The 114,702-nt window shown below is 38.3% G+C and overlaps 1 protein-coding gene and 1 pseudogene across 1 annotated transcript; one reads left to right on the forward strand and one right to left on the reverse strand.

Annotated features, from left to right (window-relative positions):
- Positions 1-14,021: 14,021 nt before the first annotated feature.
- LOC140245981 (actin nucleation-promoting factor WASL-like) lies at positions 14,022-65,051 on the reverse strand. Its single transcript, XM_072325431.1, has 12 exons — positions 64,922-65,051; positions 53,952-54,083; positions 53,191-53,277; positions 39,454-39,553; positions 33,018-33,095; positions 24,316-24,354; positions 19,242-19,332; positions 18,073-18,115; positions 17,338-17,494; positions 15,856-16,406; positions 15,342-15,444; positions 14,022-14,157 (listed from the first exon to the last, which is right to left on the reverse strand). Exons 1-12 carry the CDS (start codon positions 65,021-65,023, stop codon positions 14,096-14,098), a joined length of 1,545 nt encoding a protein of 514 aa, XP_072181532.1. The 5' UTR covers positions 65,024-65,051; the 3' UTR covers positions 14,022-14,095.
- Positions 65,052-83,631: 18,580 nt separating this feature from the next.
- LOC140245983 (A disintegrin and metalloproteinase with thrombospondin motifs 1-like) lies at positions 83,632-96,022 on the forward strand (annotated as a pseudogene).
- The last annotated feature ends 18,680 nt before the right edge of the window (positions 96,023-114,702 follow it).

The following is a 114,702-nucleotide window of genomic DNA, read 5'->3' on the forward strand; positions in this document are numbered from 1 at the left end:
CTTAAAGTCTACTCTTTAAGAATCTGCTCTTAACAAAAAATCTATATCTAGCAACTTTTTGTTGGTTTTGTGATGCAGGTTCACAAATATAACAACTGGGGAATTATTCTCGTACTCATATATCAGCATGCAGTACATAAATTTGACAAGCCTTGCTACCACTAATACCAGTTACAAATGCGATAAGGAAACGGGAATGTGTGTGTACAAGTTTTCGACCTTGACTTCATCAGAACTGTAACATTTGCATTCTATATTGACTATAATTTGCTATAGCAGGAAGTGTCTGAGTATATGTGTGTTGTAACTGTCATTCCAAAAAAAAAAATGTGTGTGTGTGTTTCAGGTGTTGAAAGAGTGCATTTAGGATGCACATAAAAATGCTGGTTTGCATGCACTGCATGTTACAGTGTGATGGATTTACCAAGAGTTAGAAAAGCATTAACATTAAACATTGTGGTTACTTATAGAAGGTGCATATCTTTGGTGGAAAATGTCTCCCCATCTTGTTGCATAAAAGACTTAATTTAGAATGATAACTTACAATGACACTATAGCTACAGAAAAACTGAGCAACTTTCAGAGTTGTTTTAATTGCATCACAGCAGCATTTGCTCTGATTGTTTGTTGAATTATTATTGTAACTGGTTTTTTTAACATCGAAGTGGGCCAGAATGATTTAAACAAAATGGCAAGGTAGGTCTCTCATTTACGTGTAGGAAGAATAACAGTTGCATGTGAAATAGCGACACAGAAAATGGAAAAATTAAAACTTGATGAAATACCATTATTGCACATGCTTTCTAAAAAACAAGACCAATCATTCAGGCATGTAAGTATGTTATTAGTATACACAGTCTAAGAGTGTTGAGCTGTTATACAGAAATACAACTGGTGATGCAGTTTTTATGATGAGAGAGATAGAAATATTAAAGCTGGCTATGACAGGTCGAGACATGTCACATACACAGTAATATACAGATAGACAAAGGCAGAGGAATGTACGCACACATATTAAGGGGAAAAACTGATAAACATTACCACTTTCACCCGTAATCTTTTCCCAGTAGGCCTAGGTGCAGAAAACCAGATGACAGTCACGGTATACTAAGTACACTGGTATAAATCTCCTGTGTGGAAATCCAACTACCTGCCTGTGACATGCGGTCATGCAGTCTCCAAGTTAGAAGACAGTTGTTCGGCCAGAACGTACTAGTACTCTCTCCCTATCGCTGGCAGTAAAATGTTATATTTTGTAAACGAACAGCACAGCTACTGTCTGCCTGCTTCGCTGTATAATAATTCAGCTGTGAAAACAAGCCTGCTTCACATCCTCCGTGCCAGCTTCCACAACCGACCAACTATCACTGCCTGCCTGTGCGGGCTCAGTAACCCGAGGGGAAACGCTCAACCCGCAGAACTTCCTGCTCTCGCTGCCACTCATTCCTGAACGCCTTTCACGTCTCTTGCGTCCTACCAAACTTATATCTTTTGTGGTTTTAGTCGAGCTCATAACCGGGAAATGGGCGCAACACAATCAGAACACAGAGACAGGGCCGCTGGGGATGCCCAGAAAACAGTTCGAAACGTATTGAAAGAAGCTGGTTTCCAAAGTCACTCGTTGAGACAATACCGTCTCCTTTCTTTGCCTTCTCTTATCGCGAATTGGATCGCAAACACTGCAGACAACCATATACCCGCGCGTTCAAAATCTGATCTCAATGACATTGTTTAAATGTATAAATATTCATCGTATGTCACATGAAATGTCGATCTCAATATTTCTTCTTTTTTTCTTTTCTTTTTTTTTTTTTTGGGGGGGGGGGGGGGGCCTTCAATTTTCATCACCACCTGGGGCTCGCTCTGCGAAAATTGAGAACATTCCCGAGGAAGTTTAACATCTACAGAAGATTTCAACGCATTTCTTCATGTTAAACGAGTTTGTCCAGGGAGAAGCGAATAAAGCGTTTCAAGGTTTAGGTAAAATAGTTACTTTTAAAATGGGAATCCTAACATCTGTCTAGTTTACTTCTGCTTTTGTTTTATTTCAATACAGAGAAACAGAGTATCGCAGATGTGCACGTGAAGGAAGTGGCGAAAAATAAATACAGTCTGGTTACTATGAATTCATATAAGACTATTAAGAGTCTAGGACCTACTCACTCTACTCGGTATACGAAATACTTTCTGTATAGCCGTCAGTGTGCACGTATGTGGTTCAGTGCCATTGAATTTTTATTGCAATTGAGGGGAAATTGTGCAATGTTTAGAACAAGGAATAAAGTAAGTTATATAAGCATGTAAAGCATAGGTGTGTTTATGAATAATCTAATTCAACGGATCCAAATGCTCTGTTACTGTTATGATTAATTAGTTAATTGATTGTTATTCATAATAGGTGTCTAATCAGCTACATAGGTTCTCTACAGGGCTGGAAAGAAATAGATAGAAACCTTGAAGTGTGAGCGCGATTTTTATTTTGTTTTTCCTGCTTGCTTGCTTGTCAGCTGAAGAAACCCGGAAGCGGCACCCTACAGAACTACAGAAGTTGCGCTGTTCACAAAGACCTTTTTTTTTTTCTTCTTCTTCTTCTTATTTTTGCTTGTTAGCTGATGAAACCCGGAAGTGGCACCAGAAGTCTGAAGTGCATGTGATATTAAATTCATTCCAGAATCCTCCTGAAACACACTCAACCAACTTCAACAGCAGAAACATTGTACCGTAACAGCATTACTTTTTTAGAAAGACAACATTCAGTGCAGTTCCATGACTATGCTCCACCGACAATTCCTCCGAAAATTGCGACAGTGCTCCGCAACTTATTTCTACCGACATTTCCCCCGTCGACATTGATTTGCTCCGCTGAATGTTCTGCTGACAATGTTCCGCCAACATTGATTTGCTCCGCTGACAATGTTCTGCTGACATGTATTGTTCCGCCGACATCGAATTGCTCTTCTCGACAATATTGCTCCGCCGACATTTCTTTACTTTATTTTCTTTTTTTTAAGACAGGCATTTTCTCCCATCGAAATAACAGTGTTTCGCTGACTCTTGGGCACTGAAGACTATGATTATTCTCAATTGAATTCTCTCTATAGCTATTATGATGTAGGCCTTTATACTGATGTTCGCTTTTATGAATTATGTGTGAAACTGTATAGTCTGTCGTCATTTAGGCCTAACTAGTATTCAGAAATTATTTTGCACCGCCCGACTTTTGGCGTTGACCAACAAAAACAAAACAAGTATCGTCCCCTATTAAGACTCCATGTAGCCTATACTGGGTACGATCTCTTTCATTTTGACGTCACTTCATTCTCTCCTTTAACACTTGAAGTAAGGTAATTCTTTCCAGTAATGAGTAGAATCTATTTTCGTATGATCAGCAATTCACAGTTTTACCACACATATCTAAGAGGAAGCTAGTTTTGCTACTTTTAAGGCACTTTGCACTAAAATTGTTGGTGTTAACAGGTAGAAAGTCCCACCTCCCTGCATGGTTAAAACATATGCGTCTCGTATAACCACTGGAGTGTCGGTACTTTGTGATCTGTGTGCTGAGTTGTTCAGCTCGAATGGTGATGACAGTAGTTATCAATGCTTTTGTCAAAGGATGCACTGATTTGATTAACGACAGTAATATTGGTCATTACTGTAACAATAACAATAACAATAACAATAACAATAAGGTCTTATTTACCCAGGGTAACCTCTTCAGTGTTGCCACTGCTCTACCAGAGGGCCCTGCCATTATTATTACCCCAGCGTTGCCAGGTATACCCATTTATACACCTGGGTCGAGAGGGACATGGTGGGTAAAACATCTTGTCCAAGGGCATAAGCGTTGGGCGGGATTCGAACTCGGGTCCTCCGATCGGGAGTCGGGAGTCTTATCCACTATGCCACAACGCCCCCTGTAATGTTGATGTCAAAAACTTTGGTAAAAGTTTGTATACCGAGAAAAGAGGCTTTGAAGTTTAGGGTTTAGATAGGTGCGTAATTTCACCCAGCTGTGCTTTCTACAGTGAATGGAGAAAAAAAAAGGGGGATATAAAATCCATCAATTGAAGCATTCAAACGCTACGTAAATCACAGCCCCGACATACCTATTTTTGCAGGATAATGAGTCAACGAAATTAGTAGATTATTTGAGATTGTACAAGAACGATTTTTCTCACCCATCCCCCACCCCCATTCCTCGATTTTTGATGTTGATTATATTATATGGTTTCTAATTTCTTAGTATGTAGGTTTTTTTTTCCTTAGTTAAATTGTAGCTTATGCCATTCTGGCTTTTTTATGTAATTTCAGTTGTATATTATTGATTGATTTGTTGTTTGTACTGATGGCATGTTTTGTATTTTGGTTGGACCCCTGTGAAAACCAGCTTTTAGCTGACCAGGGCAATCCATCCCATGAGTGGAGAATAAATAAATAAATAAATAAATAAATAAATAAATAAATAAATAAATAAATAAATAAATGGCAACCATAATGAAAGGAATATCAAACTAAAGCGAATATTTGCACATCATTAATACATCCTATCATCTATGACCGATACTGACTTCCAACGCAACCCTTTCAAAAGTTATTCGATTTGAAAGTGAAAAGTGTTTGAAGATAGCGCTCCGGGTCAGTAATAATGTGAGAAAGCCTATAGGGTCAGACCGAAAGAAAGTGTTAAAAAAAAAAAACGACAAAAGACAATTCAATGCGGGGAATGAAAAAAAAAACGACAAAAAGACAATTACACATATGGGGGAATGAAAAAAACACACAAACAAACAATGAGTTATATCAGGAAGCAGCTGCTTGCAGAAGGAAGAACAAGCATAGCCGTAGGTGGCGTATTAAAGAAAATCCAATAGGTAATGTTGAACCTCAAATGTTTTTTACGTGGGAATTTGTACCTAACTTGCTCTGCACCCACTAACTTGTCTGCACCATTACCAGGATCTAGTCACGAGTTCTTGGATTTACCATTTAACCAATATACGCATATCATATTTACAGCAAAATCTGTTCCCGACAATCAGGAAGCTTGCGTAACACTTTTAATTTGATCGCAGCACGTTAGCCCGGCATGTCAGTCGGATTCTGTTATTGAAATGTATTTACAGGATTTGGAGCAGCAGAAGAACAATTGAATATCTAGTCACGTGATCGTCGGGAATATAATGCATTGATAGATTTTAATACACTGATAGAGAATAGCTTATTCTTCCACTCATCGCCCAACCTAAACACATTTGGATACTTTGATATCTCGTTAGCATGCATTCATTTGTCAAAGATAGAATGTGTTTTTTTTTTTGTTTTTTTGACAGAATGTTGTTTTATGTTTGTTTTCTTTTGTTTAGTTTGTCTTTTTGTTTGTTTGATTATTTCACAAAGGCAATGATAATGTATTTTCTCTTGCACATTGTGTAGCCCAAAGGATGAGGTTCTTTCTTCGGTAAAAACTTGTGTAGGCCTGTTTTCTTGCTGTTGTTGTTGTTGCTGTTGTTGTTAATTACACTAGTTTTACCCATTAATAGCATCCTATTCTGTAACATCTTTTCAATAAGATTTTTAAAAAATCTCTTGAACAGTGTATGAGTTGCCTATTTGAGAGGAATGTAAATTGATTTCCATATTGGCTAATGGTTTGCGACTTTTGCTCAGGCATGAATCTCACAGGCAACCCATACTTTATTCATTATTTTACAATGATATTTTTTTTTACAATGCTATAATGTGGAAACTTTTGTATTTTTCTTTTATTAGAATGAAGTTTTTACCATTATCTGCAATGCTTTGATGAAGGAATTATTGTATTTCTCCTTTTTTGTGTTGTAAATATGCTTATTTTCTCATTCGTAACAACTTCATCAGTGAGATCAACATGTATATTTAAATTTCCTGACCAGTTTATGACTTGCGTACCTGTGGTCAATTTTGAAAAATCGCTGACGTGAAATCTAACTTGTAACTGGACTCTCATGTTTTGGTTTATTATTTTGTTAGTTTGTTTGCTGATCCTCAATGTGTTTGCTTGTGTGTGTGTGTGTGTTTTGTGTTATATATATATATATATATATACATACATACATACATGTTATGTAAAGATGGCGTCTATGTATACGTTAAGTTTGACATCCATGCCTGTATGTTTGGGTGATGCAAATGAGTATTTTATGAGTTCCAATTTGCAGACTACTAAGTAGGCCCCTATTTCATCTGTTCTATTATATGAGTTCCCATGTTGAGACAGATGATTCTTATTATTCCATAGATTGTTAATCCATAAATGAAATGAGGTCTGTAACTCCAAAGGTTTGATATTCCGAAACACACAAATCTTCTACACCTATAGTTGTTTGTTTTAATCCGAAAAAGAAATAGGGTTCACCAACGGCGTAGCCAGGATTTCATCTTAGGGGGGGCGGTTAGTCTCCGAGGGAGCGAAGCGACCGAGCCCGAGCGAGCGGAGCGAGCGAGGGGGGGGGGGGGAGGGGTGTCCCCCCTCCCACGGTAAGAACTTTTTGCATTTTGATGTTGCAAATGGTGCAATTTGATGCATGTTTTTGTGCGTTTTATCGACGTGAAACAGTCCCACTTGTTTAAGGTATAGCAGTATATTTGAGTGTAGATTATTATTGAACAATTTGCCTATAAAATGGTATCATTTAAATACACTTCTTGTATTAATTCTTCTCACTGAATATCATGAACGCGACTGAACCCGAGCGAGCGGAGCGAGCGAGGGGGAGGGGAGGGTGTGGGAGGGGGGTGTCCCCCCTCCCACGGTGAGAACTATTTGCATTTTGATGTTGTAAATGGTGCAATTTGATGCATGTTTTTGCGCGTTTTATCGACGTGAATCAGTCCCACTTGTTTAAGGTAGCAGTATATTTTGATGTAGATTATTATTGGACAATTTGCCTATAAAATGGTATCATTTAAATAATCTTCTTGTATTAATTCTTTTCACTGAATATCATGAACGCGACTGAACCCGAGCGAGCGGAGCGAGCGACGGGGGAGGGGAGGGTGTGGGAGGGGGGTGTCCCCCCTCCCACGGTGAGAACTATTTGCATTTTGATGTTGTAAATGGTGCAATTTGATGCATGTTTTTGCGCGTTTTATCGACGTGAAACAGTCCCACTTGTTTAAGGTAGCAGTATATTTTGATGTAGATTATTATTGAACAATTTGCCTATAAAATGGTATCTTTTAAATAATCTTCTTGTATTGATTCTTTTCACTGAATATCATGAACGCGACTGAACCCGAGCGAGCCGAGCGAGCGAAGGGGGAGGGGAGGGTGTGGGAGGGGGGTGTCCCCCCTCCCGCGGTGAGAACTTTTTGCATTTTGATGTCGCAAATGGTGCAATTTGATGCATGTTTTTGCGTGTTTTACCGAGTTGAAACAGTCCCACTTGTTTAAGGTTGCAGTATATTTTAGTGTAGATTATCATTGAACAATTTGCCTATAAAATAGTATCATTTAAATACACTTCTTGTATTAATTCTTCTCACTGAATATCATGAACGCGACTGAACCCGAGCGAGCCGAGCGAGCGAAGGGGGAGGGGAGGGTGTGGGAGGGGGTGTCCCCCCTCCCGCGGTGAAAACTTTTTGCATTTTGATGTCGCAAATGGTGCAATTTGATGCATGTTTTTGCGTGTTTTAACGAGTTGAAACAGTCCCACTTGTTTAAGGTTGCAGTATATTTTAGTGTAGATTATCATTGAACAATTTGCCTATAAAATGGTATCATTTAAATAATCTTGTTGTATTAATTCTTACACTGAATATCATGAACGCTGTCTGCAGTTCAGCAATCAAACAGAAAAAGCATGCACACGAGGGTGTAGATAGGGGCATATCCCCTCCCACACGAAGGTGATTTTGCGTTTTCAGACCTGAAATTCAGCGATCTGGTCCAAATTTTGTTGCAATACTTTTTTATAAGTGTTAAAATCACGGAATTTAGCTTTTATTCCGAATGTGCACCATCTGTGTGTATGTATAAAGTCTAGTGAGGTAGAGCTTAGGGGAAGGGGGATTCCCCCTCCCGCTCGCGGAGCTTTTGCGTTTTTAGAATTGAAATAAAGCGATCTGGGTATAGCCACAGTCTACTTCTATGCATGGCGGAAGGGGGGGGGGGGAGGGGCGGGCGAGAAGGGAGAAGGCGTGGGCGAGTGTTATCTCCACCCTTCCCTTCCGATGGAGCTTTTGCCTTTTTAAGGTTGAAATTGAGATATCTCGTTTACGCATATTTGATGGAATCAGCATTATTGGGAAATCACCAAAGAAAAAAAAAACGGATGGGGGGGGGGGGGGACTGAGGGAGGAAAGGGTCGATTAAAAGGGGAAATTCCCCTTATACATGAGGGAACCTTGAGTTTTCGAAATATAAGTGATAAGTCTTGTGCACTCAGAATTATTCATATTTGTGTGTGTGTGTGTGTGTAAATCAAAAAGTGTATTAAACTAGGGAAAGAGGCACAGAGGGGGAGGGTTTGGGAGGGGGATACCCCTCCCAAGCACGAGAGATTTTGCATATTTTGAATTGAAATTCAACGATCTGGTGCACACTTTGAGTGAAATATTCAAAAAAAAATATCTTATTTGATGAAAGGTTGCAAAGGAGACCCGCTTCATGTGCATGCATACAGTATACACGCATTTTTTTTCGCCTCCCAAATCCCCGGTCCAAATCTTAGGGGGGGGGGGGGGGGGGCGACTGCCCCCATCGCCCCCCCCCCCCCACCCGGCTACGCCAGTGGGGTTCACTAGTTCAACATTTTTGTGGCATTATTCCAAAGGTTTGTTTTAAAAAAAACGGTTTGCAAAATTCTGAAAGTTTGTCAGAAAATGATACAAAGTTCTTTATTCCAAACATTCGTAAATCCAAAGAAAAAAAGAAAAAGGTTCATTAATACGAAGGTACATTAATGCAAAAATAAAATAACATTAATTTGAAAATGTAAAGATGGTGTGCACCAATGACCCTTCAGCATTATGAAACTTTTTTTTTGTTCATTTTTGGGTTAAAGATCCTTTGGAATAGCTAAATGTAATTGTGGAGAAAATTATGGAAACATTTCATTATCACAGGGTTTAATAATAAATGAAAATGGACATACTAATGAACCTTTGTAATTTCAAACCATACTGGTAGCTTGTTTTCGGATAAAGGAACCTTCTGAATTACAAACCTTCTTTCATTTTCAGATTAGCAAACCTTCAGAATAACAAACGTTATTTTATTTTTGGATTAACAAGTCTCAAGAGAATTACAAATTGAAACAGGATAAGCAGTTATTGCACATAAGCATTACTAAATGTTTGTTTTTGTTCGTTTGTTCGTTTGTTTTTGTGGGAATGGAAATGTCTGTGGTAATACATTTGGTGGACAGTGTTGGCAAGATTATTGCTGTCAAATTCAAATGTCATTTTTTTGTATTACAAATGTAGGCAAGTGCACTTAATAATTTCCTCTTTTCTTCTTCTTTTTTTTTTTTTTGCATCAGTTTGATCAAAATTTCCTAGCCTGTGAGAGTGGTCTATTCATCTAAGATTGATAAGATTTTAAGGAATATGAAACTCAAAATATTTGTATATCAAGGGAATGCAACAATATTAGTAGAAGATATCAGTGAAAGTTTGGGGGAAATTGGACATCTGTTAAAAGTTATGAAATTTTAATCTCTTGGTGCTGCCATCACTACATGTGACTCAAATAGACCATGTATGGAGAAAAACACTTAAACATAATTATATTAGTAACAAGTCCAGAAAATTTGCACTTTTCATTGAAATTTATCATGTTCTTTGTATCAGTTTCCATACATGATGTCATGAACTCTAGTGGTCTTCTCATCCAGCACTGGCTGCATCGAAACTTTAAAAATCCATAACTTTCGAACAGATTGTCTGATTTCCTCAAACTTACACTGATGTGTTCTACTGATATTGCCGCATTCTTTCAGTCCACATGTGTATTTGGGTTTCACTCCCCCTTAACATTGCATATAATGTGCAGCTGCGTAATCATTGATGATTCGTCCAAATGTAAATTCTTTAGATGATTAATGTGGCCATCTCAAACAATGCCAAAATATTATTGTCAATTGAGCGTACATCTTGTACCCCCACCTGGAGATGCTCCTCTTCCATTAAAACAAAATAAAACAAAACAAAACAAAACAAATGCAAATAAAATCTCAGAGACAAGTAAATCACCATCTCATCGAATTATGGTTGGTCCCACCTTGCCCAGTCATGACACACACAAAAAAAGTAGCAAACAAAATGGACATCAACAGACACCAGCAATACAAACAAATGAATAAACAAACCAAAGTCAAAACAGCATACATTAATGAACATACAAGACAACAACAGAGATGACATTCACTGAAACATTTCTAGTAAATTGCTCTTTAATTACCACTTTTAAAGGCTTCCCTCGTACGGACTACTATGCAGTCTCCGATACATAAACCATACTCTAATATGGTAAGAGAAAAATATCATAATAAATCAATTTAAAGTGCGAGTAGCTTCTATACACATATTTACACCCAAAAAGAAATGGTCAAACTTGCATGAATATATATATCATAGACCTTCATGATGCTTTTGATCATAATATCACATAAGCTGCTAGAAATGACTCTATGAGTGATTGACCCTAAGCCTGGAAATAGACTATACCATGCTGACTAAAGGGGGTGCTGGGAATGTATGCGCTTTAAAAGTATGCAATCACGTAATGTCTAGATCTGCACCACCTCTGATTTGTCTTCAAGTTTTAGGCAAATTAATTTTCCTCGAGTAGACAAACATTTGAAATGTATTGACAGAAAGTTGCTGTCATCTTGCAAGGGGTCCAAAGAGTACACCCAGTAGCTGGAACCTTCAGAGCATCTTTCTGCATCTGCATTTTTCTGCATCTTTCAGAGCACAGACCCAAATTATCTGTTTTTGTATGACAGCTTGTGATATGATATCTCGAAGTATTACTTGGGTGTCCATCATCTCAAAATCTCATCAGCTTTGGTGAAATGTGCGGATGAAAATTAGACATTTTCTATCATATTAATTATAATCTGTGCATCAAATAAATATACCATTTGTTTTTCCTCCTTTTTTTTCAATTTCTTTTATTGTTATTATTATGGACTCATGGTGTTACTTTCCTGGACATCTTAAAAGTGCTATATCAATGCTGTTTATAAGAAAATTAAATATGTATTAACATATTTGTTCTGAGCGTAGCTTGGAAAGACTTGTTTAATTTCCACACAGAAGAATCAACATGACATTTCTACGCAAGAGCCAGGTTCATGGAATGGTAAAAACTTGTGCAGAAAATGAATAAACACCTTTCAAATGAAGAGACCTGACCATCATTTGTAACAGAACAAAAACAACAAAACAACAAAAGTATGTCAATTATGTGGTGGTCACTTTGCATCTGTATGCCTCAACATAGTAAGTGCATTGACACACACATACATACCACACACACATTCACATACACACAGAGGCAAAGTGACTTTCTGGGAACTGTTTATTGGACTTGTCATGAAAAATCATTCCAAGACCTCGACAAAAACTCATCTCATGACTCACCCTGATGAATATCTGCTCATGAGGTAAAATATAGTATCCTTGCGCTATCCAATATAAAGATGTCAACCTCGCTAGCTACAATACACCCAAGTCCAATATCATATTGCACGGAGCCTGAGCACAGAAAAATCCGAAGACACTACAGCGCAGCAGTGACAATATTATATATACGTGCATGTTAATATCATGCATCTCCTCTGTGGAAATGAATGATAAGAAGATCCGACCTTTGACACCACTTGGGAAGATTCCATTGCCTTTTAAAGGGCAGTGTGACCTCTCAACCAGGAATGCCACAATCTGATGGCTTTAGCAGTTGCCACTAGAGACTTCAACCCAGCCATTATGTGCAAGACTTTTCTATAGTGTTTTTGTTTTTGTTTTTTATTAGTGTCCATACACTTGAATATTAACGTTGGTGGAGGTATATAGAAGAAGCAGAGCAGAGAGAAATGGTGTCAATTACAAGTTGACCCAGACCTATTCCAAAGGCAAAATGCCAGTAAGAGACAGAGTACATCAGCTGGAGATATCTGTGTTACTTCCTCCTTTTCCCTCTCTTAACATAACACTGTATTTTTTAAAAATCATAATTTGTTTTACTTGTGCAATGATTAAGTATGACTTGTTAGCTAGGTACACATAATTGAGTTTTCAACAGCTGATGTCCAGCTGATGTTCAGGTGATACTGTCAGCTTTTTGACCCTGTTTTTTATCCACTGCTTCTCAATTCAAAATCATTGAATTAATCCTTTCATCATAAAAGAGAATATCTATAATGACAACAATGTAACCCGAATGGAAGGCAAAGATATAATGCCAAGAATTTGCATATTACTAGGAGGCTTGCATCTACTTCAAGTGTAAACAAACAAAGTCTCATTTGTGTATTGAGGATAACCATCCTTAATACAACTTCCTATAACTAATCTCAACAAAGACATCGTCAGTTTATATTCAAACTGCAAGCGCATCTCAGCATTTATCTTTACCCAAACCACTGAAATAGTGATATCCCCCATGTAAGACTGTAGTGTGTAGACCCATTTCATACTTCAACTAATGGATAGATATGGTGGCATTTTACAAATCAGAGGTCTTGTATTCAACCATGCTGAAAACAAAGCAATCATGGAAGTGTGAACACAACTTGATTATACTGTAAGTTGACTGAGTACTATGATTAATACATACACATATTTATCATTTACATGTGTATGCACCATCGCCTGATGCGCTCATGTATACCTGATAATACATTTTTTTTTAACTTGTCTTTGGATTTTTCTTTCATCAAGAACACAAAAAAAAATTATAATAATGGAGGCACATGATAAGAGTGGTTGAAGAAGGCCATTAATTACTGGAAGATTCACCGTTCATTTCTGCAAAATTATCAATTACCATTCTTTGATCCAACAGTCTTTACATATTACCCACTATATTACACATTGCAATCTCATGCGGACATACTGATTACGATCACAGCCGATGATATTGATGACGACAATGATGACAATGATATATTACTTCATTATTCCACAACCTCCCTACCCAAAGAATCCTGGCGAGTTCAGTGTATACAGAAAAAATTGAAGTTTCTGTTCATTACTGCATTGGTTATACACAATACCTAGGTTTTCTTTCTCCAAATAAAGTGGAACTTTTTTATCACACTTTCCTGATTAAACAAATTATTTTCAGCAGTGTAAAGGAACACATATTGAAGAAATGAAGTATGGGGAAGATGCATTCTCATTCACTCACACAGGATGCCTCGAAGCCTTGAAGCGTTGTTCCAGTCCAGTTATAAGTTGGTCTGATAAGAGTAAAATCTTTTGAGTATAACAGTGAAAATTTGATCAAAATTGGATGATGGTGATAACATAATTACAGAAGTTATGAAATTTGGAAGTTTCCCTAATTTCTGCTGAAGAGTTCTTGCACAGTTGATATTAATATGCAAATCAGTGAGCTGATGATGTCAACACTTCACAATTTTCAAGTGATTGTGTAAAAAAAAAAAGACCAAAAAAAAAATCAATGTATCTGTAACCAGAGTGTGAAACATGATGTTTCTCTTGCTTAAATAACTTCAAAATAATGAGAGGTTAGATATATCAGCATTTGAGACTGGAGCGTAATTGTGTTTAAACAAAAAAGTGGGTTTTTTTTTTTTTAATTTTATGTACAACCTACATGGCAAGTTACGCGAGGATGACATCACCGCTTCACTATTTGCATATTCACATTGACCGTCCAAGAATTGTTACCTGAAAAATTAGCAAAACTTAAAAATGTCAACAACAAACAATGTTCATGCTAAGAAGATTTTACTCTTTTTCAGACTAACTTTCAACTGCAATGAAAATTCTTTTTTAATCATCATCATCATCATCATCATCATTTAGAATGTCATGAAGTGGCATCCGAGTATTCGATCCGCAATCCTTTTGGCACCTAATTGTCTTCATCCCACTCATCATCGTCAAATTCTTCACTGTCAGAGTCATCACCGTCATCTGGGGGAGAAAAAAAAAAGGAGAGGGAAGGGGGAAAATGCCAAAATTCAAATGATATATCACTCCATAAAACACTCAGTGACTAAAAAGGCAAGGACTATTTCGTGCTTGTATGATCACTAGCTGGGGAGGGAACTAACAAAGCGTTCCATCCGACAGTGCTTTTTGAGGGGAGGTTATAAGTCTCAAGACTGGGACTCGTAATGTCCCTCATTAGCATTTGAAATTTCATTTCAGGTTAGAGCCTTCCCTATATTCCAAACAAGCATCTCATTAAAATCAATGTTCTCCTTTTTCATAAAGTGTGTCATTTATGTTCTCCCATGGAAAAACATCCACAATATTCTGCCCATGGGACAATGTTACAAATGGTTTGATGTCATGTGCAAATACATGTCTGGAAATTTAATTCACAAGTCTAGCAAACAAAATAGTACTGGCGTAAACTTTACAGTGTGGCATTCAAGATACTTATCATTCGTCAGCTAATTTTACATTCATGTTGAAATGATTAAAACAGTCTAGTTATCTCTATTAGACCTAGTGATATATGTCACCAGTCTTTCATTGAAACATCTCGCACTCTGGAGGGGGAAAAGGGGGAAAAGAAGCCAAATGCTATGTCGTCTACTGCTTACAGTGATCGTATAGTTTTGGTTGAGACCTAATTTCAGTTTTAACATTTTTTGATGAGATAATGAGAAACCTCTTATGAAATACGAAAGAGCATGTAATTCCATGAGGAATTCAACGTCTATTTGATGAAAATTGGTTTTGAAATGGCTGAGATATCCAAAAAAGAGTGATTCTAATAAGTGTGGGACCCACACTTTATTACAATCGCTTTGTTTTACTTTGTTTTTGGATGTTTCAGTCATTCCAAACCCGATTATCATCAAATTAACTTTAAATTCCTCTTAAAATGGTATGCTCTGTACTATTTCGTAAGTGTTTTCTTGGTATCTCGCAAAAAGTTAAAAGCCCAATTCTCGTCTCTACCAATACTGTACCATCCCTTTAAATGCACAATTTAGGAATATAAGGGACTAACTTTATGGCATGTCCTTGACAGCCGCATACAGAATCTCTGTATGTGGCGACATGTGAAATCGTAAGTCCAAAGTAGTGCAGTTAAAAGAAGGAAACAAAAGAGATAAACACGTAGCACAGCACATCGAACTCACCCTGTATTGCCGTAGCCCTGTTCTGCAGAGCCTGGAATAGCGCAGCGCCGAGGCCGCTGGTTGGCGTGGAAACAGGAGACTCCTCCTTCTCAGCTTGTGTCACCTACAGTTGTTGTTGGCAAACATACGAAGAAACAAACTACAGGAAGTCTTACGAACTTCAGGATATGCACTCATCTCATGTACCATACAGAGAGCATATGCTAATGAGAGGTGCCAATATCATTTTGATTATCAGCTTTTGCCCTGATATGATAATTTCCTCATGGTATAGAGAAAAAAAAACTTACATATCATCACACAGAAAATGAAAATTTAAAATACATAAAAATTCTTGGAAGATGTAGAGTCACAAAGTAATTAACCTTGTCTGTTCCAATAATACCCACTGAATCTTGAAATATCAGGAACCAATCTGAACGTGATATATATATATTACAAAAAAAGGCATTCTCTTAAACCAACACATTTTGAATTTGTCAAGACTGAAACTGAGTTTGGGAGTATTTGATACCTTCTTTAAATTCTTTCCTTGTCTGATCTGGTCCAGCAGGGCTCCACGGCCAGTTGGTGCAGGGCGAGGGTTGTCCGCAGGGTCCACTTTCTTGAGGGAGATACCCTGGTGAATTTGGCTTAAAAGGCCGCCTCTCTCATCAGCATCTCCACCGCCGCCTCCGCCCATGGCTGGAGCAATCGTAGGAGGTGGTGGTGGTGGGGGAGGGGGCGCCATTCCTCCCCCGTTCATGGGTGGCGCCGGTACTGCAGGTGGTGGGGGTGGTGGCGGCATTGAGCCACCGTGCCTGGAAGGGGGCGGGGCAGGTGGGGGGTGGCCGTAGTTAGACTGAGGGGGTGGGGGAGGAGGAAGACCACGGCTTGACACCGGTGCGGGGGGCAGACCTCGCGTCTGGGGAGGAGCGGGAGGAGGTGGCCCCCTGCTGCCACCGCTTGGTGGTGGAGGCGCCGGTGGTCGAGATGGGAGAGGGGGCCCCGTGCTTCTTGAAGGAGGAGGCGGAGGAGGAGCACCTCCACGGGATGGAGGAGGGGGAGGGGGAACAGTGTCCCTGGCTGTGGATGCCGAAACAAATTGATGCACAGAAAAAAAGGCACAATGGAATTCAGTTCTTGTGTGTCCAAAACATGACCGCTTTTGATATACCAATCCCAGAAGTTTGCTACGTATTCATTTTCAAATCTTTAAGATTCAAAATTAACAAGTGCAATAGCAAGTTGTAATTATCATGGTTTTATCAAAAACTGTAAAATATATCTGTGTGGGAGTGAAGTCTAACCCTCACAGAGGGAGCTCTCACTCAAAAGCATAAAATATTTCCATGCAAATATTTCCTAGCAAATATAGACCTTACTGGATTTAAATTAAAACATTAGCCATTCCTCTTTTTTTCTTTTTTCTTTTTTCTTTTTTAATCAGCATGTCTTTTTTTATTTCATGAAGGTTTATTTCTACAGCCATTTATCCCTGAGCTGAAACGTGGCCTTCACTTGACAAGACTATTGCATAACCAGCAAAAAAATGTGTGTCACATATTTGGAGAAGATGACTGAAGGGGATTATTGAGAGATCATTGAGGGATCTTCAAAAGACTACTGCAGTCTCTCAGAGATTTTCATTGATCTCTCAGAGATCTCAGGGAGTACGCCAGGTAATGTTTCAATGATCTCTCAGCAGTCTTATTGATCTCCCAGTGAACATTTGGCTCTCAGTGAACATTTGGCAATCTTCATGATTCCTCAGAGATCTCTCTCTCTCTCAAAAATAAAAGACGCTAGAATATTGCCTTTAGGTCTTCTAATGATCTTCAAAGTTTTGTTTGTTTGTTTGTTTGTTTGTTTGTTTTAAGAGCCATTCCACATGGACACTATTTTTATCTGGTCTTGGAGACTGCTGAGAGATCTTGACAATTTATTTTTTTTTTTGTCTCTAAGTAGTCTCTTCAGGGTCTCCATTGCATGTCTGGGAGAGGGAAGTGTCACTCACTTGTTAACCTCTCGGCATCCTCTTTGAGGGCGTCCAGACCTCCGTGCTGGTCGATGAAGTTCCTAATGAACTGGGCGGTGTTCTGATCCTTGAGCTGGTCGTCAGACACACCAATGGTGTTGAACCAGCCCTTGACCTGGGGGTCCATCTCGTCCACCTGGGGGGTCAATCACACCACACAGATGAATGGAATGGTCAGATGAAATAATTTGTCTTCATTTTGAGCAGAAAGATTTAGAAGCGTCAGAATCATCATTTCATTTGGTTTGCCAGTTTACGTTTGGTCGCAGTGATTTCGTCAATGTTTGAATTGAATTGAACACACCAGATTCCCTCTGCTAGTCCTTTCTCTCTTAATCCTGGCTAAAAAATTGATTACAAAACACAGTAAACTTGTTATGCGGCATTGCTCTACGAGGACATATTTTAGTGCAGTGAGAGAAAGATGACATTACATGTACATGCAAAATATATAAGAGAAATGGGAGATTACAGCAATTGAAGATTTAAAAAAACAACTTAATTCATGCTGTGCACAATGCCAATCCATCAATTTTCTTTTATTTTCATCTTCAATCAATTCTAAACTACACTTTCATACACACACACATAAAAACACAATGTGCACACACACACACACACATCATATTATTATAAAAATAACCTAAAAAATCAAACTAATATCAATCCTACAATGTTGTTTCTTCTAAGTAGCAAAAGTGATGTCATACTTACATTAAAACCTTTCTCGGGATCCCAACCAACATGGCTGACATGCCTATTTGATATGGAAGAAAAAAGAAATACATCATTGTACATGTACCACTGCACCATGACACCAAGACATAAATATGAAGTACAAACTACAATCCTGCACTTTTTTACAAATACAACAAATGCATTGTCTAAAATCATCTACAAGGTTTCCAAATTTATGTAAAACATACACATTTTATTTTCTTCCATTCTGTCCAATCTAAAATGTGAAATAAACACTTGAAGTACCACATACACCTGTATGAGAAAAAAAAAAACCCATTGGGGATTAAAATCAGCCCAACATAGCACATTGAACTCTTGGAAACTGTAAAAATTAACCAAGTGCTTATCAAAATCAGGCATGTTTGTTTGATTCTGGGGGGAATCGAAGCCCATGGATGGCAACACGTTAATAGAACATTTGCATTATAATCCAAAAGTAATAAGACTACTTAAATACAATAGGGACTCATTTACCCCGGGTACCCTATTCAGTGTTAACATTGTTCTTGAATGGGGCTCTGTCATTACTGTGACCCCAGCATTGCCAGGTACCCATTTCTACACTTGGGTCAAGAAGGACATCATGGGTGAATACATCTCCCCTTCCCCCCCCCCCCCCTCAAAAAAAAAGAAGCCATGTCTTGAATAAATTGCACCAACGAAACACTTCCTCTGAACAAGGCCACATTATGGCCGATCATAGGCTGACGATTCCAAGGGTGCGTTGATCAACTCACTTCTGGCGCAACTTTCATGGAGTTTTGGGCAGTTGATAAATTCAAAGCTGTTTTGATTATGGGATTAGAAATGCACGTCTAAAAAGCCAAAAAAAGCTAGATAAAAAATGCATTTGCGGCAGAAATGCGTTTCTGTAGGGTTGACAAACGTAAAGTCATTTTGAAACGTATTCATACATGTAGCTCTAAGCAGTCCACACCGACCACTGCCAACTACACACCTCTGCTTCTTGCGTCAGCAATGGAGCTGTGCATTCATTAAGCCTCCCAATTGACTCACGACAGAGTTGATAAACACAGCAACTCCAGGCACATGATCCAAAAGGCGTTTGCAAACGCCGTGATAGTGGGTATTGAAATGCTCTTCAAACATGGGAAAGTTGATAAATGCAGCCTATGACTTACTTGAAGTCTGACGGTAAGGAGATGTCCGCCTTGGTCAGCTTCTTCTTCCCCCCTTTGTCCTTCTTCTTTTCCTCCTTGCTGGATGTGGAGGCTGAAACAGAAACAGAAGCAACTGGAGGTTTACATCAGTGCATTGATGGACACATTGACCCAAATAAATTTTGCAATGTCCCTCTTTTTCGAGAGTAGAAATTTGCTTTGTTCTTGACGTATGAGCAGCACATGTATAATATCTGAAATGATATATACCCTCCAATGTGGATTAGCAAGCATCCTGATTTCATGCTGGCAAGAACAAGAAAAAAAAAAAAAAAACACCCAAAACAGGACTACTGGTATTCTATCAACCTTCATCACAGAGATGGATTTGGAATGATATAATTGGATACTATTGCTCACACATGTTAGTGCTGAATAAAACCTTACGTTCCACTGACAATTTAGCGCTTCTCATTTTATCAAAATCATTGTACTTAATAAGCACTTTGCACCATCCCCTGACACCAGCTATTCAAAAACAAACAACTAACAAAACGTGAACCCAAATTCTTCCATACCATCTCATTTCAATTATTCTGAAAGATATCATTTCATCTGCATGATGAAAATACTCTAAAACCATACTGAAGGTGCATATCCTTTGACAGTTAAAGCCACTTTTGAATATATACAGGACAGCTTTCACAAATCATGACAGTCGGCAGAGGTACATAAATACACACTTGTACTTGACAGATGCAAACTGACGATAACACACACCATGATAAGAAAAAAAAATATGTAAGAGGAGAGTGACATGTTTGTGGATCTTTTGGGAAATGTGACACCGATGTAAAAAAAAAAAAAAAAAAAAAAAAAAAAACCCACAAAACAAAACTACTGCAATTCAAACGTGCTTGCCACCTATAATTCCAAGTGAGCACTCTTTAATGGAGCCATGTGACTATGCAAAATATTAGGGTTGAGGAAATGTCATGAGGTGGGAAATCACTTGTATTTATTAAGTAATTTCTGAATCTCTTTTAGGCAGCATTTTCCAAACTTGGAAATCAATACATTCACGAGCCTCCACACCCTGTTTTTGGCCAACTTCAGAGAACCAGTCAACTGATTTAATTCTTGTCTTGCTACACTGTACTGAAAATCACTATGGCTTTGAATGTGTGTGATGTAAGCGGTGTGGTTGTTACCAGTAGTAAAGGGTCATAAAGTGACTAAAGCGAACACATTACTTCAGTCAAATCTTGTAAATTCAGTATAAAACAACGGGGTCTACTGAACATGTATAGGTCGTACCAGCCACCACCAACAGAGATTTGCTACTGTTGCTGCCATTAATTAGTCAGACTGAAACAAAATGATCTCCTTCCTCTATTTCCTTTAAAAAAAAAAATCTTTTTAATTATTATTATTCTCTCTTTTTTTTTTGGGGGGGGGGAGGGATATTGAAAACAAGGTTGTAAATTGGCAAATGCCATATACAGCTGTAATTCCTTGCAACTGTAAATGTCCCATGTGGTAAATTCATATCAATTACCAACTGAACTAATGGCTAATTCATTTAACAGTGCAGCTTTGACGCCTGAAAAGTGCAATGGCTGTATCTGCATGGATCCTCATGGCAGAATGTTATGATCAATAACATTCATTTTGCAATGGCAGCATTGAACTCGTGTGCTTCTCCGGCATGATCTACCATGAATACATATGAGCGTGATTTGATATGATAGTTGGTATACACATGACACTTGATTCTTAAAGATATAACAAATGAGAGATACCACATATGTGTGTAAATATATGGCGATCTAAGTGGTACTTTTCCTAGAAATAGTCAAACGATATAAAACATCTGCATGTCTATGTTTTTGTGGTTGCTGTTATGTGGGGGAGGGGGATGGGGGTAGAAATGTGGACAAACATACGGATACAGATGGACATCTTTGCTACAGTTGTATACAAGAACAATGAAGGAAGAACTGTACACAAAGACAGACAGACAGACAGAAATACATGTAGAAATGGCACCATCAAATTCACAGAGTGACAGGAACAGCAGCCACAACATCAATATAACTGTAACTGTAAATCACTGTAACATGGATAAAACCATCATTTGAAACCTACTTGAGAATGACAAAAATTAAATTGGCTTTTGAGACTAAAAAAAAGTTGATCAGACAAATAACATGAAATATATTTCTACGGAATCTACCTTGCAAAATAACTAAGTGCAAACATTTGTATATATATATATCATACATGTACATATATTTGTTAATTCACTCTTTAGTTTCTACACACAGTATCTATACATACCACAGGAAATATTGCTACCATGTAATCTGGAAAGTACCTACGCCGCACATACACTACTCCAAGCTTTTGTTCTTCTCACGTCTAATTCCATAGCAAACACAGCTGTGAAGTTTGCGTTTTGTTTTGATGAATGAAACTGAATGTGCGCAGTGTTTTCTATTCACCATTAACTACACACAGATTTTAGGAGAGACTTATGATTGTAAACAAGGAGAAAACGAAACAGGAAAACTCTACAATCAAATTTGTTACAGATTTGATTTGATTTGATTTATTTCTGTATTCAATTCAATATGTTATAGATGAAGCATATAGAGAAAAAATACTTTAAACACTTTTCTTCACCAAGAAGAGCTTACAGAAGTGCTTATGCTTTGTACATGAGTATTGTATGCTAAGCACTCATAACAAAAACTAATGTCACAAGCACACTGTACGCAACAAATCAGAGCAGACATGTTAGACTCATTCCCTGTCAAAAGAGTTTTGTTCTTCTCTTTTTTGTTTCCATTCCTGCAAGTGTCCACAGCTATCAAGTTTTATTGCATCATTTTAACATTCTTCTGACAACTACAAGTCTAGTATCATTCTAGGTTTGGTGAATCAACCCTTTTGGAAGTGCAGATGGCTCTGCTAAGCTATATAGTAAATACATATACTATTAAAGGGAAACAAACCCAGAACTCAAGAGGGCGCTGTTGCATTGACCCAAGCTTGCTCATCTTCCATGTTTTCAATGTCCAACTAAAGCTGATTCCTATGATGAGTATCACAAAACCATGAAATAGCATTAACTGCAGCAAATCTTTTTGTTCGGCTGTTATTTCTTGGCTGGTTCTGCCTTCTTTATATGGATCCTACAAAGACAAAGTTTGTGTGCTTACTCGCCATAGAAACTTACCTGTAAAAATGTTTAACAGGTATGCAGTATTCAACTGATATTGCTGCCAAAGTGTAAGCCTGCAGTAGATCTCAATTTTCATTTATAGGATCAATATGATTGGTCCAGTCCAAAATGCATGTACAATATGCTGTGCATAGAAAATCACGACAAATATTGAACCTGTATAATTGAGAGTGCATGCAATATGCACTGTGATCCTCTTTGATTGACAGTTAACAATCGCTACATTGCTGATCTTGGTATGCAAGGAGATGGCAGCAGTCGTCACATTATCTAACAGCGCCCTCTCGAGTCCTAGGTCTGTATCCCTTTAAGCCACACAAACCTAAATGTGCACTGCAGAAACAAGTCCATGGGAATGTTCGACTTTACATGCAAAGTGAGTTTTTGAAACACACATCAACACACAATTTCTAGCAAAGCATTCACTTTACAAGGGACACAATTTTTAATGTGATGTCGCTCCAAAATCTCTACGTCTAGTCAATCTACTATACAGGTGTATAAAGAATGAAATTCTTGCTACGTACTCTGAACAAAAATGACAGATGATGGGCACACATTAATCATTAATCACTGATCAGTTGCATCAATCTTCAAGCAGAATTGCACTGTATAGTATTTTTAGTAGTACTGAGTGTCTATTTGATAACTCCATTTAAAGGAGTAAAATTAGCAAATTTATGTCACGGCAAAGAGTCAAGGTTAAGATGAAAAATGAAAGGATGCAGGTTAAGGGTACGTGTAAGTCACATTGAGATGGAAATTAAAGTAAGTTGCTAGTAAGAGTAGAGAGGGGTCAGGACATGATTGCATTTGGCTGTGAACTCCCAATCAACTTAAAGCTCTAAAGACATAGGAAGTTAATTACATACATTTCTACATCATGTTCAATTTGGCTTTGATAAGGGGAATTGTATATTTGAAACTTATTCTTCAAATTCCATCCTTTCTATCCAAATAACATCAAAACTGGAGTCTTTACTGTCTTTAAAAGCTCATTTTTCATTGTCTTTTAAAGGCTCATTTCATTGACTTTAACTGAATAAAATAGTTTAGATTTATGACTTGTCTCACCCTACATTACAGCCCTTAAAAGAAAAAAAAAAAACCAACCAAACAAACAAACATTAAAACAAAGAAACAGAACATTTTCAAAATCAACACAAAAATTTCAGTAACAATTTTGATTTTTGACTTTTTATTTTTTATTTATAGTATCTATTCTTCTTTTTTTGCAAATTAATCTTGAGTGCACAGATCACTAGATTTCCAGTCGGCAATGATGGAGCATCTGTTGCGAGAAAATATGCTATGCCAAATACAGTTCATTTTTCTAATATAACATATGGCATAGCTGGTAGAGGTTCACATGAACATTTTCATTGTTTTGTTTTTTTTAATAATCAAACTGCAATTGTGTGTGGTGGCCATTTCGCATCTGTAGTAATCTATGACAGCTGTTTGAAATTGCACCATGGAAATAAAACTGGTTGAAAAGTACCTCCAGCACAAAAAAAAAAAAGAAAATTCAAAAATTCAACCCCAAAATAAGAAAACTATATTAAAGTTAAACAGGCAAAGCAAAGACAAATACAAAAGCAAAGCAAAAAAAGTCAAGAGTAAATGCAACAAAATGCCAAACTTTTACCAGTGTTTGGCTAACAGCTACAATACACAGGAAATTGAATAAAGACATATATGCTATTAAAAGCAGAAATTAGAAACAGTGCACACCCCAAAACAACAGTGATAATGATAGTGATGACATCACAAAAATCATCCTATCATTCTATATCAAAACAACAACAACAAAAAAGATGGAGATTGTATAAGATGTTGTAATGTTACCTCTTCTTTTTGAGGTTGAAGTTCCCGGGTAACCGTTGACTACAGGTTGGAATGTTGATGATGTAGTCATTGGTATGAGCGAGATGGATGAGTGAAAAGCATGAAATTAACAATCAAGGAATGGGTTAAACAAATCAATATCGATGTGAACTGAGGCCAAGAAGGGAAAGAAAATAAAAATGAGGCGATGAGAGACTGAGACGACAAGATATGGGGAGAAATATATGGCGGAGAAAGGTAAGGGGAGAATACAAATCAGTTATCTTGTCTGGAGGATAGAAATGGGCAGGGGGGATACTATACCCCCAAACAAACGAGTGAATAGCTACAGTTTGGGCATCTTTGCCAAGGGGAACTGGCAGGTGGAATCCTTCAAAAAGGTAAAGTTACAACTCTTGCCTCTTGTTTTCACATTCCACTTTCTCTATGGACTGAACATTGTTTAAAAGTCAGGTGCATTTGGTAGATCATAGAGCTACAACACATAGGGTAGGTCAAACCCCCTCAATGATCACATAGAATCTACCTTCCATAACACATTTTGTCAATAGTTTGATTAAACATACTTCACAAGGCCTCACTTATTTTAATGAACACATGAAAGTACTACCCTTGATAAATACAGGTGCATCTAATTATAGAGGAATCTGTACACTGCCATCAGATATCTTGTTAAATATGTCAGCTATAAGTAAGTTTATTTCATTTACCATTGACATTTTGTTGATCCTGTTTATTCTCTGAACACAATAATTTCATTAGTTGTGATTCAGTAACTACTTTTCTGATGTCCAGCATCTTCATACCATGTGTGCAACAATGAAAGCATTTGTGAAAACATTGAATTATTGACAGATATCTGAGTTTGACAGGAGAGTTCAACAGACTGAATTATTCTTCAACAGTCACTGTTGACAGATAAACTGGTATGACATTTTGAAAACAATGCTCTCATTTTGCCTGACATACATACACTTCATACTTAAAGCTGCAACACAGTTCTAAGAAGGACTCAAATCCATCTTCCACCATTTTGAATTCGCTTGCACTACAGACTGTATATCAAAAGGGTCTACCGAGAAACTTGTCCGGACCCAACTGAAATCATGTTATCAAAGTGCTATCTCGCACATTACGCATGTCATATATGTCTCCATTTTGGAGTAAAATTCAACAGTTTCTGAAGGCGTAATGAGAACTATGTTTTGCCTTTAAGCTATATCATCATGAAGAAGGTCTTATGTACTGAAGCAAAAGTAATAAAGAAGTATTCTTAATAGTGTTTTTTTTTTTTTTTTTGGTGTTTTTTTTTTTTGTCATGCTGGGCCTCAATAGTACAACATCATACAATTAAAGGGCCCTTGAATTACTGAAGAAATTGGTTATCCCTTTGACGAAAAGCAGCAATGTATTGTCACACAGTTATAGAACTGGATTTGTGCACAGAAATCAGAGTAATATGCCACAGGAAACTCAGCAAACTAAGTTTGAACGGTGTTTAAATGCTCATAAGAATAAAGGTTATCTGGTGTCAGCAACATCTGAATTAAATGTGATGCACAGTAAGCTTGCAAAATATAAGAAGTGGCATAATTGTTGAAATTTTCAGGCCACACACACATATAAAAATAAACAGCAAGAATCTTGTTATGATATTCTTTATCAAGCCATCAAACCATGTTTTTGAAGGTCAAAACAAAATATCAATGGCAACAAACTCTGCTAACTGATGATTCCAGACAAGAGATGCGTGCTTCTAGTAGCACTGCAAACCAAAATGACAACATGCTTTTTCAACTCATAATCTGTATATTTTCTGCAAAGTTCGCTTCAAGCTGTGAAGAGATCAAACAAATTAAGAAAACAAACACTTTGAACAGAAATGTCAAATGCTAGAAAACATCTGCCATTACACATTTGTGATGGAAGAAGATTTGATTTTTCATCAACTATAAGACCAGTTTCTGCAGGTTTTTGTATATAGTTAGACTCGGTTTATCTTTCTTTGTTAATGTTCTGCATATCTCATAAATTATTGTAATTCTTAAATCATGTTTGATAAAACACCAATACACTCTTTCAAATTCTGCGATAAAAATCCAAAGCAATGCCCCTAAATCCGATTTTGCGGGGCTCCTGACAAATTTGTAGCTAGGTGCCTGTAAGTGTGATTTTGTTTTTCTAATGGACGGTCAACTGACATGCCTTTAAAATCATGTCATACTGCCTGTTGCAGGTGGACAGGAATTCTATGGTCTTTGATCAAACAGCCTAACACAGTATGATGATACATCAACCTCTAAAATTATTGTACACTGAAAGGCCTGGGGGTGGGGGGGATATAACAATGCTCGAACCTGAAACAAGACTAGAGCTTGATTACTGACATTCCTGTAATCAAATATCTTCAAGACAGTTTGAAATGTGTATGGACACATTGTTTAAATGCTAACACACATCAATTTCAAACACACACACAGGTAGAGATGGAAACTCTTCTCAGGAATTAATTTTGCAGGAAGCTTGTTATAAACCAGGCTATGGGGGTATAAACATGTACAGGTATACAATGGTAAAATCATGGATCAGTCTTGTAATTCTTGGTCCTGCGTGAATGCACACTGTCCTGGAGCACAACAAGAATTTTACAGGTTTGGGATTGGAGTTTATGATTATAGGGAAGCACCTAGAATTGGGGTTGCAATTTATAATTTTGATTTGACCTTAGATATTTATGGCTGAGAAAATGTATGTTTTATGAATTATTCTTTACAATGATATGGCAGGGGGAGGGGGAGGTTACACACTATATCTGGCAGGTTCTGACCAAATGGTAATGAACAACACTTTTAGAAAATGATTTGGATAATTTTGAAATGTTGAAATGACTTGGATCTTACATGTTAAGTTGTGGTTTGCTTTGCAAATGCAGTGAATCTTTTCAGACTGACACAAAGTATCTCAGCAAGGACTACAGGATTATGTAAAACCACAACCAGTCAGCACATTCTTTAACAGTGAATCTTGCTGCAACGTCAAAACACTCATTTGATACGCACTACAGCGGATGAATGGCATTTAGATGCATTTCGGAAATGTGTTATCTTTAAAAATCAATGAGATTCTGGCGGTTTTGTCTAGTTGTACATGTATACGTAAAATCCTTTATTTCACAGATGAACATAATTATTTGTGTTTTCAAGCAGATCACAGACTACATGAAGGTACATCTGACAATGACAGCTATTCTGAATGGCCAATCTTCTCGAATACGATGTAGCTTATGTTTTGATAAATTGATACCTGAAAGAAAACCATAGCTGAAAATGAAAACAACAACGAAATTGAGTGAAATGCTCAAAACTGACCACAAATCAGACCCTGCGTATCATATACACCAAGAATATCTGAATGAAGGTGGGGTAAAAAAATGCGACAGGCAAATGTTACAACTCCACAGCATAACGGAATGAAATGTACCATAGCATGTTTGCTAAAGAAGGGTTTGGATACTGAATATAGAGGACAGCACATCGATGGGAGTACAGAAGAAAGAAAGGAAAAAAAAAAAGACACGCAGAGGATGCTGTTTTGAAGAAACATTGTAGCCCATGCGCCACGACCTGGACATAAAACATGACCCTACTCATCAGGTTTTACCTTTGGCAGGTTTGGAGCTGAAGAAGCCACTAACGGGTTGATAGGCGGACTGAGAGTCCGTCATTGAGGGAGGGGGTGGGGACGGTACCTCGGTACCAGGGAAAGAGGCTGGACGAGGGGTGGAGGGTGCCTTGGAAGAAGGGGGCGGGGGAGGGGCTACAGGGGTTGGGGTGAAAATAAAAAGAGGGGCAATAACAGCGTTAGTAAAAAAATTCATATTGAGAGAAGCTGGTGCTGTGTTATTAGACAAATTATTCACCTAGAAATGACATGAGGAAAGAGTTCATCAGTTAGTACAGTTTGACAGCTCAGCTTTTAGGGGAAGAAAATTAGACAGCATTAAAATAATGAATGGTTAGCGCAAAGCTTTCGTTACAGGAATACCACTGTTATTAAAGTAAGATCACCACAAATGTGATGATATAGCTTGAGGGTGATGCACGCATTGCATGTCATATTCAAATGTTGACTTAAAAGTACTTAGAACAACAAAAAAAAAATCACATATAAGCTATCCAGATTGAAATATTATACTGAATGATCTTCAAAGATATGAGACTCTAAAATCAAACAATGACTTCCTTATGATAGCATTGGCTGCCTCGACTTGGAGACATGCAATACTTGAGAAAAAGAACTGTAGAAAGCTGAAGTCTCTTGTACACATGTGAATACTGGAAGCAATTTACATTTACAAAAAAGAAAAATGCTCTTCATCCTAAATGCTACATTGTCTGGATGAAATTCACCTCGTGTTTTTTTTTTTTTTCCACACATTTTGTTTGTAAAAGGATAGAACTATAATACATACCAACATTACATACAATTATTGTGTACTACACAATATAACTCATTTTGGTTTTGAATGACATTAATGTAGCAATGTAATAAAGTAAACTGTAGTGTCACAAATACTGGAATAATTTGTCATAATAATTTATGAATAAAAAGTACCCTGACTGAAGTTTGAAAACTTTTTTTTTTTTTTTTTATAAATTGGGTCAAACATTAAAAATCGTTGTAAAAACATAGCATGGTGACCCTGGCATGTCCATGTGTGTCATATACAAGGAAACCATTTCTTTTGCAGCCGACATTAAAAGCAAGTAGGTTTGCATGGGTAAATGGGAGGTAGAAGTGGGAGCAAATGATGCCGGTATTGAATTCACAACTGCCTGAGCAGCAAGCATCCGAGTCCTCCATAACAGGAATGAGGGGAGTTGGATACTGTTGCTCGTACTTGAGAAATTCACACCCCTTTCAGTAACTCATGCATTTATGGCCAGCTCCTGGCCCGAGCTAATTTGGCCCGCCACATGCAGTAAAAATTGCGTTCAGTAACTATGGCAGAGCCATGCTACTTTTACGATGACCCATTCAAGAACTCGGCCACGTAAGGGATAACTACTATGGTAACTGAACACGCGCTCAGGTGGAGGGCACGGCCAGGTAATTGTGACCTTTGACCATGCAAGGTATTTGGGCCCGGGCCTGGCGCTGCTACCATTCATAAACTCTTTGATCAGCACCGGGCCCAAGCCTGTCCCGCGCATGGTGCTCGCTGCAGCAGCGCCAAAATAGCCTGCTCCTGGCGCGGGCCAAAGTGGCCCAACCCATTCATAAACTCGAAATTTTACGACTTAGCTCGGGCCTGGCTCGAGCCAGAGGAGTTACTGAAAGGGGTATTAATGCACTACTTCTCAGTATCATCGTGGTTTCTATTGGGTAGAGAAGGGAAGGAGAGATGGGGAGCCTTGCTTGTGTTGGGATGACTGGAAAAGAGAACGGGAGAGGGAGAGAAGGTGAGAACGAGTGAGGAAAGGTTTACGAGGAAGAGCAGAAATGAAGGAAAACAAAGAAAAGGGAAAGTAAAAGGGGAGGAAGAGGACAAAAAGATAGAAGCATCAGGGAAAGGAAAAGAGGGAGGGAGAGAAGAGAAGGAATAACAAGAAAGGGGAGAGGAGAAAGAAAGAGAAGGAAAGGAAAAGGGAAAAATACGATGAAAAGGGAGGGAGAGAAAGAAAAGAAGGAAAGGTAAAAGAGACTAGAGGTAAAAAAAAAAAATGAAAGAATGCCACAAAAGAAGGATAAGGGGAAAGGCTAAATCAGAGAGGTACAGACTGTAAAGGAAGAGTGACAGGAAAAAGAGAAGGGAGAGGAAGATAAAGGAGAGGCGACTATGGGAGAAGAGAAAAAGCAATAGGAGGAGGAGGAGAAGGAGGAGGAGGAGGAGGAGGAGGAAGAGGAAATGGCACTGCCTTCTTACACCTGCATGTCTGTTATCAAGGAGGATGCTGCAGTGACATTGGATTGCCCGCTACATTCATTGCAGTCATGACTTTTAGAATTACTGCATGACGCTATGCCTGTACACTTCCTGGCTGACAAGAGTATTTCCTATTCATAATCATTCTGCCAGTCACACCGGGTGAATGAAAAGTACAATGATGGGGGGGGGGGGGGGGGGGGAATGCAACCAAAGCAGCCCATTAGTCCATCACAGAGGGTGAAATGTTTGAACACCATCCTTTGATGAAAAAGTTTCAGCGAATACATCAAATATAATTATGCTCAAACACAATTTATCCCATTATTTTCCAGACCCTACTTTTGATAATTTTTGCATATATCAAAACAGACAGTTACCTGTCTAGAAAGAAAGATATAATAGATATGCGGCAGACAGACAGATACATGTATAGACAGATGGATGGATGGAAATTAAAATACCATTGCATTATCTTTGTTTGGAAGTTGAGGTGCAGGCGCTCAACTTGTCAGCATGGCCAGTAAATGTAGGCCTTATCTTATCCATGTGGATCTACACACAGTAATTCAGGTTGGTGATGAAGATGGGTATAATGCTTCCAACATTCCTCAGTTGACATGTTCTGTGGATTCCAGCCAGAACTGACCTGTGCTACTTTTAAATGCATTGCAATTTCATGGTACCCTATTAGTATTCTTCTGTTTTTGAACTCCTTGCTTGGAGTACCAAAGAGCAAAACCTCACATGGTAGCAGGCCTTTTGTACATACAGAGCCAGTGATCTTGCATGAGCTTCCCTAACAAATTATTTGGAATACTTTGTATGTTGTATCTTTCTCAAGATCTATCCAAAGGCAGGCTTGTTTAATCTTGCTTTCATGTAGATTCATATCCCCTCTGCCTCTTTAATTTTATTTATTCATTCATCTATTTTATTTTTATTTATCTATTTATTCATTTATTATTTTTATTTATTTTTATTTCTTTATTTGAATTTATTTTGCTGTGCATAATTCATTTCTGGATGGGTATTGAGCAACTTCCAAGGCGGAGTTAGCAAAAACTAATCTGTCAGGATTACTACCACATCTCATCAGAGGTATCTGACATACACTCATATTTATCTAGTTTGCTAAGAATTCTGATACCAAATATAGCTATTAAAATCAGTATATCTACACCTGAAACCTCCCATATGAACATACATACTATTCTTGTGAAAAGTTTGCAGAACTTTGGGAAATCTATCAATGCAATTTTTCTTTCAATCAATTTTTCAAAATCAAGTCCCCCTTCATTATGCTACATTTGGCAACTGAAATAACTACCACTCATGCAGATATTGAACCTTACAGGTTAGTTTTCCCTTGCAACGTCATCAAGGACTGAAAAATAATTTTAATAATCAGTGATGTGAATAAAAGCCATGATATCAGCAAATGTGAGAACGCTTTAGTCTGCAACAATTGGAAAAAAAATAAGATTCTGTGCTTTTCTTTTTTCCACAACGTGCTCAAGTTTTTTGTTGCAAGTGAGAATACAGAGATACATAGTTGAAAATTAGTCATTTCCCATTAACTTTGCACAAAGGCTTCACAGCAATATAGTTTCACTCTTCTATTTTTCAAGAGGCCCTTGAAGATGTTCCGAGAAAAGAGAAATTTTCCTCGCTAAATGCCATTTGTCATCAGTCTCCCCCTCTCTGTACCAATGATTAGTTGCTCATCCAACGTTGACATTTGAAAACAAGGCAAAATTTGTTTTCTTTCTTGCTGTTACAAATAAACTGATAATAGACTTGGATCAGAAAGAATTACCCCATCTTTGGAGTCAGCATTCACTTGATGATGGGAAGTTGTCAAAATAGTTGTCAAAAGAGCAAAAAATTGTCAGAAATGAGGAGAGGTGCACAAGTTCTTGCATCAATTAGTTTAGTTTGGCATGTCGTGAACAAATCATACATTTGTGATTACCATCCCCGACTGTGTGTGTATACAATGTCAATGGCAAATTTGTAATGTTGGTCTTGAGAAGTTTTAAGAACCATTCAAGCTCTTGAAACTGCAATCAGTAAGCACTTGGCATAGTATGTGTCTAATATGCACAATATAAATTTCAGGCAAAGGTAGGTTACACTGTAGGCTGATCAAGTTTCAAATGTCATAACTCTAGTTGGTTAGACAACGTGGCACAAAATGTTACTCTTATCTGAGCCTTGGGGTGACGTCACCCACACAAAATGTCAAGATGTTGACGTCAGGACATGGCTCATTTTGAAAAATACAACCAAACAACCTTTTATCGTGCTGCAACAGTAGCTAAGAAAATCTGTTTTCTTCACATTATGCTTTTTCCCTGCACATATTCAGGAATGTAAGTGCATTTTAGTGCAGGACCGTGATGCCACAGGGCTCTTTTGACAGCAACTTGGTATTGAAAAAAAAAAAATAATGAAATAAAAACTTTATCCAAAACTGATATCATAACCAATATTTACTTATTTTATTTTCAAACACAAAATCAAGCATTTTTCCTCTCTTAGAGAAGAGCCATAAAAATGGTGGCATGCAAAAAAAAAAAAAAAAAAAAAAAATCTGCTATAAGGGAAAAAAAAAGGAATTATGGCAATATCACTTGTACAAAAGTTATCTGTGAAGTGAGTTGAAATAGAAAGAACAAAGAACACAAAGCAATTATAAGTTGTCACATTCTCTCTTGAAGATGTGCCCTGTGAATCAGCAAACTTTTAAGTTTGGCTAGGGTGGTGTACTCACCATGTGTAGGGGGCTGGGCCACATTGTGGGGGGCGGGCGGGGGACCACCTGGTGTCTGGGGGGCTGGTCTTCTCTTCTCTGTAGAGGAACAAAAGGAAACAAGGGGGGAGGGAAGAATTGACAAAAATGACGGTTAGTGTCAAGTAAGAGCATTTTGAGGGAGAAAGAAAGAATATTCGAACTTTTCATTAAATGAATGATGTCTTGTTAGATACTGCTGGCTCCTACAATGAGGCTGCTGATGTTATCTAGAAATTGATCCTGATATTCCGAAAAATGGCAATAACACATCTAAATGTGTGTGTCACTAAACACTGAATGTGGATGCACAAAACATTTCAATGACTAGTGACTGTTTGTATTGACACATTCATCATGCATCATGTTTGTACATGCTATTAAGTGTTAAGTAGCTTGTTAGTCCAGCAATTATCTGATACAGGTGTATGTGTGTTTTCTGCAATGTAAACACTTCCCGTCCAGGGTGGAACTTTGCAGCAGCGAGACGGAAATCCCGCGGCACATCAAGCCGGCCCATCTGCCTTGATTCCAGACGGCCTGCCGCTCGCTTGTGACCCGTCACACTTCGCACGTCATGTGTGCGCTCCGACAGATTAGCACGTCTACTGTCATTCGATACACATCAGGATGTAACTTGCACATGCCTAATTAAAGTTTTTCTCTACCAGCGGTGAAGGACCGTATTCTGTCTATCACTCAGTGCATGACACATCACTTTAAAATTCTTGGGTGTAACGTTAGTTTAAGTTCATACATCTATGTCAACAAAGAAATCCATGTAAAACATGTACATAAATTTGCAACTTTGCATCTGACTGCAGTTAAGCTGGCACATAATGCAACATCACTGCTATTATCATCATGACTTTAAAATGAAAAATATCAATATTCGAAGTAAGCAATTAGCAGAATTAAAAGTAGTCAAGAAGCAGCATCACTCCAAAGTACTTGTACATTGTATGAGATGTGTGAATGAGTGTTTAAGGATTCTCATGGGAAATCAGGCCATTACAAGCTCTTTTATGGTCAGAACAGGAAATATAACAATAAATGTATTTATGAATGCTAATCTGAATGACAAACAATACCAGATTGCAACTAATGAAAAATAGACCCAGAATATGAACTATTTACTATTTACAATCTACAGAGGAACCAGTTGAGTGTAAAAATAGAGTTCAAGTGCCCTGAATATTAAATTACTGCCTTATTCTAATTTTTTTTTCATGTTATATACACAGGACATAGAAGTCTATAAAGTGACTATGCATTGGCTTTTTAAAAATCCTCATTTGCAATGAAAATTTGGGAAATACTGGCAGAAAGACAGGCTTTCACTTCAAAGCATTCCAATTCTTCCTTAAAAGTGACCATCAGCTTACCCCCAAACTATTTTTGAATTGAAAAAGAGATTAAATCAAAATGATACGCAACTCAAGTGCATGCATACAACTTCTTCCAAGGGTAATTTGTGTAAACTTTTTATGAACAGTTCAAGCATACTACAAATCTACTAATACAATAGCACTTTCTGCCTTGCCCATCAGGTATATTTCAGAGTATGAGTGTTATTTCTAGATTTCTTAACTAAACTAAAAGTGATGTACAAGTGTACATTCTGCTACAGACATTGTAACTCTGTATTGAGTATTGTCAGGATAAAAAAGAAAACTGATGCACAAAGTGGTAAATGTATGAACGAGAGCATTTCGTGTGTCCTTATTCTATGTCTCCACAAGAGTTAAGTCACTTTCACTTCAGCCACTTAATAAACCACTAGCCCTGCCTCTTATGAGAGGATTAGCCTCGCTCAAGACTTACGTCTAATGGGACTGACCCGCATTAGTGTATGTGAGACAAGTGATTAATTTCAATAAACCTGCTCTTCCTTTATCAGTCTTGCATCTGACAGCAGATTCCAGCCAGCTGATATGCCAGTGTACATTATTTATGTGTTATATTGCCTGAATGATAAATGCAGCAAACATTATTATTATTATTATTATTATTATTATTATTACTACTACTACTACTACTACTACTACTACAACTACTATTATCATTATTATTATCATCATCATCATCATCATCATTATTATTACTACAATTATTGTACCTCCCGTTTCCATACAGTGAAACTGTAAAAGAGTTTGCTCAAACTACACATATTTGTACATTGTAAGAAGCGGCAAAATCATGAATTTGAATCAGACACATTGTTGGCTACAAAAATAACTATTTCATGGTTGAATTCTCAATATGACATCCTTACTGATTGCAAATTGTTCAGCAGTACATGGAATGCTATATAATGGAAGATAATGCTTTGAAACCTGTTTGTACTAGTACATTTCAGACAGGCATGGGTGAGGGAATATTGAAACAAATGAGTCTTCTTGGGAATGAGTCATTTCTGGGTACACTCTGCTGCATGGGGAAAAAGAAAAGGTCTGACACAGCAGTGCTATGAATCACACTCTTTTTTTTTCTCTGATTCAATAGACAAGTTTATGTTTATGTACAAGGCACTGTATAGCGTACACCTGTATATCAGAAGTTTGAGCTGCAAGGTCCTGCAGTACCTACATGTCGTAGACCAGAGTCTTTGATATTACATTTTACAAACTTGTGTATGAAGCTGGGAAGAAAAATGGGTTGATATGAAATATTACTATTTTTTTTTTCTAAGAGAACTGTGAATGGCCAGATTAACAATACTCAATTTCTTTCATAGACAGCAGTGTTAGATAGTATGGTAATATTTGTTTTCGAAAAGTTGTAGATTTCTTGATACTGATGGCAAAATTATCAAATTTTTGTACTCGGGGATATTTTCTGTACATTTCATCACAATCCTACAGCCCATGAGTAAAGTCTTGACAATATTGTAATTGAGTAACACACAATGTCAGGCAATGTCCTTTTAAATACTGTTCACCAACAAACCACATTATAAGATTCCTGCTAGTACTTAACACACTACAAATATTTCAAGATTATAGATATTTCAAGATAAAAGAAGTAAATTTTTAGTACAAATTTTGATAATGTAAAAAATGCATTGCATTACTTTTCCCCTTTTTTTCCCCTAAAATTTCCTTATGGCAGATACCAAGGCTTCTAAAAGATTGATCATAGAATAGATCATCCAGCCTGGATCATCTGACCCGGCACACATATGATGTATGGACAGTGCAGTCAAAACTAACACCTGCTATAGAATATACATGTACATGTATGACAGGAGCTTCTAACAGTATGGATAACAAGCATATTAAATCAATACGACCACACACACACTGATGACCTTGGAAGTAGGATGTAGGCCAAATTACTCTGCCATTATAAAAAAGAAAATAATTAAATAAAGAATAATAATAACATATTTGATAATAAAAAAATATATATCATTGGAGAACCTGCAGAGTGACAAGCTTGATTATTCTCTATGGAAAAACTGACTGATTTGCAAGTTTGCTCAGTTACATGTTAGTACATCTTTCTTGAGTTCTTCCACGCATCTACACTACATACATTGTGTTTGCTCAAAATGCACAGATTAAATATTGTACAAGGAATATAATGGTGAATGTACTTTGCAGTGAACAAGTATTTGTGCCTTTCATGCAACATGTGGCTCCACCCCCCCTAAAAAAAAAGCAACAAAACAAAACAAAACAAAAAATCAACATACCATGAAAATGTTAAGTCCGATTCATGTGGTACAGAACAAGAATGCTGCTGGTTTGCACTAATAACTCACAACAAGCCCTTTTTTACTATACAATTACAATATACTGTATGTAATGTAAGACATGTACTTATGTTCACTCTTATCTGTGTATAACCTACATGTATGTCTCAATTATGTCCTAATACTACTTCTTTTTATTTAATAGCTTGTATCCTGCAAGAAACTTATTTTGACTATCTATGCATCTAAAAATATCTTCTTTTTTCAGCCTAGCAAACTAAAAAGAAAGCATAATCATACATGTGTCCACTTGTGTAAGTCAAACTATTCACTTTTACACACCCCACTGGGTCAATGCAAAGTCATCTCACCTCATTATGCGTCACTGAAAAAAAAAATCAACAACAACTACTGAACACAGTGGTACCCGGACACTCCTACTGTATGTACACCCTCCTGTCAAAACCTCAAGTCCGTAGCTGGTGTTGTCAATTAAAAGACGGTGGAAATTTTACATCTTGATGACTGGCAAGAAATCGCCGGCATCCCTTCAGCCTATACCTAACCGACGTTCGGTACAGAAGGGGGCCGATGCATATGACTTTGACTCACAAGTGTTGGTAACACACACATGGTGCATATTCTATTCTAGTCGGTGGGCAGCACGGTACCTTTCCTGTCTTGGGCTAGTCACACACAAGTCTGTCTTTGCCGCAAGGGGGAAGCAACTAACTTTAGCCAGATTTCCTGGTTGGTCAGAGTTGCCATCTCCTTTAATACAAACTCTGATTCTTTTAATTTTTTTTCTTTCAGCATAAACAAGATGAGACAGTTACGGTATATGACATGACTGACTGATTGGTAGCAACAGATGAAGAACTATACTGGCAAAAAGGTATAAATATATCAAAGATGACCAAGTTTCCCATGACCCCCCCCCCCCCAAGAAAAAAGAGATAAATTCATTACCCTCTCTAGTCAATTTATGCTTTAATGCTATCATCATCACGGATATTACTAAAAACACTCATCAGTTCAGTGCTATCTACGTCCATGTAAGGCAATTTGTCAATCAGTTGCAAAAAAAAAGAACTGACGCAAGCATTTCATCAATTTGAATCAGTTCGAGAAAAAACAGTGACTTTCATGGATCTATTTCACTAATTTCATAAGATGTGCATGATAGGTTTCTCAATATCTAATAAGGTAAAACATGTATGATTTTCACATAAAGATATACTTTATTTTTGTGAAGAAGGGACTACAATTTTGCGCAGGCTAGCATAGATTACACTACCGTTGCGGGGTACGCTACCTGCCTAGCTGCCAGTGCACTGGGACGGCAGCTTGGACAGCAGCTACATACATTAAAGGTACTAGCCCACATTTGCACACCCACAAAAATCAAAACTGCATAAAACAGGTCCAATATGACTTCGGGAAGTACAAGTTATAACAGTAACATACCTCACCTGTCGCTCTTTGTCTATACCATTCGATAAAAGAGAGAAAATCATCGTTTTAAAATCAATTTTCAAACCGGGTCAACCCGACCCAAAATCGAATTACGAGCGCGGGCTATAGCTATGTACATTGTACATGTAACACGTACGTGGACCGGAGCTAGCGAGCGTTTTACGCATGCATATGGATTACGGTGCATTTTCATTTATTTTTATGAAAGTAATGGACTAATTGGAACGAAATTTTGCACAGGTGTTACTGCAATCATACCCAAACTCCATGCTAACTATGAGACCAATTGCTGCAGGTTTACAAATGTGGGCTAATACCTTTAATATTGAGTCTCATCAATTTGTTAGGATACACGTCTTTGTGCCTGGGTGTAAACAGAATGTGTGTGTGATTGCGTGTACATACCTTTGAGTGCATATGTTTGTGTACATGTATGTGTGAGTTACTTCTGATGTGTATCAACCACTTCTGAAACAGTATCATGTTTTGGCACTCGCCCAGCCAGTATTGAGGCATACTAACTTAACATCATCAACCGTTCTTCGAAACAGATAAACATCTCCATAAAGTACTTACCTTGCCATATAAAGTAAATATGGGATATTTTCTGGGAAATAAATCTCTTATAATGTATTTCATGTTACAAAGTACCATTCAAATAATTCCACACTAATATTTTCTTGAGATATGAAAACATGTCATAGATATGCAGTTGTCCGTGAAATCATGAACAAGTGACGTTCTTGAAATTGGCTTGGTGTGGAAACAAAATCGTGTGAAAGTTTCCACCTTAAGAGACTACGTTTGCAATTAGTATTACAACAATCAACAAGTCCTGGAAAGAGACTAAAGTCTTCCTACAAGTACCACTACCCTAACCTACTGCTTATAGCAAGCTGGTGTGTTACTGTATATGCCATATATACAATAGCAAGTGTAATTTCTCGCCAATAGGGCTTCAATTTGCCATCAGGAAATACAGCAATGAACAGAGAAATGTATGCGTGCATGTTGCATTAATGTCTGCATCAGAGTTCATATTTTTCATGTGTTGGTGAATTCTTGAATAGCACTTGACTCGCAAAATTTGTGAAAATAAAAACCTTGCGAAATATATGGCATATACAGTACATTGTTTGTATCAACCCCACAGGGAATTCCAACATCTAGAAGGCAATATTAAAGTTAATAGAAGTAATTCACTCGGCATTAATACAATTTGAGAGGCATCTTGAGTGTACTCACCCTGTCTCCTTTGCTGTCTACGCTGAATCTTGTCATTGATCACCTGCTTAAATCCATTAGCCTCCACCTCACTGGCAAAATTCAACCCAGCCCAACAATTCTGGAGCAGAAAAGGGGAGGGGGGTGGGATGGGGTGGAGAAAAATAAACAGAAAAACACTTAAAAATCACGTTACTTAGAAGAATTGTACCTAAACCCTGATAGAAACATGCACCTGATAAAACTGGTACCCATACATATACACCGTCATGCACCTATGGAAAGCACAAATCCTCCAAATAAAGTGGCATTTTCTCACCCCCCAAAAAATTGCTGGGGTTTTAGAACAAAGAAATCATGCTAATGATCAATACCCAGAAAAAAAACAATACTGGTACTTTGCATGAATGAAAGAAGCACGCACAGCTGAAAATGTTGTTGGTTTTACGCGAGTTTTCTTCACCAGCAGCGAATCAAAGTCATTCCGCTTGTAGTTGTACGCCCGAAATGAGAAAGGGTCCTCCCAGGTACACTTGGAGGCGTCTAGCATTTCAAAGGCATACATGGTGGCTAACAAGACGGCGCAGTCCCTGCCCGCTCCGGCGGCCCACTCATCCACCAAATGAGAAGGGCTCGGTGCGCGCCCTGTCACAGCTCCACCACCGCCACAGAGGGAGAAAGGGGCTTTGGGTGACTCAGACCGCCATGGCTGCACATGATGTTTGTCGTCGACACTGAGCCCTGACATTTCACCTCAGGGCTATTCATTAAAAGAGAGACAACCCCCCCCCCCCTTTCCCCCTTGTCATTTCCCTTTAACCCCCCATTCCGGAATAATCTGCCAATTTCCTGATTATGCCCCCAATCTACAGCGCTTTCCCCTACCCCTTCTCTCAACAGATAGTCTAGAAATGATTTACACATTCTTTTTCCCTCTTTGTTGTCTAATTGCCCAAAGCGAGAAGAGAAATGCCAAGCTGAGCCAAAAATCATCATCAGAGGAGCAACCCTTCCTTTGTCATTCGACAGTAATGAATGCCACTCGCGAGGACACGAGACTCGGACAGCACATGGAGGGTTATGGTGGATAGGGGATATGCTGCCAATGAAGCTGGGGAGCTTCCTGCTCCTACAAACCTGATTCAGCTTTAAAAGTGCCCCTCTCGACATGTCCTGTGCTGTATTACTCCACAAATGCGTCCTCTCCGATTTCCAGACTGAACCTTTTCTGCTAACCCGTTTGTCTCTCAGGATATGAAGCGCACACCAAAGATGCATTTGTACATTGTATGCCAATTACGGAAGTCACATATGTTCACCCTTTTTCCTCTGTCAACTACAGTTTTGTACAGGCTACATGCATCACCCAACATTCTAATGCTTCAATAATCTTAGCCATATACCACGTCATTATTATTTCTTTGTTCCTTTGTACACATCTTTACCTCTTTATCAGTGATTTATCATCACATAATACATTGTACAGAACGTATATGCTAACTGATAAACCAGTAACCACGTCAGCATGTAATCTATCTAGTATTATATTCAGTCATTGGTAGCCAAGCCTTAAAACTTTGTTAATTGAATAAACACAGACTTGGCCTCTCTTTTCCTTTTATGCATGGTACTAGAAAGCCTGACAGACGGAAATTGCATCAACAATTGCTACTAGCGGATGTTGGAACTTTTTTTTTTCCCCTGTCTTTCTACCATCATATCTTGACCACTTCCACTTGCCATATCAGATAACTATGATTGAAACATACCATATGACTTCAATTCCTGATGGTAGCTGATTACAATGTAATCTATTCTCATGAAAGCTAGCCAGGCAATTCCAGGATCCTGGTACAAACCTCTGCCCTTGTATGAAAAGTACTGATGTACACTCTACAGATAGCATTGTTCAAGAGTAATAGTACATGTTCATGCCACCAGACACTGCTTTGCAAAACATAATGACAAAAGAAATGAAAAAGAGTTGATGGGTTTTAGAAAGTCCATGCCGGCAGTGCTATACTCAACACAGGCGACTCCCATTATTATAGATTTTTAATGAATTCCTTGGGACCAGCTGTTTTCATTCTTTATAATTTTCATGGCTGAACAATACAGTACATGTATCATAAATACATAAAGACAAATAAAACAATTATTTTGAAACCTGAATTTTTTACTTCATTGTAACAAGAATTTTGCTGTAACCACATTCGTTAAACAGGAGTGTAGTGTGTACAAAATACAAATTGTACTTTAATAACACACTATTTTACTGAGTGTGCTGTCTTGATAAACTTGGCACAAATACATGTAGTTGATTTTTTTTTAAATATTGAAAATGCCATAACACTTCACTTAAGATTGCATCCCACTTGTGGCTACATCATTCATAACCCGACACTGACATCTGGGTACAGCATGTGTGTCTAGTTATTAATTTTGCTTCATTTGCTTTCATTGTATTCTTGCATGGCTGGCACTTAATTAGTCTTGCACACAATGCCACACGAGTTCAAGGTTTGTATGCCGTACAAGTAACAGCATCTCTCAATACTTCAACCATATACACTGTAATAGAGGACATTGCACAATACACAACAAAATATACCCTACTACCAATAGACAAGCGTCCTACAAACAATATAAAAAAATCATATTTGTATACATTTTAGGGGGTAAATTTAACATTTCTATTCCAATTTTGTTGAGTCTTTACATACAAACAAAAAAAGGTCCAATTAAAATGACTTGTAAAGAAACTACAAGAACTGAAATTTCCTGAAAATTCTAGTTCTACACAGCCAACAATAGATACTTCTACAGAGTTGTAGATCAAATCATTGAAAGGGAGTTACAAATGTACAACGTATCGCAAAAGTTATGCAGGAAACAATTCTAACACATATGACCTCAGTTACTAATTACTTCAAACGTTTTATCTGTGATGTATCTGATGGCATTGCATGGATATTATTTGAAGCAAATTCAGAATTTACATAAATTTAGAACTCCTCCTTTCTTCTTTTTCTTCTTCATTTTTTTTTCTTTACTAATGAGAACCATCTGCAAGTACAGGTATCTATTTTTTTCCCCCAAACATGGAGTCAAGTCTCTATACTATCTCAAGTCAATGACCTTTATATGTTCTCTTTACAGTGTAGTTGTCTCTGAAATCTCTGGCAATGCCCAATTAATACACAAGGTATTCATATATGTAACAGACAAACTGCGAATAGACGGGGCCCATTGGTTTATTGGAGGCCTATATTTCCTGTCTCATGATCTCTGCTATGCTGAAGTATACCTCTCCAAGTTTAATATCTAACTGAACTGCCTACCACTCTGTTAACAGAGATAAGAGCAAGCAAATCAAGTCTGCGCCTCTTGGACACTGTGAAATGCGGTCACCCAAAGGTGTAAATTTAGCCAACATGATGACCACATGTGGGAGGAAAAATTACATATATTTCTCGCTTATCGCTGGTGTAAGTGACAAATTGTCCTGATTTTATCAGTTCGAAACAGCCATGTTGTTAAATTGCAGAGTGAAAGGGGTGGCACAGACTTTAGCAGTTTTTATCTTCATAAAATTACAAACAGTAGCTGCAGTGAATCAAATTTTGTTGGTTCAATAACAGACTGGAGCATACATATTTGACTTCAAACATGTTCACACACACACACACCTACAAGACAATCGGAAACATTTGTTTCCTGAATAGTGCTTTTTTATGGGCAAACCTGAGAATACTCCTTTCAAACACACGAGCAGCTGCAACTTGAAGCATTATCATTCATGTCAAAGAAGTCTTTTCCATTTTAGTATCTTTAATTTAATTGTGTTCTTCATGAAGGTCTGTAATTTGCACATTCCTGATAGAAGAGGGCATTCTGTCCCTCGTAATTTTTATTCTCTTGGTCATTTTCTTTAACAAAATGATTTTGTCAATTAATATACACGTAGGACTTGTATCTAAAGTGCAACGAGGAGGGGGTCTTTGTGCAAAGTCTTGGCCATTAACCTTTTCTGCAAGAAATAAATTCACCTATGAATGCTTGGCTACAAATTCCCTTTTACAGTAGTAACCCTAGACATGAACACCAGCCAAGTTTGCACAGAATCTTCTCTATGGGCACCAAATGCATTGGATTATTGTGTGACAAACTTCAGGATAACAATTCCTCAGGGCTTGGCAGCATGCCTTGATGACTGGCATTGGAAGAATTTCCTTTTCCTCAGATGGTCTGAGAAAAACTCCTACACATCTAGGAGAAAAGTGACTGCATTCACATGATAACATTATCCTAAACGCATTGCACATATAAACCACTGTGACAGAGTTCTCCAAAGTCATCATATTTAGTCAGTATCAGCAATAAGCCATTTGTGTGTGTGTGTGTGTGTGTGTGTGTGTGCAATATTTCCCATGGTGTGTGTTCCTGGATAGCTAAATGCACATCATTCATATGCATCCCTGTAACCTCTGGGACGTAATGCCCACATCCTTTGGAAAATTCAGTGTGGGATGAATATAATAATAATGCATTCAGGGTGAGTGAAGTAACTGATGAGATTAATGAATGAAATGATGGCCTTGATCCTTCTTGATTAAGTGTTATAAAGGACAAGAAAGGGGAAGACACATGGCAACCTTTGAAGAGAACCTCTGAAGCTGAAACCTACATAATGTATGTATAACCCTTAGCATCCGGAGGTTTCATGTAATGTCAACACCTACCACATGATGGAAGCAGTTCTCAAAATTCTACAAAATTTTGTGTGGGTTTAAAAAAAGTAATTGGGCATTTGTGGGGATTGAACTGCAGAATAAGCTAGATTTTACATGGATGATTATGGTCCTGGCAAAGAAACATGCACATAATTTCTGAGAGGGACAGCCACGGGCAATTCAGGGGCTAAAGGGTTAACACTATAACAGGCAGAATAAAGATGTTTCAAGTACAGTGCACAGAAAGCCCTGAAGACGCTGGTTCTTCAGGTATGGCCTTCCATGTACACAAGGTAAGGAACATTTTAATACAACTTGCCAACTACTTCAAATATGATACCACAGTTTATTGATACTGAAAACTGGACAGGACGTCATACATGTAAACCCAGACTTAGAAGTAGATAAAGTTACTTGGCAAAATATTTCCTTCAAAACCCTCCGGTGAAACTGATAATGCGCCTGTCTGGTATCCTTAAGAAAATGAACCTTGTCTTCTCCACAGCAACATAAATGTACAGTGTAGGTAGGCTTAAGACTCTCTGGTTAACATTTGACCTAATGGGAATTGACACATACTCACGACTATCGGACTATGACCTTTTTAATTTATCATCACTATTTGACCAGCAAAATGCAGGTACAGTGCCTTTTTTTTCTTTTCTGACAGTCCTTTTAGAACAGATATGGTTATAACAAAATAATCGTTACAACGAAATAACAAGACAAGTGCCATAATGTGTCTCGCCCATTCGCGTACAAGAAATTGTAGCGAATGTGATGTAACAGATTTAAAAAAATAAATATCACAGATAAAAAGAGATATACAAGGGTTGAAAATTTATGGCAAAAAAGAAACGTGCCATAAAAACTTAATATTGGGCCCTTAAAGTTCGTTGACCCCTGCCTGTGACCTTTGACCTTGTGGTGACCATCCACTCCCCAAGGGACATCTACCATCCAAGTTTAGTCACAAATGGAGTTATGGATCAAAAGTTATGACCCATAATAGAAACGCGCCGTAAAAACTTAACATTGTCAAAAAGATGGCGGCGCACACTAATGCGTGAACACGTGTGGATTTTCGTGCCCTGAATTTATTTCAATTTTAGTCTTAATACTGCTATTTTTTACATCGTATGGACAGTTGTGAACGCAAGAATGGACCCAACCTCCAGCCCGGCGAAGAAAAAGGTAAAAACAGGCACACTTTCTGATGTTTCTGTGATTCCAAACGAAAACTTGAGTGTACCTACAACGATGCCGGACGATGAAGAACAAGCCCTGGCATGGGCCCGGGCGTTTGAAGCCCGTATGCACGCTAGATTTGAGCAGCTGGCTGCGGATTGCCGAAACAGCCACGGCCTTCTCGAGCATGAGATTGGCGAGGTATCTGACAAAGTAAGCAAACTGGAAATTGCATTAGCTAAGGCAGAAGAAAAAATCGACGACCTAGAAAACCGCTCGCGGAGATCTAACATTGTTATTTTCAACCTGCCAGAAACGGAAGGAGATGATGCCCATGAGGCTAGCGCGAGTTTGAAATCAGTGAAGCTCCTACTTGCTGAGGCCAAGATCAACATAAACATTGAAGATGAGACCTCCAGAATCCATCGCACACCTACATACCGTAGCAACCAGAAGAACTCTCGCCCTCGCCCTATTCATATCGGGTTCAACAGTTATCGTGTAAAAGAACGAGTCAAGAAGGAGCTGATAAAGTTTGTTTCAGGCCCAGACCAGAGATGCAGAAAGATTTTTGTCAACGATGATATGTCTAAGCGGGTGTTGGACCAAAGAAAGGCTCAGCTGACCAAATTCAAGGCTCTCAAGGAAAAAGGTTTCAAGCCTTTTTTTATCTACCCAGCCATTCTGAAGGCGAGAGATTCTTCGGGCAGGATCGTAACACCAACGGCAAATACCGACGTTCCCAGAGGAAGTTAAACAAGGTGTCTTGTTTCATGCTTCAGGAGCACCAGATCGGATTTTTTTTTTCATATTCGCTGTTGTATGCTTTTTAAACTGTTTTTCGTGATTATAAAGGCATCTCAGGATGGAAGTCCAGTTGGAGACATGTGGAAGATCTGGTACACAAGAAGAATATCAACATTAACTACTGATAACTGATATACTGTTGCAGAATATACTGAACCAATGTTACTTCTTGAGAGAAAAAAAGGAGGAAGCCGATTTGCAAAACTCCAAGACTTTATTCCATTTTCTGGTAATGTTGTCTGCACTTGGCTGTATTATTGTTTGCAAGCTTTTTATTTCATTCTGATCGAGTTCTAATTGATATCGTTTGTTTCACTGTATACACAGTAGAATTAGTGACCAGTAGTCAGTAACTTGTATAATGGGCGTGTTTTGTTGTTATTTTAGTTTAGTACTGGTTAAAGAGAAGAAGTCAATACAATTGATTATACATTACACTCATAATAGATTCTTATTATTTTTTCAAATGTTATTATCATTTGAATATTTTTTTTTCAAATTTTTGATCTTTAAGAATAAGATCTACATAATGCAAGTTTGTTGTAAAAGATTTTTTTTTGGTGTATTTTAAAGTAAAATACCCCTTTTTTTTTCTTCCGTTGATATCTTTACTGTGGAAAACTAAATAAGGTAAACTTATTTTCATTTTATTTGGAATAGTAATTACATTTAATTAATATAACTTATGTGGATTCCATTATATTGTTAGCAGAAAAAAAAAGGAAAGATTTTTTTTTTTTTTTTTTTTTTTTTGAGGGGGGACCTGAATGGTTGTAGTATTGACAGTTCATATGATATATTTTGTATTTCATTTTTATTTTGTACCAATTCATATGTAATATGAAGGGCACGATTATGATATGTGTTTACGCCCCCATGCGCCGGTGGCCATTGAGGCCACTCCAAAAGTTGCACTTTTGGCCCGGGCCGTTTCACAATTTGAGGCCCGGTGCCACCCTACCTTGTGCACCCATCCTTTTGTTTGTTTTTTTCCCAATTGTTTTTCTTTTTTAATCATACCACTTTTTTCTAATCTCACAGCAGCCGCAAGTATTATTATTCAGTATGTTTTTGTATTTCATAATTTTATTTTGTTGGCAGTTATTTTGTCTCAGGTGCTCTTGCTCTCAAACTTATTGAAAGTCCTGTATAAAGGTAATAAGAAATGGACTGTTTTCCCCACATTACAAATATGGATTTAAAACTTGCAACATTTAATTGCAGGGGAATTCAAGATCATGTAAAAAGACGCAAAATTTTTCATTATTTAAGATCCATTGAGAGTGATATAATTTTTCTTCAGGAAACCCACTCTTCAAAATCGTATGAACAATTTTGGATGCAACAATGGGGTGAAAAATCATGGTTTTCCAGCCATTCTTCAAACAGTAGAGGTGTAGCCATTCTAATTCGAAATAGGGTTTCATTGGTCCTTGACTCTTCTTACATTGACCCTAATGGAAGATACCTGATTATATCTGCTAGTATTAATGAAGTTCCTTTAGTTTTAGTAAATTTGTACGGTCCAAATAATGATGACCCCAATTTTTTTCTTGAAGTCTTTAACAAAGTAGACCAATTTAAATACGCTTCTATTATATGTGCTGGGGATTTTAATGCTGTTTTGGGCCATCTGGACTATCAAGGGGGTAGGGACACCCACTCTAATGTCAAATCAAGTGAAATGTTAACAACACTTATGGAAGAATTTAATCTTTGTGATATTTGGCGTACTTTTAATCCAAACCTTAAACAATACACCAGACATCAAAAAAATCCTAAAGTGTTATCCAGGATTGATTATATTCTTGTTTCTGATAACTTTGTTACTAATTGTTCGCAATCAAAAATAAGTCCAGGTATTCAATCTGACCATTCCCTCGTTACATTAAATTTTAAAGGTGCCCAACCACTAAGGGGTCCAGGATTTTGGAAATTGAACTGTCAGTATTTACACAAAGATTCAGATTTTTGTACAATCATTAGGGACAACATTGAAGAATTTAAACTTATTAATTTTAAAAGTAATTGTAATCCAAATATTTTATGGGATGCGCTTAAATGTACCATTACCGGTATTTGTATAGAATACTGTGCACGTAAAAAGAAAGAAAAGAATTTCGTAAAAAGAGAACTTCTGCGGGAAATAGAGGAGGTAGAAAAAAAATTGAGTGTTGACTTAAATGATGATGAGCTTCTTAATGAGAAGGATTTTTTAACCCAGGCCTTAAATGATATTTTGGATGAAGAAACCAAAGGTTTAATTATTCGGATTTTGGATTGAAGAAGGGGAAAAAAGTTCAAAATATTTTTGTAATTTAGAAAAGAGGTCTGGAGAGAAGAAAAGTATTTTTAAATTAAAGAATGATGATGATGAGATTATTGTTAAGCAGGACACTATATTGGAAGAAATTTATTTATTTTATCAGCTCTTATACTCAAAACAATGTGATAACAATTTAGGTGATGAAAAAGATGTTTTTTTAAATTCTATTGAAATTCCCCAATTAAATGAAGTTGATAAGGATTTTCTTGATAAACCACTTTCAAAGAAGGAATTGTATGATACAATTACCTCAATGAAACATAACAGGTCACCAGGTTTGGATGGGCTACCCATAGAATTTTATATCGTGTTTTGGAAAGACATTTCTGATTTACTTTTAGATTCGTTTAATTTTTCCCTGCAGAATGGGCTAATGTCTAGTTCACAAAGAAATGGAGTCATTACTTTGATTCCCAAAAAAGATAAAGATCATTCCTTTTTGAAAAACTTCAGACCAATTTCTCTTTTAACAGTAGACTATAAAATTTTAGCCAAAACTTTAGCAAATCGTTTAAAAAAATGTCTCTCGGATTTGATCCATCCAGATCAATCTGGTTTTTTAAAAGGAAGGAATATTGGAAATAACATTCGCTTAATTATTGATATAATAGAATATACAGATTTAAAGCAAATTCCTGGAGCAATTCTTCTCCTTGATATACAGAAAGCTTTTGACAGTGTTTCGCATGATTACTTGTATCGGGTAATGAGAAAGTTTAATTTTAGTGATAAATTTATTGATTGGATAAAGGTATTTTACTCAGGTAGGAAAAGCTATGTTTCAAATTATGGACATTTGACTACACCAATAAATATGGAACGAGGTATTTTCCAAGGGTGTCCTATATCCCCATACCTGTTTTTGTTGGTTATCGAGTCTATGGCTCTTGCTATTAGACAAAACCTAAATATTAAAGGTATCCCAGTGGATGAAAATGATTTGAAAATTTCTTTGCTAGCAGATGACTCTACTTGTTTCATTGACGGTTCACAAAACTTGTTTAAATCACTTTTTGATACTATTGGTTCATTTTCTGAGAGTTCTGGCTGTAAGCTTAACATCTCTAAATCAGAAGCAATTTGGATTGGTTCTTTAAAGGGTTCTCAAAAATTCCATTTTCGGAGAAAGGTCTTAAATGGAATAAGTCTACTTTTAAAACTCTGGGTATTCATTTTTCTTTGAACATAAGTAATCTGTATGATCTTAACCACAAGACAAAGCTTAAATCCATTGAAAATATTTTGAATTGTTGGCGTGTAAGAAATTTATCTCTGGTCGGGAAGATCTGTGTTATAAAGACCCTATTGCTGCCTCAACTTCTGTATTATTTTTCGGTATTATGTATAAAAATACCAAAGAAATTTTTTAGACAAATAAACACAATTCTATATAAATTTATATGGAGTGGTGGAAGTGATAGGGTCAAAGACACCTCTTGTGTAATGATTATTCTTTGGGTGGTTTAAAAATGATTGATCCATACATGTTTTCTATTGCACAAAAAAAATGACATGGGTCAAAATGCTTCTTGATGATAACTATCAAAGTATATGGAAATTTATTGAATTATGTATTTTAGATGATTTTAGTGGTAGAAAAGATATATTGTGGAAAGCACATCCCCCTGCATGTATTTTGAACAAATTAGGATCAAGTCAATTAGCCGAATCTCTTCAAACATGGTACATTTTTAGAGAAAAAATTGTTAAAGATGAATTTAATACAGCTTTTTCTGCAATTGGTTCTTGTCAATGCATTTGGTTTAACAGAAGTATTCGTTCAAAATCCAAACAATACTTCTTGTATGAAGATTGGTTAGACAAAGGTATTGTCTTTATAAGTGATCTACTCAACCCTCCCCATCCAGGTTATAAATTATTTGAAGAACTGATTTTGGATTACGATATTAGCAAAAAGGACAGGCGGAAATACAATTTTTTATTGAAAAATATTCCAAAAGATTGGTTTGTTTCCTCTGATTTAACTCCAGACAAAATATTTGAGGAAATTAAAGCAAAACTTTTAAAGACTCAAAAAAATCCAAAGTTCGCTTACAGTATAATACAAGAAACATGTTATCCAGAAAGACAGACTGTATTTTGGAGTGACCTCCAAGAGTCCGAAGAAATCAATTGGGAAAAGGTTCATGTGAACAACTTTTTATGTACCATAAATACACGTATTCGATCATTTTATTTTAAGCTATTTCACAGAGCTATAGGTTTGAATAACTTTCTATGTAAAATTAAAAGAAAAGATTCTCCCAATTGCTCATCTTGTAAGAATGCCCCTGAAACCTATATTCATATTTTTGTTCATTGTCCTTCAGTTCAACCCATTTGGGAGGATACTCTTAAAGCTATCTCTCAGAAAATCAATAAGCCACTAAATGTTTCATTATTTGAACAAATGTTTGGTTTTGATTCTGATAAATTTTTGACATATCTTTTTCTTTTATTTAAATGTCATGTTTATATTTGTAAATTTCAAAATAAACCACCAAGCTTTAAAGGTTATAAATCGTATGTCACAGCCAACAAGGAGCTTGAGTATAATATTGCTAAAAGAAATAACAAACTTTCGATTCATTTCAGGAAATGGAGATTTGATCTGTAACTAGTATTTTTAGTTTTGCAGACGACATCTCACATGGGTCTGTATGAGTAGTTTTAACCTTGGCATGTTTTGATGGTATACAATGTGTATGTATTTTACATGTTTCTGCAGAATCAGCCATAATTTTGTATTATGTATAATTCAAGAAGTTGGTTATTTTATCTGTTCTGTGGAATTGGGTGATTCAAAAGCTTTTTTGGTTTTTAAGGCTACATTGCCCATACAGGTCCGTGGATGATGTTTTATGGGACATTGTATTAATTAGTTAAAGAGGAAAGCTTAATTGTTATTGTCAAATACATGTAGCCATGTATTCGTATCTTTATCTATAAATTGAAACCCCTCATCTTCAATAAGTTATATATTTTTTTTAATGTAACACAATTTTTCATATTCTTAGTACAAATTGTACATGTTCTGTATGTGTCATGTTAGTGACACTTAATGTGGATGGGGTACAAATTTTCATGAGACAGAAGGACTGCCTTAATTTTCCCTTACTAGTAAGTTAGATTACTACTAGTATACTGTACTAGGATTGTAGGTACATGGATGTTGAGATATTTTATCATTTGTTAAACCTGAAAGAATGTTATGTACAATAGTACATACATGTACTTATTTTGGTTTTGTATTAATATTATGCAAAATTTGTTTACATGGTTTATGCTGTTTTAGGTTGTCTTCCATTCCAGCGAGTCACATACAGTTTATACTGCCAGCAGGTTTCGGGAATGACTCCGGCTTTCCGTTGGTGGCCTTGTGTGCCTGCTGGGTGGGTTTGCTGCTCTCTCTATTCCGGCCTAACCCGATCGGCTCTGTGGGCAGATTCCATTTTGTATATTGATTATTGTGTGTGGGTATGCATGTTTGCGTAAGTGTATGAAGAAAGAAGGGTCGAGTAAAGAGTATCGTAACTGTGGGTGGATGATTTGTCATGTTTAACTAAAAATGTAACACTCGAATAAAGAATGGAGTCTGCCAGGGGCCCGAATTGGTGCTGGTGGATTGAGCGGCGGTCCGCCTGGCATATTCGCGGGCTTGTCGGCGGTTTGCTTGGGACATCTCTCGTAATCCTACATTATTTTGCTTTAAGATGATTTGTGAAAATGGGTGACAACTGCTATTTGTGAAATACTTGGTATGGCTGCTTTTTTTTATTTTGTTTTGTTTTGTTTTATTTCTTTTTTTATTTTTATTTTTTGCTTTGATTGTTTTAATGTTATGTATGATTTGTTTTTGAAAATCAATAAAAAAAAAATAAAAAAAAAAACAACAAAAAAAAACTTAACATTGTGCCCCAACGTTCATTGACCCCTGCCTGTGAGCTTTGACCTTGAGGTGACCTTCATATATGGTAAAATGTGAAACTTTGTATGACCCCTCTTCCCTCGAAGTTTGATTGCAATTGAAGCCCAGAGTAAAGAGTTATTGAAGTTTTTGTAGCGTTACGGACAGACGACAGATGGACGGACGGACGGACGGACGACGGACGGACAGACGCCGCAGGCGATCCCTTAGTCTCCCCTCACCTCCAGTGGGCTCGACAAAAATTCAGGTTCCCAAATTACTGCTTATTTAATTTTATATACTTAATTATTTGGTGCTAACAAAATTTCAATATAATGCAAAAAAAAAAAAATGAAGGGTCCAGAGGACTTTATGACGGGAGTCACCTAACATACTTTTTCAAAGGAAATGTAATTTTGTTTTTGTAATAAATGTAGAAAGAAGTAGATCATACTCTATTTAGATAACTAATTCTCCCATATGACCATGGATGTCATGTCATATAGAAATAAAAGATCTGTATTGAAAAGGAAATATTAAAGTGATAGTGCACATAAAAAGTAAATCATGACAAGTGGTCATAAGAAATCAATCCTCTTATTTGATGGAAATTCATTTAGATGAATAGTTTCAGTTGTCACAATTTTCTCTCCCTCTCTTTCTCTTCCATCTACACTCCTCCAGTTTCCAACCAATCTGTCACTAACTTTCCTTAAAAAAAAAAAAAAGAAGGAACACTACTCCCTTTGGCCCCACTCTACCACTCAACTCAAAGATGTATGGGATGAGATACTCACATCGCTGGCAAACATGTGGAAGAAGTTCTCCGGTGTGTCATACTTGAACTGGTTGTACAGCTCCTGCTCCCATAACAAGCGCTCATTCTGCAAAAAAGAGGAGATTCCGGGGCAAGAGAATTGCAAGAAATGAAACATAGGCCATGAACGTCAGCATTTCATGCTGGTCCTTAACAAGAGTTTAAGCAGGGAATATCAAAAAGCATTCACTAAAAGTTAAGAAAGGATAACCAAAGCAAACTTGCCATCTCAGAATGACAACACACTCTTGAAACCTACCCCAACAAGGTTTTCAAATGCATAAATACATGACTTGTCCGAAAGAGAAAGATTCGGTTCATCTACAGAGCAGTGTGTTTTAGCTTTCTGGATATATATCTTCTTCATTAAGTGGCTGCAGACAGGCTTAGGTATCAAAAGAGATTTCATATAATAAATATGTAATTGCCTGTAGTGCGTGTTGTACATCATTCAGTAATTCATATGAAAGGCCCATGGACCTCAGCCACAAGGAGCATCACACTTTGGCGCTCGTGGTGTACATAATATTGTGCACACATTCACACAAATCAGAGTCTCCAGTTTGCCCAGGGGTCCAGGCGGAAGAATCTCGGGTTCAAAGAGATCATGCTTGATGCTGAAGTCTCTGCCACATGCACTGTGGTATGATATTCTGAAGAAGCTCCTACATCTCACGAGAGAAAGTTGTACACATATTTCACTTGAAGGGATGCCCTGCAGGACACGCACTTGACACTAACCTGTAGGTCATACACCCTGATGAAGTAGGACCGCTTCTCATTGTCCTTCACAAAGCACGCCACGCCGCAATGCTTCTTGCACCAATTATTGGACTCCGCGAAGTAGATTTGGGCCACTGCTGTTGCCACGCTCTGCAGAAATTAGACACAAATACAGTGTATATAATATCAACATCAAAATAAATCAAGTTACAGCAATATACTACAAGCTACAGCAAATCAGCAAATAATACAGAGAGGATTAAGACTCCTTTACATACATATTCCTTTAGAATGTCTACTGCAATACACAGGGTGCAGCTACTGTAGGCTGGTGGTCCTTCGCATTTTTACGTGGATACAGAAAATAATGTAGAATCTAAAACACAGCAGTTTGCTACTGCTGATCTGTATTACACAAACACTCAAAACACAGTGTAAAAAATCCTTGATTTACAGTCAACAACACATGCATTCCACTAAAGTATAGGTGGCAATGTTTACAGTCTCATAGTCACTAGATGTAGGACACTGTCAAATACAGGGGGTGAGTCACAACTCCTCAATTAAGGCGCAAAAAATAAAAACACCCCAACACTATTTTAATACAAGTACATCACACCAAGTGGGGCCAACTGTGGGGAAAGCACTACAAACTCTGTCCATCATCCAGTTTCTCCCACACAAGTTATCTGCTGTCACTGTGACTGATTGACACAAACACCACACCCTTGCAAAATTGTGTTCACACATATGTAGCTTTCACAAATGTGCATACTCTTGTCACTCTGTAATCAATATTCTCTTGATGGATGTAATATTTAGTGACTTCCTTTGGTTGAATGACCAAAAGTAGAAAGTAGGAGAACATCAACATTTTATACAATGTACAGTATAAAGCACATGACTGAAGACTATAGCAGTGAATGAGATGTTTGAAAATTGAAACTCTGACAAATCTGTGACCACTCCTTGATACAAAGTCAATTTTAAATATATTATTTCCGTGGACTAGACATGAAAATCGGCCATATTTCAATGTGTAATTGTCCCAATCACTCCAACTGAAAATTCATTCCAGCTTCATTCAATACAGAATAGTAACTCTTTATGCCAACTTTGATTGTTGTAAATATTGTGATTCTGAATAATTTTTCAATAAAACATAAATAAAAAAAAATTAAAAAAAAAACTCTTTATGCCAACTTTCAATAAACATTCTGACCAATGACACAATGCTAACCAAATTGACTTACACATGTATTGCAAGTGATTAAAAAATTGCCTTACATCGATGTAAAGGATGTATTAAACGTTTACATTGATTATGTCAAACACACACACACAAAACAAATATTTTTGTCCTTTTTCTATTAAGAGTAACAAATAATGTCTTCAAAACCCCCAGAGATGTATTACACTGTATGGAGGATCAAACAGTGGATTTGTTGTTGTTGTTTTTGTTGTTTTGCAAGAGCTCCTGCCAAATTTAACAGAGTTTGACCCATGATCATTTGGCACAAACTTTCCAAAAGAGCTATGTAGGCACATTGCCCAAGTAATTCGAGCAGGTCTAGCACTGACACTATGCATACTGTACAAACTGCAGACAATACTGTATTTAAAGCAGTGTCTCACTGAATAACCACATTACCACTGGTGCAATGCGTACTTGAAAAAATGAACATGTTCTTTCGTGATAATTTTACTCCAAAAGAAAAAAAAACCCATTCAATAGGATACAATGTATATAAGAAGGCAAGAATTATATTTTTTTTTTCTTAAAACAATGACACAACAACAGAACTGATTCTAATGCTTGATGTTAACCATCAGTTCTTCTGAATATGAGTTTCCAGGTCATTAGATTAAGTCTGCATTGTCAGATATTAAGAGCAGCGGACTAAATATCTTTATCCTTATATCTAAATATGAAAGAAGACTTAAAAGTGCATTTGATGCCATGTGTATACTTATTAAACCCATGAATATGATTGTATAAAGGATGTATTTAAAGTTGGCTGTAAGCCTGAGGAGGTGAATAGTTTTCTGTGTCATTGAATCCTCATTGTTGAAGTACTATGACTAAGTACTGCTACTCCTCAAACTATTGTACTGTGCACTGAGATCTATTTCTCCAGATACTCTACAATACTGCGTTGACCTACTGAATGAGTTACTAACTGCATGCTCACGACTCCAGCCACACAGTTGCCATTACAAGGACTAGTCAAGTTTCTTTTCTCATCAACAGCAAATTTAAAACAAAACAAATTATACAAGTACATATTATTAAAAGGAAAAAGAAAAAGAAACAAGAAATTTGTTTGCAGATAGAGATGGTCATGTCTGTGCCTTCATATACCATATGTCGAAACAATTCTCCTTTCAACAAGTTATTGAGAGGTAATAGTCTAATATTTATGACATCTTAGAGATGGTTGCCCATAACTGCGATGAGCTGTGGCATAAAATACAGCACCATCATGTCCAGGAAGTGAGTATACTCCACACTTGGTAGAATGCATCTGCCTAGTCATGTGTGCTATTCTGGTACCAAGAGAAGAAGTACAGTGGACACGAGGAGAATGATTTCATCAAGTTATTTATGGCCCTACTACAATCAAGTCATCGACTAGTATACAAAGGACTAATGTTAAACTTTATACATGATGCATATTTCACTGTCATTTCATTTTTTTTTTAAGTCAAGACTCCACAGAAAAAGAAAAATGTGAAAAAAATATCAGTTGTACTCACTTTCAGAACACAAATACCACGTACAGTCTGTAGGCCCTATATACATTGTATCATCTTCATGATGGAAAAACACCTTTTACAGTAAAAGCAGACATTGTACATTAAATGTCTAATTCCATTACTGCAGTTTTCAAACAGGAATCTAACCACTTGAATTCATCTTACTAGTCCTAATATGCAAAATATCATGCTTGCAACATACAATGTACATGTACAGTACTTGTACATTGCATGATGCAGACAGTTTGCTATGAATTATTTTGGAACAGTATTTTGACTTTACAGAGAAGATAACAAATGGCCAAATTCATTCTTGAGTAGGGCATTGATATCAATTAAGAACAGGCATGAAATCGGGTCAAATGTACACTGTAGGAGTCTGTTAAAAGCTTGAAAGCCCAAGGCACTGGCACCCCCCCCCCCATGTATGGTGTGCATAACATCTGACATTTGTCCAAGTCGCCATTAATCCCATAGCAGGAAGCTAACTTTGGTGAGGAAATCACCGACTCTGGACGTCACTGGACACACCGAGTGCACGTACTGGCCACAGCTCAATACTGGGGAGACAAATCCCAGAGGATCCAGGCTGAACAAGGAACTAATCACAACCTCATCAATTGATGTCTTTAGTCTGTGATATTGTACACACAGGCTAAAGTGTTAGTTTGTGCATAATTATGAATACAATTGCGACTGAAGAAGTCTGGTTAATTCTGTCATGTACAGTAGTACGCAAAATGAGGAATACAGCAAATTTTGTTAACTGCAACATAACCACAATCAAAATGTTTTCAATCAAACAAATCAGCATGTCCAATTTTGAATCATCTTTTTTTCAATCACACAGAGTGAGTTCTTTTACCACTTTAATTTTTCTTCCCAGGGTTATAATAATCTCTTTAAAATAATAGACTGTGTCTTCTACGAAACAGCCTTAGATGAAAGTAAATGCATTTCATGCTAACATCGATAACCTCACTGACCAGCCAAAAACAGACCTGACAGAGCACAATCATTTCCTGTAACCTCCTTGGCTAGAACACATTCCCATATTGTATTTCTGCGAAATCATACAATGCCTTCAGATCGACATACGAATTCAAACCTGCACATCATTGTGGAAATACTGTAACACCCCGCGCTCCCGGTCCAAAGGAGGAAAATGATAATACTAGTTGCATAATATGCTTCTGAATGCATAAAGCAAAATTCAAGATGATGCAAAAGTTACTTTGGGCTCACATTTTCCATTATTCAAACTCAAGAGAAGCTGTCTACAAATTCTGAAAGAGAAGATTATTTCATAATATTGGGGGCACTGACATCCAAAGCCTCCTTGTTATAATGGGTGATGAGATGCTCAGGATTTCACTTTGAGCGGACAATGTTTTAAAGACAGGCTGAAGGTTAACAGTTTCTTTAAAAAAAAACCCAAAAAACAATGCATCACAAAACACAAGGAAAGAGGAAGGATTCACAATGGATACCTTTCAGGCTTTACAAGGACATTTCTTCACCATGCCCAGATGGGCAATAAGAAGAAGAGATCATCATCATCATGACAACTCCCCATAATACATTTGTAGTTCATCTCCGTGAAGCTTCTTGGAGCTGCAAAGAGGGATTACCTCATCAAGTGCAGTACTGTCTGTATAGGCCCGTTCACAAACAACGAAAATCGAAATTTCAATCGCGATCCAAATTTCGATTTTTTTTTTTCGACCGTTCATACACAGGGAAAAATCGCACTTCACAGCAAGGAAAGAATGATCAGTGGCCAAATTGCGCATGCGCGAAACTTGCATGACCGAAGACTGACCCCGCAGTCCCAATAGAGTTTCGCACGCGCTACGAACGATGGGATTAAAAATACTGATTTCCGAATCTCGATCGCGCTCACACACACGACGCTTGGCAAAATAATCACGATTATTCTGAAAAATCGCACTAATAGTGCGAGTTGGATCGCGATAAGGATCGCGGTAATTAGTGAGATTTTTCTGTCCACACTGGAAAAAATTTCGAAATTGTGATCGCGATAAGAAAATCGATTTTTAAATCGCACTTTTTCCCTTGTGTGTGAACGGGCCTTATATGTGCATTAAGTGCAGTATACACACCAACAGGAAAGAGTGTATCCACCAGCTCCAACTGTGTTTTTTGCAAACGATTACATGGACTTCAGAGAAAAACATAAATACTGTAACCCACTTGTATGTTGGGGCCCTTTCGATCAACTGTAGACATGCCACAATTCATATTTCATCATTTGAATCAAAATTTCATGCCTACATTGTAGTTTAAGAATATTAATGTACAGACAGAAATCAGTACAATGTACAATTTTTACAGAAAAAAAAGTTTCTTCTTTTTTATACCACCTTGTATTCAAGTTTAACATGAAACAACTTGAACACCTTCTGACACTATCTCCCATAATTAACAGGCACAGTAAGGGCATCAAAACAGACTGACCACATTGTATCAATCATCAACCTTGTCATATTTACCCATTTAGAAGCGGTTTGATTCAAGTTTAAGGAGCAAATCTTTGTCCTACAGTTTATTAATGGGGAGAATGTTGGAGTCATTGTATTTTCAGCCCAAGGACACAGAGATCAAACCTAACTGAGATGGGATTAATTACCATACTGTAAAGTGACAACTCAAGTGATTCATGTACAGTTGTATATGTATGTATGACTCTTTGCTACGATACAGTGATTATATTGATAGACACACAATACATTTTTTGAGGTGACAATAAGGCACTGACAATTCAAAAGAAAAACAACACTGACTGAAAAGAAATAAAGAATTAAAAAAAAAAATTATTCATCGTTGCCAAATGATTTGGCATGCTGTATCCCAGGGTATCGTCGTAGCCTGGGGTGGCGGTGTTGTGTAGCGCCATCTCATGTCTATTATCATACAGTTGTGCAATGTTGTCATGGCGGCATATCAATATGAATAATGATCCCAATGCTGATTTTCCTTCCGTGTCAACTTGTGTAATCTAATCTATTACTTATAAGAACATGTACAATAATATTACACAGTGGATATTACAACAGAGCATGTAAATGAGAGAAAAAAGTTATTACGTGCATGCATTAATTGTTGCATAATCACCAACAAGAAAACATTTTTGTGCATAATGAATACTAAAAATTATTTGTATACATTTTTGGTAATCCAAGGTACATTGTATAGCATTGAGAAAAAAAAATTAACAAAATGGCAAATTTTCATTTGGTACCCCGGGATACCAAATACATGTATTGTATCAAATGCCGAGCGGTTCTTGTGAAAATGTAGCTCTGTGTTTTTCTGAATTTGTAAAATTGCCACAACCAAATGACATTTGGTACACATGTGTGTGGATGTGTGTGTGTGTGTGGGGGGGGGGGGGTCTTGCAAATGGAAACTGTTATACAATTATTTGCTTTTCATCATTCATCTTAGCACTACTGTATATTTAACAATCAGCAAGTATCACTGCAACTGTCATTTCTACATCCAATTATCATCATACATGGACACCAAATAACATACCTGTATCACTGACCAAACTAGTATAACACTCAACAGTTCATGATATCATCTCTTCTTTGAACAAAGTGTGTATTAGTACAGTACATGGATGAATGATATGATATTAATGTTTGAGATTGCATCATACAACACACTTCAAGACTTTGTTTAATTAAATTAATTCAATTAAATTAGATCAATTAAAACCCAATCAGAGGGCAGCAATCAAATTAAGCAGTCCATAAAAGAATATGACAGACATATACAGTATATTGTATTACACGTCCACATGTCCATTTGGTATTTCCTTCACATGTCTAAAATTAGAAACTTCTTTTTTTTTTTTTTTTTGGCCAGCTGCATACAATGAGGAGATACTGCTTGCCTCACTCATGGCTCTACATCTCTGGAGTTGGCAACATGTTAGAGACAACTGTTGCAATGCATACCATGTACACTGACTTGGACACAAATACCTGCAAGATATATGAATGGCATTGTGCATTTTTTTTCCCTTTTTAATCGCAATGTCTTTCCGATGACCTGTTTTTCGTTGCTTGCTTCATCTAATGCAAGTGAATTTAGCCCTGAAACAATAAACTCTCAGAAAAAGGAATTAACCTACTTTATAGAAATGATGCCATGATCCATTTTAACAGTAAACTGGGTCAGAGGAAAAGGGGTGATGTTTTCAGAGTGAAACTCGAGCAAAATGCATTATTGAACAAGATCCCTGAGAGATCCACATGAATGCGCTGAGAGCAAAAATTCATCAGGCAGGTACCGCCCAATACAGGAGGTTATTAGTCACAATTTCATTTATCTGTCCATGACTTGAAATCAAATGTGATTCATTACAGAAAGGTGTAAAATGATTTTGGAATGAATGTGCCATCACAGATACATGTGCAATGTACGGTCTGTACATTGTACATGTACATTTCATTTTCAGGAAAAAAAAAAATATTTTGTTCGTTTGACAGGTAAATTCTGAAAAATCCATCATAGATCTATGTATGTACAATGACACATGAATACAGCCTGTACCTGAAGAACTACAAAATGTGACATATAATGTCCTACTCAGCATTAAAGTAAGATACCTTTATAACATAAATTCTCGATGACATTAGATAATACTTGAAATTTAGTTATTATTGTCACTGCTGATACAAACATGAAAACCATAATTTGTGGTGATTGTTTAAGATAACTACTACAAGATTATAAATACAAATTTTGAAATCTCCTGCGGTAAAAGAAAGCATCATCACTATGGTCTTGGGTCTTATTATAATGGTCTTGTGCAGAGACTAGGTCAATCCTGAAAAGAGAAATTGCAAGTAAAGTCTTGCATCTTATATAATAGCAAGGTCTCCTCCGTGACACAAGGACAAATACAATACCAAAACAATGTATAACATTAACAAAAACAATGAAAAAAAGAGAAGAAACTTATTTTTCCCTTGCTGATATCAAACTGACCTCAAAAATTTAAGCAAACAATAAAGCAAACTAGTAAACTGAAAGAAAATAAAAGCGTTGTCTTGTAATAACTTTGGCACATTCAATTTTGTCTACTGTACGAGCTGAAATTTTCGCGTACAGATATTTTCGCGAATTGCTACTTGGAGGACATTTTGGCGTGTTGTTAATTTCGCGGTTGCGAGGGTCTAACTGAACTTAGTTATTCGTGCGTTGTTATTTTCGTGGTTCAAAGGCGATTCGCGAAATTCGCGAAAATAAAACCACCGCGAAAATTTCAGCTCGTACAGTATTGTACTCTGTAAAGTAGACAAGGTATGGGGATATTGTGGCACTTTGGTGCACTGCTCAGCAAAAGTAGCAGAACTCCTGAATGTCTTACGCTGTTAAAAGAAGCTTAACAAGTTCTTTTCAAAGCACAGCCATCTTACGTAGACCTTGCCAAAATCGCATTCACTCCACTATTAAATCACTATACTACACTGCAGAATTCTAGACTAGTGGACTTCAAACTTCAAACTGTTTTACAGATCACTGCATCATTTTATATCATCACCAAAAACATTTTACATGGAAATGTTTTTGGTGTGTCTGTTTGCATGTGTGTGTGTATTGTAGGTACAGATAGATGGTTGTAAATCTATTGTATGTGAGCCATTACTACCGACACCTGATAGAAAACAAATAGGTCATTGAACATCGGTTTCCAAGTTTGGGCATTTTTTATTCCTCTAGACTCCCAGCTTTCCACTGACATGCATTTGTCCTATAAAGGCCTATAACAGCACTGGCAAAAAAAGAAAAAAAAAAACAACAACACACACAAAAAAAAACCAAACAAACAAAACAAAACAAATTAACACAATTTTCAGAAAACTTTGCTCTAATTTTTGGACAAGCACTTCCAAGTGCCCACAGGATAACACACACAAAGGACCAATCAGAAACTTCATTGTTATATTTTTATACTTCATATAATCTGAAGAGTTTCTCATTCCAATACATTCATTTACATTTTATATTTAGCCCAGAAAACATCGTTGAAGATTTGTATTTCTCTTTAAATGTGCATCAAAGTTACCTTCATTACAGTTTTCCGGGTTTCTGATGTTTTAGTGATTCACATCCCAGCGGTTGCATATTGTACTGAACATTACTGTATCATCTACAATTTCTTTATCCTTGACCACTTGATGAAATTGTCATTGTCAATTGTTTGCCCAAAACATAGAGCGCTGTGGATAGATGAGATATTCTGTTTTTCCCCCTTTGCATTTTAGTCTTGTTCATTCCAGTCCTCACTCCGGTGAACATGTAACTATCAAACGCTGTTCTTACGGCATCTGGTCAGGCTAGACTGCACAATATTTTCCATTGCGCCCTAGTACGGACTGCCTCTATGATTTGTTATGGCGTACAATGTATTTCGTGCTGTCACATTTTGTTGTGTTCACCCCATTTTACCACCGCCTCCATACAAGGTTTCTCATTTGCACCGGGACTGCTGTGGCAAATTTTTTTAGTTAAAAAATCTCACATAGCATCCACAGCAATCATAGCCTGTCACATTTGCACGTGCCGTGCCCCTGCATTGTCTCATGTCCATCCCGTTTTGTCCACGATGGCCTAAGACATGACTGCCATGGCCACTGGGAACATGGTGTAAATGCAGCATAACTGACTTAAATTTATGTGTCCTGGGCTTCAAAGGCCATCCCTTTTGCAAACTTCCCAAAATTTTGCCTGATTTAAGAATAACATCTCCCAAAATAAATCGTGTGGGTTAGCCCGACCAGACGCTGTTACGCTATGCGAAAACAGCGTCTGACGAGCGCGGCATGCAGCCTCAAAGTGAGGAACCTCAACACAACTACAAAACTTAGGAAAATGTATACTTTTCTCCTTTAAACAGAATACTTTACTCACGTTAAATGCATGTTTCTATTACAGAAGAATAGTTCGCCACACTGGGTCCATGGAGACCACTTGCGATAAGTCCGTGGAACAAATAAAATGACACTTTCTGGCGCAATTCCATGGTACGTCGACGTACCATGTACAGCGACTGTGCTGTGTTCAAGTGTATAGTTAGGCCTGGCGTGAAAGATTGTGTACCGTGTGGACATGCTGGATATGATGATCAATTTCGGTAAGTTTCATTGCGTACATTTGAATACTGATAGCATCAGATGTAGAGTAAATATTGAAGAGTATACTCGATGAGTTTGAGGTGACAAAAATTATGTTAAGTATCAAAATTCAAAGCTATCGTGATACGATTACGTCGCTCTCCTAGTGGTTGGTGGTCGCGCGCGTACAGCCCTGTCGCGACGTACCATGTACAGCGACTGGGCTGTGTATAGTTACGTGTGGGTATGAAATCTACAGCAGACCAGTCCCATTAACAATAACATCAGTTTTTTATATCAGAAACTAACCCAATGTCACTCGAAAATACACTACCTGTACCCTTTTGTATTGAGATAAGAATAACAATTGGACTTTCTTCTGGGTCCGAATAAATTCACTGGAGATTGAGATGTTCAACCTCAATGCCGTCAAAAATTTGACCACCTGCTTCATGTAGAAACCTTGTGTTTTTGCGCACGTCGAACCTTGGTGCAGGTGCCTTACAGCATTGTTTCCCCTTTCAACACCAGACACGATAAAGGAGAAGTGTTTACTTTTATCACTCTGAGAAAAGGTCTCAAAATTAGAGGAGCCAATTTCCCTTCTACAATTATACTCTGTAATGTTACCTAGTGGTACCAGCTTATGAAAGGAATCTAATTTTCAAGGTTGCAAAAGGGACACACAAACTTTAAAAGCCAGCTCGCTGCTATTTATTTAATTACGTTAGACCTCTATAGTCTATGGCTATGGGTATTGCTGTCCAGAGAATGTCTGGCAGCCACTCACATTTCACCAGGGTCATGACTACAAGTTGTACGATAAGCTTGGGTCTGATGCGATGATGATGATGGCCAATATTTCGATCGAGGTTGTTAGTAGCTGCAGCATGCAATGCCTATACGGCTAGGCGTGTTGTGGTCTACGATTAAAACATTGTGTCTTCACATCACAGTCCCCACACAACCCGGAAGCTACAATCACGATCGGGACCCGCGCATCGCATCGTCACATCACATAAAACATGGGCACATATACAACCAGAAATGCATCATTTTACTACTAAGAGCAATACTTACAATACTCCTGTGGCCAACCATTGAAAACACCGTGTCGTTTTCTTTGGGTGTAAGAAGCTTTGATGCAACATTTTTCGGAGGGGGTCTTTTCGTACTCGCCATGGTTGTCGAGATAAACCGTCAATGCGAGAAATAGATTACTAGCAAAGATCGTATGAGTCGAGTGCGTGTGTGTCGTGTGTTTGCATTTTGGGATTCGGGCTATTGCCAATTTGACGTAACAGTAGTGCTAGAGCTGTACAATACGTACACTTCACGAACATGATACGCTAGCATTGCGCTCATCATTGTGGGATACCATAAAAGCACCGTACAGTTATTTATACCTCTATTATATGGTTTTATCCCATCAATACACGTCGAGAGGAAGGTACCTATGAATACCGCTAAAGCTTGCAAGTTTCTTCTGTTCTTTTTCCCCCTCCTGTTCCCATACATGGCTCAAATTATGAATGTGATGTGCAGCCACCGCTGAATGAGAAGACTGCTATATAGTTTGCGATTATGTCAAGTTTGGACAACGATATACACAAAAGAGAAAATAATTATAAACAGCATTCGACATTAATTCAGTTATATTTTCATATTTTCAGCAAAATAAGAGCTTGACTTTACCCTTTCAGAAAGCAGAGGGAACAATATTATACCGTTAACATATACGTCAGTGCCAACTCGATGGAATGTCATTTAAAAAGAAAAATGACATTTTGTGGAATTCTTGTTATATTTTCTCAAAATATCTCGTTGACATCACAAACTGTAGAGTAGTATGCTCATCCAGCAATGGCTACACTGAAACTGTAAGAATTCATCACTTTTGAACTGATTGTCCGATTTTCCTCAAACTTTCGATACATGTGTCCCACTAATATATTGCTGCATTCACTCAATCCAGACATATTTGGGTGAACTTGTCCCGGGTTTCAAACAATCGGCACTTCGATGATCAAGTGATGATTGAATAAAACAATGCATTACTCCTGATGTGGAAAAAACACACCAAAAAAAGTTAACAAAAGTGGTTAATGTGACAGTGTGTGAGACTGTAGGCCTACTCTGTACGGAAATTTGGTCATTCCTATTGTGGCTATACCTTGCTATCTCACTGATTGCTTTAATTTTATATCACAGTAACTATAGTCATGGCCGGCGCCACGTTTTCAAAAGTGGGGGGGGGGGGGAGCAATTCAGACTTCTGGTGCCACTTCCGGGTTTCATCAGCTATAAAAGGGTCTTCAGCGCAAAAACAAAGGCCTTACCTCGTTACACTTCAAGGTTTCTATCCATTTCTGTCTATAGTGCCACTTTTAATACGCACTTCGGAGGTTAAAAAAAAGTGGGGGAACGAAGTGGTGACACCTTATGTATTCCTTTGTATGGTGAAAAAAAAAAGTGGGGCCTGAGCCAGCTCCCCGAACCCCCCCCCCCCCCCCCCCCCCGTTCCGCCGGCCCTGATAGTCAGCTATGAGGAAGCAAACTGTGTAGCCTATGCGGGGCACAACGTGGAAAGAAAAACGTGCATGCAACTTCCAGGATTTATAGTCCACTACATAGTGATTTCCAAAGTTTCGTTGGTCAGAAAATGAAATAAGATTTGAAATTCCAAATATTCGATAATCCGAAAATGGGGGAAAAGGGGGGGGGGGAGAGGTATCTCACTGATGAGCGGCGAATGTTTGCAAACCTGTAAAAAAACGATTTTTTTTTTCAAACAGTTTTCTTGTCCAAAGGGGGTCCAAAGATTTGTTGAACATGTTCAAAATTTCTTTGCGAATTTGATTGCAACTGTTTATGATTCGAATTTGCTTGCAATATTGCTTACGAACCCTGACTATACCTAAAATTCGCTACATTCGCAAACACTTGCTGCTCTGTGTGAAAAAAAAGGGGACGTATTAATGAACCTTGGGAATCACCAGCCTTTTATATACTTCCCGCGTTTCTGATTAACGAACCTTCGGAATAAGAAACTTTGTTTTTTTCATTTTCGGATCAACGAGCCTCCCGAATAATGAATCTAATTTTTCTTCTTCGGATTAGAATAAATGAACCTTCGGGAAAACGAACTATACTATAACCCTAGTGTTTAGGGCCAGGTCAAACGAATTCAAACGAGTCTTCAAGAACCAAGACTGCATGATGTAAACTTTTACACAACAAAGGGCAAACCGTGGTCGTCTAGAAACGGAAATCCCTTGGCTGCACATTATACGCCAGGTGAAATATAAAGGGCTGATTTTGCTGAGTACGCGAAAAAAATGCTTCAGCATATTTTAATATTACAAAATACATAATAGTAAATAGGCAAACAGAAATCTCGCATATTTATTTTGTATATAATTTGTTGCATATAATTATAGGTATAATTTTCTGCGTCCTGCAAGTGAAGATTATTGATATTATTCTCATCTCATGATCTTTGCTAAGGAGCATGATTCAGAGAAACTGGGAATTCTGGGGATTTATTATCTCATAAAATGACAAATGATCAAATACCCCGAATATCAGGTTTGTATGCATATTAACCTCCTGACACACATTTTGATGCATGCATTGCTCATTTTGTGAACCAACTTACAGACTATGATGACTTTAGATAAAACTCAAACTCACAAAAGTCCTGCATGGTTTACGGATTGATTGTCGTGTGTAGTTACGACAAAGTTTATTGATGTTTTGTACGTCATTTACGATCCTGCCTCACGGATCTTCATCGAGTTTACTGCTGCGCAGAAAATTCCTGGCATTGTTCACAACAACGTTAAAAATACTTGAACTTCCCCTAGCTTGGGAAAACGCCAAGCGCCCGCTATCGAGACATTCGCTATAGCCATTCTGACACTGTTGTGATGAGCCCCGCGGTAAAGGTTCATTGCACAGCGTTAGTTCAGATGAAAATTAGTTTGTTTTCGGATTTGCGAACCTTCGGAAGAACGAATCTTATTCTGTTTTCGGAATTACGAACCTTTGGAATGACGAACCGTCAGAGTAGCACACTTAAAAAAAAACAAAAAAAACAAAAAAAAAAACCGAACACATGAGTCCGTTTTGCTCCAATAGAAGTAGCAATACTATTGACAAGAAGCTTACTCTCGTAAATGCACCTCTCAGCGTGAAAATATGTGCCAACTCTAATAGGAACAGCACAGAGCTTTAATTCATGCCCATATAACCAAGAGGAAAATAGTAAAGATTGTTGATTTCGTTGTTTCATGTCTAGCTGTTGAATGACAATGACATAGGCCCTACTCGTAAACCTGTAGCTTATGTATTCGTTGTATTTCGCGAAAGCTCATGAACCACAAATCTTGTGTATCGATTATCCCTAAAACCGCAAGCTCTTGTAGCTCTTGAAACATTCAGCACTATGTCTTATGTCTCATGAGCTCAAAATGCTATAATTTTTTTTCCATAGTGATCGCGTAACCATGACGTCAATATGACGTTATTTTCCGAAATCATATTATCATTGTCTCTATCTCCATTCCCTTCAAAAGACCCTATACTACGTTCATACCGATGTGTTTGTTTTGCTAGTGTATTACGTTCTTCCCGCTTGCCTTTGGATCCAAAGGGGGACATTTCTGATAGGGATGATCGGTGAGATACTTTTAACATGTTCAAAATTTCTTTACGATCTGTTTTTGTTTTGTTTTTGATTTTTTTTTCTATGTAATTCTTAAGATTTGCATCTGATCAGTTCAATTCACACAAGACCACTTCGTCAACCTGCTGGTTCTGGAAAAGTGGGCGCAATACTAACTGTGGTCATAATGAGACAGCAGAGGGCGCCCTTGATTATTATTTTCTCCAGGGACTTGGCGTTAGTTTTAGGGTTGTGATTGGGTATTGCGATTAGTTTGATGTGTATTAGAATTAGGGTAAGGGTTACATTTGTGGGTAGAATTTGTTTGACTTAGCGTGCAGATATTCCATGGGAGCAATTGTCTCAGGAGCAATAATGTCATGGAACCCTGTGTAGGCCTAATACTGTCCAGGTTGGTCTTCAAACGGAGTATCTATGCATGTAAACATACAAGGATACATGAAAACCATTGTGGTTCGCGAACTTAAATCTCCTCGCTACACATATCATTATAATGGCCAGCTGAACAAAGTTTGTCTCTTTGCAGGGGCGGATCCAGGAATTCTGTAAAGGGGGGGGGGCGCAACTAATATTTCTGGTGCCACTTCCGGGTTTCATTTCATATTTTATTTTTATTTTTTGTTTTGTTTTTAACGAAAAATAAAGGGGGCGTGCGCCGGTTGCGCTCCCCACTGGATCCGCCACTGTCTTTGTATAATCCATAAACGCTTTGTGGTACAGGAAACAATTATTAAAAGCCATTAAACAGACAAACACTTTTTTTTATTAGTTTGCCGTTGAGTCTAGTCTGATTTTGATACTTGAACTACTACGAGTATCTGGCAGATACACATAATCACAGTCGAAAACAATTGAAAGACATAGAATTGCAATGATAATTTATTATAACGCTCATCTTAGTGCTCAAAACCAAGCTCAGTCATTCCACTAAGCCAGACAACTTTTTCTCCAAACTAAGAATTCAGCTTAGCCATAATAGGGGCATGCAAGCAGAGGCCCAACAAAGCGGGTCTGTTCTCGGTCAGTTCTGTGGTAGACTGTTTTTTATTCTTCCCACTGGGTTTCTTCCATGTACTGAATTCACATATTCAAATCATAAGACATACAAACCAATCAGGACTCTTTAAGATCATAGGAAGGAACCAACGGAAAGTAAAGGTAAAGTGATCATGAAGTGAATTTGAACATGAATACAAACAAAATAAAAGGAATGAGGTGTGGAGATGAGTGGATAGGGTACAGGAAGGCTTTAAGGTAAGAACATGGAAGAAATTAGGTTATATGGAAAATTAACCAGGGACATGTCAGGAGGTAAACTATAATTTTTATGTATATGGAAAACTAAGGAGAACTAAGCTTATGCTATATATTTTCTGGTCAAATTAATACTCTTAGAATAATCATAATGATCAATCATATCAATCATACGTCGTTTCAATTCATCTTTTGATGAAATAAACAGATCCAATACTTCACGTTGTTAATTTTTTGCCAAATTAAACACTTTAATGTTTATTTTGTACTCTGTTTATTTACTTGTTTATTCGTTTATTTGTCTCTGAGCCGACACGAATAGTATTGTACTCTAGTTCGCTGTCGAGATTCGTCGTAGGTGGGGTACTGCTAAACGAATTCTTATGTCGTTGTTGAGCAGCAGCCGTTGAGTGAGCCGAACGCGGTCGACGGGAAAAATGGTTTAGATGTCGAAATACAATGTCATTTATATGGAAATAGTTATCTACCCTGATTTTTGCTTGTACAGTCAAGCATAAGTCAGAAAACATCCCCATCCCATGTTATGGTTTAGTGTTAGCTTGAAATAATTACCGAGGTTGTATGTGGTGAGAGGTGTGCTTGTTGAGTGATGGAATGTGTGTGTTGTTTATTTTTTATTTTCTCATTTGTTTTTGCTTTGTTTATTCTTCCTATTGTTTTGTTTCTTTCATTGCCACGGGGAGACGGTGATTTCCATAATTATTCAGACAAGTATTCATTTTTAAGACGATTGAAAATTTATATTTTGGGTTTTTTCCCACGGGCGTCGAGGAGAGGAATAACAGTCAGAAGGCTGCGATGAACTCTTCCATGGCTGTTGTTTTCAGAGGGTATGAAGAACGTCACTGGTCTTCTCAATGGGACAACGCACTAAAGAATCCCACAACCGTAAACTCTGCCTGAAAGACAACTAAATCATTACGGTATATGACATCAAATCTTTGAGTCATTCCTATATATTGCGATTTACGCCTGCAGTGTTAGTCATAATATACTATACTTTTCTCTCTTTTTATTTAAATTCAATAATTTCATTCATATTACAAACGACATTGATAACATCACAATTTTCATTTACATGCATTACCAGGGAAAACATAGAAATATAATTTATATACTGTATAATTATTATATACATCATTTTCGAAGATTAAACTTCAACATAATGTTATGTAAGAGGAACTCTGACAAGATGAATAGAAAAGATTTAGTAGTTAAAATGTTTGTGTGTGTGATATGATAAAGTTCTTCGTGATTACAGAAACTGGCCTATACATTCCAGTTTCCGTAGGAAAGCTTAGGGCGCTGTCATTGCAAACACTAACTATAGCTCTTTTGCACACATCGTTAAAGACTTAGTATAGGCAAGTTGAAACATACTCCGTGATAAGCGAAAGTAGATGCCTTCTTCAATCGACATGATAGCAAAGCAGAAACCTTGCATAGGTATAATTAAGTGTTGTGCATTGTGCAATTGAGGTTCCCTCCTCCCTTCTCATGCACATCAGGTTAATAACGCCAACATTATAGACTGACAAACAAACTCAAACTAGAAGGACGAGTACGTTTTGTGAAAAGAGATCTCGAACCTGACGGATTAGTTTCACAGCAATCAATCACGACACCACACTTCTTTTCCAATGAACTTTGCTAAGAAGCATGATACGAAGAAACCGGGAACTCTCGGTTTATTTTCTCATAAAATGACAAATGACCAAATACTCCGAATTATACACTCCGCCTTCCTTCTTGACGCAATCTTGCGGTGCATGCAGTGCTCGTTGCGGACAACTTCCATATTTTGTTGACTTGAAATGAATAATATTCACAACAGTTCTGGTCTAGGAAATGATTGTGGCTTACTTTCAACAAACTTTATGGATATTTTCTTCGTCATTTACGATCCTGCCTCACGGATCTTCATCGAGTTTACTGTAGCGTAGAAAATTCCTGGAATTGTTCACAAAGACGGTAAAAATACTTGAACTTCCCTTCGCTTGGCAAAACGCCAAGCGCCCGCTATCGAGGCTTATTCCATACTCATGCCATGCAAGTATGTCGTGCTGAATTCCGTGAACGAAGTGATAAGTAGTCCATTGTAAAGCAGCCTTTCTTGAGCCAAACCATTGCCATTTAGAATATACAAAATAAAAGAAGTATGATGATTTTCTACGATTGTAAGAGTTGTGAAACTGATTGTTGTATTTTCGGTCAATAAATAATTAACCACCTAAACAGTATCAAAATGATAACGATTTGATATTAAACATACCAGTATGATGAATGACAAATTATTTTGTACCTTCTAAATGAGATCATTATACGATTACGGTGAACATTACAAACTGCATAGTCTGATATCGAACACAAGGAGGCTAAAACACGGATGCACCGTCTTAAATCATTCATGTACTGTTCCGTTAATGCTGTGATCATACGATGGAACTGAAGTGGTTGCTTCGTTGTTTGTTGGTATAACTTGTCTATTTATTATCGATGCAAACATGTGAGTGAATCCAACGATATATTTTCCAGATCCTCTTACAGTAGTACACTGTTCATCAACTAATTCTCTTCACCTCAAGATCTATATGCCCCTCTGAATGTCACTGGTGTGTTCCAGATATGTTATGAAGAGGAATGGCGCAGCAGTGTGTAATAAAAATGCATGTTTATTTGTTTTCTTTGTTGGATTTATTTGTTGGTCGACGGAGAGCGCGTCATCAACGAGGAAACGCGGACCAAAGTTTCAAGTGGGAAACCGAGAGGTTCTGCGGGAACTTATTTTTCATTAACTTGCTATACTTATATACTTATTTTTTTTTTTTCGGGGGGGGGGGGGGGGGGGGTATAACTATGATCAATCTCCGGGATCATGATTGTGTAGACGTTATGATAGAAGCAGAAAAGGATTTCTGAAAGCCATTTCGCAGAAAGGGGAAAGTGTGTGTGATGCTTCCGCACACATTATCGTCACCATTATCGTCATCATCACCTTTTCCTTTCTCTTCAAGTGATTGTGAATCCATAAACTTAAAGGCATTATTTACCATTTGCAGATGAAACAAATACCCAGCATAGTGCTAAAATGGCTCTAAAATGTGAGTTACGGATAGACGCAACCGATGTAAAAATGTGAACCAGTATAATCGTTGTTCAGTATTGTTAAATATACAAAATGTGAACAATGTTTCCAGACTAAACCGTCTACAGTTATGGTTTAATGAGAAAACTAGTGATATATCCTTATATTTTAGGCTTTATTGCAAAAATATTATCATGGTAGGATGTTTTGTGATACAACTGACCTACACATAGGGCCTATGTAACAAAAGTGATATCTTGAACATTTTTAAATCACTGCTCCCAAAGGTAAACGGGACCTTTAATCTATTGATACAACAAGGGCTGCAAGAACATCCAGATTTCCTTAATCTGTGGCTCGTCTGTTTGTTTCGATATATCGCTTTAAGCTTATTCTGCATTATTTTCTTACAATATATCCCTTAGGATCACATAGATATCTTGTAATTTGTTTCGATGTTGATGTATGATGGGGATACAGAAATCAATAAATCAATCAAGACAAGAATTTTTTTCTTCTTCTTTATAATCACTCTGAATTATAATTCCTTGATCACGCTTCAATTTAATTAAATCTATTGTGTTTCACATTCTTTCAAAGTGTACGTAGACATAAGAGCATTAAAATTTTGAGGTCATGTTGTTGAAAGGGTCTACGGTATGTCCAATCAGGGCCTTATAATGGGTTATGTAAGCTGAAATAAATGTTGCCATCTATTCACCTTCCCAGCTCACTGTAAGCAGTAGACTTGGCTATTATACCATCTGTGATATCAGCTTTGTCAATGAAAACAGCATCAACTGGCCTGCATGACAGGCTTAGCTCTCTTCTGTTGTTAGATGTTGTTACAACATGCTATAGTTCCTGGTTAAGTTGCCTCCACACAAATGCGCTTGCAAACATAATATTATATTCACACCTAAAATTATGTCAAAACTGTGGGCATCATCGCTCCAAGCTGTTCCTTCAAATTAAGTTTCCTCCTGTTGCATTCAGTAAATAAAGTAAATTGTGAGAAAAAAAGAAACCTAAGAAGAATAAGAAAATGAATGTATGTTTTCTAAGTTTGATGGGCATCACTTCCCCTCTTTCTCTGCAGCCATCTTGGTTCTAGGTAATATAGATGGTAAACAATGTCATGACTGTACTCTTAGCAATCATTGATCGTAATGCGCTATAGGAATCAAGTTTCCATTCACTACGTGAAGCAGCCATGTTTTTTTTTTCCTTCGCAAACACAGCGAAACGTAGACATGATGTAAAATCTACTTTTTAAGGCCCGGTCCCACTGCACTTACGGATGCAAAGAGGATGTAAAGCGTACAAAAAATCTTGCCATCCGTTGGAAAACGCTACGAATCCGCTGTGTACCCATCGCATACGTGTTTCATCCGCTCTATCCATCGAGCATCCGTCCACTGTGATTTCATCCGCGCAAAAAGTTTTAAGCTGCTTAAAACTTTTAGAACGGATGAACTTTCCGCTGTGTACGATGTAAATCCGCGACATACGAGCAACAAACGTTGTATGTCCGTGCGGCATCCCTTAAACGTCCGCTGTATCATCTCTGTATCCTCTGGGCATCCTCGCAACTCACATCCGCTGAAGCTAAAAACGGAAAGAGGGAGGAAAGATATGGTACGTGGAACGTCTTTACATCGTTAATAGCACGTTAATAGAAAGGATGTAAGCGTATGCATCTCGTATGTAAAGCATTTCGAAAGCATCCCCCTGCATCCGCTCTGCATCCACTCTGCATCCACTCTGCATCCGCTTTTTCTGCTATGCGTCCGTTTCGCAATTATCTCCGGTAACCCCTTCGGAGCTGTCATCCCCTTCCATCCGCTTTCATCCGCTAGGCTTCCGATGAACATCAGTTTAACATCCCCGCTACATACTACCCACGTCCGTTCTATTTCCGTTCTGTTACCGCCAATTTTCGCCAATTTTGTCAATTTCTGGAGCGGATGAAAGCGGATGAAGCCATCCCCGAAATTTTGCTCGTCCGCTGTGTCCTTTCTGCATACGCTTTGTGTCCGTCGGCCAGTGGGACCGGGCCTGAATTAACAGATCTCTTTTTGAGTCTTCAACATGATCAATAACCATAATTATAGGATGGGGGTAGGGAGAAATGGTAGAAACAGTCATTTGCTGATTAAAGTTTATTGGTAAAAGTTGAGGTAAATTGTCCTTTTGACTGTCCACAAGCTCTTAAAGCCACAACACGCATCTATAATAGAGCTCCACAAGTAAATGCTCTAAAAGAGTGTTGTAGAAAGAGTATATTTTTTTGTTTACATATATACTAATAATCATAATTTCTCGCTAAGTGGATACAAAGGAAGCAATAAATGCTTGTTAGCGCTGCTGCGTGACCAACAGCTTGACATCTCTTCCAAAGGACTGTGAAATGAGGCTGAAGTGCCTGTCGGGGGGGGGGGGGGGGCAAAAACCATTGCAGCCAAGGAACTTGAACCAGGGACCGTATAAGATCGATGGTCTGAGGTTCAGACCACTGAGCTACAAAAAGCTCCTCATATAATTTATAGTGTATGATATTACCATACCAAATACCTATAGACACACAGTACATCTTAAAGGTGATTCGACCGGGGCTGTTCGTAATTTTAATCAGGGTATGGGTTCCATCATTGTAGCATCAAAGGATGATGTCAAAGTGCATTGATCCCTCTCAAAGCAAGCAAAAACGGAAAGAACAGAAACATTAAGACACATATACACGCATACACACACACAAAAAAAAACACAAAACAGGCTACTGTGCTTGGTCATTGGTGGTGGCAAGACGAAATCAGTCAAACAATATTGTGGTCACGTGCAGGTTCTTGTGCTTCTTTCACCGCCGGCGCCACGTTTCCAAAAAGTGTGTGTGTGTGTGGGGGGGGGGGGGGGCACTTCCGGGTTTCATGAGCTAATGCTCATCTTTCTCACTCCACTTCCGGTTAATTTCTTCAGCTGACAAGCTAAAAAAAAGGTCTTCTTTCTAATGTCACTTACGCACTGCTGGGGTAAAAAAAAAGTGTGCGTGCGTGGGGGGGGGGGGAGGGGGGCAAAGTGGTATGGTGCAACCCCTCCCCCCCCCCCCCCCGGTTCCGACGGCCCTGCCTTTTCTCGTTGATCCATGGGTGGAACTGCATGCGTCACCTTGGCGTAGACGCTTGGAGCATTGGGCTGGGCGCATCCATAGCCCCAGCTTGTCACACCGACCACCTTCCAGACTCCGTCCTTCTCGCACACCAGCGGGCTGGTGTGCCATGCATTTTCCTGGTAATGTAACCCTTTATGTTCCAATAGGCATTTACCTTTGAAGTACCATGCTTTTTCTTAAGCATTCAGATAATAATTCCAAACTTGCCCTAACTATCTGCCGTAAGAATGTGGCACTTACATTCACATTTTAAAAAATCAATTGATCTCAAACACTGACCAGAGGATTGACTTATATTCCTCTCCACATGAAGTAAATATTTTCAAATTCAGTTCTATTCATTACATCAAATATTATCAATATTGGATATGAACCATATGACTTTTTTTGTACAGAAAATTGCTTTTAACTAAATTTTGGTGGCCTTTCACTGGAGACCTTTCATCAATTATTCCAGCTATTAATTGTTCATTCATTTCTATCCTTCTAAACAGATAATATTGCCATGGACATTTTGAGCTGAAGTAATGGCTAGAAAATGACATTTTTAAACCAATGCAGAATGACCTTTGACCTGGAATGCTGACCTTTCACCACAACTATATCAATGTATTAAGTAATTAACAATCTATTATTACCCTGTCTACCAACTTTCATCATCACTGCACATTCTATGCTCAAGTATAATTACTGGGACCTTTGAACTTTAAACATACATTGCTGTCACTTCACAGAAGAAAAAAAAAATGTGTCTTTATTTCTACACTCTATACCACATTCTATTACCCCATGACATTTCTAATAGGTGTCACATGACCTCAAAATTAGTTCCATACATCTGTATATGCATATATTTGTGTAATACATTGTACGTTTTGGGGGTTTTTTCGAATCTGTATCGATAGCAAGCATGTGTTATTGGAAATAAAATTTTGTTTGGATTGAATTGAATTGAAAAATTAAGTATTTTACAAGCAATACGAAACACGAAGAGTACCAAGGACTGCTAGCTTAATCTAGAGAATAGAAAAACAGCAGAAAGACAGTAAAAATGGAACAGATAAAAGGGATAACAAAGACCCTTAGTCTATCAGAGGTCAAACATTTATGGACTGCATCTTATCAATTCACGTCATAAAGATTATGTAACTCATAACTTAAAAGATTTAATATCTTGATAGTTTCCCCTCCCAAATACTAGTATTCCTGATGGAGTTTTAACTGGATCAGCATAAACATGTACTGGTTAGTGGTAAGGTTAGAGTAAATATTAGGGTTAGGCTTAGGTTTAGGGTTAGGAGTTTGGGTTAGGATTAGGATTTATAGGTTCAGGATTAGGATTAGGATAAGGGCCAGGGAAGGGTCCGGGGTAATTGCCCTAGACCCAGAGAAGGGAGAAAGACAGGTAATCCATTCACTAGTAAAAATACCTTAATCCATTCCCTTTAAAAAAAAATCATAATTTTCTTTCCAACACAAAATAGATGTATTTGTCCTCTTACTATAAACATATCACAATCGCATTTCGTTTCATGTTGAAACTCAACCTCCCCTTTTCTCAAAAATAATTCAAATACATCCAAATAAAGTTTTTATGCATCTTTATACTGAAAAGTCAGCAAAACAAGCGAACAGACGAACACCAATCAAAAAATGTCAGATGGTCTTCTGAATGAAATACCACTATAAAGTATAACAATATCAATCTATTCCAGCGCTGTGTCGGATAAAGACAATCGAAAAGTACATTGTCTTTGTACGCATTGATCCAGCTACCAATAAGCGTAATGATACAGTAGAGTGTGTGCTGACCATAGAGCTGTATTTACGTATAGTACAGCTCTATGGTGCTGACAGAGCACGGAATAATGACCGTACTTTCGTATTGCCAAGCGCCCTCTATTGCCTTCTCGTGACACCCTCAAATCTCTTCTGCTCCCTCCCCTCCCTTCTCTTTCTATATTTCTTCATCTCACTTGATATCATCACTATCTTATCATATTGGTAATCGTGATCACTTTCATTATTATATCTTCACTGGGTATCATATAACATAATCATATTTCATGCCATTACTCTGATCTGCAAGTTAGAGTGTGACATAGGCCTTCTCCTCTGTGCGTGTGTGCGTGTGTATTCGTGCTGTAAGATGGACATGCAGCAGGGTGCTGATGACGTCACTTCAGCAGTTTTAAAGACATACAAACTTGTACTTGGTGGTTGCATCCCCAAACAAAGTCGTGGATCGGCAATTCTCCTCCATGTTATAATTGAGATGGCATACGTGTGCGAGCAGTCGTTTTTACTATTATAATTATTACAAACTTATATACAAAGATTCAAAACGTGATGTGCGTGTGTGTGATTTTACTTCACGTTTGTATACATGGTATGATTAAAGGGTGTGTACAGTTCTGGTCGAGGTGAGGATTTAGCTTTTAACGTTTTGTGAGATATTCAGAAACCACTCTATGAGATGTCAGAGAGCATGCAATATTCTAAGGGGTATCAAAAGTTTATTTGATGAAAATCGGTTTTGAAATGGCTGAGATATCCAAAAAACAAGGTGAAACAAAGAGATCCTAACAAAAGGCGTGGCCTGTAGTCTTTTATTTTTAGTATTATCACTTTTTTGGATATCAGTTCTCAGCCATTTGAAAACCAATTTTCATCAAATAAACTTTGAATCCTTCTTAAAATTACATGTTCTTTCATATTTCATAAGAGGTTTCTCATTATCTCACTCAGGAAAGTTCAAAACATGAACCCCCCACCTCAACCAGTACTGTACAGCCCCTTTAAAGGACAAGTTCACCTTCATGAACATAAGAATTGAGAGAATGTAGCAATATTAGTAGAATACATCATTGAAAGTTTGAGGAAAATCAGACAATCTGTTCAATAATTATGAATTTTTGAAGTTTTTGTGCAGTCACCGCTTGATGAGAAGACAACTGCAGCGTATGATGTCACATGAGTACAACAATATAAGGAAAGTATAAAGAGAATTTCTCAAAATTTCATCTTTTGAAAAAAGTACAAATTCCCTGGACTTGTTACTGACATATGTTATGGATAATATTATTCCCCCTGCCTTTAGAAAGAGGCAAGTCAAGTGCTCTTTTATTTTGCGAAAAAAATGAAAATATGTTGAATTTTCTTTACATTTTCTTTATACTGTTGTACGCATATGACATCACAAGCTGTAGTAGTCTCCTCATCCAGCAGTTCCAACACAAAAATTTTAGAAATTCATAACTTTTGCATCGATTGTCTAATTTTCCTCAAACTTTCACTGATGTGTTCTACTAATATTGCTGCATTCTCTCAATCCTTAATGTTTATGAAGGTGAACTTGAAAGAGAGTGATTCATCAGCACAAGTGAGAAGAAAATAGCTGCTTAGTTTTGTTCATACTAGTTTCATTGTGAAAATGAGCCTGATACTGAATGAAATTCAAATAAAAAATATCATTTTAAAAAAGTGTGTGCGTGCGTGTGTGTGTGTGTGTGCGCGCGCGCGTGCGTGCGTGCATGACAAATTAACAGACATGACAGAGAGAGGGGAACGATTACCGTATAGGCAGGGCTCCACACTAACTTTTATTTTTGGTGGCTTTAAGGCAAACATCCGACCTTTTTGGTGGCCCAATCAGGCCACCAAATTCTTCATTTCTGAAATTTGGTGGCCCGACGTGCGTTTTTGGTGGCCCCGGGCCACCGGGCCACCGTTAGTGCCGAGCCCTGGTATAGGTAATGGTAGACTTAACCGAATGCATAATTTTATCAATCGGATGTGTCGTACCATATTAACTAAATGAGGGTTATATCATTATATATGAGATGATTGGTTATATACCGGTACATGTGCTTGGTTGTTTTCTTCTTTCTCTTGCTGTTGTTTAGTCGCTAAAATTGTCTTTTTTATCCGTCATCTTGTCAATGTTATCTACGTCCCTGCATGCTGGCAGCTTGCTTGCTCACACGAACAATGAAATGAATGAATGAATAAGTGAAATAAAAGAAAAAAATACTACACGTTCAAGATGACTTTGATAAACAATGCAAAACAAACAATAAAGCAAAAACGAACAACTCCAAAAACACGAAACCAGAACAATGAAAGTGATATGCAACCGGGACCAAAAATATGAAAGAATTTTTAATGAACTTCACAATAAAGATGCAAAAAATTGACATGGATTGAAATCTCACATGCAGGCGATGATGTCATCTCCTCACAAATCTCCTCCGGGTATCGACAAAAATATCCGCTGAATTGACTCAATTAAAACCACTCAAAGGTTCAAAAGGAAGACAGAGGATCGTTCACATCAAACTCTTGTCGTGATTTATAACTGTCTTTTGAAGGGGTATATCGTGTTATAGTTGTCAAGTTATTGACAAAGAGCAACTGATCTTTACACGTTGTGTACAAACCAGCAAGAAAATTAGAGGGCAAATACATCATCACTTCATTTAGATTGTGTATGGTGTTTGTACACGCGGACATTATCCAATATTAGTTAAAAATTCAGTAACTTTGTCTTCGACGAATTCCAGTGACGTTCTCCCGACTCTGCTTGTTTAACCTTTTACTTTGTTTCAAAATGGAGTTCATTCACTAATCTACTAGGATACATGCCCTCCCCCGCAAGTCTTGAACCATTGACTCCACTCCTGTGAAGTGTGTTGGCGTAAAGAATCGCCTCTATGCCATCAGCTTTGTAGAAAAAAAAAAGGGGGGGGGGAAATACTCGTCACTCACAAACTATTTATTGTTAATTTCTTTATTTCTTATTCCTTAATTTGTTATTTCTTAATTTCTTAGCCGGTAATTCTGCAAATCACTGTTGATTTGCTCGTGCGATATTCCTTCTAATGTTGGACCATATTATCCATTTAAAGCGTTGTATTGCTATTTGAACCTTGATTGTTCTAAGTGTTTGTTGTGAAAATTTATATTGATGAATATATAAAATACGACCCTCTTGGATTTGGACTTACTCATTTATTTTGGCTCCTATAAGGAAGTGTGATTATCTATGATACCAAAGGCACTACTAACTATGAGCTGTACAATAAACATTGTGTTGTTTGTGTTCTTTTTTTATAGATATGAATAACATCTACTTTTCTGGTTATTGCAATGGATAAATTGCAACAAATGTAATCCTCCTGATGCTTTTATGGGAAACGTGTTGAACAACCATCGTTTTTCACAGATCATAAACCACAGTTCATCTGCGCAGTCTTTAGACACCTGCATTTATTACTTCCTCGTCTCTTTATCAGGCAATAATTACATCGGTTGGCCTGAACTATAGAGAACAAAGCCCGTCTTCAAAGAGACTTTTATTATTTACTATGGAGATCAATTTAACTTAATAACATTCCGAGATCATCACGTGACCATGTGAACCAGATTTTATATGACACTGATGTGGATAAACGGGACGGAAAGTGGGTTGGGTTTGGACGAAACGTACTCCTAATCAAATGATTTCGTCTTCTGGGAGTTAATTACCATCACTTCCCACCATCCCCTTATCCCATCACTGCCTATAGAGACGTGATGAAAAGGGGTCGAGGCGAGGCTTTTGGCTGGGAATCCTTGGGGAAATGATCTGTGAACCGTTCACCTTTTATTCCCCAGTCGGCCAAATTTCCTCTCCCGATCTCTTATACCGAGCAAAGTCAATGATGAATCAGGGGGAAACAGACGTTACAGCTTGCAAAACCGTGTCAATCTCAAGCAACAAGCAAAACGTTGCAAAATCGTTACGCTTTTCTTGCTGTTTTTTGTTTTGTTTTGTTTTGTTTTGTTTTGTTTTGTTTTGTTTTTGTTTTTGTTTTTTACTATCGACTATTCGTGTGGTGAATATTCCGGGTTTCTGTTCAAGATAAAATCATTACGCTGTATACACTTACAAGTTATCAAAAACCAATCGATGTCAACATCACATTTTGATCATTGTTCTTCTTCCATATCACTGGCAGCAATTTTGGCTGTCCTTGTTCATATAACATATTTAGATTGTCTTTCTCAAAATAACATATACATGTATATATACATATATATATATATATATATATATATATATATATATATATATATATATATATATATATATATATATATATATACATATATATATATATATATATATATATATATATATATGCATAACTTGCATGTTTCCGTGTAAAAATATGGTTAACAACAGATATCGTTGGGAAACTTGCCAGTTTCAATGGGAACGCTCGGTTTAGGGGAAGATAGATTCATCAACTCACTGATGGAGCCACACTGTGAAAACAAGCCTAATAAATAAACAATAGATAATAGATAAACATAAATAATTACAAATGAATAGATAAATGAATCATATTAGTTCTTAAGAAATGTTTGACAGATAATGCCATTGGCAGAATCTTGGCGTGAAATTTTGTTTGTTTATTTGCTTGTTTGTTTTTTGGGTGAGCTTATCAAAGTAATCTGAAGAAAAATAGGGAAAAAACACATTATGAAATACATGGCACAAATACAGATATTAATTTGGCCAAGTAAGTGATGTAAAGGGTATCATGATTAACATAAGTTAAAATGCATTGACATTCCATAGTTCCTAGATCTATGCAGCTGCCATCGAGGAATATGTGATTGGTGTATTTCAAAGAATGGAAAAAAAAAGTATAAGGAACGGGGATGCAAGAGACTGACGCATGTGAAGATATTCAACAAAATGGTGGCAAGAAATCAAACAGGAGGTAAGATAGGGAAGCTGATAGAAAATAAAGGTTGTAGCCATGAAGTGAAAGAATGAAATAAGCGTTAATCTGAAGAGAAGACAATAGTCGGACAAAGAGCATAAAATAAGGTACATTGAAAAGTTTATCTGCAGCTATAATTTTACTAATGATTTCCACCAGCCAGAAAAATGTTTTCTTCGATATTAATTAGCTTATGATGAAATAATACCGATACATAAGATATCATTTCGCCATTCACTGCCACATGGAAGAATGGTTGGGTATTATGTGCTCTATTAGAGTATGTTATAGGCCTACTCGATTTCTGGTAGCACTTTGCAAATGAATTGATTGTCAAAACTTTTGTCAACTCACTTCGAAGTTTTCTCTTTCTCATGTGCTGATTGGCTGTTCAAGTGATAAAGGCGGAGCCTATCTGATACCACGCCCCTCCAGGGGGATCGCACTTGTGGCCCGTGTTGAGATAGGCCGGTGTTGAGATAGCATGTTCCTGAATACGTGCTCTCTGTTAGCTTTATGTGTAACCAAGTACTCAGTACCCGGCGAAATTCGGGCATGCATGTATTGTCGTGTACGGGTACACGTACTGATGAACAAGTCGGTGCATTTTCGTCGGAATACCTTCCCTGGACGTAGCGGCAGCATGGTACCACACCGGTGTGACTAGCGAGCGATCAGTAGGGTCAGGGTGCTAGTTGTACACGACGGTAATAGTAATTGTGAACCAGGCAGGGCCCTCTTGGCAGGATTGTTTATGAATGGGCGAATTTGTAGTGTAGTATGCAGTGCGGAAAACAATTGGTGTAATCATGAAAGGAATACAGTTTGCGTGGTGTTGGATTATTTTTTGCTGTGGATACGTTCTTTTTGTACATGTATCGGAATCAAGCGGTAAATTTGATGGTAAGTTTGACATAAGAATCGCTATTTTGATTTGTATATTTTACTTGTAGTTACTAGGTCAAGCAAACATCCTTGGTGACAAACTGCAACTGTCTGTGTCATTCCTACTTATCCTAACGTTAGTATCCTATTTTTTGTCAACTAATGAAGTAGGGATTGTGTATTGGATCACAGTAAAAACATTTATCCATGAACATTTGTGGTTGATCTGAATGTGGTAAGTTTACATTGATTGCCTTGTAAAACTAGCAATTGTTTCATTTAGACAGTCATTTTTTTTTATTGTTATTGCTAGAATTATTATTTTTTCTACATGAAGCTTAGACAGCATCCCCCAATTCACTGACTGTTAATAAATGAATGTCAAATAGATGAAAGATTGTTGAAAGTCAGTTTCTTCTCTTCATATTTCACAGTACCGGTACGGAAACAGGCCAGCGTAACACTAGTCCGAATCCATTTCTCACGATTCCTCTAATCTCATTGCTTTGTTGATAACAGAGTTCAAAAGCTCTCATGGTGATTATTTGCTTTGTCAATAGTGCTGGCATTGTCAATATTAACATTAAATCCCTACCCCCATTTTTATGCTCTAGATAGTGATGCATATTTTGATGAGAGAGATTTTCAATGTTGTCACTTCACATTGCTACAGCTGACATCATCAGGAGACGAATGAAAGGCGAGACAATTGATGAGGTATAGGGCCTACTGATGATAATGTGTGTGCTTCGATATTTACATTTGCATTTTATTTTGTCAATAATTTGTTGTTAAGAGTGTTATTAGAGAAAGGTCTTTAGATTTGAATAGGATGCTCGAATATTCACTGAATGACTTTTAAAAGGTATGAGCATATTTCTTGCAAAGGATGTCATGGTCTCTAGGTCAAAGCTGTTTAAATAAATGTTTATAGGTAAGCATTGTCCAGTAAAATATGATTGTCTTCTTTGCATAATGACAGGTTTACATAGGCCAGAATGGACATCGTACGAAGTGGTTTCACCTGTACTGTTGGAGAGGGGCAACGTGCATAGAGGACAACACCATTTTCAGAAGAGAAGCCTGACATTTTCTGAGAGGGAGGACAGCAGAAAGCCCCACTCGCCCCAGTACCTCGTGGAGGCCTTCGGGGAGAAATTCTATCTGAGTCTGGATCGGGATGCATCCTTTATAGCGCCATCGTTCAATCTCCACGTGTCCGGGACGGGAGACGGGATGGATATTCATGATGTGGATAGTAGCACTCATTGTTTTTACGCTGGAAATGTGAATGGACACCCGGAATCGAACGTGGTAGTCAGCTTGTGTGGTGGAATGGTGAGTGCATGATATGTACGGTTCATCCACACCACAATAAAGATAGTGGTGTTTCAATGCCCCTCTGCAAAGACACAAAAAGAAAGAAGAGAAGAAAAACAAACAAAGCAACAAAAATAATCAGATTTGCGAAAATGAATTGATTTGCACATCACTGTCACTGGGCTTTTAGTAATTTTGTGTATGATTTTGTCTTGTTTATTATTTAGATGATATGGTGGTAAGCTTGAGGTGAAGTTTATCATCACTATTTATACCCTCTTTAATAGTACCTACTTTATTGTCGATACATCCATACTGGGAAAGATATTGAATTTGATCATCCTCCCAAACAGAGACCCTACCAAAGGTGCCAGAGTTGGTCGAGACTGCAATTTCTGGATTGTGGGACATCAGTTTACTTTATTGCAGTTCTACCAGCAGTGCCCTGGAACACACCTTGGATAGATCGTAGTCTTATTTTAGACCCCCTGTCATCAGATACTACAGGCCTACATCAAATGCGATGCTGTTAGATCTCGAAAGAATAACCAAGGCAAACAAGCACACAAGCACACACCTTTGCTGTTCCTACGGGATATTAGGTAGCAGGGAGTTGCATATTGTTTACGACTCTAATAGGCAGGAGTTTTTAGTGAATGCTGTCATCTTCTCTCAGTCGAGACATTAAAGTGCAATGGTTCTTCGCATTGTAATGAGTTACAAAGACAGGTCTGGGCTGCACATCGTATAGGCATCAGTGGTATACAATACCAGACTAGGCATGATGCGGTGACATACCTCCATGCACAGTTCAAATAGATGTTAAAAGCACCCTACAGGTAAAGCTGGCTTCTCATTGACCAGCACGGGGAGCTTCTCCCATTCTCTCTCTCTCCTTTTCCCCTTCTTTTTTTTTTTTTTACCTCCCCACCCCCCTCCACTTTTTTTCCCCTCAGTTAGTAGAATTGATTCAACCTGCCTACTTCCTGTCAGAGAGGACTTGTATGAATGCCCATGGTGTGAGGGAATCACTGGAACAGCGGGAGTGAGGGAGGGAGAGAGGGCGAGATATCCAGGGCTGTGTAGCCAGCTAGTATTGTAGTTCACTCAGTGCTGTAGGCTCTACATTGCTGGGAATTTTTTCCAAGACTACTAGCTCATCATTTCAATTAATTTACTTAATTTATATAAATTTTAAAGCACAACATTGAATGAAACATTCCAGTGTATGTGGTGCACATACCAATAGTAAAGTGTTCAAGATTTATGATTGCAGATTATGCAGCACTTGTTAACCCATTCAGTACGAGTCCCGAGTATACCCGGACAAGTGTCTATGGGAAATGCGTGTTGTAGCAAAATCAGCCGGTCCTCAACGGGTTAATTTACTGGGTAGTACACTGTAGAAATATACCTCACCAGGGGTTTTGTCACACTTCACCGTTGTCCTGTTAACACTGAATTTTGTATGTATGTGTGTAAGTAACATGGAATTTTTCATATTCCCACTTTTAATAGAATATTCAACAATGGAATTTAGTGAATTGAGTGAAAACTCTAGTCCTTTCAGAGGTATACAAACATACGATTTGCATTTTAATATAGGCCTATACATTTGTGTATTATTGATGGCTGAAGATGGTCAGGATAACTCTCTTTTTTTTTGGTCATATTTTTGGTGATAAACCTTCTGAAGAGAATAATGTTCTGAAGCACGAATTGCTCAACCTTCTGAAGAGAATAATGTTCTGAAGCATGAATTGCTCAATTGTATGAATTACCCATTATACACTGTGAACTTTACTGAAAAGACATAAATTTATTCTAAAATGAGCACCATGTCTCTTTAAAGGTTTTGAGATTGTGGAGATTATACTAATCTGGAATATTCTTTTATAATAGAACACAAAGTTCTGGTAGAATGGAGAAATTTAGGCAGTGAATATTAAAACACAATGAGAACAGGACAACCACAAACTGGCTCACAAAAGGATACCCTCCCCAGCTGACTCACCCCTAGTGGTGCAGTCGTGAGACTGTCATGGTAGAAGTCAGCAAGTGGTGTCCAGATGTGACCTACGGACTACCTCCATCCAATCCCAGTGGCCACTGCCTACTCAAACTGGATGGACTATTTTTCACCTCTGGCCCTCACACTGGAGGACTAATTCTGATGACTGTTTTCTTCCCTTGCATTGCAAAGAAAGTACCTCATACCATACATGCTCTACATGAGTGAGGACTGATGTACATAATCTATTATATTGTAGAACTCCTTTGCCTCAGTCGGGTGGGGTATTGGTTTGTAATACCCTGTGTGTGTATGTGTTACAGATAGATAAGATAGATATTGAGTGCCATAATACTGTACAAACTGAAATTTTCGCGAATTTTGTGAATTGCCTTTGAACCACAAAAATAACAACACGCAAAAATAACAACGCGTGAATAGGTAAGTTCAGTTAGACCCTGGCAACCGTGACAACACGCGAAAATGTCCTCCAAGTAGCAATGCGCGAAAATATCTGTACGGGAAAATTTCAGCTCGTACAGTATCTTATTAAGTTGAACTATATGGTATGACAAGTTCAGAATATCACCTTGCAGTGTCATGTGGGAATTCTTCAAATTTCAGTTGCTGTGTACACTTCATGTTTTTTCCCTGCCACCAAACTTGATATCAGGACTGTGCTCAAGAATGATGAAAAGTTCACCTGACCTGCCATGACTGTTAATCCCTGTAGCAGCCATGTACTTCAAGGGTGTATTCCACGAACAACACCTTCACATTAATTGCAGATTACATTGGATATTTCCCCATGAACCACTCTTATGCGAGATTAGTGAGTACAGTGAAACCCCGTTATAACGAGTTCGGTTATAACGAGGAACCGCTTATAACGAGGTGATCGCGTCGGTCCCGTTTTCCTTTGCGTGTAAACCTATGGCAGAACGAATCGGTTATACCGAGTTCGGTTATAACGAGATTCCGGTTATAACGAGGACAATTTCGGTGCATCATGATAAAGAAAAACATAAGCAATTTGATCGGATATAACGAGGTTCCATTTCTTGACTAAATTGCCGCTTTCAAACACGCGACAAACGAAACCCTGAAAACCGAAATCACGCTATCCACGTCTTTTTCCGTTTTGCAGAGAACCGTTCCTTCCATGTTTTCTTCTAAATCACGCGATAAGACACAGAAATGTCTCCGATGTTCCTAATAAATCATTAAACATAATCATTCGATTTTCTTTTCCGCGAGATACGCGTGCGTGATATTAGGGCAGACCACACCGCAACGAGAATTAAAAAAGATAACGCATTCAAAAAATTTTCATGTAGCGACACTTGTGGCCAAAAATGGACAATTGGAATGCGTGTGCAACTCATTATTATATCCTTTCCATTTTTAGTTCCGACTTTCAGTTCTTTTGCTGCTTAGCAAATATGAGTGTGGATGATCAAAACCGAAATAATTAATGAAATCATCGCGATCCCGTCGGGTGACAGTAGCGTAAAAATAGTTGAATAACGCATGTTAACCTCCTTAATCGGTGTTCAGAAAAAGAAACGAACGCATTTATTAATTTGAATAGATCTGGATTTGTTCATTATCATTTAACAAATGATAATTTAAATATGAGTGTGTATGATTAAAGCCGAAATGATTAATGAAATCATCGCGATCTCGTCGGGTGACAGTAGCGTAAAAATAGTTGAATATACGCATGTTAACCTACTTAATCGGTGTTCAGAAAAAGAAACAAACGCATTTATTAATTTGAATAGATCTGGATTTGTTCATCATTATTTAACAAATGATAATTTAAATATGAGTGTGTATGATTAAAGTCGAAATAATTAATGAAATCATCGCGATCTCGCCGGGTGACAGTAGCGTAAAAATAGTTGAATATTGAAACGATCAACCTCCTTAATCGGTGTTAGGAAAAAGAAACAAACGCATTTAACAGTTCAAGGATGTACAAAACGCGAAGAGATTTTCAAAAGAAAATAAAGAACGCATTTTTAATCCCGTCGGACGCAACGATCATACATTGTATAAAATTACAGCCGAAATGATTCATGAAATTATCGAATTCCCGCTGGGCTCCAACAGCGTAAAATAACTCTCAAGTTAACGGTAAATAACGCATGTATGTTACTCTGAAATTATCGCGATCTCGCTAGGTGACAGTAGCGTAAAAAATAGTTGAATAAGCATGTTAACCTAAATCAGAAAAAGAAACAAACGTATTTATTAGTTTGAATAGATCTGGGTTTGTTCATTATCACAATTTTAACACTGCATTTCACAATAACTTTCTTTCTTTCAGAATGAACTACAGTATATGGTATAGATTTGCGTAAAAAGCATCACAACGTAACCTTCCACATTCAATCCTGTCGCATATTTTTCAAGAACGGATGTACAAAACGCGAAGAGATTTTCGGAAGAAAATAAAGAACGCATTTTTAATCCCTCCGAGCGCAAGGATCATATATTGTACAAGATTACAGCCGAAATGATTTATGAAATCATCGCATTCCCGCTGGGCACCAACAGCGTAAAAATACCTCGCAAGTTATGGTAAACAACGCCTGTATTTTACTCTATTTGCGCTGGTGTTAGGAAAAATTAACATACAAGAATTACAATAAAGAATTATCTCATTTCAACCCCTACTTTTTCGTCTAGTAAAAATTCACAAATAATTTCCCTTTATTATCTCAATAATAACGATCCATAATTGTGTAATAACAACGCAAAGGATGGGTATATTCCGATGTCGTGCTTATGTTTTTCTTTGTTTTTGATGCGTACGGTTATAACGAGGTACCGGTTATAACGAGGTAATATCGCCGGTCCCACGGACCTCGTTATAACGGGGTTTCACTGTACAAACAAAAAGAAGGTGACAATTGATGACCCCCAATGATTTTCCAACACCTTTGGTGTAAAAGCTTTTCTGCAAAAATCTGCCAATCCATCTCTCCAGGGGGAAATAGCCTTTGTTTTGGAATTACCGAGATACTCCATGAAGGATTTCACCCGAGCGTGACCCAAGATGAGGTCTTTGGGAGTCGGACGGAAGCCAAAGCTCTTCCAGGAGCTGGTACTAGTATGACGCAGGGAATTATTGAATGGAGATGGATATGTGGGGGTGGATGGTTGGGGGTGTGTTACATCATGGGTGGGGGGGGGGGGTGGAGAAGCATTTCATGTAGAGACAATGTCGCTTGATCTGTTTATTTTTCATGCTAATCATTATGCGTTACTCTTATGGCTTCTGTTTTCCTTGTTTGTTTCGAGCATGTATGTATCTTTTTTTGGGGGTGATTGTTACCTACTCATGCAAAACATTGCTTATTATAAAATAAACAAAAGCAACAACCGCAAATCCCAGTTAGAAGGCAAATATGTGGGAAGATTGTTCTTGTGGGAGAGAGCTGGGGCTTTCTATACAATCAAATACTCCAAGGTATTATTTTATTGATCTGTATATGTTGAATCTGTACCACGCTGGAGATGATGTTTCCTGGAAGATTTAGCATCCAGATTGAAAGGTAGCATTGGTATCAAGGTGAAACCTTTTGATGTGGCTGGCCCTAAGGACAGTAAGGTGAGGTCAGTTTTAGAAGTTCTGACTAATATTTAGAATGAGCGACTCCTTCATAGAATGGAAGTTAATCACCCTTGAAGAAGAGGTTGGTTTGAATGCAAAATTTTGAAATTGGAGCAACAAATCAGCAACAGTGTGTTGCAGCAAAGAATTTATAACAATTTTACACAGTTTTTTTTTTTCAACATTGAACTAATTTTACTGCCACAACAGATCTTTATATATAGGCCTATGTAGTAAGATTTGATTGAAAAACATTGTAGTCTATCGTCTTTTATCAAGGGCACATGTGTCATAAATGTGGAATAATTCTTTGTGTGGACACTTTATGGAATCTGCACCCCATTAAAATTTCAACTGCTGCAGACATAAAAAAGTAGATATTGATCAATCCATGTGACAAATGCTGTCATCTGCAATATCATAAACAAACAAACAAAGGTCTGTGCATTTGGCCCAGCACAAAGAAGGAAAAAAGAAGAAAAAATTCAAGTGGCACGGCAGATTCTTGCAGCAAGAGGAATGAGAAAAACACAGTACTGAAAACATTGTACCAAATTGACTTTGCTCAAGACTTCAGCAAGAGTTAGTTCCATGCGTACATGTGGTGAAAACACTTTGAGGGCCCGGGAGAAAGGCCAGCAAGAAATGAAGCAAGGATTTCTCGATGGTGAGCCGAGTCTTGGAGCTTAGAGGTCAGATTATTGGTGATGTCTAGGCACCAAGTGTTGGGGGGCAAACCCAGGGTTCCTTGCTCCTCTGGAGTCAGGGGTCAAATGCTGGGTTGGGGTCAAAGTGTGATACAAGGTGTGAGTCATGCCTGGGAGATGGTATGACATTGTGGAGCCTGAGAAGGTGGTAGAAAGGAGGAGAGTCTCTTTCCTATACCTCCATGGTAGAAGCAACGAGATGAGAGGGGATTTGAAAAGGGGGATAGATTGTCTTGGGCAGATGGAATGTAAAATTGGAGAGATGGATAGGGCAGAAGATTTGTAGAATGTGAGACTGTGACACTATGGTGCTGAAATGATTGTTGTGATACTATATCAATGATAGTGTGATACAACTTTACAATCAAGAAATAATGTAGCAAAGGTACGTGTGAATCAATAGATTTATGTACATGTGAATCAATATATTTATGTACATACAAAAAAAGATCATGAAAATGGCTGACTATAGGAGTGTGCATTTAACATATAGGTCTAGAGCAGTAGGGATAAAAGTGTGGACACAGGGGCAGATAAGTAGGCTCATAGATTAATCAAATATTAAAAAAATCATAATTCATATGATAGATTTAAAACAAGAAAAGATGTGTTTTTACCTGTCATGTGCAGGAACTGAGTTTTACATACCTGGTCATCCTTTGTAGACATCACATTCACAATGTTTTAGTGACAGATTGGTTAGGACACTGAGGGAGAGAGAAAAAGAGGGGGGGGGGGAGCATGAACCAATAGAGACAAGCAGGAGGAATTTGTGTCTAAAAGGCAAAGAAATGGTGTAGTGCAAAAAAAAAAAAAGACATTCAAGTGTATCAATACCCTGAAGATTAACTTTGTTACTACTTGTAGAGAGCTTCATGCTTACATTTTGTCAGAAAACATTATTAGAACAGTGCTTCTTCCATGCCACAAAGTTGACTTTCAAGGTAGTGATACACTTTGAAGATGAGAAAATGAGAATCAAAGGTGCGTGTGGTCCCAGTCAGACTGCAATGGAAGGAAGTGACAAGTACACTGTCGGATGTCAATTGCTGTCATATTTGACTTTGGCTACAGAGTACTTCCTGACAGGGTCAGCTGCTTGCATTTAAAATACCTTCTTTATAGGCTTCTAGCCCTTCCTATGTCACCCACTTTATCTGTGAATAACTGTTCATTACATAAAAAAAGACCCATAACAAACAAACATTTAAAATTAAACAAAGAGAAGTCCTTGTGACTCAGAATATTGACAAAAATATCTCAAGCACCTCCCAGGCACTGCGTGTTTGCAAAATCACTCATGTCAGAAATATTTGTATTTACATTGTGAAATAAACATGCAATTTGTTGAATGAAAATATTTGTTTGTAAAGAGGGACAATGAAAGGAAGGTAGAATGAGGGCGTGACAAAGAATTGTGGAGGAGAGAGAAGGAAGGAAAAAAAAAGGATTGTAAACAACAATGAGAACAAAGAGGGATTCCCCTTATACCACTGACAAGCCTGTGTGTAAGAAATACTAAAAAGATCCCAAACAAACATTGAAAATGACATTGAGTTCTTCTTTGATGGAGGATTACAATTATTCACCATAATTGATTGTCACAGAATGACAGGAAGACGGGAATCCAGACTTTGCAGCCTCTACATTGTAGGAATTGCCATTTGTACAGTATGTTCACCGGAAAAATTTTATTGGCCACTAGCTCAAAAATTCATAGACTCAAAAAGTTTCTCCATAAATGCAACTTAATGTGCTGTCATAGTCAGAGCCAAAAGGGCATTGGATATCATGGAGTGTTTATGTCATAATGGTTCCCAACCAGGAAGATGAACTCCATTGCACTCAAATATGTTATCACAGTTACTGATGCTGAGATGTGTGATGAGAAGGGGACTTGTTGAAACTTGCCAAGGCATCTTCTGTAGGATGAAGTGAGAAGGCAACTTCCAACAAGTTGCCTTCTTCACCTTGCCTTCTTCACCTCGCCTTCTTTGTTCCAAGCAAGGTACCTCAGGGGGTTTGACAAGTTGTCTTCTTGTCCTAAACAAGGTACTTCTGAGGTAAGTTTCAAGAAGTTGCTTGTTCTCTCAACACAGTGGCATGTGTACTATGAATGCCCTTTTGGTTCTCAATCAGCAATTGATGAACTCCTCTGTGATGGGAACATGCTCCCTTTTGGCTTTCTTCCCACAAACCTGTATTTAGCCTCTTGTTGAATAGGAGTGGGTCAGCTGCAGCCAGAGCTAGGAGCTTTGGGCATATTACCTTTCCTTCTTTCTCAGGCAAGGGATTAAACCTTCAGCAGGAGTTACTAGGCTGCACAGATTGCTGGCTTAGAGGAGGACTCTGTCTTCTGATTTAAATCCAGAGAAATTTTCCTTATTTGGACAGGCTCATGGCCAAAGACTGGGCTTCTTTCTGCCAACATCTGTTCAGGAAGCCCAGTTTGATGCAACCTCAATCACAGGGCGGGGCATTCGGTAATCATCCCCTCCCCATGAAATGAAATCTTCATTGACTGTTATCAGTTGTTTTGGAATAATTCAACGAAATGTTACATCTTCTAGCATGTACACTTGTATCAAGTCAGTATAATGTAAGAAGTAGTTCTTTGCCATTTGCTGATGCATTTATCTATGTATTTTCAAAGCATCCTCACATCCCATGAACGAAAGTTTCATAATGATTTTGAAGTCTCTACGAACACCATTTTCAATATGATATATGATGGCTACATATTTCATGTTCTGTCATGATATTATAGGTTTTTTTTCACATTGTCATAACAAAGGTTAGACCTACATTCTATACCCTCGAGGGTAACATTAGATTTGTATGCTTGACATGTGGATTCTTTTTCCATGATTATCAATGTATAAAGAGATTAATATTCCAGAGGATTTTTTAACAATACATGCCTTGTTTTCAATATTTTTTCCCTGTGTCTTTAAAACTTGTTTCTAAACCATGACTTGGAAAGACCCATTCTGTAGGGGTGCAGACAGGTTGTCTACATGCTAGTCTTGTATATATACTTTGGAGGAATGAAGACAGTGACAGGAAGAGAATCTTTTAGGATAACTTTCAATGCAGGTCAAAGGTCAGGTATGATGGAGGCTGGGTGGCACAGCTCAGGTTTCCTCCCTTTTCAAATCCCCATCATTTTGGGTTTGGGCGGATTGTGATGCTACCATGCATCTCCACTTCACTGGTACAACACGTTGTATCTCTGAACTGGTCAACTAATAAAACCCTGGTGCAACAATTTGTTGTTGAAAAATTGCCCTAAGTTTGCCCCCCCCCCCTTTTTACTTTTGATTCTGTTTTGAAGATGCTGTGAAAATTATCATTAGGAGACCAAGGCAGGTGTTACAGGTAGCGTCTGGGCCTGTTTCACATTTTGATGAACCCAGGGGTGTAAAGGTATGTCAGAAGTTGAATTCTTATCAGAAAAAAAGAGCTAATTGCACTATATGACCAAACTACACATGGCCAGATGTTGTTGACAAATTGTCATCGTGTGTAAAATGCAGTCTGAGTGTACAAGTTGAAAGTCTGGAGATATTTCCACTGATGCATGCTGTTCTCTCTCCGGCTTCTCAGGGCTGTACAATAGGGGCGTTGTTTATGGACCCTCGAGCAACATTGATGATGTGCGATATGTGATACCATTGTATGGCAGCGGTATGATCGTAGCAAATTGGCAGGAATCAGGGTGGCGGGAGTTCGGCTCCAGCACACTTGGCTGGCCACTCGTAAATCGTGCCGTCGAATCGCAACCGGCGGTGTGAACGAAGCCGAGTCCTGCCTTTGTTTGAACACAGCTATTCTTGAATGAGGGAGATCCATTTCCAACTCTTGGGTTTCCGCATGGCGAGTATTGGTGTGAAGAGTTCACTATGGTGATGGAACTCCAAAGTTTGGAGAGGATTTTGACGGCTATGTTTTGATGAGCATGACTAGGCGCACTGAAAAACAAATCAGGGAGGTGGGAGTGCGGTTATTATGACTAACCTGAGCAAAGAAATAAATTACATTAAGTAGAATGCTGTTCACATCAGATTGGTGTTATGTCAATTTTAGGTTAATATGTTTCTAGTGATTGACTGACAGCAAAATGACATCTGTTTGAATTCCTTTTATATATCATAGAAGCAGTGTGTCAAAGTGCTTTTTGATAGCATTTGTAAATGAAGCTATGGGTATCTTGATTCAGGATGAAAACACATCGGTCATATCAGAATATATTTTTAATTCTATTTTAATTTGTTTGATGAGTGCATATTTGCAAATGCCTTCAGATGAACAGGGGCATATTAGCCAGTGTGGAAATATATCATGTTCTTCAATTCAAGGCATTTGCATATTTTGATATTACAATGTTTCTCTTTTCTGTCTCTTTTTCCACATAGTTTGGTATGTTCCACACACACAATGGCACACAGTTCTACATTGAACCCCAGGGGGGCACGAATAGTCATGGGGTGGATACGGACACTAAACCCCATGTCATCTACACAAGTGCACCCCCATCACACACCCATCTACGTAACACAACAGGTGGATGCGGCGTGTCAGGTAGGTGTTTTTATTTTTTTCTGTTTTCTCTATGCAAGCACAATCCAAATGTCTCACATTTGGTAAAAAGGAAGACCGGCTTTACTCAAAAATCTGTCTAGAAATCATTAGCATGTATGATGTGTTTGACAAGTGTTCAGGCTTGTCTGCTTTGTGTATGAGGTAATGGGTACAAATGGGAGTCATGATTGTACAATTTGGAAGTTCCCCTGTAGTGATACAATGTACAATATATTCTGTGTATGTGTATATGTTGAAGGAGAACAGGTTTTGAAGCTCATGAATGTTGAGAGAGAGATTCTTGTGACTGTCAGTTGTGTCCTATTTTATCAGATGTGTGAGGAGGAGATGCCCTCCTATACACTTTCCTGTTAAAGACCCAGTAGCAAGGAGATTCATGGATGCGATTCATTTGCTGCCCATCAGGCTACATTAAAAAACCATGGATAGCACCGGTCAGCGAATACGTGCATTGAAGCTTTATGGGCATCAGTGATGGTCAACTTCCGTTAAAGGGAACGTAAACCCAAAGAGCAATGTGGACTGAGTGACGAAAGCAGTAATATTAGTAGAACACATCAGTGAAAGTTTGAGGAAAATTGGGCAATCGATGCAAAAGTTATGAATTTTTAAAGTTTTGGTGTTGGAACTGCTGGGTAAGGAGACTTCTAGAGGTTATGACGTATGAATGGACTACAATATAAAGAAAATATAAAGGAAATTCAATAAAAAATTCATTTTTCATGAAAATTACATATTCCATCAACTTGATACTGACATATCATGTTAGGGGTAGCACTTATTCCCCCTGCTTTCTAAGAGCGGCCAGTCAAGTACTCTTTCATTTTGCTATAAAAGTGAATTTTTGTGAAATTCTTTTATATTTTCTTTATATTGTTGTCCACTCATACGTCATAACCTCTTGTAGTCTCCTCATCCAGCGGTTCCAACACCAAAACTTTACAAATTCATAACTTTTGCATCGATTGTCCGATTTTCCTCAAACTTTCACTGATGTGTTCTACTGATGTTACTGCTTTTACTTGATCCACATTGCTCTTTGGGTTTGTGTTCCCTTTAAGATTCTTCGGCTCTATGTGTTATTGCACAGAGATCAGTGATAAAGCTATGCACAATTTGTTGTGGGGATTCTCAAATATATTCAAAGCCAGGCCAGCCTTCCTGCTCCATGGTATCCCCATGCTACTAGCAAAGGCTTCAAGCATGCTTCTGTGTTTGTGTGATTTTTGCTTTTGAAGAGATGTTTGCTATTGATGTTTCCAATATGTTTTGGCTATGCTGGTAGTTTTATACTTTTATCCCACAGGCCTTAAATATTCTGTGTCATGATATTTCAATGTTTTCTACTTTATTTTGAATATACGTGTAATGCATACTTAATCCCCTCCCCCCAGCACATCTGATTGTGAGCTTTGACCAGACCCATACATTTTTGAGACTTGGGGAAACCAGTGATGTTGTCCTTAACATGATCTAAGCTTAAACCAGATTGGAGAAAGAAAAACCAGTTTAGTGGTGTTTCCTCTGACCAGTGACAACCAGTGACAGACCTGGGGCCAGTTTCATAAAACTTGTCATCAGTGACAAGTTGTCATGGATGTGACAAGCTACTGAAATCATTGCATCTGATTGGCTGAGAGCAAATTTGTCATAGAAATGTGCCAGTTGTCACTGATAACAAGCTTCATGAAACGGGCCCCCGCAGTAGAAAACTGACCCCAAAACAGGAGCCACATGAGTTCCTCCCCGTTGTCTCTGCGCAAGTCAAGTGTGTAGAGAGGACATTTTCTGTCGCCTGTCACTTACTCCCCTTTCACACCTCATGAGTCATCAAGTGAAGTCTGAATGAATTGGGATCATCTTGAGATCTCATCGCCTTGAGGATAAATTTAGTCCCCATTCTCTCACCGAAGACTGGGGATAATCTCCCATGTGTCTCTGTGAGGTGGCTTTCGGTGGCTTTGGTGAATCTTTCCCCGCGCCAAACAAAAAGGCTGACTGCTATCTATGGTGGGGGGAATCGAGAGAAGAAAGACAGTAATACAAGAAAGAAGGAAAAAAAGCCTCTGTAATGCAGGCAGTTTATATTTTGTATCAGGGAGTATAAACTCTGTTAAAGAAACATGAAAGGCTTCGCAGAGACCTTCTGTAGACGGTTAGTGACTCTCAAGATCCGATGAGTGAGAGAGAGGATGAGAGGAGTATTGTTGTTATTGTTTCTTTGCTTTTTCTTTGCATAAGAATAACTGTAGAGCTTGTAGCACATAGACAGGCTTGAGCTATAGTCTCTGTATGGCAAGAAGTATGGCTGTCAATATGTGTGAGGGGTAGGGTGGGTACTTGCTGGATGGATCGGCCATGCTCAGTGTCTCATTTCAGTAAAGCTCATTAAAATATTGTCAAAGGCAGACTTAGATGTAAATCCGTTCACTGGCTCGGATCCTGATATATGTACCAAAAAAAAGTTTGGCTCAGCTCTACCTTTCACCCAACTCCTTTAGACTTACGGTTCATTTGACTCATTGAAACGGCAAGAGAAATACCCATGTGTGTTTGTGTGTCATGGTGTGCGACAAATGAGATTGGAAAAGACAAAATCTGACAGTCTTCTTTTGCTTGTAATATCAAAACTTAGTAAGCTGGTTGACTTGTCGGGTCGTAATGTTTGCATTTTTTGTTTGTTCGGAGAAACCATGCTGCGACCAGAGTGGCAGCAGACTGCATGGTTTTTTTTTTTGTTTGGTTTTTTTTTTTTTGCATCGCCATGGTTGCAGGAGGAGTCTAATCGCATTAATGCCATTCATGAAATGGATTGTGATGACGAGCAAACCGATCCAACAAAGCTGTTATTATGCCGTAGAGTGAGTGGATACAAATGTTACTCAATCAAGCCAATCAGCCAATGGTTGAAACTAAATCCTGCCTATCATGATGATAATCCTTCCCTTTGTTTAGTTTCCAATTTTATCTCTCCTACGTACCTGCATCCTAGTAAATGATATGTTCAAAACTACATGTAAATTGGTCAGTCCTGCTATGCTATGAATATCATATCATTAAAAAAAAAATCCAGCTCTTTACTATAGTATCATTAAAATGATCTTAGCTGGAAAGACAGATGTTGTAGTTTTCAAACATGCTGAATTCAGCATTTTATGGCATCGAAAACTCATCAGTTTATGAATCCATAAATTGCTCTGTCACCAGAAATTATGCCAAGTGCCTTTTGCACCCTGTGGAGAGACCCTTAGAAAGGCATTTCTTCTGTAAATCCTGTGAATTTGAAGAAAATCTCTATGCCCTTGACATGACGAACAGGCAAGGTCTAGCGATGAAATTGTGGGCATATGTTTAGTGGTGTACCAGGAGTACGAGTCAACTTTGCTCTGAAATCAAGGGTCCTCCTGGAGGCGATGTTGAATTGAGGAGGGGGAAAAAGTTTAAAGTGCAAATATCATCTGGAAGTGAATGTCATGGTGGATGTATGTCAAGGCATTACAACAAGCTGAACAATCTTTGCTGAATAACTCCTGCACCCCCAAAAAGACACACATACATATATATTTAAAAAAAAAAGACTCTTAATGGCCAAAAGCTGGGCAAGCTCCCTGAGATGAGTCAATACCATTGATTTGCTGAGGTACCAAGAATGTAGAGTGGGCCCTTGTTGTGATAGGCTGATCTCTTGCTCAATTGCAGCGGATTGAATACATCTATAGGTGAAGTTGACCCAACAAATTGTCCCCGGCTGAGAGACACCGCGCAACATTGATTAGCAAGAGAAGCTCCTTTGAGGGTCCGAGGGGGGGAAGGTCCTTTGATTGGGGGGTGCAGGTACGTCATTCTCTTCCCTGAGACCCTGCACTGGCGTCGCGGGCGAGTCAAAGGAGTCGTGACTAAGGGGAGATAATTACTGACAAAATGCCGACTTGATATTTGTGACAACATTTAAGTTGGATCAATAGCAATTTGACAATGAAATACCCTCAGAAGTGAGCGATCCAGGATATTCGTCTCTGATGAAGGACCTTGCCTCCGAGCACTAATTATGTTGTTGGCGATTATTTGATGAATGCCAAGCTTCAAGGCAGAAGATTCTCACATGTCGGCCTGGCAGGGCACTGTAACCACCCACGTTGATTGCGCTTTTCAAATGTTATGGCTGTTTGCATTTCAATAAAATTTCCCATGGTTTTTTAGTTTTGTTTTTTTTTGTTTGAAATAGCCCATGCAATGACTTTATTTGCCATCACTGGTGTCGGGGACTGTGCATTAGTTTGTAAATAGATTGTGACTAAGTTGACATTGATTCCAAGGACACATTTTTCTTCCGTGAGTCCTCCTGATGAACCTGTGAGTAAAAACATTTTTGTCTCACACACTGCATCTTGGGATGAATTCATGGGGAGCCATTTCTTTGGCCATTATGTGCATGACTCAAACAGTACTGCAAAAAAGCCACATACCAGGGTTCCTATTTAAAAAAAAAATAAATGTAACACAAGGGTCACGTTCCATAATGTGCTTGATTAAAAAAAAAATAATTAATCAAATTCTGGCCAGGTTTTCATTGCTTCGGTGCTTCTGTCCAGTAGCTTTCATAAAAACAACAACAACATCAACACAAAATACCCCCCCCCAAAAAAAAGGAGTGATCAGCGAGATAGACTTTCATAAAGTCCCCTTCGAATCATAAATCATCCAGTGCAATCTTTGAGGTTTGGTTTGGTCTCAAGTCTTTGGTGATGATGGATGATGATGTACCCATGATTGTGGTTTTCTTGATTTTCGTTATTATGCCATAATTACCCGAAATTAGTTGTACAGCATTGGCAAATAAGTAGTCTTCTATTGGGAGAGCAATTTTGTCAGGGTATAAAATAGGAAGTGGAAAGCTCTGTATTGTGAGCTTGCAACACTTTATTTACCATCTTCTTCTCTTCAGAGCCTTTTAAAGGAGAGATTAAGGATGGAAAGATAAATGGAGTATGTGCAGGAAGGGTAGAACTAATTATTTGGGGGGGGGGGGGAGGGGGAGGGGGCTATGGATCCGTGGTTTATGAGGGCTTCAAAGTTCCTTTGTTAGCGATAGAATAGGTTTACAAACAGCCTTTCACACAGGACAGGAAATGCTCCTCATTCCCCTCTCCCACACAATTGCAAAGTGATGCGCTTCTGAAATAACCCCATGGCTGTATCATTAAAATCCCCTTCCCTCTATAGATATAAAAACCAATGCACCATATCCTGCGGTATACTTGCTTAGAGGCTTGAGGAAGGTGCCTTTTCCCATGGAACTCACCATATATATGTAATGATATTCTATCCGTCTCAGATGTCGAGACCACAGATCTTGGAAATATGGGCTATATATCCCCGCCCTTTACCCCAGGCCAGAAAAAATTGTACCCCCGTGGTGGGAGCCTCGTATAACCGGCAGCATTGTCATGCAGTTCGTGAGGCTTACAAAGCAAGCTCAACGCTTCCACAATGGTGGGACTGAGAGGAAACAAGAAATGCATCCGCTTTGATAGCTGGTCTCTATTCAGGCAAAGGAAAGAAGGGGGGGGGGGTTGGAGGGATGAGAGAAGCAAAATACAAGTAACTTGACAGTTGTAAACCCTGTGAGCAAACCACTGGTATAGCACATTGGGGTAAAGGCAGTGTATGTTCTAAACTTCCTCCCCGTGTTCCCCATTCCTTTCTAGCAGTGAGTTGAGGCATGTACATTGTACACATTCACATGCACTGTCTTGATCGAGCTTTATGTACATAAAGGGACTCATTGCTACTAGGGAGGTAGAAACCACTTTGTTCCCTGAATGCTGTTACTTCTGTTTGTAGTCCACATTCGCACAGACTGTCCAATATTGTGACATCAGAAATATTGAGTGAAAATGCTTGCAAAAGCTAGTGACTTTCTCAAATTGGATAACGTTGTGCTTTGTCACTGCAGTGTGAATGGGAGGGTCAAGATACATGATCGTTGCAGTACTTCTGTATGTTGTAAGATCGGATAAATGGAGAGTTTTATGCCATGCGAAAGCTGATTGGGGTGAGTTGAAGAGGGTCATGGTAAAGTGGATACCATTTATCTCCTTAACTTCTTCCTCCCAACTTAATTCTACAGAGACGAAAAGGCCTGTCTGGCCACAGGAAAGAAAGAAAGCTGAAATGAACCATGAAATTAAGAAATGCTTGCAAGAGGGGTGATGAGTTGTATTGAGGCTACAGCACGGGAACAAGAGTGTGTTGTTCAGAGGGAACGACATACCCTCACAGGAGTAGGCTGAATCAGACAGCCTTTTCCAAGTACGTAAGATTGTATTGTAATTTGTAGGCTCCTTGGGTAGGAAAAGCTCAGATGTTGGGTTACATATCACCAAGTTTGATATGAATTTCTTTAGAGGTTTTATAGAAAATACCATGTTTTTTATCACACAAAGATAAAAGTGCTTCTTCTCCATCCTAAAACAGGACTCCAACCAAACACTGTTAAACATCTGATGACAATCATACTAAATGTGAAAGCAAGTCAATTGAATTGCTAATGCTTTTCAGATGTTGGTCTTCAATGCACAATGCTTCAAAAAGGCCATGACCATTAATAACAATGTTTTCATGGCAAATTTCTTTGTATGCAGACCAAACCGGAATTGAGCACAACTGGAACTTTTTCTTTGAATCCTGTCCCCTTTTTGAGCCATTTCTTTTTTTTTTAAAGGTCTGTGATTATAATCATACAGGGATTCATGTACCTTGAGGGAATTTCTACTGGATCAGCTCTTTCAAGGCATGATATGAAAACTTTTGATGAAGCACAGACTTTTATCTCTCTAGAATCCTGCTATTTCCACTATCAATATTGCTCATGAATCCAGGATTGATGCCATTATATAGATATTTCTGCTCCACCCTGTGGTAGGTATTTTGAGAACATGGCATTACATCCCCAGAAAGCTAAAGAAAGCACTCGTTTTATTAGGAGCAGACACTAGTGGGCTAAGAGACGAGATGAAACTCGGAAAGAAAACACAAGCGCTTCCTCTGGAAGCCGGCTAAGGAGGAGATGTCATCACTACGGTTCTCTGCTTGCAAGGCCCGGCCCACTCTGGGTTCAAGTTGGTATTTAGCCTATGCCTTCTTTTCCCGTCAAAACGTTTGGCAAAAAAACTGGGGCTAGGTTACTCATCTGTCATGATGGAGGTGGGATTTCACCATCAAAGGCCTATTTGTTGACATCGAGCCATACAATCCATTTTTTCCCCTCTCCTCTTTCTACCCCACTATGAAAATATAACTCACAGTCTTTTATATATTAAATATTGGAGCCCTTTCATGTACCCCAGAACTCGCAGAAGAAATACAGACATTGGGGTGTATGCTTTCCCCGTAGTCCCATTTTTGTCTAGTTGTACTCTTGAAAAGTTGTAGGCTAACTGAAGATATTTTTAGTTCTCTCCTGGATGTGCTGGTGGATTGTTATGACTGAGGAATGTCACTATATCCTGATGGAATTGTATTGGGTCCATCACAGCAAGTGTTTTCAAATTCAGATTTATTCCTCTTCCCGGTAATACAGTCCTGTCTTGATCTTGATAGGCACCAAATCATTGGACATGTTGGGGGGGGGGGGCATGGCAACTCTGGTTTCATGGCACCGATGGCAACTCTGCTAGGGGATGTTCATTGGTTTCATGTTGTCATGACAACCCAGTGAAAGAAACCCAGGATGATCAGACTGGTGGAATTTGAAAGGGTGGAGCTCATGATGAATATGCATGCTTGATTGTGAGAATGTTTAGATTGAGTTTTGATAAGTAGAGTATAGTGGAGACTGGGAGGAGAAAGGAAGTTCACTCCAACTGTGGTATTTAAATGGTAGGAAAAAAATGTGTGTGTGTGTGTGTGTGTGTGTGAACAAAGTGTGTTTTTGTGTGTTGATGCATAACAGAGAGAGAGAGAGAGAGAGAAAAAAAAAAAGAAAGAGAGAGAGAGAGAGAGAGAGAGAGGGGGGGGGGGGGGAGATGTGGAGGCATGACACTGACTAGAAGCTTCAACACAGGGCCTATGGGACAGTGCCAAAGTGGTGCATATAGTAGTCTTGGCGCAGACTCCTTAACGACCAACAAGGGTTTGTGCCTGCAAACTAGACACTGACTGGCTTTAGGTCAAGGTTACTTTATCACCAGAGACTGGTCAGCAGATTTTCGGAATTACAGCATGGACCAGGGATTCTCTCTGACTACAGTACAAAACTAGCTTTGCAAACTGAATGCATGGATGGATTGTTGTTGTTGTTGTTTTCTCAGCCTAACTTCCACCAGACCAAACAGAAAGCAGGGTAGTACTTTAGTCTTCCTATTGTTTTGTACTTTTAAAAAGTTATCTATAAATTTCTTTATGTTTTGCTGATGTAATCAAATGTACTCGATCTCTTATTAAAAAAATCTTGTCCTCCTGAAACTTTAAAAAAAAGAAGAAGAAATGATCACAAGATAACAGAGTTCGCTTGAATAGGGGTAACACTGAAGGCCTATATATTGCACTTTGCATACAGAGTAATATCAAGATGTCTTTCCCCCTGCTTTTTCTTCTTTTTTTTTTTGATAAGTTAAATGCACTTTATGGCTTTGTGAGTACTCACTCTCCTCATCTTGAATTTGGGGAGAATGGTTTGGTCACATTGTATTAATGGCTTCAATTACAATCTAAAAAGCAATGAGTTATACAATATACCAGAATCTCATTGTCCAAACTCTTGAACAGTGCTGCATTTATTATTAACACTCCTGCAATTTGCTTCAGCCTCATCTTGGCAGCACTGGCATGGTGTCTCCGCTGTGAATGAACTCAGTGAATATTTGATCCACATATTTCTGTCAGAAAATTGGGCATATCTTCAATTTTCATTCCTCGCCTCAATAGGTGTGGCAAGCACAGAATGAAGATTGTGTAGAGCCCTGAAGAGCCTCAGATCTGAGTAATGGAAGGGAGTTTCTTTGGGGTAGTTGTATCTACCAGTGACCCAAATCTGACCACAGGAACTCATCAGTCAGTTCATTCAACTCCTCCTCGTCCTCCTCCTCCTCCTCCTGAGAGTGAATCTTGAGAAGATGCCATTCTTTTGACAGTGCTTATGTTGTCGTCTACCCATGTAGTGTTGGTCATTTCATATTTCCAAGAAAGTTCAAGATAAGGTGCTTGAGGGGTTCAAGTGTGTGATTGTAGAATTCAGAGTCGTTTAACTGTTTGTTCCTGGGGACTGCATCTTTTCATTTTAGGATAGGTAAAGTACCTACTGGGAGAAAGATTCCTCTTATTTAATGCAGGTCTTGTTAATAAATTTGGATAGACATATTTGTGAGGTCTTGTTAATAAAAAATGGATTGACATAACTTGTGGAGAGTGTGTTAAAACAAAGGGTGGAAATGAAAGAATATGGTCCACCTTTGTAAAGTACAAACACTGTCCAGGGTGTGTACGAGTGTATTTCAGAGTTTAGTGTAGTCACCTCCACATGCAGGGTCCTTGCTTCATATTCAGGAAGTGCCAAGTAGGGGTGCAAAGGCCAGGTTATTAGGACGTAGCGGTCCAAAGCAATTTCAAACAAATCGTGTGTGCATTAGTACTTGCCACCTCAATCCTCCTCCCCCCCCCCCAACACACATGTCTTTATTTTGATGTTGTTGTTGCCTTTGCTGGTCAGTTTACAAGATTTATCTCCTGTGGTCACCTTTCCTACCAGGCACTTCCACATATTATGTTGACAAACAGAGTTTGGTCATATAAAAGACAAGAGATTTCACACCTGCATCTGTACATTACACAGGTGCACAGGTGGATTTGTATAGATGTGTGCAGTGTAAGCTCCCTCCCCCCCCCCCCCCCCCCCCCCACCTTCCCTTCCTTCAGTACAAGGTATCTATCTTATTGCTTCAGATGTGAGATAACTGAATTGAAGCAGGAAAACCGCAGGCTCATCAGTTTGATCAAGAAGTGTAATCCCGGCAATAAATGGCATCAATAGCTAATTTTGCCAATTACCGGTATATTAAGAGTCACCACATCCCAGGTGTTCATCTTGGTATCTTACTCATGCTTTGGAATTCACAACATCTTGAAGATAAGCTGCTGAGTTTTACACAGGTTTTGTTTTAGTGACTTCTGTTTCTGTTATATTTAGTATTTCATCCATGTATTGTTTTAATTCATCAATTCCTTAGTTTGGTGTGTGCAATCTCACAGATGTGAATGCAGTATTCCTGTGGGACTATCCTGCAGCTCAACCTATTTCCTGTATCATAAAAGAAGCATGGCTCTTCTGTACGGTATACTGTAGGCCAAAATTAACAATTTTCAAAAACTGATTTTTGCAATGTGATGATAACAAATAATGAAAATGGATAATCCTTGTGTGTGGATGTGCAGACACACAAAAATCACTCATTATTGTGTTCATTGTGGTACAAAAACTCGTCCAGCTCATCCAAATGTACCTATAGGACACCCCCAAAATCAATAATTTTCCTTTCTCATTGTGCATGAATGGCACACATACGCACATTTTTAAAATTTTTTAAAAATTTATCTTTTTTTTCGTCCAGTGATGCAACTTGCCACACAAGGTCCGGGATGAGGCTACGTGGGGTCACGCTCTGGTCGTTGTTTAGGAATGCACTCTTTAGAGATTTTAAGTGTATTGTTGTACTATTTCTCTTGTTAGTATGTGTGATTAGTGGGGAAAAATGAGTATGGACTTCTGCAATGTGATCTGAATAGCTATAAATCTTGTATTGATATGAATGGATCTGATATCTGAGATGTAGTATATAAAAATGTGCACAGACACAGCAATGTAGTTTAATTGACAGACTTGCTTGCACACTGATGTTACTGGTGTGTGTATACAAATTGTGTGTTAGACATTTGATGCTTCATATGTAGCCAGATTTGACCGATGACGGAACTGCCTCAGTAGTTTTAATAAACCCTGCAAGGTGCGCCTGACTAGAACCTCTGTTTGATTGGCAAACCAATTAGTCTCCCTGCCCACTGTACATAGCTCGGGCGGGAATTGTTGTCGAAAATGAATTCAAGACAAATTGCAGCGTTTACCAGACAAGTGACAGAATTTCAGGCCAACACAATGGCTAAATTAGTCACAGTGGGCCCTCCATGGTTTCCGGTGCACCCCTCACAATGCTCTCAAAGGGTGGGCTGGGGCGCCTGAATGCGGCCACTCAGGCCTGGAATTCTGTCGCAGCTCGCACGAGAGAGAAGAAGGAAATAAAGACTTTAAACAACAACAATGGAAATAAAGACTTTAAACAACAACAACGCAAACAAGAAACTAAGCAAAGCTGGTCAGAAGGGGTCACTGGGGCATATAATTGACCGTCACACAAGTCAGTAGTAATGGAGAGTAGGTTGCTTTACTTTGCCGGATTATTTTTCAGTTCTAAAGTGATATGCCAAGTACAGCCAGTAGTTCATGCCTGTGGGACGTGCACTTCACATTGAGTGGGCAGCGCACCTTCACAGCACTCTATCTACTGGCCAATGGCATGTTGACTTGACAAATGTTGACTGTTTGACAGAACCAAATTTTCAATGCACCTGAGATTAAGGCAAAGTATATATTGTGTTGGAAGCCAGCTTCATCCACAGGGTTTTGTGTGATAATAGTACCTTGAAGTTTCTTTACAAAACAGTTTTTCCTGTTTGAAAAAAAGAAGTACTGATTGCTTAAACTTCCGCTTTACAAGTTGGGGGGAGGGGATTCTTAAATGCTTCCTGGTGAGGTGATATAGATGTAATGTCCATGTTTATGAAAGAGGGCAAATTGTGTATATTTACAAGGTGAAGCAAGGAACCAAGGCACTTCACTGCTTTTGACATTCCCTTTCCAAATTCCATCATCCACCTCTACCGCTCCCCCATTCAGATACCTCTCTCATGCCATTGCCAAAACCGTTGAGCAATCGTTTATGGCTACAGCAAATGAATGTCGGTGAAATAGAAGGTGCTCCATGCTTGGGTTCTACTGTGATCAGGCATACCAATCTTTGGCTGCCATGTACCTTGTAGCCAGAGTGGATGTTTGATGTGCACTGTGGAAGGGGTTGAAGGCGCTGTTTACGGAAGGTGTTCTCAGGGCTTGCTCTGCTTTGAAATTGTTTGCTTCCATGTTTTTACAGAGGGAAGAATTGACTGAAAAATTCCAACCTAACTGTGACTAGTAAGGTTTAACTCTATCATTGCCATTGGTGACTTTATTCTGTACTATGTCAATGGCATGAGTTGGGTGTGGTCCTGAGAAGATTTGAATAGATGTGAAGAGTCAATGTCAGGTAGAGGTTTATCCAGTACAGCATAGGTGAGGATATCCCTCCATCCTTTTAGTTTAGTTTAGTGCCTCATATTTACACAAGAAACAGGTACTGGTATCATTCATTTGCAGAATTGACATTTCGATATGGTGCCCTTACAGTTTCAGGTGTAGTTGAAGTGACCATAACTGACCGTGAAAGAATTTATTTCATATCAGATCAGTTCAATGTGACTGTGAAATTCTTTGCTCAGTGTTTCCAGTAAAGTCTGCACAGATTACATCATATGAATTTAATGGATCCTGTGGAATAACGGGCTATGCCCGGTGGAGATTGTCCAGTGAGAAGGGTCTGCTCCTGATAACATTCCCATCCTATCTCAGTAGCCATTATCATCCAGGGTCTCTGTTTACATCTGCCCCGTTATCTCCATGACAACAGGATGGTAGCATCAGTAAGGAGGAGGAGGAGATGGAGGAATAGGAGGTAGGGGGGCTTAGCAGTGATATACTAGGAAGACATAGACCTACTTGTGTATGGTAATAGGAACGGCTGTTGTATCAACATTTGTGAGAGCAGCAATGAAGATTCTTGGACATGAAGATTCTTGCACACAAAGCATGAAGAAGCATGAAGAAGAAGAAGAAGATTCTTGCACACAAGAATGAAGATTCTTGCACACAAAGCATGTTTTCTCTGTCAGCTATTGCTTCAGTTTACTTCTACCCTGTGTACATGCGTTTAGAATATTTTGGCACAGCTGTTAATTGCACGATATCCTCACAGATGTCTTAGAGTAAAACCAGTAGCAATCAAATGATTGAATGGAAATCTAATCCAAAATGGACAAATAGTGAAAGTTATGACCATTGATTGAAATGTCAACAGTTAAGATTCCTTGCAGAGTTTAAGGTGTGTCTAGCAGTAGCAGCATACATTTCGAGTGTATTGTGCATAAAGAGCTGGATATTTAGGATGTGACTATAAACTTCAACCAAGTAGCATTTTATTAATGTGTTGAAGGTGCATCAGACATCATGGAAGTAGAACATCATACGCTTCTTGGGATCAACCCTGAAGCCATTACAGAGTTAAGAGGCTTGTCTATGATGCCAATTCAATGAAATTTTTGTACACCAAGTTTTGCCCTGTAGACATCACAGATTATTATCTAGCATCATTTCTGGAGAGAGCCACACAGGTTACTGGCCATTCCCATATCTAGCAATGGGACAAGAAAATAGCCTGGTCTTCCCAAGCCTCATACTCGTAGCAAAGAGCGTTGGGGTGGGAATTTGGAATATAGGGGTGGTAGGGTCTCTACTCCCAGACCCTTCCTTGTACTTGTAGTTGTAAAGAATGCAATCCTTGAGCTGTTGTTCGGGTTCGAGAGGTCTTTATGGTCATCGTCAGACCACCATGATGTTCTCTGGAGAGGTCCCCATCAGAGGAAGCCTCGGAAGGGAGGGATGGAACTCTTATTAAGGTCTAAGCGGCTTTGCTGTGATGCGGTCATAGCTGGGAGGCACTTGACTTCCAAGTGGCATCCTTCTCCTTCTTGCTTCAGACCTGTTCTTTGGTGGATGAACAAAAGGGGCTGATGCTGGGCCCCATCCAGCCCCACTTCGAGTGCTTCTGTCCGGACTCCACATGATTGTGTGCAGTCTTACAACTTGTTGCAAACTCTGCACTAAGTAGATTGGAAATAAATTGGTGAAATCCTCTCAAACATGGATTTGCAATTGCAGAGAGCAATGGGGATTGTTAGGCATTAACTTTGTGGATGTACATTGATTTGCTTTCAGGCTCCTCTTCCATTTGTTTCTGGAAGGGGTGAAATAGATGTCATAAAGAACAGATGCTGATCTTATGACTTGAAATAAACTATTTTGGCAGCAATGAGCACTGCCTAAAATCAGACTACTTAAGCAGTATCAGTGTTGTGATTTCTATATAGCTTTATACACTTTCAAAGATCCAGAACAAATCAATTGGATATTCACAAGTTAATGAAGCCGTTGATGCACTGCTTTTGCTTCTTAATCTTGGCTAAAATCTATTGTAATATCATCATAGTCTTATGAGACCAGCAGAATCTCTGAAAGAATACTGTATACGCTATATATTTCGCGTGGGTTTTATTTTTGCGAATTTCGCGAGTCGGGAGCTATTCGCGAAATTAACAACACGCGAAAATATTACCTTCCAAAATGAATCCCTTGCCTTGATGATACAAAAATTTCAGTACTAGTATACCATGTCACGGCTTACCGAACAGACCATAAACTGGCTAAGCTTGTTTACGTACATATAGCACGTCCACGTCGAACTACTAGTATACACAGCCCAGTCGCTGTAAGTAGCATTCGCACAGCACATGTAGACGGCGCAATACTATTTCTGCGAGAAATTCCACTTTCTTTTGTTTTTGTTTTTTTCATTGCGCCACAACATTACAAACGCGCGGCGTGTCACCCTTGATTACATGTGCGCTATAGCTCTTGCGTTTGCATGCCGCTACGTCTTTACAAGTACTGTATGTCAACTTTAGGGGCCGGGGCTTCGTATGCTCCAGTTGGTTGCCGCTGAATAATTACTCGTACCCCTCGTACCACTCGTCAGAAATCTAGCGCGATATACTTAACCACTTCAAAAATGTTGAATTCTAACCTACTAGTTCGCAGAGTTTGGTAAGTTTTTTTCATGCAGTGTATAACTAGTATCATTCTTATTTGTAGTAAGTTGAAAATTCATACTCTCTTTGCCACTTCATATTTTCTCTGGTCCCCCAATCGCGAATTTAACCACTCGCGAAAATGTGTGACAGCGGCAATTCGCGAAAATTTATGTACGCGAAAATTATAGCGTATACAGTATTCTGTTGCTGTCCACATACCTCCTCAAGAAATGGCAGGAGGGATTTAGTCCAAGTGACATGAAATTTGTGCGATCTCAATGTTATGCTTTGTATTTTGTATGTTTCGTGAAGAGGTGACAGTTTTCTCCCATGTCCCTAACTGCTCACCCCTCCCCCTCCCCCTTCCCCCCCCCCCCCCTCCAACCATTCCCTAAAAGATACCTAAAGATATAATTTGAATAGCATTTATATGCCAGGTCTTTCCTGAAACTATCCTCAGATTATGCTGGAAAGATTCAAGCATTTCTTTAAATTTTGTCACATCTTCTACAAAGGGTCAAAGCAACTGTGTGCAGTAGGATCAGAGGTCAAAATGCACAATCTGAATGCTGTAGGCCTATATGACCACACATTTGATATCGAGATTACATGTATTGTTTTGAATTGATTGTTTAAAAAAAAAAAAAAAAACGTTCAAACTAGCCCATTTTGTTTCTGTGTGAGATCCTTACAATCACTTACCAAAGAAGACATCTTAAAAAGATGTCAATGAGTATTACAGTAGAAAAGAAGAGAAAAAAGGAAAATTATGTTTCAACCAAGGGATACAATAAAACATGGTGTCCATTTAGATATACGTCTAAGACAGTGTTACAGAGGTGTAAACCAACTTTGACTGATAATCCTTCACTAATTTCCTTTTGCTACGGAGTGTACCTGTTGCAGAAGCAACTTATGGCTAATTTTAAGACAAGGAGTGTTTAGTGGTAGCATTGCCAGCTATCACATGCTCTTTAGTGTGCTTCCACAGGTTGAATGAACTAGCAATTGTCCCATGGTCAATGTAGGGGATTAATCAATTTGTACAGAAGTTAGCAGTGGAGGGGGTAGGGAAGTGATAAGGGGTGCCTGGCTGCAAGCACTGCACGTAGGCAATTCCCCGGCTTACTCCCAAGGATAAGACGGCCAATACGAGCATTAGTGGGACCTTAAATCTGTGTCATGGTGACTTAAATCCTCTCTGATCGTCCAGTGCTCTGGGCAGAGGATTATTAGGGGAGTGCAGGTATCCTGGGACTGAGGTTGCTCTCATTAGAAGAGGTCATTGCCCAGGTGCTGATAACTACTCCTGGTGTTTAGGTCGCAATCCAGTGATGGTGCATAAATCTCAGATGTGACCCTAAGTTTTGAGAGCAGTGTGATAAGTCACTCGGCCATAGGCTAGGCATTACTCCCATTATATGTTATCCCTATGTCAGGAATGTCATTTTAAGACAAACATTTATAGGGTGTGTAAATACACACCATGAACAACCTTAGGCATCAGCCTTTGTATGGGGGGGGGGGAGGGTTATTAGCTGTCTTTATCACTAGGTTTGCCACATGAGATGTTATCCTATTTTCTCAGCAAGGAAAACATCCATGCTGAACGCTGACTGTCTCATAATGTAACCTTCAGTGTTGAGATGTGCCATACAAAGCAGGGGAGCTAATGCAGCACTTTTCCACTTAATTCTCAATAAGTAATGAGAGGATTACGTGGTGTTATGTTGATGGGATACTTGCCAATCATCATGATTGATGCCCTTCAGGTGTACTCATTGTATCAACTTGAGACACTCAACGCCACGCTGGTGACAATTTCGTTTGAGAGACAAGGCTGTGGGAATATCATCATCTCTGAAACCATTCAGGGGAGTTTGGTGACCAATCAGGTGCGATAGGAAACAGTTTAAACTGTCAGGGGTGAGACGAGGGTCACAATTGATACGGATTTGATTAGGACCAGTCACACATGAGCTGAGACCAATTGCAGTCCTCTTGTCAGAAGAGGTGGTGAAATTTTCCCCAGATTTTGTAAGTCTTTCTTAGTGTGTGGGTGTGGATGTGTGTGTTAAGTGAGGAGTTGTTCATGCATTCAGGTCTGCTAGATGTAGAGGTTTTTCCTTATACTGCTTGGGGGAAAAAAAAAAACACCTTTACTGCCACTGACATTTTACAAGAGAAGTTCTTTCCTCAAAGATAGATATTGATGTTTGCAAGGTTGGTCACGTTTTGCTAACTGTTTTTTTTTTTCCCATCAGCTTTCAATGGTTAGGGAGTGTATTCAATCATATTTTTCAAGATTTTCAGCAGGTAATTGGCAGTTGGTGTGCAGATTGTATAATCTTTCACTTTCATTGCCTGTATCCAATTTCTCCTTTTGAATGAAGTAAATATTAAAAGAAATTGTTGCTGCTATTCACCTGACAATGTTGGTCACATCAAGAAAATAAACTCTCTGATGCATTAAGAGGATTTTATAATGATGTATGTGTATACTGATAAGGTGTGCTCCATGATAAACAAATCAATTTCTTCATTACTTGACAGAATTAGGTTCTGCCATTCTCTTGACCAGGTCCTGGTAACATTTGTATATTTTTTCCCTTTAAATACCTGGTAGGTAGACAGAGATGCTAGTTTCGCCGTGTGATTACCCCTGTAAATTTAAACTGTTCAGGCAGACTTCCTTACACGCGTTTATCTATAGGAGACAGCTTGGCCATCTCCTGCCCTGAGCTCTGGGCTCAATCCTACCAGGGGCCCACCTCCCTGATCCTACGTCACTGCCAGGGTGCTACAGAGGCAAAATACGCCCTAGCTGTTCACAGTGGTCACGCCACCGGTGACGTGAAACATAGCTGAATCTTGAGGGGATGGCAGTGTGTGGTGTGTGTGTATATTTAGGGCGAGAGTTCAAGAGTTGAGACTCACCGCGGTGTTGACTGAGTGAGGTGGTTGTCGGAATTTCCCCCTGGATTTGTGTGTAGACGGTTTGCCAAGGTACACCAGGGCCTCCCCTCCAATAACCTGACAATGAAGATCAAATAATACGCACACATGCCCATTTCAAAACTTCCTCTCTCACCTGCAATGAATGGCATGGCTTTGAATGCCACAGAAGTCCCAAGGGTTTGTTCTCGCATTGGCTTTGTTTCGTTGGCTGCATACGCAGAGAAAATCGTTGTGTGTTGTGCCCGACTGGGCGTGCTTGTTTCTTCCGTTGGGCGGTTTGTTCAGGGAGAAGTAATCACAAAACAGTTGAAAGCTATTGATTGATTGACTGATTGACAGATTGGTAAATGTCAAGCTATAATCATTCTGGGAAATATTATGATCACTAATGGCACAGATTACGAACTGAGACATTCAGTCGCTCTCTACAATTGCAGTAGAAGGGATTTCATCTCATTTCACACACATTCAATTCATGTTCTGCCTACAATTTACTTGTACTATTTATTATCCTCTTGATACAAATTTGAATAAATGCAGTACTAGCAGGTGATGTGTAGAGTACTGCTATGCCCTGAGAAAGCAAAGAATCCTCAAACACTGTTTCGGTTTGTTGGCTGGGCCAAAAAAATGTAAAGAGACAAGAGTTATACCATATGTCCAAAAAAGAAAAAATGCAACGGTACCCTCTGCAATGATATCTTTAAAAATAGTGAATCAATCTAAATAAAAATTCAGGGTATGAAACTAAAACTCAT

This window comes from Diadema setosum, chromosome 2, assembly GCF_964275005.1.
Source record: "Diadema setosum chromosome 2, eeDiaSeto1, whole genome shotgun sequence".
Lineage (NCBI taxonomy): Eukaryota > Metazoa > Echinodermata > Echinoidea > Diadematoida > Diadematidae > Diadema > Diadema setosum.

Excerpts from the sequence above, each read along its gene's own strand:
- LOC140245981 (XM_072325431.1), bottom strand. The coding sequence starts at position 65,023 with ATGGCGAGTACGAAAAGACCCCCTCCGAAAAATGTTGCATCAAAGCTT. Across the intron at positions 24,355-33,017 it reads GGCCCAGCCCCCTACACATG|TCAACGGTTACCCGGGAACT; the intron begins GTGAGTACACCA and ends TCCAACCTGTAG. Across the intron at positions 18,116-19,241 it reads TCCTTACCGTCAGACTTCAA|GCATGTCAGCCATGTTGGTT; the intron begins GTAAGTCATAGG and ends CATATCAAATAG.